This window comes from Mytilus californianus, unplaced genomic scaffold (assembly GCF_021869535.1).
Source record: "Mytilus californianus isolate M0D057914Y unplaced genomic scaffold, xbMytCali1.0.p SCAF_5, whole genome shotgun sequence".
In the NCBI taxonomy this organism is placed as follows: Eukaryota; Metazoa; Mollusca; class Bivalvia; order Mytilida; family Mytilidae; genus Mytilus; species Mytilus californianus.
This window is the reverse complement of record NW_026262701.1, coordinates 2,868,513-3,012,691: the sequence shown is the minus strand read 5'-3', so window position 1 is coordinate 3,012,691 and position 144,179 is coordinate 2,868,513. Positions and strand designations below refer to the sequence as shown.

The 144,179-nt window shown below is 32.0% G+C and overlaps 4 protein-coding genes across 6 annotated transcripts; 2 read left to right on the top strand and 2 right to left on the bottom strand.

Annotated features, from left to right (window-relative positions):
- Nucleotides 1-27,129: 27,129 nt before the first annotated feature.
- Nucleotides 27,130-33,859, bottom strand: LOC127700975 (probable small nuclear ribonucleoprotein Sm D1). Its single transcript, XM_052204729.1, has 4 exons — nt 33,736-33,859; nt 29,398-29,474; nt 28,519-28,719; nt 27,130-27,584 (listed from the first exon to the last, which is right to left on the bottom strand). Exons 1-4 carry the CDS (start codon nt 33,747-33,749, stop codon nt 27,484-27,486), a joined length of 393 nt encoding a protein of 130 aa, XP_052060689.1. The 5' UTR covers nt 33,750-33,859; the 3' UTR covers nt 27,130-27,483.
- A 9,525-nt stretch (nt 33,860-43,384) lies between these two features.
- On the top strand, nt 43,385-68,127 carry LOC127700296 (mRNA (2'-O-methyladenosine-N(6)-)-methyltransferase-like). 2 transcript variants are annotated; one of them, XR_007981532.1, is made up of 15 exons: nt 43,385-43,520; nt 44,954-45,290; nt 46,163-46,344; nt 47,594-47,748; nt 48,389-48,620; nt 52,978-53,077; nt 53,922-54,084; nt 54,867-55,039; nt 57,359-57,445; nt 58,519-58,703; nt 59,311-59,404; nt 59,935-60,035; nt 61,605-61,679; nt 62,276-62,695; nt 62,729-68,127. XR_007981532.1 is itself a non-coding variant. In XM_052203712.1 (14 exons), the coding sequence occupies exons 2-14, from the start codon at nt 44,964-44,966 to the stop codon at nt 62,412-62,414; spliced, it is 2,013 nt and encodes a 670-aa protein (XP_052059672.1). In that variant the 5' UTR covers nt 43,385-43,520; nt 44,954-44,963; the 3' UTR covers nt 62,415-68,127. The 2 variants fall into 2 exon arrangements, 1 of the variants encoding a protein (XP_052059672.1); XM_052203712.1 differs by having other exon boundaries at nt 62,276-68,127.
- A 6,131-nt stretch (nt 68,128-74,258) lies between these two features.
- LOC127700947 (uncharacterized) lies at nt 74,259-85,383 on the bottom strand. The gene is made up of 5 exons (XM_052204683.1): nt 85,013-85,383; nt 80,354-80,554; nt 78,728-78,898; nt 76,859-77,028; nt 74,259-75,776 (listed from the first exon to the last, which is right to left on the bottom strand). Exons 1-5 carry the CDS (start codon nt 85,257-85,259, stop codon nt 75,321-75,323), a joined length of 1,245 nt encoding a protein of 414 aa, XP_052060643.1. The 5' UTR covers nt 85,260-85,383; the 3' UTR covers nt 74,259-75,320.
- A 7,978-nt stretch (nt 85,384-93,361) lies between these two features.
- LOC127702941 (GDP-mannose 4,6 dehydratase-like) lies at nt 93,362-128,237 on the top strand. Of its 2 annotated transcripts, XM_052207261.1 has the most exons (12): nt 93,362-93,497; nt 97,255-97,299; nt 99,158-99,245; nt 102,780-102,889; nt 104,370-104,562; nt 106,255-106,297; nt 110,781-110,842; nt 116,985-117,112; nt 120,013-120,131; nt 120,422-120,518; nt 123,555-123,623; nt 124,685-128,237. In XM_052207261.1, exons 1-12 carry the CDS (start codon nt 93,438-93,440, stop codon nt 124,745-124,747), a joined length of 1,077 nt encoding a protein of 358 aa, XP_052063221.1. In that variant the 5' UTR covers nt 93,362-93,437; the 3' UTR covers nt 124,748-128,237. The 2 variants fall into 2 exon arrangements, with proteins under 2 accessions (XP_052063221.1, XP_052063222.1); XM_052207262.1 differs by lacking the exon at nt 106,255-106,297 and having other exon boundaries at nt 110,738-110,842.
- The last annotated feature ends 15,942 nt before the right edge of the window (nt 128,238-144,179 follow it).

Sequence of the window (144,179 nt, the reverse complement as noted above, 5' to 3'; positions counted from 1 at the left end):
TAAGTTTTGGATTTTGTAAAAAATTCTTTCGATATTGGACCCATTTTTTTTATAAGTTTTGGATTTTTGAATATTTTGGACTTACGCATCACTGAAGAGACATTTATGGTCGAAATTTGCATCTGGCGCAGAAAAATTGGTACCGTTAATGTTATTACATATATTAGTTTACGTATACCCTACATATATCACATCTGCTTATTTCTGATATAGAAAGAAAAGAAATAAAGGCTCTTTTTTATCACACAAAAAAAGAACCGATTATTAAGATTTTCCTCATATGGATATAGGTAAATTTCAATATGTAAAAAAACCTTAACATCAGTGCCCTATATAGAACTTAGTATTTTCAATATATATTTTAAATATTAACCCGAGAATTGTTTATAAATGGTGTCACTTTATACGTTTTTTTAGTGATTATCATCTTTTTAATATCTTGATCAAAGCTATGATTTTTTAAGACGTTATATGTTTATCATAACAAAGTGAGTACTGTTTGACCCATTGGGGTTTTGTTCGTTGAACACTTTATTTATTTCTATGTCAGTTGCATAGGAATTGTGAATTAATTTTTTTATTGTTGAAACTTGGAAGTTGTTTTATCATGTGTGGCAGACAGGATTATTATGTAATTGTTATTTCCCTTGTTTAAACTCCAAATTACATACTTCTTTATTCTTTAATGATTTACATGATGCTTATTCAGAATATATTTGTTAATTTGAATAGATATTGATATTTTGAATGCATTGGTTAAAGATATTTATTTATATTCTAAAGTTTAGTATTTGCATCGTCGCAAATCATTTATAACCTTCTTTGAAAAACTGATACATTTCATATAACTGGTTTGGAAGTATGATGTTGAATAGTCTGAGGACTGATGTTCAGTCCAACCTAGGAAAAATGTGCATTTCCCAATCGCATTTAAGGTTAGTGCATCTGCCTTGTGCCTTCAAAATACGGGTAATTATTGAAGTCACTGAATGCTCCATTTCTTTACTTTTGGATTTCATGATAAGAGTTGTATTTATTGAATAAATTATATTTTGCTTTCACTGTATTTGGTTTCATTAACTTAGATGTTTAGATAGCGCTTTTACATTTGGCATCCATTGTCTCCGTTTAAATCAGTTCACAAACTAGAACAAGCTGTGGTCCGCATCCCCGAATCTCCAGCAGAATTGCTCTTGCTACATTTTGGTCCCGCGAGGCGGATGTGGAATTTTAAAGCAACTTTTCTGGTTTGTAACTGAACTAGATTATTTTTTGTGGAATTTATAAGAAATTTAGCAGACATTTGAGTCGGTGCTTGGTGTAATTGGATATAGCAGTCCTAAGCATACCAGTTTTGTAGAGTTCGGCGGATAGTTGCTCTTGGGGTATTTTATTTTCATCGTTTGGTTCATTTGGTAAATTTATATTCAGCTATGATTAGGCTTGAAGAAAAATCCTTGTTTGTTTGATGGTGTCAGCATTGATGTTACAGATTACTTTGTTCATTTTGAGACAGTTTCTCTTTGGAATCAATGGAATGAATTTGAGATGGCACGTCAGTTAATAATGAATTTGAGGGGTGATACTCAAACTATTTTTACGTTTCTCAAAAAGGCCACAGTTGTATGATTATGACTGCTTGAAAAATTTTCTCATTCAGAGGTTCAATCCTAAGGAGAGGGTGGCATATTTTAAATTTCAACTGCGAGTTTGTAGTTTGAAGGAAAATGAAACAATTTCTGAATTAGGTCAGCGTTTTAAGATACTAGCTCATAAGGCTTATCCTGATAATTTTTCAGATTTAGATGTGTATTTTACTGACTTATTTACATCATATTTGAACATTGATATGGCTTAATTTGTCACGTTCAAGCGCATTCAAAGTTCAGATGAGGAGTTAACAATAGCTATTGAATATGAAGCTTTTCATTTTTCTGGTGATCCAGAGACTATTGATGAGTCAGAAAGTTCAGTTTGTTGTAATACTGTTCATAACAGTTTTGAAATTTTAATTAATATCTTGAGGAGGCGATTGAGATCACGTAGGAAACATCAACCTAAGAAATGTTTCAAATGTCATCAGTTAGGTCATGTCAGGTCTAAGTGTCCAAATATGTCTTTTAGGATTCATGCTAGAGACGAAAGTCAAGTGAAATTCTCAAAAATAGAAGAGATATTAAAGAACGATTTGAATCACAATTTTTGTTGTTCAGATTGTGTTACCTTTGTTTAATGTTTGTTTTTACATTGTGTTGTATATATACAGTTTTACATTAGGTTAATTTCAATGTACTCATGAGATGTCACACTCCTCAGTATTGGCTGTTTATTTTTTCTTTTTCCAATTCAGGGTTTCCGAGCATCTCATCTTGTTATATTTTCATTTTTATTACTTGAATTATGGCTGATCTTCTGTGTAGTTTGAAGTGTAGACTAGTTTTAGTAGGAATTGGTTTGTTTTATGAGTTTGTCTGAATTGTACTCTCTACCTAATATTAAGTATTTAGAGAGTTTATGGAAGTCCGACTTTTTGACTTTTCTTAGTCATGGCAGAAACCAGTAGAGTGAATCAGCTTGAAGTTGGGAACACTTCAAGCTCATACAGATGGACCTGATCCATTATTTAGTACCTTGCGCAAAATTTGGGCATCGTCCAACTTTATTTTGAGAACCTTGCATACAGATGGACCAGATCAATCTCCGGTGGTACACCATTTGAGCTACCTCTATCAACAACGCTGGAATATAGTAATAGGACCCGGTGGTAAACGTCAAATGTGCCACTGTGAGATCAACAGTGGTAGAGATTACCTGGTACAACTTAAACTACAAGACTAGATCTGCTGTGCAGATCAAAAACAGTATATTTTGTTCAGCTGTATGGTGCTTTCTATCGGTGGCACATATTCTGTATTACCGTTATCAACAACGTTGGAGTGCAGTAATATAACCCGGTGGTACACGTCAAATGTGCCACTGTGAGATCAACACTAATGGACATTGCCTGGTTCAACTTGTCATGGATTTCAACATTAGCTGTGCCTTTACTATATATGCCATACCACTGAATGTCAAGACTACTTACCAAGAAGACTTAAAAGTCGCGTCCGTTAACAGATGAACCTGATTCTGATGTGTGTTTGTATATGTGTTGTACAGTGATATTCATTTAAAAGCATCCATCGTCTCCGTTTTAATCAGTTCACAAACTAGAACAAGCTGTGGTCCGCATCCCCGAATCTTCAGCAGAATTGCTCCTGCTACACATGATTAAACGTTTATACTTTTCCCTTTTTCAAAACAAAGTAGAGGTAGTCATTTCATTCGTTTCATGAAAAAAGAAAATCGATGGTAGTGAAAAATTTATTTTTGTTATGCTAGATATTCCATATTTAAGAATTGAAAGCTTCTTTTTATGATTTATTGGATGTAAAAGCGTTGAAAGAGCTTCGTTTTCAAAATGTGCGCACGATCAGCGCTTTTACAACCTTATAAAATTATAAAAAGATGCATTCATTTCTTATAATTACATTTTATGCTCAATCCATATAATTATAAGAGTTATACCAAGCTTCTCGTTTGATTTTCTATGCATTCTTTTAACATTGTCACGGATAACACGTGCAGTCATAGCTGTTGTATTTTATACGAAAATAAAACATGATATTGGAGTGCCTTACAATTGTTGTCAGCAAATCAAAGTTACGGATTCTAATGAAACATACATGAATTGTAATTATATTAAAATTAGAAATATTAAAACAATCATTCTTACAATGTATAATTATGTATTGTATTTTCTTTAAAATGAATTCTGCCCTTTTTCAGACGTTTGGTACTAAGAAGCAGAATTTTAGTCTTACTATTCAACGAGGTAAATATACTGTATATATTGTGTATTTCATTCTTGTTTATCATTGTAATTCCAAGCGATGTCTATTCAAACAATGCAATTTTTATATTATATGCATATGTTTTGTGGGATAATTGACAATGAGACAACTATCCATAAATACCAAAATTAAGATTTGAACATTTATAGGTCATTATATCGCTTTCAACAATAAGCTAAACCCATATCGTATACTAAGGTATACAAGACTCTGTGAATCAAAAAACATAATAGGGGCGTCGGTGGCCGAGTGGTATAAGTAGTTACTACTGTAATCACTAGCCAGTCAACACTGAGGTTGTGAGTTCGAACCCCGCTCGCGCGGGTGCACTCGACTCCAATCTTAATTGACTAGGATTGTCAGTTTTCCTATCGATAGTCGGTGGTTTTCTCCGGGCACTCCGATTTCCTCCACCAATAAAAACTAGACCAAAAGCGGTGCTTAAAAGTGGCGTTAAAACACAAAAATCAAATCAAATCAAAAGACATAACATAAGAGCAAAAGAACAAATCAATTGGAAAGTGTTGGACTCATAAGATCGGTACTAAACAAAACAAAAATAACAAAAAACAAAATATAAAAAATACCAGTCTATGAGTAACGCAATTATTGAAATTTATATCAAAGCCTAACAACTAAAGCCTATATTAACTAACAAATAAACAATGCTATTCCAAACGAAATATCAATTGCTACACCCCAAGGGACTTAGTATAACGACGTATAAGCTGTCTGAGAAAAGCATGACCTTGTGCAATTTTACTAGGGGGTGTTGAATATGTAATTTCCGAAAAATTCTATAGACGATCAGCAATCAAAACCACACAACAAAGGACATAAAAACAATGCCCAAAAGAATATATACAATATATTTGCCTTCGAGTTTATATGATCCGTTCATCCTATTTCTACTCTTCAAAATCTAAGAGTCAATCCTAATTTGAGGTAAATTATATGGCCTTCCAAATACCGTTTTGATTCCTAACATCACTGAAGAGACATTAATTGTCGAAATCCGGATATGGTGTACACATTTTTGCACCTCATGTTTGCGGTATTCCATCTTTTCCGCAGTTTTTTTGGGTTTTTTTCTATTTGGTATGAGATTAAAATTAAGATCCATTTTGTTACATCTGTGATCCGTTTATTTGGCAATCGCCAATGGCAGTCGGCAGGGTTTAAGAACATCCGTTGTTCGACCTGCTAGTCAAATGCGTTTTGTTAAAATATACTTTTTCACTTTTTGGTCTTTTGGAAAATGTTTTTTGTGCTGAATTTAGACCCCTCTACCAAGAAATTTGTTTTGCATGCACACGTATAAAAATTGCGGTTTTTATCCAACGCAATCATAGGTTTGAACGTTGTTTTCAATTTCGACTTGTGTACAATACAACATACACAGCTTAAAAATACATACAGAAAATTTCCGATATACAGAAGAACTGCAAACCCTTCCGCAGCACATGCGTTCACTTTGATTGTATCTTTGATATCTTATGCCTCTATTTTACTCCTGCTTTTAAAAGGTTCCTGTTCCAAAAGTGACTAACGACCTGTTCCCTTGTTTAGTTTTAAGCAGTGTTTTGTAGATCTTCTTCGCTACAGATTAGTCGTAATTACTGTGACTTTTTTGAAGTTTCAGATATTTGTTTTGAATGTCTGGGGTATATATTTGCGATTTATGCATATTACAATTTCATTTATAGGAAAAGAAAGCATATTGGTTAAATTTAATGATTGATAATATATTCATTTATTTGTTTATTTTTTTTCATATGAATAAAATTAGTTTTTATTAATTTTTCATATTGTAGGTACAATAATAATTTCTTTAGCTTGTATCATGATATCAGCATTATTTATCAACATGGAACATATACTTATTTTGATTGGCCAAAGACGTACTGTAGCAAGGTAAATGATTTCATTATCTTTAACTTTTTATTTATTCAAAGGGTCATATATTAGGATTGTTATTAATAAAGATATACCCTTTATTCAAATATAACTGATATTACAATTAAATACTTTCCAGAGTTCTGATAACCTTATAAGATTGAAGTGAAATATCGCGATAGCCATTATTGGGGTAATAAATTAAAGGCAAAAGTAGTTTACAGATGTGAAAACTTCGTAAATTCATTTAAAATATAAAAAGCAAGGTAAAAAGTAAAAACTGAGGAAATAAAAAAAAATCAAAGATACCCGGCTTATGGTTTTCGTCTACATAAGTTTGAAAGGCCAAATCAAATACGAAGTTGAAGAGTATAAAATTCAAAAATTTCAAAAATTCAGTCAAATTCTGAGCAACAGTAGTTTACCTATGTTCAAAACTCATAGATTTATCAAAAAGATACAAATCAAGATAAAACAAAAACTGGGACAATCTCATGAACTACAAAAAGAACGAGACCGGATGCGTCCAAAGGATAAGCGTCTTCTGTGCATGCATCACAAGCAATGCGAATCTACACTCAGTAAAAATGTCACAAAAAGGCACAATCGGACAACTATTTTGAAGTTGAAAATTGGAAAGTTGAAATCATCACGTTTGTTATAGATTCTAGTTTGAAATCATCAATCTGTTTCAATGTCGAGGAAAAGATCCAATTGGGAAGCAGACCTTCTTAGTTTCAGCTGTATCCGTAATCTCAAGTTCACTGGGATATATATATGCACGTACTCATTTAAATGTGGGTTATTGATTGAAATAACATCATCAATATAACTGAAAGTGAAATTAAAGAACCTAGCGATATCTTATTTCTAAAATACAATATATGCAATGGTTAAGAATATCCTTAGTGTTTAGATAATTCAACATTTTATAATAGTAAATTTACAGAAAATAAATATATCAATGATATTTCATGTCAAAACAAACGAGCCAAAAATGCTGACTTCTGGCCTGGTGATACTCTTGGGTACGAAGCGTTCACCAGCAGTGGCATCTAGAACAAACTTGCGTTCAAAAAAATATCACGATCAAAATTACTCCTATGTCTTATTTAACTCAGCGCAAAAATAATATTATTGCAGGGAAATTATTTAATTCTTGTGTTTCAACGCTTTAATATATTATTTCAATGAAACACGTTTATTCTTGTTCTAAACGCTATCGTAATAAAATTTCAGGAAAACGCCTATATTCTTGTGCTCCAACGCTATTTGCAATCACAAGTAAGTAGATTTTAAAGTAAAAGTAACAACATATATTCTTATTTTTTAACGACTCCTGAAATGAATAAAAATTGTTAAGGACAGTGTCTATAACGATTTCTGAGTTTAAGTCAGTATACAAGATAAACACAAAGGATAATAAGTCAATTCGGAACTTTAATTTGGGGAGCGAAAAAAAAAATCTAAATAAACCTTTACAAATCAAATTAAGTTTTATAACAAAGTTTTCTATTGAAATACTGTTGCTTTTGTTCATGCTTTGCTAAAAATGATACGTAAAATTGGAAGCGCTTTAATATAAATGGACTTTGACTTTATAGCAATATTCCATTTCATCTAGCAATACCATTGTTTGCTTTAACTGAATCTTCATAACGCTTGTTTCTATTATTATAATCATAAGTATTATTATTATTATTATTATTATTATTATATTAAGGATGTTTGCTACTCTGTTTCAACATAACAAGCTTTTTAAAAGACTGTTATAAATTGATAGTATATAAATAAAGGAACTAAAAAAGCAGAAAAAAATTAAGGGTCCGTGTGCTTGTTTTCGAGATATAAGCCATTGAAAATTTGGTGGGAAATAATTCTCTCTAGACTTTTCATACATTTAACATTGGCACCCTTTTTCTTTAAAAGAATATGAAAAAATAACAAGGATTTTATAACATTTTCAAATATGGCTATTGAAACTATATGTAATAAAATTATGAAAAGAAAAATAGGGGTTAGCGGGCAAAATTTTTATTGTCACTAACATGGATAAAACTAGAGGATTCCGAATATCTGACAAAAAGTCAAAAACAAGAGTAGCGAACATCCTTAATTGTTTTGAAAGTGCAGCTATTGTTTATGCTATTTTATTGATATTTAATTGAAGCTAGGGTTTTTTCTAAATCTTTTTTGTAGAGCATAGTTCTGCCTGGTGTTATTTTAGAGATAATAGGAAACGTATTGAACATTGGATAGCATTCACTATTTATCATCGGTTTCAACTGGGGTGTGAGGTAAGTAAACGTATTAAACGTTACCTCGTTCAAACAGACCGAGTCGTTCTTTTCCGAAATAACTGTTACAGTCAGACTTTTTTACACGAAAGCAGATCAAATCCTGACTTCGGTCAGCAACAGACTAACTCTTTCATACCAAGGCAGATCAAATTTAAACTTCAATCAATAGCAGGTAAATTTATTTACACATAGCCAGACCAATTTCCACTTTTCGTAAATAACAGACAAAACCTTTCACATTTAAGCAGACTGATCGTTACATTAAGTCAATACCAGACAAAATCTTATATCATCAAATTAACTCCTTCAGGAAAAAAATGATGTATTTAGTTATAATATGTATGTTCCTTTTGGTCATGTAGTTTCCATCATTCATACGCATTTATACATTATTGGCTTTCAAATGTTTAGGCTTTATCGTTTCTGAATATAAATATAGCGATTCGAAAGAATGAAACATATCAAGTGTTGTGTTTATTTACACATTTACACAAACGCAGATTCAATTTAGCCTTCGGTGATTACCAAATTCCTTACAATACAAGAGAATCGAATCAACTTCACTCAATACAGTCAAGCTCTTTCACACTTATAAGGACCAAATTCAAACTTTGGTCATTAACAGAAAAAAACTTACACACGTCAGTCAGTTAGTTTAAACTCCTTCACATATAGAGAGATTAAGTGCCCTACTCTGGTTGTAACAGAAAAAACTCTTCCACACATAGCTAGACCATACTCTGAACAGTTACTGAAAAACTTCATTTAGATCAAGTGACTTCAGTCAGTAATTGAAAAGCTCTTACATATATAGACGTACATGATAACTCCGTTCATGATTAAAATTAACTGAATGAGTATATCATTGGACTGCTTTACGGAATCTCATACTAGTAATTAAGCGTAACACATATGACAGTTGTTTTCCATTCGTTTGATGTGTTTGAGCTTTTGATTTTGCCATTTGATAAAGGACTTTCCGTTTTGAATTTTCCTTGGAGTTCTGTATTTTTGTTATTTTACTTTTTAAATGGGTTTTCCTTTTTCTGTACTAATCATGCTTAATTTCATGGAAAGAATCTATTGTCTATAATTTTTGGTAAGTGATGATTACTGCTTTTATTTCATAAGAATTATATGATTTTATATAAGCAAATAACGTTTCTTATTTGCTTGCTTTTTTGTTCTTGTTCTTGTGACTTGTATGTTATAAGGTAAATCATTTTAACGTTTTGGTACAAATCTTTAATTACATGCAAAGGAGGACTTGGGGATAAAATAGTGTTTATATGGTATCAAGACTCACTGTACGGTGCCTAAAATCTAAAAAAGGCTGACTCCATAAAAATAGTTTCCTTTTTTAATTAGTGAGACATGCGAAACTGTAAACATATTTTTTCAAGAGGAGCTGGTATAGCAGTTAGTGCCACCTACTGGAGCCTTGTTTTATTGTATTTGCTTTTTATCAGATATACTGGACTATATAAAGACACTTGGTCAAGTTGGTTATTTCTATTGTATGTATTACGACGAAATGCTTTTGCACCAAACTCCGAAAAAGCGTTGCTTTGCTAAACTTAAATGATAAGACAGCATAGCATAGCATAAACGACGGTACCACTGTTTCGGAGTTCGTCTTTTTCATGTAGTGAGTTGCTGTTTCATTCACGTATATCCAATGAAATGAAAGTAACAATGTAACCAGTTCGTGCGTCCGTAGCACTTTTCTGGATTGACTACCATAAAGAACGCTCAAACCCAAACATCTGAAAGCCAGGGATGTAAAACCACGTCGACATGTTCGGATCTGATGTAAACACACGTCGACACGTTTGGAGCTGATGTAAAACCACGTCGACATGTTCGGATCTGATGTAAACACACGTCGACACGTTTGGAGCTGATGTAAAACCACGTCGACATGTTCGGATCTGATGTAAACACACGTCGACGCGTTCGGAGCTGATGTAAAACCACGTCGACATGTTCGGATCTGATGTAAAAACACGTCGACACGTTCGGAGCTGATGTAAAAACACGTCGACACGTTCGGAGCTGATGTAAACACACGTCGACACGTTCGGAGCTGATGTAAAAACACGTCGACACGTTCGGAGCTGATTTAAAAATACGTCGACACGTTCGGAGCTGTATGAATAAAAGGGACTTAAACATAGCCAATTCATCTCCGGTCAACGTTCTTTTTTGTTCAAATCATAAGAACATTAAATGCAAAGATCTGCTTTGTGTGCCCTTTCTCCAACTATTAAATAAAATTAATCAATGAATGCATTTTTGTAAAGCTAGCTAGTTTGGTCTAGGACTAACAACATTCAGTTAACACCAACTTGGTATATTTCAATACGACTTATCAGTACGTGATTTCGGCAGAATTGTTAGCTTTTGAACAATGAAAACCTTTCCATATTGTATCACAGTTATTTTTATATAGATTTGATTGAATACTAGTATTCAGGTTTTAGCAAACAATCTCTGACAGAATGGAATTCATTTCTGAAGCTAGCAGTACCGGGGATCTTTATGGTTGCTCTACAGTGGTGTGGAGTTGAGATATCTGTTATAATTTGTGGTAGGTCATTAAAGTTATTTTAAAATTATTTTTTTAAAGGGACAAAGAAAAAGACCTTGCTACCGTGATAGGATACAAGAATTCCAAATTGAAGGTCTTGTAATGATGAAATAAGAAATCAATGTATCGTCGAATAAGATGTGAGTGCTCGACTTATCCGATAATCGCTTACACAGTACAACTCAACATTATGAAGTTCCTGATCAAATATCAAATAATTTCATATAACAGAAGCTGAGTAATATGTAACAAAAAAATATCTGATCAGTGAGAATAATAAAAATTGATAAAGCAATTAAGGAAAATCTCCATATCAAATATGAATTCAATCCTTAGTGCAGAAGCTGGGTAGTATTTAACGACAGCTACGGACGGATGGTGGTTACAGTATACTCCCTCGATTTGTCTCTTCCTAATCGATCTACGAAAATTTAACATCGGTAGACTACAGATGCCTTAATTTAGGAACAATTTAATATAGACTGAGTTTGAACTTCGAACATTTTAGATCTTAAAATGTTTTCCGAATTACGCCCATTCAATTTGATTGTTACAATATATTTTTCATTTTTTAAAGATTTTTTTCTATCATACCATTAGATGTATATTATAAAAACTTTCAAGTTTCGAAATATTAGTATTGTTAAGTGAATTTGACATCTTACATCGTGATAATTTGGCCCTCGTCGAGTATATATTTTCTTGGCATTTTCTCATCCTAGGTTTGTTTTACATGTCTGAAAATAATTGAAGACGGCATACACTATCTTTATTGGGGTAATAATCTGGCGGAGGACACTACAATGCTCTTCTTTTGTTTATGCAAATAATACTTGAAATAATATCAGACCAATTTCAAACTGGATAATTGTATCAAAATATCGATGATAACTTTACAGAAAGGACGAATATTCAAGAAGAGAAGTAGGAGCGACGATAACTTAATTATTGAACGTGTTGTTTTCAATTTTTCACATCACTGGGTCGATACCTCTGCTGGTGGACTATCAGTCCCCGAGGGTATCATCAGCTCAGTAGTCAGTACTTCGGTACTGACATGATTTATAACAAACTTTTCTAAAATTTTCCGTTTATAAATTTTGAAATTATAAAGAAACTAAGGTTTCAACTCCCTCAGGCAAAGTTGACTTTAGATGGATTTGGCTATTTGTTTTAGGTATTTTTGTTATATAGCTCTTCAACTGTTTCGGTACTTATACATTCTTCGGTTTTCAAATGTTTGGCTTTGAGCGTTCCTGATGAAGGTAAATCCAGAAAACTGCTTCGGACGCACAAAATTATTGAACGTGTTGTTTTCAATTTTTTAATTACGATGTTATGTTATAACTAAAATAAACATAAAAATGATTGTACTTTGACATTTGTTAGTGATAACTCCACAAATCTCGGATTTTTTTACAGGTTTTCTTGACGAAGTTCAGTTAGCGGCTCATACTATTGTGTTCCAGATATATTTTGTAATCTTTACAGTAAGTATGTACCAAATATCTGCAACTAAATGTCCATTACAGACTAGTAAATATCATTAACGGGACAAATTTTATTAAACTAGATGCGTAATTTGACAATTGATGTCTCTTCAGGGATGCTCGAAGCCAAAATATTTAAAAATCCGAAACGTTCAACAACACAACTGCTATCGCATTTCAAGATTGGCTTCCTTGTCAGAGTGGTCTATGTAGTTCATCTACAACGATCAGTAGCCTACCAACACTGAGGTTGTGAGTTCGAACCCCGTACGTGTCAGGCGCGTTCGACTCCAATCTTAAATTACTATGATTGCCAGTTTTGCTGCCGAAAGTCGGTGGTTCTTTACGGGCAATGACGAATACCCATATTCCAAGTTATGTATCTTTTGATTATCTACCTTTTCATACTGTTCATTGTGAATTAACGACTTGTCATATTTTGACTAAGAGTGTGGATTTGCATGGCGGGTGTTGCATGCATGGCAGGAGACCTTTACCCATTCAACGCACTCGGTCTCGCTCTTTTCTGAGTTCATGCTATTCCCTCAGTTTGTGTTTATTACCTAGATCTGTCTTTTTAATCGATATTTGACAATCGGTAAAACTACTTTTGCCTTAATTCCTATATTTTAGTGTTGCATTTTTTAGTATTGTAAATTGCTTTCAATTTATCATCTGTCCTAATGAAAGATAAGTAATATGCTAACTGTTAACCTGTAAACACGAAAAACATTGTTCCCGCAGGGATTTCAGGAGATCCTAGTTTTAAATTTATTGTTTTAATTAAAGTTTTCCTTAGAGATCTTGTAGGAGCTTGTGTTATGTTTGGTATTCCCTTGTAATGTTCCTTTATGGGTTGCTGTTCCAGTATGTGTTATGGTTGGGTATTCTTTTTGTATGTTCCTTTAAGGATGCTGTATGAGCTTATGTTAAGATTTGATAATATATGTAAGGTTCATTTAGGAATAGCTGTATGAGCCTATGGTTATGGTTGGTATTCTTTTAGGTTCCGTTAGGGATTGCTGTTGGATCTTGTGTTAAGGTGGGATATTCTTTATCTGTTGGTAATCATAAAAAGGCAATGACCACATCAAGAGTTGCAGCAAGTATTGCAGGTAAGTAAACTATTTAAGGGATATTCTTGCACGAAATCTGTTTCGAAAGCCAAACTTCAGAAAGTGTGAACCGATATGAAATAAAGTATTGATAACTAATTGGCATGATATTATAGAAATGTGTATTTCGACTACAATTTTAAGATAAGTCTGCTTCATCACTATTACCTTCATTCATTACAATACCAATTGTTGATAATAATGTAACGAATAAAACTGCCTTTTGAAGTTTACCTGCATGCAGTATTTCAAAGATTAAGTTATATACTCATGAAAGACTGTAACAATCAAAAATATTTTAACGTTATTTTATTTTTGGTAGTGGTAGTTGTCGCTGTAGCCTTGTAAGCATTAAAATGTGTACTTCCCAAAGCATTTACAGATAATGTGTAAGTGTTTCTATAAACGTAAAGGTTTTTAATAGTCCGTTTTTCAGTGTCCCGTCGTTTGTGATTTTTATAGTTAAATCTACGTTGACATTTCCATTCAAATATGCTTCTGTAAATTGAAGCTATAATCTTGTGGGCTGCTGAACTGTGTAGGTATTTTGTCGTGTGTTTTAATTTTGTTCTCTCCGATATCTTCAGTCTTTCCTCTTATCTTTTTGTGTATTATAATGCAAACATATTTTATGATTACTAAAAACCAAACAAGAGCTCTTATTTACCTACTGTATCTGTTAATTCGCTATTGAAATGAGTTGGATATAAATCTTACTGGAATAACAAAGGTCCATGTGAACTAGTGTAACCACTTGACCCCCATAACTCTGATTTTAATTATTTTCAATAGCATTTGTATGGCAGTCTATGTTTTAGGCTTTTATATGTTTTTGGCTTTTTATTAGCAACACGACGGGTTCTAGTAGCGGAGCTTACACTTCCGGAATTTTGTTTTAAAGGGTTCTTGTTGCTTTTGCTTTCTAAGTTGTTGTTTTCCTATTTATTTTAAAATGTATATGTTGCTTTTCCCGGTATAAGTCTTGTCTAAACATTGTAGTGAAAACCTAATATTCATTTCAAAATCTGACATTCATTCAATCTTAGAGTTTAAGATGTTTCCTGTGTCGATTGTTTATGAATTTGTGATGTCTTATGGTAGAACATTATTGTAACAAGAGCAAAAAGTAAAATAACAAAAATACCGAACTCAAGGAAAATTCAAAACGGAAAGTCCCTTATCAAATGGCAAAATCAAAAGCTCAAACACATCAAATGAATGGAAAACAACTGTCATATTTCTGACAGGGTCGTTTGTGAATGAAGATGTACTCACCCTTTTGGAACACCTTTAACCCCCTCTCCCGGTTTTGGTAGAGTTTTCGATGCTTAGTCTTTAGTTTTCTGTTAAATGTGTTTTCAATTTTGTTTGTCTTTTTTTCGTTTTTTTTTCTTTTAGCCATGCGTGTTTTCTTTTTGTCTTGCGATCTTTGATTGTCTTCTTCTTCCGTGATTACTTTTGAATGTAATCTTGTTGATTCAAATTGAAATCATTGTTCCATTTTGTGGCCTAATCATTAAATAAATATTTTAAATCTAAATAATGGTATGTAAGAAAATGATTAACAGTTACATTTAGTTTACATTCAAACAATGTTGTAATTAGGAGAAAACAAATAACAATTTAATTAACTTACGTTTTTGTCTCGCCTTGACGTAATCAAAAAGCAAGACATAGGTATGCTGTTTCCGGCCTTAATTGGTATGCAGTTGTATAAGCATTAACACATCTTTGACCCCGGCCCCTCAGTCATGGTCGTTTGACTTTGAAACTTTTGCTTAGTTTATATGTATAAGATTGTGATTAGATCAGTTTAAGATGAACCGCTAATGTTAAGTCAATGACATTTGGTATGCAAATTTATTGGCATTTGCAAGTCTTGTTTCCATGGGGATTATAAAGCTATATAATGGTATTTGGTATGCAGTTTTATTAGCATTGGCACATCTCATTTTCATAGAGGTTGTTTAGCCATGTACCTTCAGTCATGGTTCATTGACTTTGAATATTTGCATAACTTACATGTTAAAGTACTGCTATTTTAGTTTCAACATTTGCATTATCAAAATTACAAAAAGGCGAGACATATCTCTGTGTTAACAGTTTATTTTTTAAAATAGGGCTGTAATGAAAGATTTACAATAACAGTGCAATGTTATAACTCTACATTTAAACATTGATGTAATGCAAGAATAACAATGTCATTTATTTTACATTTAAACATTGCTGTAATGCAAAAATAACAACGTCATTTATTTTACATTTTAACATTGCTATAATGTGAGAATAACAATGTTATATTCATTAATTTTAAACAATGTTGTAATGTTATATCAATGTTTTTTTCTATTTTATCAGTGAAATAGAAGAACTGTCATCCAACCTGTTCCCAGTGCTGGCACTGTATAGTTTATTTTATTTTGTAGCGGTAAATATATATATATATATTAGTATTAAAGAGGTAAGCGAGAGATACCAAAGGGACATTCAAACTCATAAGTCGAAAATAAACTGACAACGCCATTGCAAAAACGAAAAAGACCAAAAGACCAACAACCGTATATAAAACACAATATAGAAAATCCACACCAACCCCCACCAAAACCCGAGAGTGATATCAGATGTTCAGGAAGGGTAAGCAGATCCTGCGCCACATGTGGCATCTGTCGTGTTGCTCAAGTAGTACAAACCCGATGATAAGTTTAATTCGGTAGGTCACATTCGACGAAAAGAAGACGGGATCGTGGTTACGATAATTGGAACATATATGTCGTCATCTGTGAAACAGATATTCTATAACGATCATCCATATCGTGATGGAGTCTGTAAATGTTTAAAAGGGATGATATCAGCTATACCACTTGGAACTCTTGGATTAATAGCTTCCTTGTCAGCAGCAACCCTCAATCAAGGAAATTATGATAGGAAATGCAAGCTCCCGAATATCGTATCAACTGGGATATATGTACTCCATATGCAGCTGCTGCTGGAATGTTGCTTCAAAGAAATGAAAAGTTCACAATTGGGAAGCTGAAATCATCTCTTTTGTTGATGTGTTTCCCTCGGTTTTAGTTTGTAACGCGGATTTGTTTTCTCTTAATCGATTTATGACTTTTGAACAGCGGTATACTACTGTTGCCTTTATTTGTCGTAGTCGTAAAGTTTTGTTCTTAATTGCCTCTAATTGTCAATTTGTAGATGTAAGTGTAGATATCAAGCAGACTAGTATAGTTACCTGTTGTTGTTTCAAGTCTAAGAAGTATCGCTATATATGTCGAAAGATTTCTTATTTTGCACTTTAAAGACTCGAAGTTTGATTTCAACAACTGTTAGCACCTTGGTATATTTTATTATTCATTTTGTTTACTGGTTTATTGATTGCTCTTTTCTGTACGTTTTGTTAATCTACTAATTGGGATTAAAAAGGGGGAGAGATCTTGAAAGATAAAAAAAAAGTTTAACCCCCGCCTGTTCACACATCGTTGTTTATATTATGGAATTTTATGTGACTGTCATACAAGTGAGATGTTTAGCTAGCTATAAAACCGGGTTTAATCCACCATATTCTACATCAGAAAATGCCTGTACCAAGTTAGGAATATGACAGTTGTTATTCATTCGTTTGATGTGTTTGAGCTTTTGGTTTTGCCATTTGATTAGGGACTTTCCGTTTTGAATTTTCCTCGGAGTTCGGTATTTTTGTGATTTTACTCTTTCAGATATGCCTGTCAAAAGTGAGGATACTCGTCAGTAGTTATCATAGATGATATCGTAACGGTTTCCGTTATTTAGAAAATATTGGGTGTTAATGACAGATCTTGGTTGTTTCTGTAAATTTTTTCACGTATTGCATACGGCTCGGAACGATTTAGAGCTTGACGTATTGTTTGGACACCTATATTTTGTTGAAGACTATATGCTGTCCTCTATATGTCTATAAGTGGGTTTTTTTTTGTCGTTACATATCCCTTTATTCATTTCAATAGCTTTTTCAGTCATTTTGTTATATACATGTATATCCACAAATCAAAGTAATGTGAAGGCAGTCTTGAAACATTATTTTGATTTTTACAGTTATGTAAACTTTTTTATTCGAACTACATTCGTAACCAAAAGACATTGAATTTGTTACTGAAAGATAATACACTTTGAAAAACAAAACAGCATGACTTAAAAGAGTTCTTCTGTACACGAAACGGGTTAAACTAGTTTTTTATCACTCAACACTTCCTATTGCAATCTCTGAATATGCTTTGCTTTATTTTAATTGTTTAGTTAGCCTGTCAGATTATGAAAAATATCCTTTAATTTATACATCAAAATGATGTTCGGCAATTCCTTTTTACAGATACCGCTTCAGGGAGTTTTAAGATGCGTTGGACAGCAAAGATTCGCCGCTTTTTTCACATTAGTATCATACTACTTAATAGGACCTCTCAGTATTATACATTAACTCTACACAACTCATTAAAAGTTTCGGGTAATGTGTAATGATGTTCGCTTAGGTCTGAGTTATTTCGTCCGTTAGATTTATTTGCCGTTTCTGAACGAAACACTCGAATTGATTTTTATTCTCTAATTCTGTATGCATTTATCCTGTTCTAACAAGTTTTGATATTTTGTCTTTAACCACGCGTTAAAATTTCCGTGTTGTCTCCAATCCTATTCATTCGGCGAATTCTACTCCGTATTTTCATTACATCATTAGAGAAACAGATTATACCACTTTATCCTGTCGACTACATAATAGTGATCCACTCTTGATAGAGGGAAGTTATCGTGGTAGAATGTATACATGTCCGACATAACAAATGGTTGGGGGAACTCTGTCTGGCCATTTACAGTCTCATATTTATCAAGTATCGAACAGCGCTTCGGTGGTCAAGTGTTAGCATGTCATGTGTTCGAACCCAGACTGGGTCACACCAAAGACATTGAAATGTGTACTTATTGTTCCTCCGCCAGTGGCGCCTCAAGTATTTTTTAAAAGAGAGCGTAATTCCCGATAATTGAAGATAATTTTTTGGAAGATTTTATAATTACAATTTATATGTATCGTGAAAAACATATTTTTTTAATTTGTTTGGCGATCAAAGAGGGTATACGCCCTCTACGCACCCCCTCCCTAGATCCGCCACTGTCCGCCGGTAAGCTCTAGACTTTAAAGAGTGAGAACCAAGTTTGATCGGATCGGTCTCAGAATTATGTGTCTGAGTTAGGTTACATGTTTTTATATTGCCTGTCAAATTATTAGCTAGTGTGTCAAGCTCTGCATATTGATATAGAAACATGAGGGTTCGTATAACATGATAAACATAGAATTATTGTATCGTCCTGAATATTTGCCGCTTGGCGCTTAGCAGCCGTAAATTAATCAGTCGACCAAAAATTAAAAAAATCTCTTTAAAAGTTTTATTTGCAAGGGAAAGTATTTAGTTTGCCTCAAATTACAAATTATCAAGTATAACGTATTCAAAGGCATGTGCACCTTTTACTTCCAGGAGCTTGGTGGGTAATGACTATAAGCTCTGTTTTCCAATGTGTAGTATATTTCATAAAGTTAGAACGACTCAGCTGGGAAGAAGAAAGCATAAAGGTCATTTTATAGAGCGTGCCATTCATCAATACTTTTAGATATAGTTTTTCTGTTGATTTAGTGTCGTTTTAAGTCACTGGTTCTCCAAGAGGGAATCCACGGCATGAAACAATGTTGAGGTCAGATCACGACACTAAATCAACAGAAAAACTATAACTAAAAATATTGACTAAAATCGTGTTTCATGCTAAGCATTATTTTAAACATTGAAACTCCCATCTAAAGAATACAAGTTAATACACTTCACAAAACCTTTAATATCAATTCAACATATAAAAGTATTTTACATTTAAAGCTGAAGAGAGGCGAAAGATACCAAAGGGACATTCAAACCCATAAAATATAAAAACGAACAGTGAAGACTTGAGCTGTGAATAATACATACTAAAGCCGTACGGTGACCTAGGGCGTGTTTTTTTGTTCTTCCGTAGTGAGCCAGAAGAGGTCCATTTCTGTTTTTTTGCATAGGAAAGATCTTCTGGCTCTCTTCCACCTCTTCTTTTTTGATAGGTAGTTTAGACGGCAGAGGCACATAACAAATATGGCGTCGTTTAGTCTAAATGACATAATAAATTTATGAATGCAGATATATTAGAATGTGAGCTGTGTTATAAACGTTTTTAATGTATAACAGTCTTAGTAGGACATCCCTGTAGGACAATAAGCTGGATAAATATAAGAACTACACGGACAATAACAGTTAAGGGACGACTATTTGATATTCTAGGGAAGGATTTTGATTGATTGGTGTTTAACGCTACTTTCAACACTAAGTTGGGCTATTCCGTGGTGGTCATTTTAAATTTATAGATGAAGGATGGGGAAGGGAAGAGGGCATTATTAACTTTTTTAATCTGTCGCTAATTATGCCTATTTTTCAGCTCTTACCAGCCAACCATATTCATATATGAAATCCTCCTGCCCCCCCCCCCCCCCCTCCCCGCCCCCCAATAAATGAATGAATATCAAATGGTTTTTCTTCTTATTTAACACAAGTTTAAATTGATTGATTGTTTGTTGCTAATTTTTAACGCCCAGTGACAAATATGTCATGCATGTTCAGGACTCGGTTCAGGAAACACGTGTTTAAAAGTCAAGTAAATAAATAAAAACGTAGAAATGTATGATTGCTAATGAGGCAACTATCCACCGGAGTTCAAATATGAAGTGGATGTAAGCAATTATAGGCAACCGTAATTAAGGCCTTCAACAATGACAAAACCCGATACTGTCAAAAGGCCCGACGTGAAAAGTGTGAGAAACAATTCAAACGAAAAAACTTACGGCCTAATTATACATAACAAAATAATTTACAAAATATCAAATATGAGTCGAGACATGAACCAAAGACAACAACTAAACTACAGGCTCCTGACTTGGGACAGGCACACAAAGAATATGGCAGGGTTGATATAAAAACGAAGATTGCCAATGAGACAACCCTCCACAAGAGACCAAATGACACAGCAATTAACAGCTATAGGTCACCGTACGGCCTTCAACAATAAGCAAAGCTCATACCGTATAGTCAGCTTTAAAAGGCTCCGAAATCACAAATGTAAAACAATTCAAACGAGAAAACTAACGGTCTAATTAATCATGAACAAAAAAATGAACGAAAAACAAATATGTAACACAGCAACAAACGACAACCACTGAATTACAGGCTCTTGACTTGGGACAGACACATACATACAGAATGTGGCGGGGTTAAACATGTTAGCGGGATCCGGCCCAACCAGCCCCTAACCTGGGACAGTGGTGTAACAGTACAATAACATGTTTATGAGCGCTCAACCCTCCCCGAAGCTGGGACAGTGGTGTAACAGTACAATATAAGAACAACCTGCACAAATCAATTGCAATTAGATTAACTCAAAAGATCAGTACGAGACACACAAAAAAAAACTTACATTAAGACAATAGACACAAATCACCGAAATAAGAGTATTTGCAATTACTGGAAGTTTGTTCAAAGCTAATTACCAATATAGTACTGAAATAAATCTTGTTCTCCCAGACTGAAGTATCAATCAATACACAACCAACGGATTTATTAAAAAGAAAGAAGAAAAAACAGTCTGAGAAATGTCTGGTATACATTGTATACTTGCATATAGATCCATATACAATGACAATTTTTCAAAAGTGGTGATCCGAAGGTTTTAACCATCGAAATTATGCAATAGAAATAATAGTTAGGACCAGAAGATTTTCTTCAAGGACCACAAGAGAAAAATGATTTTGAGAACTTTCCGATATCTTTGCTTTATACAAAAATAATCCAGTTTGGTTACTTTAAAAAAATTGGATAGACAAGATGTCCTTTTTGATCATATTCGAGACAAACATTGACGAACTTTTGTGCAGTTTAAGATTATTCTTATAAAAATCAAATAGTGGGGGTTTACGCCTGATTTGTCTAGCAAAATTGAGTTAGAGGAAAAAACAAAGAAAAATGTCACGAACAGAGCACACTTTTACAGTCATGTCTACCGGACGTATCTTAATTTTCTATAAAATCATCGTAAACTTCATTTAATATGTCATCCAACATAACAAAAATCTGCTATATTCGACGGCAAATTGAATTTATGTTTTATTGATCTTCCGTAGAATATCTCCAGAAGAGGTCCAGATTCATTTTTTTGGACTCTTCACCAGAAGACATTCTGGAGATGTGCAGAAGAGACCAATAAAACACGCCCCTATAGTTGTGATTTCTGTGTCAGGTGGTCTCTTGTGGAGAGTTGTCTCATTGGCAATCATACCACATCTTTTTGTTTTTATATATACAAAGAAACGCAAGTTATATCAGGTTCTGTGGTCTGACTAATATATATTGATATTCAGTTTTAATATGAGAGTTGTTCTTTCGGTCTTATAAAATGACAAACACAAAATCGCTATCAAATCATATCTTTTAAATAGCATTTAAAGTTGCCCAAGTATATTGCATTTATATGTGACCTAAGCCTACGTACACTTACACAAAATACGATACTGGGTCTTTGTAGAAAATCTCATCAAGTACAATCAGGTCCAAACAATTATAGGAAACCAATTATACATTAACTTAAAATGGACTCAACCAGGAATATAAGTTTCTGGGAAATTCCTTGTTCCAAATAAGGGTCAAAAGACAATACATGGATGATATACAGATAATAAAAATCATAGGCCAACAACAATTAATTGAAACAAATCCAAAAAATGCAAATTATTCCTTTTATTTTCAGAAATGTCATTGCATGAAATATACTTAAAAAATAGAATGCAAGTAATACGGCATATATTCGACGCTTTCAAATATTTTAACATCCACAATTTCACTTTGAATGGCACAGGCACTTGTCTCAGAAAAAAGTTTCCTATATACCTTAATATATCACGTGCTATATTAAGGTATATAGGAAACTTTTTTCTGAGACAAGTGCCTGTGGGAGGGTGGTACAGTGACATGTAGTTACTTACATCTTTGTCCTTTGGTTTTCATTGGTTAGAATTCTTATCAACAATCATACCACATGATATCTCCTTATTTCTATACTTACTGGCAATAAGTCAAGTTTTCATCTGAAATTTTAGTAGAATTGAATTTGATCTTGGTATTCTAAGAATGTTTACCACAGAACATTTCTTTATTGTCTCCCCTTGGATAAAGGGAGATATTATGCTACTTTTGTATATCTTCTTTGTCTTGTTGTTTCTTGTTCTTGTACATCCTTGTCCAGATTGAAACTTTTTCATGCTTAAGAAGACTCCAGCATGACAAAATGTAAAACAATTCAAATCAGAAAACCAACCGGCGGATTTATGCTAAAAATTAAAACAAGAGTGCACACGCTGAAATGTCTCGTCTGCTTTACTGACCATTGATTTTATGTTGATAGTCCTAAATATAAACTTTTACTTCAAGTATCACATTAACTTAACATGATCCAAGAAAATGAGGTCAAGGTCAGATTAACCAAGCCAGAAATACATGTACACCTTACAATCATTCCATACACTTATTTGACCCATTGCTTATAGTATACAAGAATTTTAATTGAATTTTTGAATTTTCCTTGGAGTTCGGTATTTTTGTTATTTTACTTTATACAAGAAACAGACCAAACCATGAAAACTTTATGACCAGTGAACCATGAAAATAAGGTCAAGGTCATATGAACCCTGCCAGACAGACATGTACACCTTACAATCATTCAAAGGATCAAATATAGTTGACCTATTGCATATGGTATCCAAGAAACGAACTTAAACAGGAAAACTAAACATTGACCAATGAACCATGAAAATGAGGTCGAGGTCATATGATACCTGCCAGATAGATATATACACCTTACATTCATTCCATACACAAAAAATAGTTGACCTATTGCTTACAGTTAAAGAAAAACAGACAAAAACACAAAAACTTAACATTGAGCAATGAACTGTTAAAATAAGGTCAAGGTCAAATAAAACCTGCCAGACTGACATGTTCATCATAAAATATTTCAATACACCAAATATAGTTGACCTATTGCATATAGTATTAGAAAAACACACCAAAACACAATAAATGTGGATAGTGTCCACATGTAGACACAGATGATGCCCCCGCTTGCATATCATATAGTTATAAAGGGACATAACTGAAGAACGGTAAAAGTGACGCTACCCAAATTTGAACTTGATCTGAGTTTTGTGGTAATAAGCATTGTGTGTAAGTCTCATAACATTTGGTTGAGGCTAACTAAAGTAGAGAACAGAAACTAAAAATTCAGCAATTTTTCTATTTGTAAACACGCATAACTCTAGAATGGTTGTGTATAAGTTTTATAACATTTGGTTGAGACAAACTCAAGTTAGAGAATGGAACATAGAATTCAGCAATTTTTATGTTTATAAAGGGACATAACTCAAGAATGGTAAAAGTGTTGCCATCAAATTTCGTACTTAATCTGTATTATGTAGTAATAAGCATTGTGTATAAGTTTCACAACATTTGGTTGAGGCTAACTAAAGTAGAGAACAGAAACTAAAAATTCAGCAATTTTTCTATTTGTAAACACGCATAATTCTAGAACGGTTGTGTATAAGTTTTATAACATTTGGTTGAGACAAACTAAAGTTAGAGAATGGAACATAGAATTCAGCAATTTTTATGTTTATAAAGGGACATAACTCAAGAATGGTAAAAGTGTTGCCATCAAATTTCGTACTTAATCTGTATTATGTAGTAATAAGCATTGTGTATAAGTTTCATAACATTTGGTTGAGGAAAACTAAAGTTAGAAAACGGAAACAAAAAATTTGTACTTGATCTTAGTTTTGTGGCAATGAATATTGTGTATAGGTTTCATAATGTTTGGTTGGGGCAAACTTAAGTTACAGAATGGAAACTAAAAATTTTGCAATCTTTCAATTTATAAAGGGGTATAACTCAATAATGATTAAAGTGACACTACCCAAATTCAACTTGATCTGTGTTTTATCAGTGATGTCAAAATTAAACATTGCATTGTATAAAGCATTGATTGTAGTTGATTCAACTATAATCATGGACAAAGGAAAATAACTCCAATTTCAATAAAATTACTTGATATTTAGAAGAAAATAAAAATTTTGCAATTTTTCCATTTCTAAAGGGGCATAACTCTAGAATGGTTAATGTGACGCCACTAAAATACAAACTTGATCTGTGTTTTGTGGTAATAAGCATTGTGTATAAGTTTCATAGCATTTGGTTGAGGCAAACTAAGTTAGAGATTGAAAACGAAAAAATTCAGCATTTTTTCCATTTGTAAAGGGGCATAACTCTAGAACGGTAAAAGTGACGCCACCAAAATTCAATCTTGATCTGTGTTTTGTGGTAATAAGCATTGTGTATAAGTTTCATAACATTTGGTTGAGGCAAACTAAAGTTAGAGAACGGAAACGATAAATTCAGCAATTTTCCATTTGTAAAGGGGCATAACTCTAGAACAGTAAAAGTGACACCACCAAAATTCAAACTTGATCTGTGTTTTGTGGTAATAAGCATTGTGTATAAGTTTCATAACATTTGGTTGAGGCAAACTAAAGTTAGAGAACGGAAACCAATTTTGGGACATACAAGGGTAAAACTTAATGCCCCCTCCGCTACGGCGGGGGCACAAAAACACTTAACTTTAACCACTGAACCAAGAAAATGATGTCAAGGTCATATGACACCTGACAATCATTCCATATACCTAAAATAGTAGACCTATTGCTTATAGTATCTGAGATATGGACTTGACCACAAAAACTTAACCTTGTTCACTGATCCATGAAATGAGGTCAAGGTCAAGTGAAAACTGTTGGACAGACATGAGGATCTTGCAAGGTATGCACATACCAAATATAGTTATCCTATTACTCATAATAAGAGAGAAACTAGCATTATAAAAAACTTTTTTTTTCAAGTAGTCACTGAACCAAGAAAATGAGGTAAAGAACAATGGACATATGACAGACGGAAACTTCATAACATAAGGTATCTATATACAAAGTATGAAGCATCCAGGTCTTTTACCCTCTGAAATATTAAGCTTTTAGTAGTTAGTTAATGCCGCCGTGGCCGCCACTGCATCACTATCCCTATTTCGAGCTTTCAACGACAAAAGTCATAGGCTTGACAAAAAACCTAACAAGTCCACTGACACTGTTGTCTGAAGTTGTGGAACTATAGCCAAATATGGGTAACTTTTTTTTAACTTTGACCAAGGACGTATAACTAACAATATACGTCCATGCTTTGACCAACGCGAATTTTGAAGAAAAAAAATTTCACTTCCCTATTCATAAAGTTTGAGGTATAACCATTTGTTCTTGGCAGCAGTAGAGTGGATTTCGATCACTTACATTGCCAATTTTTAGATCGCGAAAAAGATATGCAGTTGATATCCGAAATCTGAAATTACAGGGTCAAACACGATCAGAAGAACAGGAAACCCCCCGAAAAAGGATGGAGAGCTATGCTCGATAAGTCACAGTGTTAAATCCAAGGACGTATATTAGAGATATATGTTAGTTATACGTCCTTGGATAAATCAAAGAAATATATGTCTATTGTTAAATTCAATAAAATGTATTTGTCTCATATAATATTGTTTTAATTCTTTGGATAAAGATTATAAACAACCGTCGGTCTGTTTTTATGTGTTGTTTACCAGTGCATGACAAAAGAAATTATATAAATGTTATCGATCTATAAATAAATTTTTCAATGACCCGTATGTAAAATATTTGACCTTTTGTCACGTGATCAAAACCTTGAACTTAAGGCCATTAAATCATTTGTCGTCCAACTATAACAACTTCATTCGACAGGGCCAGTTATGTAATAAAAAGAAATAATATAATGGAAAGGAATGAAAGCATTATTAAAGTGACCAATGCATGACTGCCAAAAGACTGTCGCATGAATGCTACGTTTAAACGACACTGTAACAGGTACGATTCATGTAAACAAAGTATAGTATCACAGCTAACCATTTGTAATAAATCCTTGAAATCTACTTTTCGTCTACTCATTTAAAATTACCGCCAAACAATATTCATGCGCATGTCGTCATTTGGCAATTGTAAACTTGTATATAGAAATTTTTCGGCGATGAAATATTTCATACAATTGTTCTTTAACATTGTTATCAAAAGCGCAAAAGATAAAAATACAATGTAAGGCTTTCCATTGAGCACTATTTCCAATATGCAACATCATTGATTTTGGGTTGTTCAACAATCATTTTTTATTTTAGACATATTTTTTGTATTCCAAAACTAAAAGCATGAAAAAAGTGTCCAATTAGTTATACATGAACTACCAACCTTCTAGATAAGGACAATGGCACCTATTTCAGTATTCCTGGGGGAAAAAGCAAATCTAGAGTGCTAGCATAAGGCAACTTAACTGCCTAAAAGCCCAGCAAAAAGGCATAAATGAAATCATTATATGAGTTTAATTTTGAATGATTACATGTATGCATTTAACAGTGTTTTCTTTTCAAATTTTAATTTTTCTTAACATTTTGTGATCCTGTTGGCTTTTTCCCATGCGATGCATTGATGGTTGCTTGCTCAATGTTATGTCAGTGATACATGTATGCAGAGTGTTTGAAAAATTTGAAAATGTACAATTTACATTTATCTGGACAATTCAAGACAAACATGATCAGTAGAAGCAAGATATATATTAATATTATACACATCTCATTCAAAGGCTTTCAAGAAAAAAACAATTTTGAAATAATTTTTTTTATTTTGTTTTATTTCTGTACAAAAATGACGACTCAGATGAAACATGATGTGACATTAAAATGAGAAGAATGTACATGATTAAAATATGTCCATGTGAAAATGCTTCATTGCTTTTGTACTTATCTTCAACTGTTAACTTCCACCTTGGGAATACTTGAAAGAATTTCACAAAAGAATAGTTTTTTTTCTTCATGTCTATGTTATCAGGAACATTATAACAAAAGAATAAAAGAAAGTTACAACATAATTTCTTGCTGTTGGACACATAACAATATATTTAGATGTAGATTCCCTTTCTACTTTCACTTTGTCTTTGATTTTACACATAAAAAAGTTTATCTTCTTCCTCTTGGTGGCCCTCGTCCACGACCTCTCATTCCACCACCACCACCTCTGCCGCCACGACCACCTCGTCCACCTCTACCTCCTCGGCCACCTGAAATTAAAATATCATTATACAATCCCTGTGACAACATTACAATGTCCAAAAACATATTGTAACAAGGTTCCTGGTTCATAAGAGGTCAGGATTATGCTGTTGTAAATGTGTTTCATGATACAGTTTTGTAAAGTCTGTGTGTATAAAACATCTATTTTCTTTGGTACCTTACTATCAAATGATAATTTTTATTCTCTGAAACGCTTATTTGTCATTTGGTAAATGTAACCGTAGAATTAACTGGATCATAATATTTAATGGATAGCCATAACAAAACACCATGGCAGTTTATTTATTTTAAACCACAAATCTTACATCCACCATAGTATTACTGTTCTATACATTAATGTTTTTGTGATTAAAATTTGATCAATCTTCATTTAACATTCCATTGCCAATGAACAATTTCCTAAACTGACCAATCTGTTAATTTCATAAAAAGAAATTTTCCTAAACGGATCAATTCATGTCTGTCATATTTGTTTTTCGTTAATTGTTTTGTTATAAATTAGGCCGTTAGTTTGCTCAATTGAATTGTTTCATATTTTTCATGTCTGGGCCTTTTATAGCTGACTATACAGTATGGGTTTTTCTCATTGTTGAAGGCCATACGGTTGCCTATAATTGCTTACATCCACTTTATTTGAACTTTGGTGGATAGTTGATACCTCATCTCCTTAATTTTATATAATTATTCATAATTATTCATTTTATATTTCAAAAAAATTCCCAAACCCTATCATTAAATTTATTTCATGAAAAGAAATTATTGCAAGAATTTTCTCTTATGTGTTCTTACAATTATTAACTAATTAATTGTGACTTTTAGAGCTTTTAATTATGTGACTTGCTGTCTATTAACCCTTTAATCTCTAAATTTAAGATAGTGATTGACTAACAAACACCAAATGTAGTTTAGTTGATTACTTACCCCTATCCCTACCACCTCTAAATCCACCACGTCCTTTAGGCGTGTCGTCTATCAGTAACGTATCAAGAGGTAAGCTGTCAGGTAAGATGTAATATCGGATATTGTTACCACGGATACTAAGTGTGTCCAGCTGTACTGGATCTTTGTTTTTCACGGTCATCTTTACAGATTTCAAATGGGTATTCATGCTAACATCAACCCCTACAAATATAATTATCTTTCAATGTTAAATTTAGTTATATAATTGTGCATTGTTTTTTTAAGCCATAAAAGAATGTCTATATATCAATATGCTTCATTAGATGAGACTATTGTTTGTATAATGAACTATGTTTGTTGTTTCATACCCATCAATCATGCCAGCTGAAAAAAAAAAGGTTTATTCTGTACCATTTTTGAGGTTCGATTCAGAAATAAGGGATGGGGTCAAGAGGCTTATTTTATTTAACCCTGTTAAACATAAAATGTTGATTAACTATTTCCTATAATTGTGCATGTATCACCGCAAACATATTTTAAAAGAGGTGTGTTCCAACAAGTTGGTGATAACAAAGTTCTTCAAAATTCTAAATGCCTGACTTCTCAATATTTACTTCCTTCATTTACAAATGCCTCTACAAATCTGTCAGGACTGGTGAAATGCTGTTGTATTGTGATACATTTTGTTGTGGTGATCAGTAAGTTTTCACTTTCCAGTTAACTATACAGCACCTATACTTTGTGACATTGTCATGACAGGATATATCTAAAACAATTCACCAAAATAAAATAAGGTACAGTGGCCCCATGGCAGTTGCAAAGTATCCAAGACAGAGACCTTTTTTAAAAAGTTTTGTAATTAGACAATTTGAGCCACAGGATGACGTAATAACAAAATACCTGTTACTGTTCCATGCACCTGTGTTCCATTCTTCAATTCAATAGTGACTGTCTCGTGGGACAATTTCATCAAAAATCTGAAACAAAATCAAAATTGTCAAGGCTCTTCAATCTCACAAATTCAAGCTCTACTTTATTTCGCAAATTGTAATTAAATGTTTTGCATATTTAGCTTTTCAAATTGTTGGTCTTAACAGTATGTTAACAAGAGACTGTCGAGTGACAGCAACCCGGATTTTCCTGCAGAGGTTGAACCCTGAACTGTTGAGCAAGTATGGACACAAACATTTAAGCTTTAAAGAGCTCTGAATTTGGATTGTGATTGAATATTTAAAAGATTATTAACAGAATCCATATACTTATGTTATCCTTACTGGTTCACAGATGATGCCCCCGCTTGCATAGCATATAGTTATAAAGGGACATAACTGAAGAATGGTAAAAGTGACGCTATCCAAATTTGAACTTGATCTGAGTTTTGTGGTAATAAGCATTGTGTGTATGTCTCATAACATTTGGTTGAGGCTAACTTAAGAATCGAAGAGAACAGAAACTAAAAATTCAGCAATTTTTCTATTTGTAAACACGCATAACTCTAGAACAGTTGTGTATAAGTTTTATAACATTTGGTTGAGACAAACTAAAGTTAGAGAACGGAAACGAAAAATTCAGCAATTTTTATGTTTATAAAGGGACATAACTCAAGAATGGCAAAAGTGTTCTCACCAAATTTCGTACTTAATCTGTATTATGTAGTAATAAGCATTGTGTATAAGTTTCATAACATTTGGTTGAGGCAACCTAAGTTATAAAACTGAAACAAAAAATTTGTACTTGATCTTATTTTTGTGGTAATGAATATGTGTATAGGTTTCATAATGTTTGGTTGGGGCAAACTTAAGCTACAGAATGGAAACTAAAAATTTTGCAATCTTTCAATTTATAAAGGGGCATAACTCAATAATGGTTAAAGTGACACTACCCAAATTCAACTTGATCTGTGTTTTATCAGTGGAAGTCAAAATTAAACATTGCATTGTATAAACATTGATTGATTCAACTATAATCATGGACAAAGGAAGATAACTCCAATTTTAAAAATTACTTGATATTTAGAAGGAAATAAAAATTTTGCAATTTTTCCATTTATAAAGGGGCTTAACTCTAGAACGGTTTAAAGTGACGCCACCAAAATTCTAACTTGATCTGTGTTTTGTGGTAATAAGCATTGTGTATAAGTTTCATAACATTTGGTTGAGGCAAACTTAAGTTAAAGAACGGAAACTAAACATTTTGCAATTTTTCCATTTATAAAGGGGCATAACTCTAGAACAGTTAAAGTGACACCACCAAAATTCAAACTTGATCTGTGTTTTGTGGTAATAAGCATTGTGTATAAGTTTCATAACATTTGGTTGAGGCAAACTGAAGTTAGAGAACGGAAACCAATTTTTGGACGTACGTACATACAGACGGACAAGGGTAAAACTTAATGCCCCCACCGCTACGGCCGGGCATAATTAGTTTATACAGAATAACAAACAAACCTACCAAAAAATTCTTCAAACAATTTACCAAAGAAAAGAAAAAAATCCATAATGTCATTTATCATTAATACAATGTTTTTAAAAATCTTTTAAAAAATGAGTTATTTCCCTTTGAACAGAAATGGAGTAATTAATAAGTATTTCATTCTTATGGAAGGGCCCGATGTACATCCCCAAATCAATAACCGATTTTTCCTTCGAAAATCCGGTTAAAAATGTACCTGATGTCAGCTAATTTTATTCCAGAAGCATGTATACTGCAAACAGAAATCAGTATCAGGTCAAAATATGTAGGTTTCGTGCAGACCCAAAAAAAATTTCATTGCCTAAGCTTGCTAAAAATAACAAAGAAATAGTTCTGTGCCATTTGAGTAGACTATAAATCCTATTTCACTGGCTGATTGTCAAGTTTGTTTTTAAAAGTTAAATTTATCAAAATCTATTGAGAGTTGTAATAACATTGGAAATTGTAAAGTCACTCATGTGAGAATATGTTAATCTAGATCAGGCTTCAGGAAAACATGCTTTTTCTGCACTGGATCAACAACAACAAAAAATAAAAGGAACAACTTAACACTCTTTTTTTACAGAGGGGGGGGGGGGGGTACCTACTATGTAATGAGTGGTAGGGATGAGCCGCTGGAATAGGTCACTATTTCATGCTCCATGATATATGAAAAGGGTGAGAAATTCAGATTAAATATATCAATAGGTTGATATTATCACTTGCTTGATTATATCATAAGTTTCTGAAACTAATCAGATGTCAGTATTTATTTTTGATGCGGTTGAACCACAGTCTTAAATGCATCAGCTATTTGTCAAACCAATTAATCTCTATTTATTCTAATGTGGTATTTCCACTGATGCTAGTTATAGATGCTGTATATATCATTTTGACATTTGCACCTATAATTAACATTCAAAGGTTTGTATAGAATATATATATATAATATATTTTTATTTCCCAAATTACAGGGCCCATAAAGGGCATAAAATCAGATACAATTGATTTACATAATTGGTAACAACAACAATAATAGTCACTTGTAAATATATATTTAGTACATTAGCATTAGTCAGAATCAGAGCCAAAAACCACATGTATACATGAAACATGATAACAATTATTAAAAGAAATTCCATAGTGTCAGTGTCCTTTAAGAGGGAAAGGCAATGTAACTTTTTATCAGTTTTTCGTTTATATAAAACTCAGTGAAAGTGTTACTCTCTGGGGTGTTACTACATTTATCTGACCAAACATATTTTATTGTCTATTGAAATTGAAATTTCTTCATAATGAAAGATATAAAAGGGGCAAATAGAGGAGAGTGTTTAAGATTTGACGAATTTATTGGAAAAGCAAGGTGTGATTATTGCGACTGCGTTTCTTCTAATAAGTTGGGCTCGTCAGGAAAAGTGGGGTATTCCCTGTTTTCAGAGACCACCCCAGTTTTCTGGTGTTAAAAAACCCCAGTTTACAGGGACTTCCTTTTTCTATTTCAATTTATGGCATGAAATCTACAAAAGTGCATGTTTTAACTGTATCAGTAGTATTTGTAAATACTTAAAGTATTTCAGGAACAACAAAACATGAATAAGTGAAGCCTTGTTTTTTCTAGAACTATAACACATACAAATCTTTTGTTTAGGAATCAGTTGATCAAGCTGCATGCTCCAGGTGTAACTGATCATAACTGAATTATGTTCACTTCTATTGAAAATTTCTATTCATTGAATTTAAATGCCTAAGTGATTAACTTATCTTTTTGTCTTCTCTGAATTGATGATCAAGGTATGAATTGGTGAACAAAGGAATTGTTTTGTTGCGAGTTGAGCATCAAATAAGACTTGAAATTAGCTTGATTTTTTAACTTGCAAAAAGACTTGCTATCATATAACATTGTTATAACATGTAGAAGGTGCGCTTTTGTAGATTTCATACCATAAATTGACAAGGAAAAAAGAAGTCCCTGTTTACTGGGTTTTTTTAACACCAGAAAACTGGGGTGTTCCCTGAAAACAGGGAATACCCCCCTTTTCCTGACTTGAGCCCAACCTGTCTAAACATGAACGTGATGATGAGCAGGACCAAAAAAAATCTCTATACTAATGTACCAGAAGATGAAAAATATCCAAATATATCTATAGGTCTGTTTTTTGTCAATTGATATATGACAAGGTATATATTTTTGATAAACAGAATATATGAAAAGGGTGGGGTACTTGATGCCTCAGCTGCTCATCCCTACCAAATTTATAAATTTATTTTTAAAGATGTAATGAATGATAAAATCCAACCCCCAAAATAATTATAAATAGAAAGATGATTTATACATTTTTAGAATTATTTATATATATATATATATTATATCAAATATTATTGGATGCCGAATTGACTTAAAATATGTGCCGAACTGACTAGATGTCGATTTCACCAGGTGCCGATTTGACTTGTATCCCAGATAGGATGTAAAAATTATTCACATCTTAAGACAGGTTAGAAAATGTACAAATACTATGAACTCGAGAGGTTTAAACAGTGCATCTAATGAGAAGGCCTTCAGTCACGAAATTACCGCGTTCCGTTAAACCAGAAACAATCATACAGAGGGGATGAATTCCAAATAAATTGTTTAATACATTTTGTTTTAAGCCTTAGCGTGGGGCACTCGTCCGTTTCATTAAGAGTTTTCTTATAGAATGTTTGCAACAATCAAAAAAATAATGATATCATTGCATCGATCCTTCATTCAACTACATATCTGACAATTATGGGAATTGCTATTACCTCACAAGCTTCATGATTACATGGATTTGTATACCATGTACAGGAAAAAATATTATTAATGGCGGCAACCGGCACGTCTTGTTTACGAATGATCTAGAGGCTTAGCTGCGTTCCTATTTTGGTCGTTACATAAAACATATCAACGACCTGCTGAAAGTTTATAGCGACTGGTACCATATATTTTTATCTTCCTGTTACCCTTCTGTAGGCAAACTATTAGCTTTTAAAAAAAGCCGACATAAGTTGGATTGATTTGAATTCTATTAAAAAAAACCGAGGATTATACCGTTATATAAAAAAGCAAATTGGGAGAATATGAAACTAGATACGAATAATTTACACCATGATATCACCCTAACGAATGAACAAAAGGCAGGAGTAAATACATTATGGACACACTTCCAAACCAAACTTGAAGAGAGCATAGGAAACAATGTACCGAAAAAGACCGCTAGGAAAAAGGATGGTAGTCCCTGGAGTCACATCTGACATCAAGCGTCTCATACGAAAAAGAGACAGATGATTCAAAAGAATGAAAAAATCTGGTAATGGAGGAGATAGAGACAAATTTATAGAACTTAAGCGTCGTACACAGAGAGAAATTAGGAAAGCTTACTGGAATTACATCGACAGTATAGTTTCACCACCAGACCTAATTAAACCTCAAGAAAGACCAAACTGTATGAAAAGGTTCTGGACCTTTATAAAACACAAAAGGTCAGATGGGAGTAAAATACCACCTCTAAAATCAAATGGAACTTTACATTTAGAGCCAACAGAAAAAGCAGACATACTCAATGGCCAATTTCAGAAAGCCTTTTCAGACAAAACTACCACAACAGAGAAAGAATTTCAAGAACAGTGTAACATGTCCGGAAACTTTGAACAAATCTTGGACATCAATATAACAGAAAATGGTGTGTACAAACTACTAAAAAACCTAAATCCAAATAAGGCAGCTGGGCAAGACAATATAACACCAAGAGTCTTAAAGGAACTTGCATTACATATAGCACCAATCCTGACAACAAAATTCCGCTGCTCATATCAGACAAGCGAAGTACCTAGTATTTGGAAATCTGCAAACGTCTGTCCAGTGTATAAGAAAGGGAAGAAATACGATCCGATAAATTATAGGCCGGTCTCTCTCACTTGCATAGCATGTAAACTAATGGAGCACATCATAACTAGCCATATCATGTCTCATGCAGATACTCACAAAATCATGTATCCACTTCAACATGGGTTTCAAAGGGGATTATCATGCGAATCACAACTGATTGAATTTATTGATGATGTAACTAAAAACTTAGATCGGGGAAACAAACTGATTGTCTCATAATGGACTTCTCAAAGGCATTTGATAAGGTTAGTCATAGCCTTCTCATCCATAAACTGAAGCATTATGGGATAACCGGTAAAACAAATGAGTGGATAAACAACTTCCTCAGTGATAGAATAGTCAGTAGTAGTAGAGGGTGAAACATCGACCTCCATACCTGTAGAGTCCGGCGTACCACAAGGGTCCGTCCTGGGACCTAGCCTATTTTTGTTTTATATAAACGATATTCCCCAGGGGATTCAATCAACCATACGACTGTTTGCTGGTGACACTATTGCTTATCTCACAATCTCATCCAATGCAGATGCCGCAAACTTACAAAAAGACCTTGACCAACTGGCTGTATGGGAAACAACATGGCTTATGAAGTTCCATCCAGACAAATGTAATGTACTCACCATCTCCAAGAAGCGAACTCCATCAAAGTACAATTACACACTACATGGCCATAACCTCGAACATGTAACATCAGCTAAATACCTGGGATGCACTATTTCATCAGATCTTAAATGGGGGAAACACATAAGCTCCATCTGCTCCAAAGCCAACAACACCATTAGCTTCTTAAAAAGGAATGTTAACATCTCAAACAAGTCAATTAAAGAAAAAGCATACATGTCCCTCGTCAGGCCTACTTTAGAATATGCTAGTGCAGTATGGGACCCATACCAACAAAACGACATCCACAGATTGGACATGGTGCAAAGACGGGCAGCAAGGTATATGTTACTAACAGATATCACAACACCTCATCTGTTAGTAGCATGCTTGAACATCTTGAATGGTCTACCCTACAAAAACGAAGAAAACATAGCCGCTTAATAATGATGTATAAGCTACAAAACAACTTTGTCAAAATCGATACATCCAGTAAGCTAATACCGAATGAACGCCCTTCCAGAAATAACAATGAAAAGGCACTCAGAATACCATCGTGTAAAACAACTGTACGGTTTCCAAGGAGTCGTTCTATCCTAGAACAATCAGAGAGTGGAACACCTTGCCCAACTCTACTGTCCCCGCCCTGAGTCCTGAATCCTTCAAGGCTCAGCTCCGTCATTAGATTTAAATGCCATGTTTTAATTGCACCTGTATATATATTAAATTGCACCCATTCTCTTTTTGTTTATTAAATTTCAAAAATATTTCATGCGCTCACTCCAAAATGTGGCAGAATAGTCAACCAGTTGACGGTGGCCGCTTACCAGAAGAAGAAGAAGATTTGTTTCAGTGATTTACTCTTACCATTGCAAGATAAGATAGATAAGATAAGATAAGAATTTTTTAGTTTAAAATCCAAACAATAGGAAGTGTTACTAAATAAACAAACCAATACAAAACCAAAACAAAACAAACAAACAGACAGACAGACAGACAGACAGACAGACAGATAGGCAGACAGGCATATTGATGACAAAACGATAGACATTAAACAATTCAAACATGTAGCATTGAAAAAAATAAAGATTATTTTAAAATATTAAGTATAATACTATTTTTGACAGCATGCCTCCTCTATAAAATTATAAATTCAAATATTATGATTATATATAACATTATAAGTTAAGCCACCAATCACACACAGTTCATATATTGACATTATAATTGTTTCTCTCATTATACATTTCACTTATATTGTTAACATGTGCAATGATAAGTAAAATATCACATTCTTCACAAGAAAATATAAAATCAAATTTGTTTTCTTTACTCATTGCAATGATTGATACAAATATCTACCAAAGCAATCCTTACTCACACAGTAAAGGGGTAGAGTGGGGTTTATGATTTATCTGGGACAAAATATATTGACTATATATAATTATATAGTCCCAAGATTTATCTATTGACTATTTTCAGAGACATATATATTTACCCGAGACATATGACATTAATTATAGTCTCAGTTCGTGAAATGTGATTCCTAATTAAGTTATGGAATGAGCTGTCAAACCATTTCAGACTAGTGGAGAAAAAATTGAAACAGTTTACAAAATAAATTTTACGAATGGGAACTGAAAAAAAGAAGAAAGAAAAAAGAATAAAGAAAGAGAAAAAAGAAAACAGAAAAATAGGAAACAAATAGACGGAAAAATAGACAAAAAGAGATAAAATAATGGGGTGCTTCAATATGATGAATAGTATGCCTGAAATAATTCAAGAATTCCCACCCTTGTAGTATTTCGTGTTTAAGTTTATGTGTAGTATTCATGTTTGTATGTGTGTGTATATTGTCCTTGTTTTATGTATATTGTTTTGTCTTAAATGTACTATATTATTTAATGTAGTCGATTTAAAAGCTCACCAGAGCTCGTGTTTTTTTTTTTTAATTCTTCACATCGACCCAGTTTAAATAAATAAAACCTTTGACTTTGACTGACTGCGACATGGATTGTACATGGCTTGATGCTACCAGAGACATACAATACAAGTATTACATGTCTCTGATGCTACATGCTGGTCGGGAACACAAAAAAAGCAAAATATTTTCCAAAAACTTGAGTATCATGTACATTTCAATAAAATTGTCTTTATATTTTGGAGTGATGTTTGGAGGAAGCTCTTGAAGGCAGCCATACATCTCAAAATTCTTCAGCTACTTAATCTTTCCGCAGTCTTGTGTTGAATTTATCAATTAAATGCAATTTGGACGGGTCTTTACTGAGTTTGGTCATAAACTGTGATTCATAACAGTACAAAAACAAGTCTGCTATTAAGGGGTGCAATTGGTGCCCATAGGAATACCTTAAACCTGCCGATAAACTTTATTGCCGAAACAGACATAAATATTATCCAGGAGAAAATTAACAGCTTCAATCATCTCATCACACCTCCAGTAAGTATTTCTAGCATATTTACCGTTCTCTTTAGAGAAGAAGGCTTTAACTGAGTTGCAGCAAATATATTTGCATTCAGATTTACCAAACGACCATTCAATTAGATAGGAAAACTTTGTTTTGGTAAGATTGTGTGAAAGTGTAGTGTAAAGAGTTGAAACGTCAAAACTGTCAACAGAATCAAAAGGCCCATCAAAAGCACGTAATTTATCTAAAAAAACAAAGAATGTTTTACACTCCAAAAATAGTTAATTCCACTATTTTCATATGTTTTATTACAAAAGTTAATGATAAGTTCTTTGAGAGTAGTTAAGGAACTAGTTAAAAGCACTGAACGATTAGTTATAGAACACTTACGTAGAGGCCGAGATGAAACTTTTTTTTACTAGTTTTTTGTGTAGTTTAGGTAACCAATACATAGTAGGGACCTTCACCAGAAATGTTCAGACGAGGCCTTAAGCTGTGATGTGGTTATATATGATATGATTGTTTACTATATAACTCTCTGTGGAGCGCACGGACTTGAATGTATCTAAGAATTTAAAGTTTCATTCTTAAGAACGTACGTGTAGTATTTACGGCATACCACTACCACATTGTTGGCTGCTTTGTCGGCCGGTACAAACACAAACCGCTTTGCGAGTACTTATTCTAGAAATAGGCGTATTATGTACTCTTTTTTTTTATTTCTTAATTATTTCAAAATTTGATATTCGAATATCAACAACATTCATACATTTATTTAAATAAGAATCAAGAGATTTTTTATCAGATTTTTCGAGTTTACACCAATTTTTACAATACGATGAAAGAGCGTCTTTTGTGACCTGACGACACTGTTTCCAATCTATTTTAGATCGATGAAGGACGATATTTCAATTGGTCCTTTTTTCACAAAGAACAGCCTATGGTGGCAAAAAGCTGTAATTATACGCGAATATTCATAAAGAGTGCTCAAGAACGAGATTGTGTCACACTCCTTGAAAATATCATGTAATTTAATAATTGGTATTTGACCCAGTTTACATAATAATTGATGCCTACCATTGTTTTTAAGTATAGATAAGAAATCATCAAGTGTATAATTTATACGATGTTTAGTTCGTTGACTTTTAATTAGTATATCTACTTCTTGTCGGACTATTCAGTAATAACTGTTGCTCTTTTCTCCTCTCCTTAAATGTAGACCATACATGACACTAAATCATGGATGAGACGCAACACGTTGTTCATCCAGGACAATCTATAGCTGCCTTGCACTGTACTCTTTCGGATTTCGTTTATGTTCTTTTCGTTACCTGCAAGGTCTCACGCATCAAATCCTCACTCATGCAGAACAATAAACGAAAAGGTAATACGATAATAGAAGAGAAAGGATATGGGGTATCCATCCATGACACAAAATCAGTATGTGCACAGCAAAAAATCACAAAAAGCAAAGGAACAGCATTTTGATTGCCGTTCTTCATCTCAAAGTCACCGTGAGTGAGGCCTTCAACAGGGAGCAAAAAAAATTCTCACCTTACTGCAAGTTTAAGACGGCCCCTAGCACAAGTTTGAGCGAAATGATACTTAGCAATAGACTCCTAATAATTTGGGATTTTGCCGACTTAACTATTTAAATTTGAATGTTTCTCTATAATAAAGATACGAAGGATATGCATCCATGACACAAAATCAGTACATGCACAGCAAAAAACACTCCGACAAAGGAACTATGTATACTGTATTCCTTTGTGACCTTCAAGACCTCACATTTATCGGGGTTAAACTGCATGAACCATGTTGAATCCAAATGCTACATGGTATATATGGTCATAGGAAAAGCAAAGAACGAGAGGAGCTTAGACCAGTGCTCTAACTTCCATCTCAGAAGTTCACGGTTATTTCACTGTCTAGCTCTTCCTCCTTTGCATAGTAAACAATGAAATTAATGACCATATTTTTAAAATATAAAAAAAAATCGGGAAAGCGGGGGGGGGGGGGAGGGGGAGGGGGGGGGGGGCTTTACCCTAACACTAGCCAAACTTGTAAACCTAACCCTTAAATAAAAATGGATCCCTATACTTGAAACAAATGAATACCCTAGGAGAGATACAAAAAGAAAATAACGTGGTCTATAAATGAAGATGCGATATTGATAAATTGGTGGCCATATGAAACTTGTTTTCATCGTGTCATAACAAGTATTCTAAATAATTGTCACTGGATTTTTAGTTGTTTCATTTCCTCCACTTTTTAAAGGTATATCTCCATGAATTGAGCATGCTTAAAACATTTATCTCTGGACATTACGCAATTAACAGCCCATCTATTCATCGATCATTTTCATAGTGTTGGGAAACGCAGAATACCTTCACAATACGTTTTAAAAAAAACGTTTACTTCTTTTGCCTCTTCTAAAACTTCACGTCCTATTGGTTTTGAAAGCAGGCAGCATGGTTTACATCTAACAAGATTTTGCATCTATCACCTCAAGAATGTTCGCATGTGGGAAGGGGGACCTCAATTACACATAAATCGCTCTCTGGTTTTTAAACCTTGATGAAAGTATCACGACAACAATTCATTTACATGTACATCTATCATTAAATCAAATCCAAATAAAAAATCCGATCCATGAGTTCATTTCCTGAAAATAAGAGACGTTTTGTCATAGAAAGCGCCACTATTTGATTGACATATTTGATTCATGAATGAAAAGTACAGTTAAGTTTAACCTTTGACATGTGTCATCGCCCATTTATGTTACAAATCATATATAGCCACGCCTTACTCATTAACATATTTAATCCACTCAAAGCTACACTTTTCGTGAATTAAACACGTTAATTCGCAAAAGGTGTGCTATATATATAACTTAACCGGAGTTCTGTTTTACATGTTTAGTCAAAATGAGTAGATGTGGTATTCAATGTAATGGGTAGATGTGGTGATTCAATGTAATGGGTATATGTAGTGATTCAATGGGTAGTTGTGGTGATTCAATTGGTAGATGGTGTGATTCAATGGGTAGAAGTGGTGATTCGGTGTATTATTTTTCTTGTTCTAGTTGATATAAAATAAGTTTTTTGTTGTTTTAACTGAAATTCAGAGATTGTATGTGGTGATTCAATGTGTAGTTGTGGTGATTCAATTGGACGATGGTGAGATTCAATGGGTAGAAGTGGTGATTCGGTGTATAATTTTTCTTGTTCTAGTTGATATAAAATAAGTTTTTTGTTGTTTTAACTGAAATTCAGAGATTGTATGTGGTGATTCAATGGGTAGTTGTGGTGATTCAATTGGTAGATGGTGTGATTCAATGGGTAGAAGTGGTGATTCGGTGTATTATTTTTCTTGTTCTAGTTAATATAAAATAAGTTTTTTGTTGTTTTAACTGAAATTCAGAGATTTTATGTTTTTCGTTTTCAATCAATGCAAAGGAATAACCAAACTTCGCCCTTAAATTGTCAACAACCTGTTAAGATATAATCTATTACAACCTGTTAAGATATAATCTATTACAACCTGTTAAGAGGTAATCTATTACAACTGTATGGATATAATCTATTACAACCTGTTAAGATATAATCTATTACAACCTGTTAAGATATAATCTATTACAAAAAACTTGTATATATTAGAGTGTTTTAAGTTAAATGACAAAAAATCATTATACCGGTAATTACCTTTCTGTTTTCGTTTAATCTAAAATACTAACAGAGACAATAATGATACATCATGTGCTGGGCGTCTTTCTCGGACGAACGGTCCATCGTGTACTTCTGTCATCAAGAGATCATGTGCTGGGCGTCTTTCTCGGACGAACGGTCCATCGTGTACTTCTGTCATCAAGAGATCATGTGCTGGGCGTCTTTCTCGGACGAACGGTCCATCGTGTACTTCTGTCATCAAGAGATCATGTGCTGGGCGTCTTTCTCGGACGAACGGTCCATCGTGTACTTCTGTCATCAAGAGATCATGTGCTCGGCGTCTTTCTCGGACGAACGGTCCATCGTGTACTTCTGTCATCAAGAGATCATGTGCTCGGCGTCTTTCTCGGACGAACGGTCCATCGTGTACTTCTGTCATCAAGAGATCATGTGCTGGGCGTCTTTCTCGGACGAACGGTCCATCGTGTACTTTACTATAGTGTCATCAAGAGATCATGTGCTGGGCGTCTTTTTCGGACGAACGGTCCATCGTGTACTTCTGTCATCAAGAGTTACCTCAGTATCTCGTAAAATTCAATTATCCCACTCGTAACCGCTTCAATTTTAGTCCTGAAAATTGCACAAACTATCTATATATGGACTATTTGTTTTAAGTATTGTTAGTTTAAAGTCATCCTAATTAAAACCTTGAAAAGTGAATAAATAGACATTATATGTTCAAAGCCCTAAATAAACGGTTTAAAGATAGTAAAATTTATTTATCATGAGTTATTTCGATAATATTTATTCCACTAGCATATTTCATTCGAGAAATTAAGAAATAAAATACTGAAAAATGCAAAAATTCCATCCTTGTACCGTCTGTAACTGTACGTCGTAGTAACCAATACTACGGGGCTATAATACAACGGGGTGAAGGCACCATCGATTTATTGACAATTTACGAGGGCAGATTTAGAGCTGCTTGTTTGTACTCGTCGGTTCTTAATGGTTTTGTCTGAATAAAATATAATTTATATATTAGAAACAAATATGTCTCTGGTACTACTCAGGAACATATATATTCATATACTGTTCCCAGTACTACTGTAAAGTGTTTTATTATCCCTTGTCGATATTATTCCTCGACCCCGGCTTCAACACAATTTTGTAAAATCATAATTAAGTATCTGTTGTATCAGCGGTGGTGGCGGTACTAACAGGCCTTGCATGGATTATGAAAGAGACATGTAAAATGCCCTTACCCAGTAATACCTGAGACTACTATGTGTTATATAGTAGTCCCAGGTAATACCGATTATTGGAATGTCAGTTAAAGCCCACTAAGTCTTGCTCATGCATTCTGTACTCTTTCCATTCAAGCACCTGTGTTCACAACCTTGTTTCATAAACTTTCCTTTGTTCAGCTTTACATTTTTCTCAAAAATGGTTTGAGGTAAATGTCTTTTTCTTAAGAAACCAATTGTGTAAAAGTTATCCTTTCAGGTCCTCTAGGGCCCAAAGTCACGTGTACAATTTAGCACACGTGGTATTATTTTTGTGTACATATCCGGGAACTTTCTACGCTTTCACATAAATTATGCAAATTAGTAAATATGTGGATCTCTGAATACAAAACGAATAATGCAATATAAATACTTTTAAAAGCTGTGACCACGAAATTGGTGCATTATTTTTCCAGTTAATTTTCACAGAAATATATATGTTGTAATTTTTGTGGCAAAATAATCAAGAAAATATTCAATAAACAATAATTTATATGATTTCGTTTTTTCAAATAATTTTAAATATGCAATAACCTTTGTCAGTTTTCACAAATGGCGATAGCGTCAGGAGCATTGTCAAAATTTTCTGATGCATATTTTGCTTGATTGCGAAAGTTAACTGAAAATGTAGTTTAATTTTTATTGCAAATTAATCTCCATGGTTGAAATACTACTATAGTAGAAGGTACTTTAGTGATGCTTTGCTGAATCGCGTAATTTGCAACTAAACAACTTGTCTGACTGATGCCGACTCTAGCTGAGATAGCAAAATTTGCCAATCTTTTCACTTTTGACTTATTGCCTGCTGGATTAATATTGATTATTAATTTCATGTTATAATTCTTTGAATAAATTAATGCACCAAACAAACTATGATTGTATGACCTTTTTATTAAAATATACTGACTTTATTGGTAATGAAACTAATTATTATTTTGAAATTAACAACTGATCAATTGGTTCAGTTCTGATCTGGTACGATAAGATGATTGCTTGACATCCAATTTCAATCTTTTTTAAAGTTTTGACCCAAAGTTTCAAATTAGAATTCTTTTGATCTCTTCTAAAATAAATGAAATCCCATAAAAACATAATTTCAAATAAGTAATTGTTCCATTAGCCTTATTTCTCATTGTTATCATATACATGATATATATAGCTATTCAAATCAAAGTTTTTCACTATTCAAATGTATGTCATTTGTTATAGACATGATAGAAATTCTTTTACAATACAGAACCTTGATAGAAATCCTCAACCATTAACATGATTACACTATAATAGGTTAAATCAACCTGGTCTCATATTTTTAAGTAATTATTTCCCATTATCAGATTATACTAATATAACATATTTCCAAGTAAATGAAATTTATGACTAAAGGTCTGGATACCCTCTAACATATCAGACATATGGTCTATTGGATGAACATACTATGGAAAAAGTGAACTAGGGGGACCCATCTTCCATAAACCTATCTATTGAAATGATAGTTTTTTGTCTTGCATGTGCATGAAATGTTTGTTTGGATGTTAAGCAAGCAGCAATTAATCATAAAAAAAATGGAAAGATATCCAAAATTCTGTATGAGAAAATAAAAAGATAAGTAGGGTTTGTTTCAATGGTTCTGATATGTTAAAAGTCTTCAGTTTTGGTCTTTAAATTTTTCTAATTATATATTATCCCTGCTAAATTGGGTTCTACATCAAAACACATTATCTTGGGCAATCATCAAATGTGTCGACAAACATCCTATCTTTATTGTTATAGAAAAGTTAATTCTGATATTATTTATTAAAGAAACTAATTAGATTCACACAAAAGCATCCAAAGAATAGAATATTTTTAATTTATAAGTTGTATTTTTTTCTTGGTAGGGCACCATAATTACGTAAGTTAGTTAACATTTTGAATCAACTGTGTTCAATTCATTCAAGGTACAAACAATGTAACAATGCATGGAAGTAATTGATTTTTTGCCAGAATGACACGATAACTTATTTGATTTTTTGTCTCAAGTTTGACACAGCTGTGTTAGAAATGTGTCAATCATGCATTTGCATAATTTAAAAATGTTATGACACTGATGACTTGATTAATCTGTTTTATTTATTAAAGGTGCACACAAATGGATATTCAAGAAAAGCCCATTACTGAAAATGGTGGGAAAGGAGACAATCATGAAACAAAGACTTTAAATAAAGAAGACAATGTAGCTGAACATTTGGAGAAGAATCCTCTGCATATAAATGTAACCAATCATCAACCAGTTGTACGCCAAGATTCACTGCCAATATCTCCTGGACCATTATCACCTGACCCTGTACATGATTTACCTGTAGAATTACTACAAGCTGGATGGAGGAGATTTTGGAGTAAAAGGGAACAGCAACCTTATTTCTTTAATAAATTAACAAATGAATCATTATGGGAAATGCCACAGTTGAAATCTGGAGTAAGTTTCTTGTTTGGAAGTTTTAACTGACCAAAAAAATGATCAGGCCTTTATTTCACTAAAACTTACGACAAAAAAAACATGTGTAAGTCATGAACAATTTAGTATTCTTAAAGATAATTTTAGTTGTCAGATTTTTTTGTGCAACACAGGCCAGCTGTTTGCAAATAGCCATTTTGAATGGCTCTTGTCTTCATCTTAAGCATTAGGTTTAATAACCAGATTGTTTCCTTTAAACATGTAAGACCAAATAAATTTACCCAGTAGCCAAGTAATTTCAACAGAGACATAAAATAAAATAACACTGGTGTATCAGGTTCTTTGTTGTTTAGGCCTCTGAAATTAAAGAAATGAGAACAAAAATATGCTGGGTAAATAAATACATATATCTTTTATTGGCAAAGTAAGAATGGTCTAACAAGAGAGAGTTTAAAGGTGAATAATTACATTAGATGTATGTTTCATTATTATACGTTATTTTGATTGGCTAACAGCAATCTCGCGTCATACTTCATTTCAAAATGAATTGCATGAATTGAAACATACATGATGACACACGTTTCCACAATAAAGTTCACAGGTAAATAAAAGAAAAACTGGATAGTAATCGTGTTTTCATGATCAGAGCGAAAAAATGTAATTATAAGTATTGAATGCTTCTTTTAGTAATTTCATAGTGTTGTAAAAGTGTTGACCGAAGTACATTTTTAGAATGAAGCGCTTCCGCGCTTCATACAAAATGTACTTTGGTCAACGCTTTTACACCCCAATGAATTTACAAAAAGAAGCATTCAATTCTTAATGGCATATTGAAAACGTGTTTTAAAAAATTCGAATTTTGCTCAAATGTAAATTTTAAATTACCTTTTCAGTCACCTAATTTACTGACGGATCCCTTAGGGATTGGAGGAGATCATCCTGCACCTGTCCCCAACAGTTCAGATACACGTTTATGTCGACCCAGCACAGACATTCCTCCTCCACTCATTGGAGAAAAAAGACGGTTAAGTGGGGATGTTGGTGACAGTCCACCAAAAAAACCATTCACCTACAGGTAAAAATTAGAAAAAATGACTTACCTACAGGCAAAAATTAGAAAAACAAATTACCAACAGGTAAAAATTAGAAATTTTTATATTAAGTTTTTATAAATTAGTTGACTATACATTCAGTAGTAGACATTTAAGTATTCCACTGGTTTCTCCCTATAAGTCACAATTTTGAGAATTCTTACTATAGTTTTCTAGATATGATTACTAGACATCCCCCTGTAACATTTTTAAAAAGAAAGAAAGTGTAGGATCATGTATACTATTAAAAAATAAGTTTTGCAAAAAGTGATTTTGAACAGTGTAAAACAAATTCCAAGAATAACACATACATATATATATGAATAGGAGACAAAAAGAAAACTTTTAGCTAATAATTCATGAAAACTATTGTCCCATATTCTATTTAAAATGTTTTAGACCTCAATATTTTGGAAGTGCAGTCGTGAGGCAATATCAACATCAGGTCAAATCCATTAAAGACGGCTAGAAAACGATAGAGAAATAAGCAGATGTGGTATGATTGCCAATGAGACAAATTGCCACAAATTGGGACCAAATGACGTAGAAGTTAACAACTATATTTCACTGTATGGCCTTCAATAATGAGCAAGCTATAAAAGGCCTGTCATGAAATTCTTGATTGATTGGTTGTACATTTTGTCATGTTCAAGCCTTGTATAGCTAACCACATGTACATGAAATATACAATATGGGTTTTGTTCATTGTTAAAGGCAGTATGGTGACCTTCAATGTATATTTGATTACTATCAATTTATCATGTATCTGTAAATAGATATCACAAATTAAAGCAACAGTCCTAAGAAGACAATCACATTTTTATCACCCAGTTTGATTAAACTGTGACAAGACTGTTACTCAGCTTTAAAACAAGGAATAAATATCTTTGTATGACCTAATCAGGTTTCAAAAAACATTTGCTTTACAATAAATTTATAAAAATTAGTGTTAGAAAAATAATAATAATAAAATATAGGAGAAATGCAGAAACTGATTTGTTATTCACAATCAGTACATATTAAAAATTATTAAATGATGCATGTTTAGAGTTTTCTCCTCTTCTTCAAAAGGAGGTCATTCATCACTCTGATTGCTGTTACTTTATTTAGAATGTGACAAACTTTTGAAATAAATTTGGTCTGATTGAAAAAGAGGGATATTTGTTAATATTTTGAAAATAGAATTATCATTATTTTCCTAACTGATTTAAATAAGAAATGTTCCTCTTTCAGTCCATTTTGGAACTTTGAAATTCCTACAAATGCAGTAATATATGAAAGGAGCCCATGCATTCTGCCTCCACCACATCCAGAAATGGAATCTCTACGAGCCCAGTTAACAGCCAAACTGAGGCAACATTACCAAGAATTGTGCCATTCAAGAGAAGGTTTGTCTTTTTGTCATCACTTATACCGGTAATTATATAACAGTTCTTCATGAAAAAGTTGTGTAATCAGTTGTTGATAATTGAAAAAGTATGTCTATGGTTGTCCAAGGAAAACAAATTATTGGTTTTTTGAAGGAGCTTTTATCCAACTTCAGACACCTGCATATTTTTGTACAGTTTATTCTATAAAAATTACGGTAAAAATTACCTCAGCATCAACAGAAATGTTAGTATCAGTTCCTTCAAAGTCTCCCTGTAAAAATAATTTTTTTTTTCTAAAATGTCCAGTAGATATTAATGAATACGAATCTTTAGCCCATCACAGTGTTGATTTTCAAATCATGGCACCAGACAATGAAGGGATATTTTTAAATTGTTACAGCTGTATATTAAGTTTTTTGGATGAACATAGAATACATTGCATCACTATTTCTGTGATTATATTTACAATGTCTCAGAATATAGAAATAGTATAGAACAGTCAATTGGTTTATGTATGGTTGTTTTAATGTTAACATGTAGAAAGATGCAAGATTGCAAGAGAGACATATGTGGTTCTTCTGTTGAAAGTAATACAGTAATATGTGAATTGACCTTATAATGAAAGAATGGAAAACATTTTGGTTTATAATTATTATAGGTATTGATGCACCACATGAGTCGTTCAATAGATGGTTGTTAGAGAGAAAAGTAATAGATAAAGGAACAGATCCCATGCTGCCGTCTAACTGTATGCCTGAGGTGTCACAATCCATGTACAGGGAAATAATGAATGATATTCCAGTCAAACTGGTCAAACCAAAGTTCTCTGGTGATGTTAGAAGACAGTTGTTCAAATATGCTGAAGCTGCTAAGAAAATGATTGAAACTAGGTAAATTGCCATGCAGGCATTATTTAATGATTATTTTTCAGTCCACACCTTTAGTCACTATCCCTATGCCTGACTACTAGTAAAAATTAGTTTGGGATAGGGAAAATAAAGAGTACCATTTGTGGAAGGCAAATAAAAGAAACTCCTCAGTCTAGTTTGAAATGTATTTTTGGTGCAGGCTGGCTTTGCTGTGTTGGAAAGTTTACAATTTATTTATTAGGACTGTTCCATACAAACATACATTGGGCCAAGGGAAGGCATTTCGAAATATCTTCAGTGAGTTAGGGTTTTTGTACAGTGAAAGTGAAAGAGAAACTCTACAGTTGCCTTTATAGATGGTTTCCCATTTTTCAAGTGACTTCCCTTGGTTCCATTTAAATCAGGCAGCACTTATTTTTCCTTCCAATACATATCACTAAAACTATTTTTATACCCCACGCAACGAGTTGCGGAGGGTATAATGTTTTTGGCCCGTCCGTCTGTCTGTCCGTCCGTCAGTCCTGTTTCTTGTCATCGCAACTCCTCTCAAACCACACAACAGAATTTCATGAAACTTTTTTAAATAATAAGGACATACTATGTAGTTGTGCATATCGACAGGAAATTACGTTTCAATTGTTTTTCTAGGAGTTACGCCCCTTTGAACTTATTTACTTTAATGTACTACTGCAACAGTTTGTCATCGCAACTCCTCTCAAACCACACAACAGAATTTCATGAAACCTTTTCAGATAATAAGGACATACTACGTAGATGTGCATATCGACAGGAAATTAGGATTCAATTTTTTTTCCAGGAGTTACGCCCCTTTGAACTTATTTGCCCAATATACTACTGCAACCTTTTGTCATTGCAACTCCTCTCAAACCACACAACAGAATTTCATGAAACCTTTTCAGATAATAAGGACATACTATGTAGATGTGCATATAGACAGGAAATTAAGATTCAAATTTTATGCCCCCGCCGTAGCGGTGGGGGCATTAAGTTTTACCCTTGTCCGTCTGTACGTACGTACGAACGTCCGTCCGTACGTCCCAAAATTGGTTTCCGTTCTCTAACTTGAGTTTGCCTCAACAAAATGTTATGAAACTTATACACAATGCTTGTTACCACAAAACACAGATCAAGTTTGAATTATGGTGGCGTCACTTTAACCGTTCTAGAGTTATGCCCCTTTATAAATGGAAAAATTGCAAAATTTTTAGTTTCCGTTCTCTAACTTAAGTTTGCCTCAACCAAATGTTATGAAACTTATATACAATGCTAATTATCACAAAACACAAATCAAGTTTGAATTTTGGTGGTGTCACTTCAACCGTCCTAGAGTTATGCCCCTTTATAATTGGAAAAATTGCAAAATTTTTAGTTTCTGTTCTCTAACTTAAATTTGCCTCAACCAAATGTTATGAAACCTATACACAATGCTTATTACCACAAAACACAGATCATGTTTGAATTTTGGTGGCGTCACTTTAACCGTTCTAGAGTTATGCCCCTTTATAAATGGAAAAAATTGCAAAATTTTTATTTTCTTCTAAATATCAAGTTATTTTTAAAATTGGAGTTATCGTCCTTTGTCCATGATTATAGTTGAATCAACTACAATCAATGCTTTATACAATGCAATGTTTATTTGACTTTCACTGATAAAACACAGATCAAGTTGAATTTGGGTAGTGTCACTTTAACCATTATTGAGTTATGCCCCTTTATAAATAGAAAAAGTGCTGAATTTTTAGTTTCTGTTCTCTACTTAAGTTAGCCTCAACCAAATGTTATGAGACTTACACACAAAACTCAGATCAAGTTCAAATTTGGGTAGCGTCACTTTTACTGTTCTTCAGTTATGTCCCTTTATAACTATATGATATGCAAGCGGGGGCATCATCTGTGTCCACATGTGGACACTATCCACATTTATTTTCCAGGAGTTACGCCCCTTTGAACTTATTTGCCCAATATACTACTGCAACCTTTTGTCATCGCAACTCCTCTCAAACCACACAACAGAATTTCATGAAACTGTGTAGATAATAAGGACATACTATGTAGATGTGCATATTGACAGGAAATTATGATTCAATTTTTTTTTCTTACACTTATTTTATTTCTCCAATGACAATGTGGGGACGTGGGGTATGTGAGCGCGCTCACTAAGGTTCTTTCATATATACCGTTCCTACTCGCTTATTAGTCGGAAAATTGGGAGTAAAATTCATAATCCAGAGAGGGGGACCGACTAATAGACGAGATCTAGTGACCAGAGGAAAAATCCAAGCTTGAGAAAAGTGGTCAGGAGTGAATTTCCTGGTCAAAACTACGTTTTTGATTGCCAAACCTACATAAATCAATAAATAAAAAGTTTTTGTTGAAAATAAATGACTACAATACTGTCTTTGTGTTTTATTTGTTCTTTGGTAAACATTTTCTGCAAATTCGTGTTGAAATTCTACTGTTTCCGGTTTGTGTATTGACTTTCATGGTCACATGGTTTTCCTATAAACCCAAAAGAAGAGCCAAGAACCAAAAATGAAAAGGAGATAACAATGTACCAAATATGTGAAAGGATGTTTTCAGCGGAGTTATTGTGTCATTATTGTGATATCATGATATCAATTCAATGCTTATAAATCATATAATAATCAAAAAATAATTTTAAGATTCATTCCCAAAATCAAAATATTATTCATTAAAGTGTCTCAGGTAAACAAAAATTACAAAATTGATTGACAAGCCAATATAATCCACTGATAACCCCAATTAAGAGACAAAGAGTTGTATTTACTAAAGGTGTGAAAACTATCAGTGATAGGTAAACAGATGACACTAATGAGTTGGAGTTAGTTATTTTAATATATTGATTAGCTTCACTTAATTTTTTTAATCCTTTAATCATCACAATATAATAAGAATTATGAAGTGTACATGCTCATTTAACACCGAGTTATGTATGCTGTGAAAAATATTTTCATGAAGTGTTGATTGACTTTAAATTTTTCAGGTTCATATTGGTTTATATTGGCTTTTCTCAAACAATAGGTTGTTAGTCATACCCTACAAAATCATTGATGCATTACGTAAACAACACATGGCTAATCAAACATTTGAACAGTGAACAAAACAAGAGAAATGAATACATCTTTATTATGAACAGCAATATAAATTATCATGATGAGCATCAACTAAATTCAAACCAAACAAACATTAATGCAGAAATGAATATTATTCCTGGATTTGCATTGGTTTTACCGGCGTTCAGTTACTGTCAGCTGAAAAAAAAAATGCCCAAATTTTGTCCGACTTATACGAGGGTCAAGACTAAATCCTTAGAATTTGGAGCTGAAAAGGGCACCCGACTTATAGTAGGATCGACTATTAGGCGAGTTTCTACGGTAATGTAACAATGATAATTTTAAAACCACAGTACGTATGTGACAGAAAGTAGGAATGGTTATATGGGTAATTTGTCAAATGTCTATCAAATGATCTTTTATCTGGAAAATCTGTGACATAGAAAATGTCAGTAGATGATCAACAGCTGTATCTGTATAATAAGTTAATTGTTGTAATATGTAACAGATACACATGCAAATATTGATTGTTCATTTTCTGTTTTAAAAAACTTCATCTCAAATATTGTTATCACATGAAATCTTGGAACAGCCAGAAGAACAGAAGTATATTTTCATGAATTACATTGTGAATGTGTGGATTGAATGTGATATGAAAATCTATTTTAAATTCTATTCATATTCTTTATTATGAACCTGATGAATGTAATTTCACCCAATAAGAATTATTTAATAGAGTTTTTTTGCTGATGTTCTATTTCAAAATTTTGAGCATTTGGATTTCAAAAAAAAAAGTGCCACAATTTACTTCTATGGTATATATTGAAAAAAAAATGCCCCTTTAAAACCACTCATGACATTATATATTAATTGTATGTTAATATTAATAAATGAAAAAAAAAACAATATGATTATTTCTATCAGCCGTATTGACATTTATGACCTGAGACAACAGATTGAGAATCATCATGGCTTGTCATTCCGACATGTAGTGGAAATAATTTGATTGCCATGATGCAATAACAGAATTTTTTTTAAATCTTTATTAAATGTGTTCTTCTAAATAAAAAATATGGAGACGTGGTTTGTTTGCCCATGAGACAAAATTTAGTCTCATCATAGAATTTAATTTGAAAGGTGCAAGGGGTACTTTTACATTGCAAATTGTAAACTGATGAATCTTTTCTATAATCTAGTTCTTAAGACTATTGTTTACTGCTTTGTGTTTTATTTGTATGCTGCCTATATTTGACAACAATGTAAAATTATATCGACATTTACAGGAGTGCAACACCAGACAGTAGAAAGATTGTAAAGTGGAATGTGGAAGAAACATTTTCCTGGTTAAGACGACCAGGGGGTGCTGCTTATGATGATTATTTGGTAAGGCTGTTACTTAAATAACTTGGAAAATGTAAAGATTTTAAAATAAAAACTTACAGGGAATTGTCAAAATATAAAATAAAAGCCAGCTAAATCAGGGTTGTAAATTTATTGACATTAACAGCTGATCTAGTGCATGTTGGACAAAAGTAACAGAAATATACTGTTTTGAAGTATTAAGGCCAGCAAATTCAAAATATCTTTCAAAGATTAATTGACCATGTGCTTACTTGTCAAAAAGGTTGTCATTTTGTGTAGATAATGTTATGATTTTTACAAAGAAAAATGATATGGCAAGAAAAGATGCATTTGCGTATATAATTATTTCACAATAGGCCAAAATAAAAGTGATAAGGCAAGATTAAGAAAGCCTGATGATAGTTTAATCATATAAAAAATAGGTGACATTAAAATGAACTAGGAAAAACTATTAGTATTAAGAACGGAATTTGTTTGATAAAATACTTAAAAGTATAAGATTTTACTGCATAATTTATTATAGTGAATTATAACAATGAATTGGTATTGAAAACTCAACATACTTCTCTGTCTCTCTCTCTCTCTCTGGTGTTTTAGACTCTCCTACTCTATTTTATATATGTATATTTAGAAAAAATGCTTCCCAAGAAAGCTTTATTTATTAGATAATATTAGTAGATTTGTATAATATATATATATTGCTGTTATATTTGTGTATATTATGCTGTGAATTGGAAGTTGTAAATAATAAAAAAGAAAAAACTATTATTTATGATGACATGCATGACATTTACATCTATATATATATCTAAAAATTTGTGTTATTTCTTAATTCATTTATACAGAATATGTTTTTATTTTATAGGAAAGATTAGCTCATCTGAAAAGACAATGTCAGCCACATTTAACAGAGACAGCAAAAAGTTCTGTGGAAGGAATCTGTACTAAAGTTTATAATATGTGTTTGGAAACAGTAAAAAAACTTCATGAAAGACATTGGCAAATAATGAATGAAAACCATATCCATGGTGGGTATTTTAAGACATAATTTTGACTGGGTATACTTCTACCGTATACATAGTGAGTTTGTGAGAATAAGAATTTCCTTTCATAAAGATCATTTTGAGGTTGTTAAGAAATCATCATCAGTTTGATGTAAATTGAGTTTGTTCAGAAGTTATCATCGGTTTTGTGTATTTTGAGGTTATTAAGAATAATACATGAAAACGAATAACAGAAATCATAAAAAATACAGCACAGTACAACATACCACACCAACCACCAACAACCAACTCCTCCAAATAAAACAGTTATACAAAAAAGACCTACAACAAGGAACAACACATGATGAAGCTAGCCTGACTTGGTACAGGCACCATACACATCAGTTAAGATTATTTTGGAGTGTCATTGTGCATCAACAAACATCCAATTTGTCCATTGTAATTCTAATAACAGTTCTAATTTTCTTGATATCTGGTACCAGGTTATGCTAATACCTGTATCAAAACAAAATAGAGGCATTTACTCTGAATTTTATACTCACAATCAGGTTGTCAATTGAACCACTACACATACTTTGTCATTATGATTTAGAATTGTTTTGTCAACTTACCTTCATTGTTTGTCATTATTAAATAGAACCAGTAAAAACGTATTTAATTTTATGTACCTGTTTTCCAGTTATTGAAAGAGAATACTAATTTTAACTGCTAGTAATGTTGCTTCGTTCTTGCTCCTTCTAAAAAAATAAATGAAAAAAAACTGGTCTAAAATAGTATGATAAGGTTATCATTTACATATCTTTCAGAAATTCCCAAAGCACCAGTTCCACCAAAAAGAAAAGTATTATGTTATCCTGTTCAGATGATGGTACCTGTGCCCAGATTACCGATTGTTGAAATGACACATGAAAATGAAGTCCATACTTTGAAGTTTAAAGGGGAAAGTCTGCGGATTAACAGTCCACATTTCTTTAAACTTGTTAGTATTTGTTTACTGTTGAATAATTTTTAGGTACCAGACAATGAAATGTAAATCTGTCTTACATTTGTTTACCTGGAATGTATGATGGTCAGTTTGTTACATAATATAATACACTGTCATCAGTGTTCTCAATAAGAGCTAGCAACCGGCAAAATCCGCCGCTGCGGTGTTTTGTGTCGGCTATTAATTCATTGACAAAAATATGACATACGCGAAAATCGCATAGTCGGGATCTGTCGTACATCTTTTTTCTACTAACTGGTTCTGACTCGTCCGTCAGGCGTAAATAACACAATAGTAAACGTAAACCAGTTTTAAATCATTGAGCGTTTGAAACAAAGCGATAAACTCTGTACTAATCAAAATTGATGTTGATGCGGATATTTTAGACAGCTCGTTGCAACCTCAAACATGAAGAGAACGATCAGTGATTAATTTTAGCGTGAGTCGGATTTACAGTAAAGTAAAGATAAGAAAGCTCGCTTAGTGTATCTTACATGGATTTAAACTTGTGGGCATTTATGTATTCTATTGTATAATCGACGGAGTATAAAGTAAAATAAAACATGGTGAAATCAGTCAACATCTGACGAATTCTAGTCACTTAGGAATGTGGTTAAATCGACACCCGGTATACTCAATTCGGTACCTAGTCAAATATACGTTGACTATATATTGGTTTTAGTATTTTAAGCCAAAAAATTTAGATAAAGAAGGGGGATGGCCAGAATTAATTATTGTATATAATCAAGTTCTTTTTGTTTCTTTGTGTATTTTTCTTCGGTCAACTATATGTGTATTCAAGGTATTGGATATTTATTATGCATGTTTTAACCAGTTGATATTGATGACCGGGACTAATAGTTTGCCCTTTTATTGCTTCTTATTTATTCATGATTAAACAACAGCTTGGGTAATGGCTTCATTGGTTTTAATTTAAGTTTTTGAAGAAAAAAAGGTAAGAGTTCCATATGGCACCCCCACCATACAAAAAGAACACAATAATGTATTACAGTTTATTCCGTGGGGGTGCCATATGGAACTCTTTCCCATTTTACTTCTTAATAACAAGATTATTTTTAACAATGTACTGAACAAAATAAAATCCAACCCCAATTTTTTTCTAAATAATTAAAAAGCAGAAAACAGATGAACATTATTATTTGGTGCCGAACTGACCAACTAAATGCCGAAATGACTTTAAAATAGGTGCCTATTTGATCAGATGCCGATTTGACTTTTTCGATAAGTGCCAATTTAACTTTTACCCTCTGACCAACAAAGAGGATTGAGTGTTACCTGATAAACTGTTGACACGACAGAGTTCCTATTTCCTGGATTTAAAATTTATTATTTTTCTAACCATATTTTGTCAGGTGTTACTGCAGGTTGACAGTTTCCAAAGGCAACTCTGGTTTCCTCTAAATATAAATCTTAGCAGTTTTTGAATAACTGAATAAAGCATAAATTAATGTTCTCAATGAATTCTATTTGAAATTATGACACAAGACACTAAGAAATAATATGAAGTGAAGACACAATTATAAGGGCTATTCCAGAAATGTCTGTATGGTGATGGGGAAGGCACATTAATAATAAAAAAAAATGCATGGGCTACTTTACATATTTTCCCAATCAAAATTTAAAATTTAGGAAATATGAATTAAAATTTTATTCAAATAAAAAGTGCTTTTCCCTCCCCAAACAATCAATTCTGGAACAGCCCTTAGTGATAAAGACTAAGAAGAACATTGAGCATGGAAAGGGATAAAGCAAGCCATGTCATATAAAATCTGCAAAAAAAATCACATTAATTTTCAATTTTTGAGGAAAAATTTAAATAAGCTACTAAAAATGGACAAATTAACATGAAGAATAAGAGGTCAAAATCTACTCAGAACAGCCCAGATGCCACCTCCTGCAATCTAGATTTTCAAAATTTTCTCGAAAACCCTGTATTAACGAGAAAGGGGGATACCCCCCTCTCGGGCCTGCGACGCTCGCTTCGGGCCTTGCGGCCCTCATGATTGCCTGCTACTTTTATTTTTCTTCCTCTTATTCAAAATCTTATTGAGAACACTGGTCATAGTTTATAAAATATCACTATAATATGTTGCAATCAATTAGGACTAGCACTAGTACTGGCATTGCATAAAAAGATTAAATTTTGCATATTGACATCATTAACACAATAAAATGAATTCAGAAATAAGCAACTTTGTGCTTGTATTAATTTGGGAGATATTTTAAATATTGTTTTCATGTCTAGTACTGTGTCATTTGAACATTTGTTTTATTGATAAAATATATTTTTAGGAGCAGTTGTATAAAATACATGCCCGAGATGACCCACGATTTGACCATTACTTAGCAAGAGTATGGTGTTTACTGAGGAGATATCATGTAAGTTGTCATACTGACTGATTATATGCAATTTCATTCTTGGTGGTGTTATAGATTTTATCTGTGAAGAACTGTTCTTATGTGTATGGTGCTTTATACATTTTGAAAGTATATGATCCTTGAAGTTAACTTTATCCCCTGCTTATATAAAAATAAGGAGATGTGGTATGATTGCCAATGAGATAACTATCCACCAGAGTTCAAATGACCTGGAACAGACACATAAAGAATGTATGTGAGCACTCAACCCTCCACCTAACCTGGGACAGTGATGTAACAACACAATAAAAAGAAAAACTCAGCTGCGCCTCAGTGTATACTAGATACTTCAGGGTGTTAAAATACCAATATCTATGGATATGAATGTAGATAACTTGTACATTTACTGTAGAAGAGTTTATTTAAGGAATGACTGTAATATTTTTTCTGTCTATGAAGAAATAACATCAAAAATGTGGTGTACACTGAATAACCCGCGTAGCTTGTTATTTTAAAGTGTGCACCACATTTTTTATGTTATTTCGAATAGACAGAAAAAATATTACAGTCATTTCTTATAATTTAATTCTAAATTCCATTTTCAACTGGAGTAAACCATGAAAAAACGTTGATGATGTCACGGTCACATGACAAAATTATGTCTATGAGCTAATAAACAAAACAACGTTAGCCAATCAGAAGACGCGTTACATCCAAAATTGAATTATTTGGAAATAACACTATAGATAACACAATAATACATCGAACAATTTCATGAACAAAAATATTATTTTAAAGATACACAAACACAAAACTTACCACTAATGATACGAGTTATTCCATTGAAATGGATGTGGTAGAAGAGAAGTTATTTTGAGATGGTGGTTGTTTGACATTTATGGTTTATGTCCATTTGATGTGTGCTAAAACACAGAAAGAAAGTATGTAACTGACTTTGTATTGGGGGGTTAGGGTAAATTTTGAAATCCCTTCCTATTCGAAGATCCTTTTCACTTTAAAGACCTACCTTACCAATGAAAATGTAAATAAAATCTTTTCATTTTCAATTAATCATTAAAATCTTGTTTTTTCAGACATTATTTGGTATCCAAGCTTCAGAAGGTTTTGGATTACAGGGAGCTTTGTCTATACAGATATTAGAATGTTTACATCGCATCTTTGGAGTGACTTTTGAATGTTTTGCTTCACCTTTGAACTGTTTTTTTAAACAATATTGTTCTGCATTCACAGACACTGATGGTTATTTTGGATCTAGAGGGTAATATTTATATGTGTGTATGTGTCTGAACTTAAAATTTGTACTGAGGCAGAAAATGATCAAGTTACACATGGTAGTATATCAAGATGATGTAACACACCACCATGACTAGTGCAGTACTTAACAGTCTGCAATAAACACTAGTTAAAGAACAATATTCTGATATTTTTCTAATTAGTAAATTAATTTGTCTCAGTCACACTTGTTAGGGAAAAAGTAATGCAAAAATATCGAACTCCAAGGAAATTCAAAAAGGGGAAGTCCATAAAAGCTGACAAAATCAAATGTTATCAATCAATGGAACAAGTGAAAAAACAACTGTCAAATTAGGCACTTCAGAAGAAAATGGTAGGTTAAACTTTGTTTTCAAGCTAGCTGCACCTCCCACATGTATGACAGTTGTTGAAGTATACTTACAATATTTAGCATATGGATGTGTCACCATAAGATGAGATTAATTTTTTTTGAAAAGTAGCTTGGTCATCGATTACCTAAAAATCTTCAACAATTAAAACAACCACAGCAATGTTCTAACACTTACAAAAGATTATGTTCTAATTCAAAAATTATCTGCTATTTATGTATGTATTTATTTTGTACATTTCAGACCAGTATTAGATTTTCATCCTTTGAGTGGATCGTTTGAAGCCAATCCTCCATTCTGTGAAGAATTAATGGAGTCAATGGTTGACCACTTTGAGGTATGTACTGACCATTAGCTTAAATGGTTGACCACTTTGAGGTGTGTACTGACCATTAGCTAAAATGGTTGACCACTTTGAGGTGTGTATTGAGTATTTGATCACTTCGGGGTTTGTACTGACCATTAGATTGAATGGTTGACCACTTTGAGGTTTGTACTGACCATTAGATTAAATGGTTGACCATTTTGAGGAGTGTTTTGAGTATTTGATCACTTCGGGGTTTGTACTGACCATTAGAAGTATGAAAATCTGTTGGAAAAAAACATGCACTTAGTTTTTCTGTAACAACTGGTCATCAAATATTATTGTTACCTACTGCAAAGATATATCCCTTTAATGCTGTTAGTATCTCTTAAACTTACAATGTTGGGAGTTTTTTTTTCAAACACAGGCTACAGGAACATTTGGATAGAACAATTGTGGTATCTTGGATAATATTACTGTTGTTATAGATCAAAATTGAATAGTTTCATACCTTAAGTGTTATATGTGATGAAATATTATAGAAAACAAATTGTTTGTTTCAGAACTTATTATCAGAATCAAATGAGCCATTATCATTCATTGTATTTATACCAGAATGGAGAGATCCTCCTATAGAAGCTCTGATGAGACTGGAATCTAGCAGGTATTTATTATATTATTTATGGATATAAAGGAGATGTGGGTCAGTTGTAATTGAAACAGCAATCCAACAAAATGATAACACAAAAAAAGCACATTTTCACCAGATATTTTCATGCCCCACATACTATAGTAGAGAGGCATTATGTTGTCTGGTCTGTGGGTCCCTCTATCTGTTTATTCATTCTTTATCAGGTTTAAGTTTTTATACGACCGCAAAAAAAATTTTGGGATCGTATAATGGTATGATGTCGTCTGCGTCGTCGTCCATAGACACATTGGTTTCCGGACAATAACTTTAGTTTAAGTGAATGGATCTCTATGAAGTTTTTTAAGAAGGTTCAATACCACAAAAGGAAAGTTGGGGATGATGGTCCCAACCGGGAATTAGGGGACCAAAAAGGGGCCCAAAAGGGACCCAAAACAAGCATTTTTCTAGTTTCAGGATAATAACTTGTGTATAAGTATTTCAATTGCTCTGAAATTGTACAACAATGTTTAATACCACAAGTAGAAGGTTGGGATTTAGTTTAGGGGTTATGGGGCCAACAGTTTAGGAATTAAGGGCCAAAAAGGGGCCAAAAACAAGCATTTTTCTAGTTTCCAGACAATAACTTGTGTGTAAGTGTATGGATCTCTCTGACATTGTACCACAAGGTTCCATATCCTAAAGGGAAGGCTAGGATTGAGTTTTGGGTTAATTGCTCAAATATGTAGGAATTAGGGGCCAAAAATAAGCATTTTTCTAGTTTCCAGACAATAACTTGTGTTTAAGTGTATGGATCTCTCTGAAATTGTACTACGAGGTTCCATACTACAAAGGAAAGGCTGGGATCGAGTTTTGGGGTTATTGCTCCAAGGGGGGTTTCAAAAAGTTGGGGGGGGGGGATTTTTTTTTTTCCAATCTTTTTTGAGGATTCATATTTTTTTTTTCAAAATTTTTCAAATTTTGAATTTTTGAAAAGTTTCAAGAAGAAATCTTCAATTGCACAGTATGTATAGAGTAATAAGGCATTTGAAATTTTAAAGGATTGGGGCTTAAATTTAATGCATAGGAGCACCACTGTTCATAAAACTTTGATGTGACCTATTTTAATTAAATGCCAAATTACAGTTTAGACTTTGATTTTTTAGTTCACTGAATAATGAAATGTTATATTGTTAAGTCAGTACATTTTCTGGTTAAAGTTGTGATAGTTAACCATGAGGTTGTGGTCACATCAACTTGAAACTTGTACACATGTGCACAATGATGTGAATTATTCAAATAAAATAAAATGCCAAATTAGTGTTTTTTCACCATTTTCAAAATTCACTGAACATAGAAATATAATGTGAACAGGGCATGGTTTCCTATGGATACAGATTAACAAAAAACCCATATATCATTTTAAGGTAATATTATACAAAACCTTGGTTATATAATGGTTTCTGTTTGTATTGTTCCTGATTATTTGAAATAGGTTGAAATGTCTATAAAACATGTAACTACTGTAAAAAACATACATGTAGACACATTTTGCCTCTGTTACATGATGTATTGGAATATATTGAAACTTTTGTTAATTTGTAGGTTTAAAAGAAAACAGGTCACATTACCTGCATATGACCATGAATACAGACAAGGATTTCAACATTTCTGTCCCAAGTAAGTATATGATGGTGGTCAAAATATAGAAATAAAAGTGAAACATTTATGATAAAGAAACACAACTTCTGTACAGAAAATTTCATATTTCCAGTTTATCCTTAGGTGGTAAGGAAAAAACATTTAACCCCCAGGCAAACTGTCACTAACCTGCTTCTAAATGTATAATGTGACTTGCCACATTTGTATCAGATGCTTGCTCTAAAAATATTGATTCCTAATTTAGAACATGATTATATTATCTCAATGGCTGTTGAAACTGAACATGATTTACCAAAAAAATGTATGCTGTGTTCTAGCAAAAACTTACTGGATTTCTTACAGGAAAATGTTGATGTCTTAATTATATGTTGAAAATAAAAACCTTAACATATGATATGTGAAGAATCATTGATACCATATATATATGATATAAAAGTATGTCATGTTCTTATGTCTCATGTGTGCATCCACAAGTGTGGTACAGTGATTTCTCTAAAAACTAATGTACAAAAAATGTGGTTAATATTCTTTGATACTCATTGAAATAGATAACTATGCTTATTGAATTTATTAAAAATTAACTCACTACCAAGTTTTTTTTTTTTTTAATTTAGAGAGGAAGTGAATATGAAATCAGCTCATGGAACATTAGTTATATTTTTACAAAATTCTGCTGGTTTTGCACGATGGGGGCCAACGCCAGAGAGATTGAAAGAACTGTTATTAGCATCAAAACCTAAAGACACAGTATGACAAATGGTGGCGTACTATTATAAATGGCAGCTAAATGTGGAGATGTATATTTATTTATTGAGTCGGTGCTTGTTATGGAGAACAAATACTTAATGGAATGACTTATTTGTTGTGTTAAAATGTTTACTTGTTGTTAAAGTACTAATGTACAGCAATTATTTTGACTTCATTTCAAATATGAAGATATAACAAAACCATATTCAGATTTTGTGTAATAGTTTATATAGGAAGGATATTCATTGTCTTGTATGCTGACTTTAGAACAGATGGACTCGTCCGAGGTGCAGACTTAATAACAGATGGACTCGTCTGAGGTGTAGACTTAATATTTACTGACAATTCCTTTTGTTCTGTATTATTATATCACACTCGAGGAAATCGGTCTAGACTATTTTTTCATTTATAGTATAAAAAAAATCCATTCATTTAATCAGATGAATTCCTACAAACGAATGTTATAAGTTTTAAAACCGCATCTTGTATTTTTGCCAATATGAAATTATAAATGTTGTTATAATCAGATTTGTTTTTTTCCGTATTCAGTCTTCATGAAGTGTCCAATGTAATATAGAAATTTTTCAGTTTTGTTACGTTTCAAAATAGCACTTTCAAATGTACTTTCCCAATATAGAAATAAAGACTTTAAAAAACTTTCAAAAGCAAAAAATGCAAGGTTTAATCATTCGTAAAACTTCTTGAGCACTTATTTGAAAATTTTCACATCATACATTTGCATAGCTACCATAATATCCAATTAAAGGGAAATTGTACTTTATGAATTATCAATGCTAATTCTCTTGAAAACGATTTCCTTATTATGTTTTGATTACCCTCAAAGATTTTTTTTTGTTTACTCAACTTATGTTTGACTTTACCAAATTAATAAAATGCAACAGTATGAAACAAAGTAAAATAATACTAGGTTATTTTTGTTGCCGAAAAATGATAACACGAGATGAGGTTAAAATGATGCCATTTTGTTGTTTTTGTGTACTTAATAAACATGGTCCTAGAATTTCAGTTGTAAAAAATAATATTTCACATTAGATTTTGAAGGTGGATGTGAAATCAGGAATATATATTTAATGTATTATCAACATTAAACACTCAAATGATGTATAAATCTTTGACCTTTTTAGTCAAGAAAATGAGGTTACATTGAAATCAGAGTTATTGATTGTTTTGAGATATGTTTTGATGTTATGGTTGTGTTTGTTTATTAGATATATAATATGTCAAGTAAGAAGATTTTTAATTTGATCTGATGTTAAATACACTGCTGGTTGAATGCCTTAGGTTATTTCAAAGAAGCAAACATGAAATCTAAATTAGGTTTTTTAAAACAATTTAAGTGACTCTTAATATTCAGCTGATTATTAATTTCTTTTTGTCTTTTATGGTAGTAAGAGTTACTCCACTTTTCGTGAGATGTTATACATAGTTTTTTGGTTCCTTAATCCCTTGTTAATGTTCACTTGGACTTATGATTTATTATAGGTTTACACTATTATATTTAATAAGTTTTCTCAGAAATTATTCTATATCCTGAAAATAACAATTGTACAAAATTGTAATACATGGGAATATGTTTAAAAGGAACACATTGAGGACTGATAATTTTGTTCAAATAAGACAGGTGTTTGGTATACATAGGTTATCTTACTAAAGAATATTACTTTCTTACCAAGAGTGCATTCTACTTAGAATTATGATTTAGACAGGTTTCATCAACATCTTCCTTGCACTAAATTTTAAATTCAATTTATGGGAGAGAACTTTTGAAATAACAAAAATTCAGAATACCTCATTGTTTCTTGATGTATTTACACTTAGTGTTTTAGTAATTACTTCATGCTTTAATGTAATTACTTTATTACATCATGTTAATTGTTATTAATTTCATGTAGGAACATTTCATGATGTCAAAATTTGTCAGGAAAGGGGAAGTTGATGATATAAAAGATTACTACTAGAATGGTTAATGGTAAAAACTACTTAATTAAAACATCATATAATTATAGGAAAAGGGTCATAAAGAACCTATTGTGTCAAGAGTTTGAAGATTTTATGAATATCTTAAAAAGTAAATAGAACAAAAGGATATAGGAAAGGATTGATAGAGTAAACCAAAAATACTTTTTTTTTATGATATTCCATCATTTCATGAGCAAAGAAAAATATATGATGGTTTTTCATACTGTAATATCTAGAATGAATACATGAAACATTTGGATACAAATAAGACCTATCATTCTGTTGTTTTCAACAAATATGAAATTTTACTTTGTTGTGTGAACATGAACTATTCACTTCAACATCTACTTATCATTTGACAGAAAACCAGAAATATCAGGGAGATTTATCAATAAAACATTATTTTATCTAGCTGAACACTTTAATAAAACCATGACATGTAAATATTCAGTGTACTGCTTAATTAACTGTTGTAATGTTTTTCTAGATTGGGCATTTTGTTTCCTGACTTTAGATCTGCATCATTGGTTAGGTCAAATAAAGCCCATTGTTAGGAGAAATCTCTTAAAACTTGAAAGCTGTTAGTTTCATTCGCTGAAGATTAAAATGTCTTTTTGGGAAATGTTGTTGCTTACGTTTAAATTCCTTAAAAGAGTTGCATTTTTTTTGTTGAAATATATTACATTATTTGTGAGCCCTTATAAGGTGTAATGCTATTGATAATACAATTGAATTTCATTATGGGAGATTTTTGGGTATACCTCAATGAAACAACCCAACAACCTGAGATAGGCATGTTTACTGACCAACCTGAAAAAGGCATGTTTACTGACCAATGTAATGGATTTATAATGCATTACTTGAAGGATTTTCATGGTAACTCAATGACGTTTGAAATTTAATGAAAACTTAGAATGGGCAATGTACAGTCTTCAACAGCAGATCGTTTGAAATATTTAGTTCTTGTTCCATTATTCTTTCAGTATATCCTGATTCAATATATTTGTACTATAAATAGCATTGGAGAAGTTGTTAGGAACAAACAGTGATCATGATCTCTGATTTGTTTTTATTTGACCTCAGATTTTAGAGTATTAATCTCACTGTTTCTTGATCTCAGTTTGTTGATTTTAAGTGAAATAGTATATGATATGTTAAGAATTTTATAGAGGGATTTTTTTATGAATGTAGATTTGATTATTTTAGATTTTTTAATCCATTGTAAATATTGTCCATACACATAGGAATGATAATGTTGAATATTTAAATTGTACATAGATAATATATGATATGTAAATGAAATTTTAATTGTATATAGATCAAAAAAGATACATGTTTTAAATAGTGCAATTGTGTTTTAACAATCATTGAAATGTTACAAAAATCCATAATTATAATCGTCTGTTCATATTATTAGTTTCTTCCAAATATTTTAATTATTTTGGATTGATTATCATAAATAATAATTCTAAAATGGCAATTTTACCATATTTTACTCATATGAAATTATCATGATGCTGAATAAATGGAGAATAGATTTTTTCTGTCCATTGAAAAAACTTCTTTTAAATATTATACTTTTGTGTTGATTTTCAACTTTGATATTTCATCAATATCAATTCTGCCTATGATCTGGCACCAATATTGTTCTGGAGTTATTTCCCTTGAAAATGAAAAATTATTTAATGGTTTATGAATTATATGCTTCTTTGGATTTATTTATTCTCTTGGATACATATTTCATGGATTTGTGAAAAATTGTATTTTCGTGGATATTTGATTTCATTGTTATGTCAATATTCAGACCAGCCTATAGAAAATCTGTACTTCATTGAACATTTAAATTTGTGGTTGAAATATACCCATGTTATCCATGAAAGTTAATGTATACTATGAATAATTTGATCACCAATTGTATTTTATTTTAGTGAATTGCTTGATATAGTAATTTACAAATTTTATCAAAACAAGATGTTAGAAAAACTGAAAGGACCTAAGTATGAACTATAAATTGCAATGGCTTTTCTATGTTAACAAAACACATGCTCATGTAGGATAACCAACATTTTATCAATCCCTGATTGTATGCAAGATATCAACTTTATTAAAGAAATGTTTATAAAAGGGAATAGTTTTTGATTTTTGGAAATTGTCTCCCTTTGTTGGTAATATTAAAGGAAATTGTCTCCCTTTGTTGGTATATTAAAGGAAATTACCCACTATTTTTCAAGGAATTCAACTCAATTTCTTGTAGCAAGATCTGCATTTAATATTAAAGTAAATTATTGTCAGGGATATAATTTTCTTCATTTGACCAAGGTGAAAGAGAATTATTGCAATATAATGGTGACAAATTCATGAAACAAACATTCTCATTTCAAGTCATGTATTAACTACTATGTTATTTTTCTCTGTTACACTCTGATTTTAATATTTCATTTGAAGGTTTGTGTAAGAGGACTACAAATGAAAGTTCTGTTTATTAGTAACAATATATGGTTTATCTTGATTAATTTAAAATATGCAAATTTTGCAGGAAAAGTACCACCTTCTTAAATGCTGTAACTTTGGTAAAAATTTAAATGGAATAAATCTGTAGTTTTCCATTTGGAATATTGATGGGAAACTTAAACAGCAAACAATGGTGTCTGATCAGCTTGCATTCAATCCACATCTTTTGAATATCTATTCACATTTGTAAATCATCATTTTTAGTTGACTTTAAGAACATAGTGCTGATATTTTGTTTTTACTTGTGTAATGAGTAATTACAGATATTATTTTAGTTTTGTTCTTGTTGACCTTCTTTTATTTTTAAGTTCATAAGACCCTTGAACTTGTACCAGTTCATGGAGATGACTGGTTACTGCCACTTTTTTTTTATCCTAGATAAAATCAACAGATGTTTTGGGAAGCAATCTGGAAGTTTTAGATCATAAGGTTCTAAAATGTGACTGTGAAAGAGGGTTAAGTGCATGTTTGGTTTAACACCAATTTATAATCATCGTCATCATTATCAAAATGGATTATGTAAAATTACTCAAAGAAAGAATGTTGGTTGTAGGAAGATTCATTTTAATGTAATAGCCTGTACACATTGATGTAATAGCCTGTTCACATTGATGTAATAGCCTGTACACATTGATGTAATAGCCTGTACACATTGATGTAATAGCCTGTACACATTGATGTAATAGCCTGTACACATTGATGTAATAGCCTATACACATTGATGTAATAGCCTGTACACATTGATGCTCATTACCATTTTAAGCCTAATAGTATAGATTTAATGAGAAAACCAAACTGACCAGAATAATGAAAAGGTCATTGCACTTGCTGGTTGCCATGCAACTGGCTCAAGTGAGATACTAGTTAACATGAATGCAACTTTTTAAATCTTATCTCAGAAAGGATTTGAAGGAATTGGTATAACTTAAAACCATTCAAAAAGGAAGAACCAAAACCAGGAAAAATCAATTTTATATCATTTTGGCAGCTAATTAAATGAAGAAATCAATTAATTTGTAGATTTTTATACAGGCTTAATTATGTAGTCCCATTCATACTTAATTTTTATATTTGATTTTTTTACCATTGCTTTGTTTGTTAAAGGGAGATATTTGTTAGTCAAGAAACATGCATTTTTATTACAGGAAACTGTATACTGTTATTGTAAATTGTTTTATGTCACATCAACAAATTAACTGATTAACATCAATAAATATATGCTTATGTTTTTTGGCTTTATTTAATACAAGGATTGGAAACCAACTTATATTTGCAATTGATTTGTTGTGTTACCCTCAGGATAAGTAATAAAGCAGAATTCACATTGTCAAATTGAGGGCAGGCAAAGACAAATTACATCTGAATTTAACATTTTTAAAGGAATACAAGTAAAAGGATGTTTTTATGCCCCCGCCGTAGCGTCCCAAAATTGGTTTCCGTTCTCTAACTGAGTTTGCCTCAACCAAATTTTATGAAACTTATACACCATGCTTATTACCACAAAACACAGATCAAGTATGAATTTTGGTGGCGTCACTTTAACCGTTCTAGAGTTATGCCCCTTTATAAATGGAAAAATTGCAAAATTTTTAGTTTCCGTTCTCTATCTTAAGTTTGCCTCAAACAAATGTTATGAAACTTATACACAATGCTTATTACCACAAAACACAGATCAAGTTTGAATTTTGGTGGCATCACTTTAACTGTTCTAGAGTTATGCCCCTTTATAAATGGAAAAATTGCAAAATTTTTATTTTCTTCTAAATATCAAGTAATTTTTATACGACCGCAAAAAAATTTTGAGGTCGTATATTGGTATGACGTTGGCGTCGTCGTCAACCGGCATCGTCGTCCGAATACACAATGGTTTTCGCACTCTAACTTTAGTTTAAGTGAATGGATCTCTATGAAATTTTACCATAAGGTTCAATACCACAATAGGAAGGTGGGGATTGATTTTAGGGGTTATGGTACCAACAGTTAAGGAATTAGGGGCCAAAAAGGGGCCGAAAATAAGCATTTTTGTAACTTCCAGACATAACTTGTGTGTTAGCATATGGATCTCTTTGACATTGTACCACAAGATTCCATATCACAAAGGGTCAATGCTGGGATTGATTTTGGGGTTAATTGCCTCAAAATTTTAGGAATAAGGGGCCAAAAGGGGGCAAAAAACAAGCATTTTTCTAGTTTCATGACAATAACTTGTGTGTAAGTGTATGGATCTTTCTGAAATTTTACTACAAGGTTCCATTTCACAAAGGGAAAGCTGGAATTGAGTGTTGTGGTAATTGCCCAAAACGTTTAGTAATAAGGGGCCTAAAAAGGGGTTTAAAATAAGCATTTTTTAGTTTCTAGACAATAACTTGTGTTCAAGTGTATGGATCTCTCTAAAATTGTATTACAAGGTACCATACCACAAAGGCAAGGCTGTTATTGAGCTTGGTTTGGGGGGAAAGGGGGGTGGGGGTGATGAATCATAAGGGGGGCGGGGGTCAAAAAAGGGGTAATTTTTTTTTTTCCTTTTTTTTTTTGTTTAAAATTTACATTTTAAGTTAGTTATTTTTTATCACGAAGAGAAAGTAGGAATTGAGTTTTGGGGTTAATTGCTCAAACATTTATGAATAAGGGGCCAAATATTGGTCGAAAATAAGGATTTTTTTAGTTTGCAACAAAAACTTGTGTTCAAGTGTATGGATCTCTGTGAAATTGTATTGCAATGTACCATACCACAAATTGAAGGTTGTGATTGAGGTGGGGGATGATGAATCAAAAAGGGGTTGAAAAATGTGTGGGGGGTAGGATTTTTTTTTTTCCTTTTTTTTTCTTTAAAATTTTCCATTTAAAGATGGTTGTTTCAGATTTATATATGAAAGAAAATAATAATGATACGGTTATATATCATGAGGAACTGAAATTTAAAATTATGTATATTGGAAATTTAGGTTACATTGGAAAGTAATAATTGGGTTTGGTGGGGGGGGGGGGGGGGGTGGTTATGGCTCTAATATTTAAGGAATAAGGGAAAAAAAGGTTAAAAAACAAGGGTTTCCATTTTAATAGACAAATAATTGAGTAAAGAACATTATTTAAAAGCAGTGTAAGGTTGGTAATTAAAACTCATTTAAATATCTCATCTACACTGCTTTTAAATTATGTAAATTGGAAATTTGCCAATAACTTTATTGTTAATAAATGCATTGGAAATTTGCCAATATAAAATTTTGCTGATGAAGGTTTTTTGTTTACCTTTAGCCTTGACTATGAAGTCATTTTCTATTGTTATAGCCTTATGATGTAGTTGAATTATTTAATACTTTTATGATGTGTTTAAATGGGGTTTTATCATTTTTATGGTTGCAAATTTATTGTTTTAGTATAATAAACTCCATTTAAAATTTGCCAATAAAAAAAATTTTTGTTTATTTTTAGCTATGATTATGATGTCATTTTCTATTTTACTTTTATGGTTGCAAAGAAATTTTTATTTTTAGATATTACTGTTAAATGATGCTTATTAAGGTTTTTGCTATGTTTAGCCATGACTATGATATCATTTTCTATTTTAATATCTGTTATGATGTATTTAAATGGGCTTTTATGGTTACAAAGGAATTTTATTTTTAGATATTACTATAAAATGTTGCTGATGCTGATTAAGGATTTTGTTTATTTTTAGCCATGACTATGATGTCATTTTCTATTTTAATACCTTTATGATGTAATTTCCATTTTTAGATATTACTGTTAAATGATGCTGATTAAGGGTTTTTTGCTATGTTTAGCCATGACTATGATGTCATTTTCTATTTTAATATCTTTATGATGTATTTAAATGGGCTTTTATGGTTACAAAGGAATTTTATTTTTAGATATTACTTTAAATGTTGCTGATTAAGGATTTTTGTTTATTTTTAGCCATGACTATGATGTCACTTTCTATTTTAATACCTTTATGATGTATTTAAATGGGCTCCCATGTATTTAGATTTTTGATTATTTATACATGTTACCAAATTGGTCCACATTGAACAAAAACGGTCCAAATTTCAACTTTATTACATTACATCAAACATTGAATTCTACATATTCTTTGATATATTGAAATTAACAAACAATTTAGTTTATGGATATTCCACCATAATAGGTAAATTAAATTTTTTCCAGTTCTTACACCACATTCATCCTGTGTCAGAAATCTATGCTGTGTCAAATATTTAATGACAATCCAAAGTCATAGCTGTATCAAGCTTGAATTTTGTGTCCATACTTGCCCCAACTGTTCAGGGTTCGACCTCTGCGGTCGTATCAAGCTGCGCCCCAGCGAAGCATTTTATTAAAATTGGAGTTATCTTCCTTTGTCCATGATTATAGTTGAATCAACTACAATTAATGCTTTATACAATGCAATGTTTAATTTTGACTTCCACTGATAAAACACAGATCAAGTTGAATTTGGGTATTGTCACTTTCGAAAGATTGCAAAATTTTTTAGGTTCCATTCTGTATCTTAATTTTGCCCCAACCAAACATTATGAAACCTATACACAATATTCATTTCCACAAAACTAAGACCAAGTACAAATTTTTTGTTTCCGGTTTCTAACTTTAGTTTGCCTCAACCAAATGTTATGAAACTTATACACAATGCTTATTACTACATAATACAGATTAAGTACGAAATTTGGTGAGAACACTTTTACCATTCTTGAGTTATGTCCCTTTATAAACATAAAAATTGCTGAATTTTTGGTTTCCGTTCTCTATCTTTAGTACGTCTCAACAATATGTTATAAAACTTATACACAATCGTTCTAGAGTTATGCGTGTTTACAAATAGAGAAATTGCTGAATTTGTAGTGTCTGTTCTCTACTTAAGTTAGCCTCAACCAAATGTTATGAGACTTACACACAATGCTTGTTACCATAAAACTCAGATCAAGTTCGAATTTGGGTAGCGTCACTTTTACTGTTCTTCAGTTATGTCCCTTTATAACTATATGCTATGCAAGCGGGGGCATCATCTGTGTCCACATGTGGACACTATCCACATTTATTTAATAAGTTTATTATGCTTTCTGTCAATTTCATTTTCATCATGAAACTACAGTTGGTTGCAAATTGTGTTGCTGTATGAAAATTTCTTCAATACGAAATGACAAATGCCAACTAACCGATTCTATTTGAATGAATGACTCATCAAATAAGGGGATAACCTGTAACAACAGATAATGACACCTGTTGTGAACATTGATTAGCTTGTGGTCGTAAACAAAGTCATAAACTTGTTGCCAAGTAAAATTTCGTACTATTTGATTTTTTATTCTTACTTATTTAAAGACAATTGTTATTTTTAGCTTTACAGTCAAGAAATGGAAACAAATGTTGGCGGCAGAAATATCACCAGCAGCCATATTTTGTTGCCAGATGTAATAAAAAATAGCAATTTGCGACATTGGCAAAGCCCAGCACGGCGGTCCCTGGTCAATGATATGTCATATTTGGAAATTCCCTTATAAGATTTTCATCAACAAAATTAGATATTTATGAAAAAAAAATCACCAGGAAGATGGTTAGCTATATATGTATATATAGAAAGGGTTAAAAGCAAAAATAAGTTGGTTGACATATGTGCATTCCATGAATTTGTTGCCCTTAGATATTGATCCAGATGATAACAGATAATGAAGGGAATGATCAGTTATGCTCCAGTAAACATATTACCTCAATCAATATTACCTGCAGCGACGCATTATCAAGACTTGGTATTGGTTTTGTTTTAAATTGAACATATAATATATCAAAGTGAAACATACAGAGTTTGCATAGGCTAATTGTTTTTTTTTATGCCCCTGCCACTAGGTGTTACCCTTGACTGTCAGTCTGATGTCCTTCAGTTTTGCCCATTTTATAACTTGGAAAATTGTAATTTTTTTCTTACCGTGCTCTAACTTAAGTTTGCCTTATGCAAATTTTATGAAACTTGTACACAATGTTAAGAACCAAAACTCACAGACAGAGTTGTATTTGGGCAGTCAGTCACTTATTGTTCTAGAGTTATGCCCTTTATACAACTTGATAAATTGCAAATTTTTTCGTTTCCACTCTTAACTTAAATTTGCCTCATGCAAATTTTATGAAACTCATATACAATGCTAAGAACCAAAACTCTCAGACAGAGTTTGAATTTGGGCAACCATGGTCTACTCCTTGTGGTTAACATGTTATACAGAAGTACTAACCAATTATATTCTTTTATATAGAGCAGAAACGAATCTTTTTAAACTATTTATTGTATCACATAGACTCTAATAATTAGACAACAATGTTATATAAATATCTAATACACGTTTCACAATAAACAAACATCTTCATACTTCATATAAATATCTAATACATGTATCACAATAAACAAACATATACATTGATTTAAAACATAAATTAACAAATAAATGTAGGTCAAAAATAAATAATTATTTTTGTAATATTTCATTCACACTAACATACATCACCTTTTATTATATACTTAGTAGTAAATACAGATAAATTGTATGTTTAATACAATCATTGGCAAGCGTGCTGTATCAGCCACCCGTGATGATAATGATATCAGCACGGTTTCAAAGGCTTTATCACACCTTTAATCTGTATGACGTCACGTCATCGATTGCAGTTACTGTTGCAAAGGCTTTATCAAACCCCCTAATTTGTACGACGTCATATCAAACCTATAATCTGCATGACGTCATTTCAAACCTCCTTATCTGTATTACGTCATGTCACATAAAAAACATCTACGTGAGGTATATGTATATAATAAAGTGTATATGATATGGCTTTTTCAATATCACACACTGTATCAACCCTCAACCAATATAATCCCTCGAGCAGAGCTCTTGGGATTATATTGGTGTCTCAGGTTGATACGGATGTGATATTGAAAAAAGCCATATGATATTCTCTATTTATCATACACAATATCAATAATAAAACTACATATACAAAACTTATATACTACACTGGGATGGAATATGATTTATAATAACAACAAATCAGTTTAACTGTCTTCAGAAAATAGGTCTTATTCATATTTTGCTAAGAATAAAACTGAAATTTCACTTATTCATTTTGTAAGCCTTGGTTCATACTTGATTTAAATACTAACTTAACTATGTTAAAGTAAATAGCTGACTCTATCCATGTTATGTTTGAGCTGGGACTGTTATACTAACATAATTATTAGATAGTATAAAAGTCCCAGGTCTGAGAGTGCACATTTTGGAACAATATTTGAGGTGGAAACCATTTACTGTTACAGTATTATAAATCTTCTATTTTATATATATATATATGTTTAGATTTTTCTTTTCTAATGCTAAGAATTGTATCTCTTCCCTCCCACTACATCAAGTGTGATATAATACATCTCCTCTCAAGACAGTTAAATTATTTATTAGCATTACTTTTATAATAAGAACAATAATGTTCCAGTAAATCACCTTTAGGACGACTGCTAAGTTAGATTGATTGATTGTTGGTGTTTTAACGCCACTTTTAAGCGCCATATTTGGGCTATTTCGTGGCGGTCAGTTTTTATAGGTGGAGGAAGCCGGAGTGCCCGGAGAAAACCACTGACCTTCGATAGGAATACTGACAATCCTAGTCAATTAAGATTGGAGTCGAGTGCACCTGCACGAGCGGGGTTCGAACTCACAACCTCAGTGTTGACTGGCTAGTGATTACAGTAGTAGAACTACTTATACCACTTGGCCAACGAGGCCCCGCTAAGTTAGAGAATCATAAAAATATTTATTGCTGCAAAATTGGCAAGATACAACAAAACGCGTATACTATAAATTCAGAAATTATTGCGAATAATGCGACAGGGTGAGGATCGCAATAATTAGAACTCGCATTCTGATATCTGGTACATATGTCTTTAAGCAGCTTTTCTTAAAATCGCAATAATTAATCTCGCATTTTTGTCCATTTCTCAAAAATCGCAATAATAAATGCAGGCAATAATTTCTGAATTTACAGTATACAAAAAATAAGTTGGTTTACAGTATTGAGTTAAATGGACTGACCTCCAAAACATGTTTGGTCAGAAATATCACCAATCAGCCTTGACCTCAAAATATTAATGTAGCAGACCCCATAATCTGTTTATTTCTGGTAAAGTGTTTAAATAATATCAACTAATTTGACTTTTAAATAGTGAATTAAATCTAAAAGAAAGAACAACCCAAAATTGATGTGGACGGATGGCATCACAAATGTAGCAAAGTTTACTCTACTTCAAAAAATAATTTTGTCTTAGATTAAAAGTTATTCTGTAAATGTATCAAAATTTCATAAAAATGTATTTGAAGAGTTTCTATATGTATCACAGATAGTTTGTAGCACTAGTAATTCCATTCATCAAGATGGATTATCTTCCCCTGTTATTTCTATAGTATCTTGCTTTGATAATAAAGTCACATCACTATTACAGATTTCTAGCTTGCTATGATCACTGTCTATAGAAACTGTCTTTGCAGGCAAAGGAGTAGGTTTCCTTAAACACTCTGATGATGTGACAGTGACTGGCGCACGTGATATTGGTAAGAATGATATGTTTGATGATGTATCAGGGGGAGATAATGTCTTCTGGTCTGATGAAGTGTCTGTAATGCCTGCCAATGATATTGGTGAAAATGAATTATTGGATGATGTTTCAGGGGGGAGTAATGCCTTTAGGTCGGACGAGGCCTCTCGTATATTTGTTCCTGGATCCCTGTAATTTCCTTTCAACCAAACGTGTCGACTACCATCCAAGTAATGGCGAAAATGTCTAACAACACGACTCCCTAAAGAATCATAGGTCTCACCCATTACCTGCAATAGAAAAGATAATCTGGTTATATGGTTTAATGAATACAAAAATAAAGATATAATCATGAGGATTGTCAAGTAACAATTTGGGACCAAAATGGCATTAAAAATCAAATGTATATCAACATTTCACCAATTTTTAGAATTAAACGTTGAATCTCAGCCATAAATAAAAGTATATCTTTTCATGCCATGTGTCATGTATTTACAAGATCTATAAAGTAAAAGAATGAAATTACACAAGATCTTTGACTTTACATTTTAGAACATTCATGTTCATGATGTTAACAACAGTATCCAACCAACCACTAGCTTCCTGAAGATCCCAGTACATTTCGAACAGGCTTTCCAATTTATAAGCTGTCTTTTGTTTCCTTGTTCAAGTTGGTAAAAGATTTTTAATTAGGAAGGGCTTGTGCTCTGCTAATTTAGCAAAAAGGGTCCTAACAATAACCAATTGTTATTTCAGTCTTAGATACATGATGTTTTTATTTGCTGTTATTGGCTTTGTTGAACTAGCTGTCAGTAACTGTGAGTATTCTTAGAACAACGTTTTTTTTGTTGTTGTGGGGATGATAAATACCATGCCACATCCAGTCTGCATTAGTGTTACTTGTTTTTCTGCTTTGTATCGATCTGATGAGTTAAGCCCTTTTCAACAGATTTTTCAAGTTTGTTCATATGTTGTGCTGTTACACCCCTGTCCCAGTTTAGGGGAGGGTTGGGCGCCTGCAAACATGTTCAACCTCGCAACATTCTGTATGTGTCTGTCCCAAGTCAGGTGCCAGTAATTTAGTGGTTGTTGTTTGTTGCTGTATATTATATTTGTTTTTCGTTCATTGTTTTGTACATAAATCAGGCTGGTTTCCTGTTTGAATTGTTTTACATGTGTCATTTTGGGGACTTTTATAGCTGACTATGCAGTATGGATTGATAGGTATGTCAGTATTCCTTTGATAAAAATAAATAAATGCATAGAAGGAACATCAACAAAAGAGGGTTAGAGACTGATTACAATGAATGGACCAAAATGATCTTGCAGAGGAGGGGGAAATCCCCTTTGACTGGTGCCCTGTTATTCCTACCTCTATCTCCATTTCCTGTGTACCAATCCTGAGTGTAGCTTTGTACAGATTAGTTTTCTTAGATCCATGTACTCCTTTACTGTGTATTTGTCCTAAAAGTTCTAAATCAAGGGTCTTCAGTACTTCCTCTCTTACTGTCACTACATCACTGCCTGAATCTATCATAAATTCTGGAGAGAGAATATAGTAAACTGTCTAAACTGCCATGTTGCATTTACATTTGTATCCTCTCTCGTTTTTAATATTTTTTTACATACTGATAACACATACTAATAATGGCTTAATCTTCAGTCAATGTAAGAAATGATAAGAAATGCATTATGTTGTAAAATATTACTCTGTAAGATAGTTTCTTTCTTACTTCATGTGACAAATTTTTTTGTCATAACTTGGATTCTAAAAAACATTATCCCAAAAGTGGCCAAGATATTGACCATATAAACCAATTTCTGATACCAAAAGTTACTGCTACTTTCAACTAACAATTTTTTTCAATTGAGTTTCAATTCAACAGATTGAGCTCCATATTTATATATATATTATTTATACACTTGCATTTATAATGAATGCTTCAGAAATTATTTCATTTGGTATGTATGACAGTGTATTAATGCTATAGTACTACTTTCAGAATATGAATTTATGAACATAACTTATAACAAGCATTCTGAGAGTATTGCATGGCAATACATAGTCCCCTACCAGTTAAAAATTCATTGTACTGGAACAATATTGATCTTTAACTTTTCATGGTGTAAACTATATAACAAATATCAAGTCAATATCTTCGAACATGATGCAAAAAAAGTGTGGAAAACTGATTATTTAAGTGAATTTTCAGAGTCCAAGGACCATAACTCTGCACAAAACCATCAGACGGTAACAAAATTAGAATTTGATCTGTAACTTGTCACCATTAAACAATATACCAATTATCAAATCAATATCTTCAAGCATGACGAAAAAAGTGAGGAAAACTTATTATTTGAGGGAATTTTCTAAGTCCAAGGACCATAACTCTGCACAAAATCATCAGACCGGAACAAAATTCGAAATTGATCCGTAACTTGTCATGAGAAAACTATATACCAATCATCAAATCAATATCTTCAAGCATGACAAAAAACAGTGTGGAAAATTGATTATTTGAGTGAATTTTCTAAGTTCAAGGACCATAACTCTGCACAAAATCATCAGACCAAAACAAAATTCGAACTTGATCTGTAACTTGTCATGATAAAACCATATACCAAATATCAAATCAATATCTTCAAGCACGAAGAAAAAAGTGTGGAAAACTGATTTGCCAGACTGACGGATGGACAGACAGACGTACGGAGTGCAAACCTAAAGTCTCCCTCAACTTCATCGGTAGGGGACTAATAATCAAAGTGCTTGTAATCACTGAAGGGTAAAGATTGCTTTAATTTATCAATGGGAAGAAAAATTAAACATTGCATTGTAAAAATATTGGTTGTAGTTGATTCAATTACAGTTATGGACAAAGGAAGATAACTCCATTTTTAAAGATTACTTTAACAATGACATCATATATATTTTTAGAACAGATATTAGATTCCTGCACCTTGCACAAGTTATGTAATTTTCTTGACAAGTATAGCATCATTTTGTAACTATATCTAAGCATATATTTCATTGATAAATTTCTGGAAATGTTCATGGATAGGATGTTTAGAATGTTATGATCAATGCACTATATTGTGTGTATCTCAAAAGTAGTGCTTAACCTTGGAAGATTTAGATATCAAGTCAGAACCATACGGTTTTGATTGCATTTCATGCAATCTTTACCCAATAAAAAACAAATCCAAGGTGCTTCAATCAAACATGTTTTATTACAATACTTACCAAAAGTATGAAATTTTGCAGGATTATTTGTTGATATAACAGTAGCATCTAAGATTAGGAAATCAAATTTGGCATCTTCTAAACATGCTGGCTTTCCCCATCGTCCAAATGCAACAGGCACTTCAGTTTTGGCTGGCAAGAGTGGTCGGTGTCTCTTCCGTAATCTATTCACTGCAAATAAGAATTTTATATTTCACTTAACCTTTTGAGAATGATGGTTATTTAGCATTACTGTAAAAAAAAAATATGAAACGGTATTTGTGGGAAGGAGGGAACTAATAATGTTGACCTATAGATGTGTATTTGGTTATTTCCGTCGATGGGTTGCTGTCTCATTGACATACACACCATTTCTCCAGACTCCTTCTCTTTATAATCCTGATTTCATCTTAACAGACAAGCAGTCGTCTAAAACTTAAGACTCAGAATCCATTTTCGTTATTCTGATGGCAACAGTATAACTTTCTACTGTACGAACTTAAAATAAGAATATTTATCCTTGTTTTCCAGTTGTCATTGACAATGCATAAAAACATCCTAATTTTTTAAAGAGCAATCAATTAAATTGATGTAAACTGACAAGAATCATAAGTAATCAATGAAATTTGATGTTGACAATATTGATTAATATCAAATTATGATAAACATTAAAGATATTAATGATCATGTTTTATTTTATCACACAATGTCAATGAAAATGATCACATGTTGATTATAGTTATGTGTGTATTGATCCTGTCTTTGAGTGATATTAATTCCTATTTACTTGTCCATATTGATAAAGGAATTGCCCATCAGTGAATTAAATTAATTGTGCATGCTAATACATGTAAATCAAGAATAATATTTGATGCGATTGGAGAAAAATGTGCTGACAAAATCCAAACACCATTGGAAAATTACATAAAAGTCTATATCTTAAATAATGCAGGTCTTTTTATTTGCTTATTTATGTCAAGTGTATTAATAACTTTTTACTTTGCATTAAAAATGGGTTATTATTTATTTTATAGAAATGGGTCTCATATTAAACAAATTTCTAAGTAAGACATTTTTTTCTAAAGATGAAAATTAAATAATAGTATTCAACTATCAAAATTCTCTGATATGGAAAAGGGTTGTTTAATTATTTCATGGAAGTGGGTTTCATATTAAACAAATTTTTAAGTAACAATTTTTTTTCTAAAGATAAAAATAAAATAAAAGTATTCAACAATAAAAATTCTCTGATATGGAGAGGAGTGCCACACTTTGCTTAGTTGTGAAATCTGTGCCATTATTTAAGACCATTATATTAAGTTATGTCTTTAACATTGGTCCCATTCAGAAAACTTTGGAAAGAACATACATTTTATACATTTTAATAATTTCTAGTGTTATGTTATAGCTTAAATTATGCCATTGTTTTTCTGTTTCAAATTTTCTTATTTTAGGAGTGGTTTATAGCTTGCGACGTGGTACTGTTATTCTGAGAATAACCTACACCAATCACCATCAGCAAAATTGATTGAATATCTTAAACAGAGGACACCATAAAGAATGGATAAATAAATAGGCTTAGCTTTCTGGATTCACACTTGTTTAGCGGAAGTTACATTTATATAGCTTAACAAATTGGAAAGGTACCTGCACGCTCTAGTCGTCGTTTATGACCTGGTAATGTTATTTCTAACTCATCGTAAACTTCTTCATCTGGTAAATTAAGTGTCTCAATTTCATCCAAACTGGCGTAATCGCCTTCTACAAAACTTTGGAAATAATGCTCCAGACCATTTTGTTTCAGCCAATCTAAAACCTTGTATTGTTCACTTGGTCGGAAATCAGAAGCTGAAAAACAATGAAATTTGCATAGATAAGTGGTCATATATAATTCTTTTTCCTGCCTCTTTTACTACCCTTGACTTTCATGGACATCTAGGGTTAAGCACTGTATATGTCCAAACATATTTGGTTAAGGAAACTCCAGAACATATCCCTATATATTCTATTTTGATGACTAGATCATTATTTTGCCAGTGAGCTTACACAATTGTAAATGATAATCTCAAGGTGCTCAGATACATATAGGTAAAAAACAAAATCTCTATATGTGTGATATTGTCATTCATATTAGGGAGCTACCATTTGATTTTCAGGGGGGGGGGGGCTAGGATGAAATTTGAAAAAAAGGCAGGACAGGAGTTTTGAGTAAAAAAAAAAGGCAGGATGGCAATTTATGTATAAAAAGTCAGGATAAACTAATAAAAAAAAGGCAGGACTGAATAGAGTGAAAAATAAAAAGGCAGGACAGAGATTACAACTAAAAAAAAAATGCAGGACAAAATTTTTCATCCAAGCCCCCCCCCCCCCCCCCCCCCCCCCCCCCCCCACCCCCCTAAAAATCAAATTGTAGCTCCCTTATACAAACCTGTTCTATGTTTTATGTTTGGTTGACAGATTGCCAGTTGTATATATCTAAAACCCCCATGCAACATATATCTACATTTTTGTAAACTCTTATTTTTGTTAAAAGTCACCAATGTGTAATGGACGCTTCTTCTTGTAACAATTTGGGACCCCTCAAACAAATGGGTTATAATTTCCTGGTTCTACTATAATAACCTAAATTAACTAAATGGGACATAAATTTACAGCACAAAGAATTATGATTTTGAATTTCAGCCAAAAATTCCAAAGTACATATGTTAATTACTAGCACATTTAATTTGGTATCAATTTCATTTTCCAGAAAGTTGCTAGTTTGATCCTTCTAAAAACCACGCTAGATTGATCCCTCTGTAAACTTTGCTAGATTGGTCCCTCTGAAAACCTTGAGTAATTGAGCCCTCTGAAAACCATGCTTGATTGATCCCTCGGAAAACTTTGCTAGGTCGACCATTTGTAGGTTGATCACTCTCAAAAATATGCTAGATTGATCCATCTGAAAACCATGCTAGATCATGCTGATTAATCCATCTGAAAACATTGCTAGATTGATCCCTCTTGAAAACATTGCTATATTGAGCCCTCTAAAAACCTTGCTTGAATGAGCCCTCTGAAACCCTTACTAGATTGGTCCTTCTGAAAACCTTGCTAGATTGATCACTCTGAAAACATTGCTAATTTGATCCCTCTGAAAACATTGCTAGATTGGTCCCTCTAAAAATATTGCTAGATTGAGCATTCTGAAAACCTTGCTTGATTGAGTCCTATGAATACCTTGCTAGATTGTTCCCTCTGACAACTTTGCAAGATTGATCCCTGAGGCCTCTGAAAACCTAGATTTCTTTAGCCCTCTGAAAAGATTGCTTCATTCAGCCCTCTAAATACCATGCTAGATTGGCCCCTCTGAAAACCTTGCTAGGTTGATCCCTCTGAAAACATTTGCAATTGGTCCATCTGAAAACCTTGCTAGATTGATCCTCTCAAAAGATTGCTAGATTCATCCCTCTGAAAACCTTGCTAAATTGAGCCCTCAAAAAACCATGCTACATCCACTTCATTTGAGCTTTGGTGGATAGTTGTCCCATTTGCAATCATACAACATCTCCTTATTTTCATATACATGGTCCCTCTATAAACCTTGCTTGATTGGGCCAGCTGAAAACTTTGTTAGATTGATGCCTCTGAAAACTTTGCTAAATCAAGACATCTTAAATCCATGCTAGATTGATCATGTTGATCCCTCTGTAAACTTTGCTAGATTGAGCCCTCTGAAAAAATGCTTGATTGGTCCCTCTGAAAACCATGCTACATGTACATGTAGATTGATCCTCTGAAAAGATTGCAAGGTTGATCCCTCTGTAAAATTTGCTAGATTGATCCCTCTGAAAACCTTGCCAGATTGATCCTTCTGAAAACATTGCTAAATTGATCCCTCTGAAAAGATTGCTAGATTGATCCCTCTGTAAACTTTGCTAGATTGATCCCACTGAAAACCTTGCCATATTGATCCATCTGAAAACATTGCTAAATTGATCCCTCTGAAAAGGTTGCTAGATTGGTCCCTCTGTAAACATTGCTAGATTGATCACTCTAAAAACCTCACCGATTGAGCCCTCTGAAAACATTGCTAGATTGACATGAATCACATGATTGATCCCTCTGAAAATCTCCATTCTTCAAAAGATCAATCATACAGAATTAGGTATCAGGGAAATAAAATACCTCAAAGTTGTTTACTCTTAATTAATTGCATTTTGTATAGTATATCCCCTAAAACCAAAATTATTTTTTTGCTATGTAGATTTATATCTGAATTATTCCTGAATGAATTGGGATATTTATTGTATCCTGTTTTTTGTAGGACAAGTGGTCCCCAACCTGTTAACTTCTCATGGTTTGAATGTTAATATAATATATATATTAACATATATATATATATATATATATGAATTGTATGTTTTTTTTTCATCAGCAGTGCACTATCATTGTATAATAAAGTTACCCCTCAGTGAAAATTACACCATTTTTGTATTTTAATGTTATATTATATTTATTCTTATGTAAACTTGGTAAATAGTTGATATATATTATCTTATTTTAATATCATAAATTCATTCATTTTCAAATTTCTTTATCATAATATCAAGATAACATATCCTTTAATATATATATATTTGAAATGAGATTTTGTTTACATGCATAATGCATGTATATATATGTCTGAGCATGATACAACAAAGACTTTGAAAACATTTAATCAGGCTTAATCAGGAATGATTTCACAGGGTTTATCAATTTCTTTAAAATATAAACTTACCTGAACATTTGTTGCTGATTTTACATTTTAATGATTAGACTTACACATTTTTTTAAAGTTTCTATAATAATAATAATAATATCCATGATTTGAAGAGGATGGTAATTAATAGAGAATATCATATGGCTTTTTCAATATCACATCCGTATCAACCCGAGACACCAATATATTCCCAAGAGCTCTGCTCGAGGGATTATATTGGTTGAGAGTTGATACGGTGTGTGATATTGAAAAAGCCATATCATATACACTTTATTATATACATATACCTCACGTAGATGTTTTTTATGTGACATGACGTCATACAGATAAGAAGGTTTGAAATGACGTCATACAGATTATAGGTTTGACATGACGTCATACAGGTAAGGGGTTTGATAAAGCCTTTGCCATCGATGACGTGACGTCATACAGATCAAAGGTGTGATAAAGCCTTTGCAACCGTGCTGATATCGATATCATCACGGGTGGCTGATACAGCATGCTTGCCAATGATTGTATTACACATACAGTTTATCTGTATTTACTAATAAGTATATAATAAACCCAATTACTTTACACTAATATTACTTAAGGCCCTCATAAAGTAATTACAAATATGATTATAGTACACAAATAAAAAATAAAACAAACAAGGAGTTTATATACACCATGTACATAAGATTAATATCATGCATAGTGTTCATGTTCAACATGTTCAATAGCAATCTATATCTGCTTGGCTTGAAGATATTTGAAACATTTAGATATAAAAAAAACATAAATATGAAGATCATTTTTATGTTAGTTGGTAAGCTATTCCATAGAACTGAAAAGATTTTTTTTATTATATTCGTGTTTGGTCGAATAACTACCAAATTGTTTTCTGGGACAGATCTTAATTTTTTTTCATAAATTTCAGAGCTCTGAACAGTCAACTTTATCCGATTTTTTAGCCAATGATATGACATTCTGTTCTGAAAACTTAATTAACCTATTTAATCAGTTAAAAAGTTCTGTTGATGGTGCAAGGCAATGGGGCATATCAAATTATTCTTGCTGCTCTTTTTTTTTTAGTTTTATCTGGGACAAATGTTAGTACATGTATAATGGTCCCAGTTTTTATCAATCTCTGGAGGTATCCTTCATTACAATTACCCTATACTGTGCAACAGTAGTCAAATATTAAAATTATAAAATAAATTTTACTTTCGTGGTCTAAGTTTTTCTTGATTTTTGTAAAAATAAATATCCTTGTATATTATAATTATTCTTCTGTTGCTTGTCAGTATTTGATATATAGGGCCTATATATAGTTAAATTATAAAATTATAAATCCATTTGCAAATAAACATAAATTATATTTATCATGTAATAATTGTTAACATGACTGTTATAACCGTCAAGTCAAGACCTTTATATTGCCAATGAAACTAATTATCTACATCCAAATGCAGGTAAATAAGTCGGAGCATGATACAACGAAGGAGGTTTAAAACATTTGACAGGTTTAATCAGGAATGATTGCCCAGGTATGATCAATTTCATGAAATTGTAAAACCTACCTGAACATAAAATTTGTTTTCGATGATCTGGATCTGTTATGTACATAGCATCTAAATCTTTGCCGTCAAGGTAACACAAATCATCCTCCGAGTCAAAGCCTTTAATCACAAACATGTCATAGTACTGCAATAGTCCCAATTCTCCAAGAAATCCTTGTACACCGTCAGTCATTTCTAAGGTATTTTTATTTTGAATCGGTGATTTCGCTTGAAAATTGAATACATGTGTATATGATGAAGTAAGCATTTGATCTTTGGTAATTTGTCGTTTAAAATACCTGAATATTAAATAACGATCGATGCTAAATTATCAGGAATCATCGATTTTGGAATCATAGCGTGTGTCACATTACCTGGCCATGATGACAACAAATTGCAAACTCCCTTATGTTAATTTTGATTGGATAGACACAAACCGGACGCGGTGAATCAACCAATCAAACAAAGTAACAGGTGCTCGTTTTAGCTTGTCAGGTAATCCCCTTATGTTATTTTTAGAATTTTAGATGGGTAGTTTGTTAGTACAAAATACCATGCTTAATATACCCATCAAGAGAGCGGTCCATTGAGGTTGTGTTACCAGTGACTACATGGAAAGGTGGTCTTTTGATACAACGATAAAAAAAAGTTTTAACCCTAACCCTAACAGATCAGTCGACAGTCTGGAAGGGGGGAGGTGTCCTTTATTTCTGTAATTTTTTGGTAATTTTTCTCAATTATAAATAATTTTTTTACCATTATTCTCTATTCTTATAGTTTAGAACCTCATTCGGTCCTCTATTTTCTTTCATTTTTTTACCCATTTTTCAATTCTTTATAATGTATATTATTTGTACATCATTGTGTATACTTTTTTTTATACCCGTCAAGTTTTCTCTATTCTGTAAACCCCATCCAAACCCTCTTATATGACAAGCAAAATCATACTTAGCAGTAGGTTTATTCTGTGTTTCGTATAATCTTATAGAGATCCATGAATAATACATGTTTATCCATTCAGTGCCGAGGTCCAAGTTTACATTGACCTGGGACATACTATATTGAATTAGTATAATAGTCCCAGGGTGTGGGGTGATTGATTAATTGATTGATTGATTTGCGTTTAACGCCAGTCTCAGCACCATGTGCTATTACGTGGCGGGCAGTTTTTATTGGTGGAAGAAACCGGAGTGCTCGGAGCTAGAGAACCACCTATACCTTCGGTAGGAAAACTGACAATCCTAGTCAATTAAGATCGGAGTTGATCGCACCTGCCACGTGCGGGATTCGAACTCACAACCTCAGTGTTGACAGACTAGTGATACAATATTTCGACTACCTTTTCCTCTTGCATAGGGGGATCCAGGGAGGGGGGCCCTGAGGGGCCCGGCCCCCCCCCCTTTTCGTGGGAAAAATTTGGTTGATTATATAAGGAATCACTGAAGCATGACCGGAGCGCCCCCCCCCCCCCCCCTTTATGAAAAGTTCTGGATCCGCCACTGTCTTGGTAAACTTTTATTCAAGTATGTACAATAAAAAATCACTAGGCAGAATCTGGTGTTACAAACAAATAATTACATGTAGTCAATTAAAACAATGTCAAAAGCAATAAAAGTTTTAATATGATAATTCTATTACATATCAACTAGTAAAGTTTAGAATTAATACAATATTTCTGCATGGTTATCTGTTACTTTACTATAACAAGATTGTCTGATATAAAATATTTTTCTGATAATAAATGTTCTTTTCTTAGATTTAAAAGATAAAAAAGTGAGAGATGTATTTTTCTAACAATATTTTAAAATAGTCTTCTAAAATGAGTTTAGCTTGAGGATCGAACAATACGAATATCTGCTTTTATAAATACTAAATCTTGTTGTACTCATAATAGAATTTGCGAAAATAAAAATTAAAACCCCTTCTTTTCTTCAAAAAAGCAATCAGCATCGTTTGGTCAAAATCAAGCGTTCGACTGCTTAAACCAATCGATCACCGAGGCATCTCCAAGTTAATGTATATAGGTTCGAGTAAATAACGAAAATGAGTAAAAGCAAAACAAAAACAAACAAAAAGAAAGTTTGGATGTATATATTACAAACCAATGCATCTTATTTTTAGAAATACCCTTCTAGTACTCAATCCACAAGCCGACAGTAATTAGAACATTAACTGTGATTATATTAGACATTCGTCAAGGGTTCACTGGAACACTATCTCTCGTCTGCGATTGCTGCTGTCACTGTTAACCGCCAAAAACTAATTCCATATAGTAGTTAAATATAGGAAAATAAAAAAAAAATTAAACTTTTTTCTTCAGATGCTATTTCTTGATCACGAAGAACCTTTTGCCCAAGTTTTGTAACAAAACCGTGAATGTTCAATTTCTTTTTCTTTTCCAATCGGTGTGTAAACATAAGCTACAAAAAAAGGTCCGAGTTGTCCTGATTCCCTCTCAAATCGGTACTATACATATGTTTCTTTTTGTTTGTTATATTTTGTGCTTCGTGTCGATCTATTGGTCTGAAACAGCAAACCAGCCTTTTGTTTAGATGTTTACAGTATTTTATGTTTAATGCTGTTACACCACTGTGTTCAAGGTTATTGGGCACCCTCAACATGTTTAACCCCGCCACATTCTGTATATCCCAAATCAAGAGCATGTAATTTAGTGGTCGTCGTTTGTTGATGTTTATAAAAATTGTTTTTGGTTTTATTATCTACATAAATCAGGTCGTTGTTTTTTTCGTTTGAATTGTTATAAATTTTCGGGGCTTTTTATAGCTTGCTATGCGGTATGGGTTTTGTCATAATTGAAGGCGACCTATAGTTGCTTACATCTATACGTCATTTGGTCTCTGGTGGATAGTTCATATACCACATTTTAAAGTGGTTTATTTGAAATAACTGACAATATTTTTTTTAATATAAAATATCAACTACTATTGTATTATTAGCTTTAAATATATTATAGAATTAACTAACTATAAAAGTGTTATTTACATTGAGTATATAGTGGGGTGAAATTATAAACCTGATGGGATTTACGCGGACGCAGTGTTGCATAATTTTATCTTGAAATCATTCACATTTTATCATATGCTGTAATTGTACTATTGTACTTATATGTATTTGTTGTATATATACAGGTTACACTATAATAAATCATTCATTCATTTTCATTCATTTTCATTCATTCATTCATTCATTCATTCATTCAACAATCCATCCATCCGTCCGTCCGTCCGTCCGTCCGTCCGTCCGTCCGTCCGTCCGTCCAGTTCGTTCGTTCGTTCTTTCGTTCGTTCGTTCGTTCGCTCGTTCGTTCGTTTTTTCGTTCGTTCGTTCGTTCATTCCAATCTGATTAAAATTCTAATCCATATTAACTCGCGTGCTCATATGAGTATAACGAAATCAGAGAACTATATTTTAATCAGATTGTCATTCATACATACCCTGAACATAGTTATACATTTATTGGCCCCCGCGCAACGCCTTGCGGGGGACACCGATCTTGACAAAACACACAGAAAGTTCATTTCAGATATGTAAGAAGTAAGCAGAAAAGGCTACAAGAACACTGAAAATGAAGAAGAACAGACCCGTTTAAATTTGGAAAGACGTACTCGAAATATGTAAAAATCAAGAAAACAGTTGGAGTAAAAATAATTGAAGACAGTAAAGGAAAAAAAAAAGATTTACATTATCAATTCAAATCAGTATTCACGAAGGAAGGTCTTGAAAACTTTCCTGATATAGAAGACATAGGAATACCGAATATCGAAGAAATATTAATATCAACCTCAGGAAACCTAGACCAGAACCAACAAGTGCATATGTTGATTTTAAATTTCAGTAAAGGTTTTGATACTGTGCCTCACCAATGCCTACTAGAAAAACTACGATCATACGGAATCGGTGGTCATATAGTCCTATGGATAGAAGAATAGCTTACCAACCGAGAGCAACAGGTAACACTGGAAAGAGAATAAGTAGGATATATGATAGAATAATAGGTTTTATTGCTAATTACAGCACCCAAAGCTCAGCTGAATAATTACATTAAATGTATATACAATGATTACAATGTTTTAATGAACAATTGGGGGAAAACAACAAAACAAAGTCAGAACCTTCAATCAAATATAAAAAAAGAAGATGTGGTATGATTGCCAATGAGACAACTCTCCACAAGAGACCAAATGACACAGAAATTAACAACTATAGGTCACCGTAAAGCCTGCAATAAAAAGCTGAATTGAATATAACAAGTACAGTAACCCAGTTTCATAATACCGACCAACTGGAATAAACCCACCTGCCACTTCTAACATAATTGTAATACAGGATCTATAACAATAACAATAACAATTTAGGAATTCCTGTCTTTTTTTAAATAGTATAACAAGATATTCACTTAAAAGTTTAATAATCATGGGATCCTCAGACCCCATAAGCCAGACAAACTTAGACTCATCAGCTAATGCTATTTGACACTCTTTCTTCTATATATGTTAAAAATTGCTTGCGCTCTTCTTCATATTTTGGACATTTAAGTAAAAAGGGTATTTCATCTTCGATGTTATTTTTACAAAGTGGACATTTTCTATCATTCACGTCTAAATTTTTGTATCTTCCAACATCTCTTTCTTATTTATGTGAAATAAGTCGAAATTTAGAGATTATATGTCTTTGTTCATTGTTTAAATTTAAAAATGGCTCGAATTTGATTTGAAATTTAAACAATCTATATGTACGCAATTTATTTTTCTTATTACCATCTCTCAAATCAGAAAATGTTTCATTTTGCAAAATATGGTTATATTGTAGTCTCAGCTGTGAAACAATATTTGTTTAAATTTATATTTTGATAATTTGTAAGTATCTTTATCAAGATGTAAACAAATTTAAATTGAGTTGATGTTTCCTAGCCATGATAATTTGCCCAGCTCATGTAACTCTCAGGATTCCTGCATTGATGCAGATAATAATCTATCACTGTTTTTTTCTAAATGTTTCTATTGTTTTAACATATTACATATTGTTTCTAGAAAAGGTGGATAACGACCAACCTCTCCCATAACATTTGTGTTTTTTTTTGTTTACACATAATAAATATTTACACATTTTAATGTCAAGTAAATGGGCAATGGGCTATGTAACAGATTTTCTTAAAATTATGCATACAACTTTGGCTCGTTGAACTTTAACTAAAAATCGAAAAAAATAATGCATCTCTTTTATTTTCTGAAGTATTACTGATTGAATTCCTTCAAAATAGATGAACATTTGAATAGAAAGCACATTAAATCGGCGAAAAAACGTCGTTGAATTTGTTTTAAAATCATCGTTTTTAATTTTTAATGCATAGATTTTTCTTGAAAAAAAAATATATATATATATATTGTTGGTTCAAACATTTCCTTTTAAATAATGTAAAATAATAATTTAAATAATTTTACCAAAATCTGTAACATAGCCCATTTACTGTTCTTTGACCTTAAATGCAACTTTTCTTGTTCAAAGCTTTTCGATGTGTGTGTGTGTGTGTGTGTCTATAAAAAAAATTATGCATAATTTTCCCCATCACATATTTTTTACATTTGTCATTTCGGGGCCTTTTAAAGCCTAATATGGGTTTCGCTCATTATTGAAGGCTATACGATAACATATAGCTGTTAACCTCTATGTCATTTGGTTTCTGGTGGAGAGTTGTCTCATTAGTAATCATACCACATCTTCTTATTTTTTATACTTATAGATTTATCTCGAATATAATAAATATATTTCATGATAAGCCATATGTCATATTAGTTATGTTTTAGATATTATTTTATACCTTCAAACCTTATAATATCAGTGGAACATGTCAAATTGAAACACTAAATTAAAGCGATCTTAAAAGGGTTTTTCTCATTGTTGAAGGCCGTACGGTTGCCTATAATTGCTTACACTCACTTCATTTGAATTTGATGGATAGTTGTCTCATTATAATCATACCACATCTACTTATTTTTATATCAAAACATTTGTTTTAGCTTTCGACTGAATTAAAAGCGAATGTGGTCGGAGATTGCAAACTCATTGCATTTTTGCTATTTTTTAGCGTGTGTAGATCAGAATGTATGTTGACATTTGATATTTTCTTAAAAAGGCATATGTAACTTGGATGGAGAGTTGTCTCATTGGCACTCATACCACATCTTCCTATATCTATATAGCCGACTATACGGTATGGGTTTTCCCACTGTTGAAGGCCGTACTGTTGACTATAATTGCTTACATCCACTTCATTTGAACTTGGGTGGATAGTTGGCTCATTGGCAATCATACCACATCTCCTTATTTTTATAGTTAGGATAATTCAACAAAAAAAAAACCAAACAAATATGACAGACAGCAACCAACGACAACCACTGAATTAGAGACGTCTGCCTTGGGAAGGGTACATATAGAACTTTGAGTAGTATGTCCGACCCCAATTATAATAATAGGATATTTTCAGTATGAAAAAGCATTTTATTCTCGAGGGGGCCCATAATATGTAATGAGTAGTGGGAATGAGGCGCTGGAATAGGTAACTTTTTCAATCTTGATAAAATATGATAAGGTTTGAAAATTAAGATGAAATATATGATAAGATTGCTGATTAAATTATCAGTGTCTGCGGAACTTGAACTAGTCAAATTTCGAGATGTTTTACAGAAGGGATTAAATGGGTCAGCTATACTTGTTAAATCTGTTAATCTCACAATGGTATAGCGTAATGATGATACTGACCTATTGGTGTTACGATATAATAAATCTATTGTGTTACACAGTATAAGTTTTTTTTTGTCAAAAATCATGTCAAATGGTAGCTGCCTATCTATTTTTTTTTAATTCAAAATATATGTAGAGGATAGTTTCAGCAGCACTTCCCTACCACAAACGGATTGACCGTTTAGTGCCGATTTACTTTATCCTTTATAAGGGACTGATCATTTTCTTTCATTGGGGATGGAAGGAAACAGTGGGATTTATCTGATTTTTTTCGTGTCCCCACATTCAGGAAGGAAAATAAATTCAAGACCCCTCCTTCCAAAGACATTAAAAGTTGTTTATGACTTCAGGGAACTTTATTTGGATATATATAAAATGAGAATTGCCAATGAGACAGCTATCTAACAGAGTTGAAATAAAGTGGTAGTAAGAAAGTATAGGCCACCGTACAGCCTTCAACAGAGTTAAAATGAATGGGTAATAAGCAATTATAGGCCACCGTACGGCCTTCAACAACGAGAAAAACTCATACTGTATTGTCAGCTATAAAAGGGCCGACATGAAAAATGTTAATTAAACAATTCAAACCAGAAAACTAACGGGTCAATTTCTAACAAAACAATTTACGAAAAACAAATACATTTTTTGTACATGTATGACAGACATGAACCAAATTTTTCAAAGTAAAAGATTTAAATACTGTGTTATAAATTGATAACCTGGCTTTAAGAATAAAGTTTATTAAAAGGGATCAAAATGTTTACAAGGAATGTGTCTAAATTAACGGGCTTTATACAAACAGCATCACCGTAAAATTAGGATGGGATATCCCATTTGTAATAGGAATTCTACAGGTGCAACCAAACTTTCGGACCAAATCTTTATATATATATATGAAAGAAATTGGTAAAGGGTTTAATTAATTTGTGGTGCCTTTTGATTACCAGTTATACATGATTATGTTCATTGAAATCTAAAACCAACTACAGACACGGGCAAGGCGAGCAAGATGAAATGTATTATCACACCGTCAGAAGGGGCTAAAGGAACATGCTTGCTATGGTCTCATGGACATTTACCACACATTCATCAAATTTCAAAACATTGTTCATACTATATCCTTTACTAAAGAAGTTGGTAAATTAACTTTAGATAAAAATACATTTTTGGAAGAAGTTGTTGAAACTTAGGAATTGAATCTTAAAAATTGAGGCGAAAAAAAAATTGATGTCGGCCGTGGGTGTGGGTCACCAAAAAATGTTCAATGCCAATCCCCCCTCACCCCATCTGAAGTATTGAAAAATTGGACACCCCCCTTTCCATGCCCATAAATTTTCAAGGCCCCCATATTTTCCTTCCACCCCCTTCGGGTTACAAATGACCATTTCCTAAAGTCAGTGGTTATTTGTTTTGTTGTCTTTAACACTGAAAGGATGCTGTAATCAGATTAATCCTCTAATTAGGAAAAATACATCTTCTTATTTTGATAAGTAGGATAACTCCTAGGATGTCCGGAATTAAATAAAATCTTATATATCGAGACTATCACTAGTGAAATACATATATTCAGCACTAGGTACAGTTCTCCAGACAGTGGAGGAAGCTTACATAACTACAACAACTACAACAACAATACCGTCACGTGACTATAGGCAAATTTCTCTTGAACACGTTACACGTCAAAATGGCCACGAATGGAACTACCCGAAGGAAAATTGCTTTGATTACTGGTATAACAGGACAGGTAATGTGTTAATTTAAACATTATAATGAAACATTTCGACAGATTTACGAAAAAGTACATCTCTGTTAAAATCCACACTGTAAACTGCGGCTTTAGGTTTATTTAGAATCTTGTACAGGTGTAGCCAAAAGTGTCGTGAGTCTTAAGAACCCGCACTCGGACTGCAATGATGAATATTATAAACTCTTTAGGGCGTAAGCTTGTTTATACCATAATGATAATGAGGGATGACATTTTTCAATAACTTTATAGGGGGTTTTCAGGAATTTGACCTTTATTCACATATTCATTAAATCAAGGATTTGTATTGTCTTTAGTTTTGAGTAAATAGGGGTCAGACCAATAATCAGACAGTCCCATAATCCGACAGTCCTGTAGTCTGACAGTCTTATAATCCGACAATCGCTAGGACATCGGGAAGTCTGTTATTATGGTGGAAGAAGCCTCTGCTCGCGTTTCGACAGTATACTAATAAGCTTATATGAAGACGAGATCCTTATCCTTTGCAGCAACACGGCTTCGTGTCGAACCATCAGACTGTCGGATTAACGGACTGTCGAATTGTCTGACTATCGAACTGTCGGACTACTGGACTGTCAGAATTTTGGGGTGTTGGATAATAGCTACGCTCGTGAGTAAATCTACAATTTTTTTGGAGCTTATAAGGTGAGGGTACCCAAATTGCTAAATGGGTGCAATTAGGGTACTGTGACATTATACGGGTTACACTAAGACCTGAACGTGGACCTGAATAGACCTGAAAATATAAGATTCGATTTGTTCATATTTCTATAACTTTTTTCACTATCCAATAGATTCCTTTTCAAATATGAATTTTATTAAAGGTTAAGCTAAATATTTAAGTAAAAGGAATAAAAATATGATAAATAAACAAATTTTTGATGCCAAATTTGGACCTGAAGGGGGAAATGAAAAGCCCTCAAATTCTAGGGTCAGACTTATTCAAACTTCAGTAACTTTTTGTCGAGCCTTCGACTTTAGTCAAAAAAGCGAGACATAGCGATCCTACATTCCGTCGGCGGCATCCACAAATATTCACTCTGTGGTTAAAGTTTATGAAATTTTAATAACTTTCTTAAACTATCCTGGATTTCTACAAAACTTTGACAGAAGCTTGTTTATGATCATAAGATAGTATCTAGAAGTAAATATTGTAAAAATAAAATTCCATTTTTCCCGTATTTTACTTATAAATGGACTTAGACTTTCTGCCGGGAAATATTACATTCACTCTGTGGTTAAAGTTTTTAAAATTTTAATAACTTTCTTAAACTATCCTGGGTTTGTACCAAACTTGGACAGAAGCTTGTTTATGATCATAAGATATTATTCAGAAGTAAATTTTGTAAAAAAATAAATCCATTTTTTCCTTATTTTACTTTTAAATGGACTTAGATTTTCTGCCAGGAAACAACACATTCACTCTGTGGTTAAAGTTTTTAAAATTTTAATAACTTTCTTATACTATTTTGGATTTGTACCAAACTTGGACAGAAGATTGTTTATGATCAAAAGCTAGTATCTAGAAGGAAATTTTGTAAAAAAATAAATCTATTTTTTCCGTATTTTACTTTTAAATGGACTTAGATTTTCTGCCAGGAAACAACACATTCACTCTGTGGTTAAAGTTTTTAAAATTTTAATAACTTTCTTATACTATTTTGGATTTGTACCAAACTTGGACAGAAGCTTGTTTATGATCAAAAGCTAGTATCTAGAAGGAAATTTTGTAAAAAAATACATCTATTTTTCCTTATTTTACTTTTAAATGGACTTAGATTTTCTGCCAGGAAACAACACATTCACTCTGTGGTTAAAGTTTTTAAAATTTTAATAACTTTCTTATACTATTTTGGATTTGTACCAAACTTGGACAGAAGATTGTTTATGATCAAAAGCTAGTATCTAGAAGGAAATTTTGTAAAAAAATAAATCTATTTTTTCCGTATTTTACTTTTAAATGGACTTAGATTTTCTGCCAGGAAACAACACATTCACTCTGTGGTTAAAGTTTTTAAAATTTTAATAACTTTCTTATACTATTTTGGATTTGTACCAAACTTGGACAGAAGCTTGTTTATGATCATAAGATAGTATCTAGAAGTAAATATTGTAAAAAAATAAATCTATTTTTCCTTATTTTACTTTTAAATGGACTTAGATTTTCTGCCAGGAAACAACACATTCACTCTGTGGTTAAAGTTTTTAAAATTTTAATAACTTTCTTATACTATTTTGGATTTGTACCAAACTTGGACAGAAGCTTGTTTATGATCAAAAGCTAGTATCTAGAAGGAAATTTTGTAAAAAAATAAATCTATTTTTCCTTATTTTACTTTTAAATGGACTTAGATTTTCTGCCAGGAAACAACACATTCACTCTGTGGTTAAAGTTTTTAAAATTTTAATAACTTTCTTATACTATTTTGGATTTGTACCAAACTTGGACAGAAGCTTGTTTATGATCAAAAGCTAGTATCTAGAAGGAAATTTTGTAAAAAAATAAATCTATTTTTCCTTATTTTACTTTTAAATGGACTTAGATTTTCTGCCAGGAAACAACACATTCACTCTGTGGTTAAAGTTTTTAAAATTTTAATAACTTTCTTATACTATTTTGGATTTGTATCAAACTTGGACAGAAGCTTGTTTATGATCAAATGCTAGTATCTAGAAGGAAATTTTGTTTTCTTCCAGATAAAATTACATTCAGTCTGCAGTTAAAGTTTTTAAACATTTATTAGATTCATAAACTATCCTGGATTTTTACCAAACTTGGACTGAAGCTTCTTACAACCAAAAGATAGTGAATATTTTTATTGATTTACTTCCTCATTTTTGTAGAGCCTGCGATTAACAGAAAAAGTAGGCGAGACACTGGGTACGGCGGAACCCTTACGAATTTTTTAATTTTTCAATGGATTTCCTTTGCATTTAGCTTTTGTTACATAAAAAGTTCAATTATTCAGAGGTCCAGATAAGAATTCACAAATTGAGGTTTTTACCCACCAATTTTGATGTAATTTTTTGAGTGAAATAGTTTTTTCAATTGCATTATCAATTCCAATCAGGAACATATATATTGATGGGACTTGACACTACCTAATTGTAGCCGATTTTATCGTCGGGTCATAGTTAATAAAGATACGATACGGAAACGGACGAAGCAGTTTATTTTTTGATGAAGTGAACTCCTTTAAAAACTAAGCTTATATTGTCTATTAATAAACATATATTTAGAAAACTGATTTTGGGCCCAGCTTTCAAGTTTGTCCAAATCGGGGTCCAAAATTAAACTGTGTTTGATTTCAACATAAATTGAATATATATAGGGTTCTTTGAAATGCTGAATCTAAACCTGTATTTATTTTCATTATTAATTAGATAATTCCACATTGAGGTCCAAAGGGTACTAAATTAAACTTTTTGTTTAATTTCATCAAAATTGAATTCTTGGGGTTCTTTGATATGCTGATTCTAACAATGTTTTAGTGGTTAAATCATATCTAGTTTTAGAGAACTATTTTATATACATGTACAATGCAGCTCAATATTAATTTGGTGATGATTCTAGACATTGTGTACTGTTTTCTAGGCAATTTTTTTTTTTCAGTTCTGAATTATGTTTTGGTAAATATTAAATCAAATGTGTACAAATTTGGTGGGCATAAATTTTGCAGCAAATATCCCTTTTAGAATTTATTTATACTAAAATATATACATTTCATATTTACAGGATGGTTCTTACTTAGCAGAATTTTTGATAGATAAAGGGTATGAGGTATGTAATAAACAATTATATCTTTATTGTTATATTAAAGGTGGAAGAATATCTCCATCCATATAAAAATAAGATGCCAATGAGACATGTGTCCACCAGAGTTCAAATGACATGGATATTATAGGTCACCGTTGAGAAGAACCCATGTATACTGCGTGGTCAGCTATAAAAGGCCCTGAAAAATATTAAACAAGAAAAACAACAGCCTCATTTATAACAAAACAAACATGATGAACATAGACCAACGACAATCACTGAATAACAGGCTCCTAACTTGGGACAGGCACTTAAGGAAAGATATAACAATATGTTCAACAAGTCTAAATTGAAAACAACGTTCAAACCTATGATTGCGTTGGATAAAAATCGCAATTTTTAAAAGTGTGCATGCAAAGCAAATTTATTGTTTTCTGTTTGGTATTAAATTAATTATAAAGATCCATTTTGCTACATCTGGTGATCCGTTAATTTGGCAATCGCCAATGGCAGTCAACAGGGCTTAAGAACATCCGTTGTTCGACCTGTTAGTCAAATGCGTTTTATTAAAATATACTTTTTCACTTTTTTGGTCTTTTGGAAAATATAAGAATATGTTTATATAAGACAATAACAGGCCTGGGGTAATGGTAATTTGTAATTGTAATGCATTGTAATATTACATTCATTTGATGTAATGCAAAGTAATTTGTAATGCACATTTTCTGCATTACAATTACATGTAATGTAATGATTACTTTAGTTAAAAATCAATGTAATGCCTCCATTACTGTACATTACTTTTCATTACAAATTGGTAAAATACATAAAATTGAAGAATATAGTAAAATAAAAATAAAATATTAACAAAAACAAAAGAAAGTATTGAATAAAATTATTGTGACAGTTAATTACTGTATTAAATCATTAAAAATATTTTGCCCTTAAAAAATCTTCTAAAAAATAATTATTAAACATAATTCTATACACACCTTACATGTATTTCAATGAAAGATTGAATATGTCAATCAACATTTTTACACCAAACTGTGGTTGTTATTTCACCTAATTAATATCAAAATGTTTTTATTGCAATCAAATCTTCTCAACTTATGTTTGTCCTCACAGAGCCCTCAGGCATTTAACAAGATAATCCTTTAATGGCACATTTATTATATCCCTTTGAAATCCCTTTATGATGTCTTAATGATTAAGTGATCAATGTTAGAAACAAAATTATATGATAATTTATTTATTTTTCAAGTATTTGAAGTCTATGTCACTAACACTGTATATATATGTACATATACCCCGGTAATATTTATTAATTTCTTATAAAAATCTGTTTTTTAAATGTTTTTAGTTTTTATATTGAAAAAGTAATGTGTAATGTAATGCATTACACAGGCAAAGTAATTGTAATATAATGCATTACATGTTAGAAAAAATGTAATTGTAACTGTAATTGTAATGGAAGAATCACAAAGTAATTGTAATGTAATGCATTACATTGCAATGTAATGGCCCCAGGCCTGGACAATAACAAATATTTCATATATGTATCTCGTTATGTCAAAGGGAGATAATGAGTATGTACAAATGTACTTTCTGCTTTGCTAGTTGTACCTGTCTTTTTGCTTGGGGCAAATAAAAATTCAGGTGAATATAAGTCACATTTGGTGATGATGATAAGTAAGGAAAATTAGTATAGGATTGTGTCTACGGCAAATGGAACTGTGGTTGTCATAGAGATACATGTATGTGACACACTTTCCATCCAATCTTCAACCAAGTCATAAACATGTCCATTACACTTTTGAACAGACAAAATTCGTTTCCTGTTAAGAAGCCTGCAGACTGACAGACTTTATTATAATTTTAGGTACATGGTATAATAAGAAGATCAAGTACCTTCAATACAAGCAGGATAGAACATTTATATGACGATCCTAAATCTCACAAAGAAGGATGTAAGTACGAACCCAATTCCTGAGGTAAACTCAGTCTGCCAAAAACTTTTCCAACTACTAGTTCCAAGACCAATATTTCCACACTTTATTGCATGTCTAAACAAAGTTTTAAATACTACTAAGTCTGAATAAATTATACTAGCCTTGAGCATTGGCCTAGTGGGTTAGGGTGCAGTATCATTCCTTCTAATGCTAGATATTAACGACAGTCAGGGCAAACGGTTTTCAATCTGAAGACAAGTATAAAGCTAAACAACACTGAGAAATGCTAACTTGATAAAATTGCTATGTAAAAATGACAGATCTATCATTTTGGCATAGAAAAGGGGAAGTAATCCATCAAACTTAATAAATAGAATTATAGTAATTGTATTCTTCTTAAATTGCATTTAAAGACATTAGTCTTTCATTAGAACATATACACATTGTAATGTCATGATTGTAGAAAATCTTATGATGAGAAGTTAGATACTAGTATATATGAATGATGGTGTCTCAGGAATATTTTTTAAATAACTGTTTTGTTAAATAATTGAAAGTTGCATTCTATGTAAAGTATATACTAACCATGTTACTTATACACCAAATTATTAGATTTAGTTGTCTGCACATATCATATGTATAGCTAATATTTTCCAAAAACTTAATAAATTATTGATGGATATGAATCAGAATAACAATTACTTTCTAGAAGTTCGTATTAAAGAGAAATTATTACCAAGTTTTTTCAGTGAATGTTGACAGCTTTTACTGCTGTTTTCATGCTATAGCAAGGACTAAAACAACAACAAAAACATTTACGCGTATTGTGTCATGTTAAAAAACAAGTTAGATTTTCTATATTTAGATGGCGGTGGATGTAAGTAATACAGAGGGTTTTATTATTGAGTTGCATTTTTCATATTTATTTTCATGTATGACCATGTAATATTAGTTTTTAGATTCTCATTCACAACAGAACCCCTTGACTTGTAAAATTTGCATTGCCAAAGTTACATACATTTTGTATTTTCTGAAATCATAGTTTAAGATTTTCATCATGCACATTAGATAGACAAATTAGGAAATAAAGTTAATTCTATTGTGGTCATGTTTCATTTAAGTACTGTTCTTTAAAAAAAAACATACATGTACATGGGACCCAGTGAAGGTACTTTGAAATCTCAACTAGGGATGGGTGTCAAATACTTTTTTGTAAAAGAAAAGTGAAAATAAAAGTTAATTTCAAAATATGCCTCTATAGGTGGTTACCCAATTTTGAAGTGCCTTCTCTGGGTACAATGTGTGTTTGAATGGAACATTCCTAAGTTGGTAGAATCTAAAAATTAATTTGCTATGGCCTAAGGCATCAAATAATGCTATAATCATGGATAATTTTCACAATTTGCATGTAAAACTATTACACTCAATAACATTGTGTATCTGTTAATAAGATATTGTTGTTAACTGATACCCAGTGGTTTTTTTTTCATGCAACATTAAAATTATGTAGCAGTTTTCAGTAGAAGTTTTTTAATTTTTATTATTTATAACTTCCAACGTTTTTTCGTGATTTACTCCTTAAAAATGGAATTTAGAATTAAATTATAAAGAATGAATGTAATATTTTTTTGTGTCTATGAAGAAATGACATATAAAATGTGGTGCACACTGAAATTACAGTATACAACTTTTATAGTGTACTGGATCCCTGTTAATATGTAGTTCTACTCTAGCTGTTAGATATTCGTTGGTTGTCTGTTTTAAACAGCAATATCAGGTTTGGCTCCAACATGGTCTAAGTAGACCTGCACCAACCTTGCGACCTGACAAATCATTTGAAAGGACCTATGACCTTTTAAAATCTTCAAATCAGACTCTTAAATTTTCTTAATAGTGACCTGGTGACCTGACACAATTTTTAAACATAAACAAGGCAAGTATCCTACTGGAGCCCCATAAGGTGTACACAGTGTTATAATATTTGATCAAAGTCATTGACAAAAAAACTATCATAATATTACCATTTGTTTGTAGTGTATTTGTAGCTGGGAAAATAAACAATAATTATCATGATTACAATGCATGTGTGAATGTGGGATTATTTAATATACATGTACTTTTTGTCGAGCCTGCGACTTTTGTCGCAGAAAGCTCGACATAGGGATAGTGATCCGGCGGCGGCGGCGGCGGCGGCGGCGTTAGCTAACTTCTTAAAAGCTTTATATTTTAGAAGGTGGAAGGTCTGGATGCTTCATACTTTGTATATGGATGCCTCATGTTACGAAGTTTCCGTCAGTCACATGTCCAATGTCCTTGACCTCATTTTCATGGTTCAGTGACTACTTGAAAAAAAAGTTAAGATTTTTTGTAATGTTAGATTCTCTCTTATTATAAGTAATAGGATAACTATATTTGGTATGTGCGTACCTTGCAAGGTCCTCATGCCCGTCAGACAGTTTTCACTTGACCTCGACCTCATTTCATGGATCAGTGAACAAGGTTAAGTTTTGGTGGTCAAGTCCATATCTCAGATACTATAAGCAATAGGTCTAGTATATTCGGTGTATGGAAGGACTGTAAGGTGTACATGTCCAACTGGCAGGTGTCATCTGACCTTGACCTCATTTTCATGGTTCAGTGGTTATAGTTAAGTTTTTGTGTTTTGGTCTGTTTTTCTTATACTGTATGCCATAGGTCTACTATATTTGGTGTATGGAATGATTGTAAGGTGTACATGTCTAGCAGGCAGGTGTCATCTGACCTTGACCTCATTTTCATGGTTCAGTGGTCAAAGTTAATTTTTTTGAGTTTTGGTCTTTTTTTCTAATACTATATGCAATAGTTCAACTATATTTGGTGTATGGAAATATTTTATGATCTATTTGGCAGTCACACAGGTTTTATTTGACCTTGACCTCATTTTCAAGGTTCATTGCTCAGTGTTAAGTTTTTGTGTTTTGGTGTGTTTTTCTTAAACTATAAGCAATAGGTCAACTATATTTGTTGTATGGAAGAATTGTTAGCTGTACATGCCTGCCTAGCATGGTTCATCTGACCTTGACCTCATTTTCATGGTTCATTGGTCAATGTTTAGTTTACTTGGTTAATGTTAAGTTTATGTGACAGTTGTAATAAAGCTTTATATTTAGGACTATCAACATAATATCAATGATTAGTAAAGAAGGCGAGACATTTCAGCGTGTGCACTCTTGTTTTATTAAGTTACAGATTACAATCGTTGTTATATTAGTATCATAAACAGGTTGAAATAGACGGAGCACTCGATGACAAAAATAAATAATTTGATCAATGATGTCATTTCAACAAATCATTTATTTGTTCTTGTCTGAAATATTCATAAGTCAATTATTAGTGGACTTCTACTACAGGCTAAAGCTGAATAACTGGGGCATATTTCATAGAAAGTGATATTCAACTTTTGATGAGTGATATTATAAATCAGTGCTTTGTCTTTGTTTCTAAAGAAAAAATGGTCTCTGTATATAAATTTCTTTACATTTTAATGACAATCTATGTTATTTATTGTTTCAGCAATGCATTTACATTATGGTGACTTAACAGACAGTACATGTTTAGTGAAAATAATAAGTCAAATTAAACCTGATGAGATTTATAACCTTGGAGCTCAGAGCCATGTAAAGGTAGGATATTTATCTGTAAGAGGAACCCAATCAGCTTCGAAAGAAGCTCATTCTAAAATAAAAAATATTTCAGTGATATTCATGTTGTAAAAAACCTAAAATGAATTGCACAATAATGACTAGGAGATAATAAAAAGGTATTTGAACTTTTATGCCCCCGCCATGTTGGTAGGGGCATTAAGTTTTACCCTTGTCCGTCTGTATGTCCGTAAGTCCCGAAATTGGTTTCCATTCTCTAACTTTAGTTTGTCTCAACCAAATGTTATGAAACTTATACACAATGCTAATTACAACAAAACACAGATCAAGTTTGAATTAAGGTGGCGTCACTTTTACCTTTCTAGAGTTATGTCCCTTTACAAATAGAAAAAATTGCTGAATTTTTCATTTCCGTTCTCTAACTTAAGTTATCTTCAACAAAATGTTATGGAACTTATACACAATGCTAATTACCACAAAACACAGATCAAGTTTGAATTAAGGTAGAAACACTTTTACCATTCTAGAGTTGTGCCCCTTTACAAAAGGAAATATTGCTGAATTTTTCATTTCCGTTCTCTAACTTAAGTTTGCCTCAACCAAATGTTATGAAACTTATACACAATGCTTATTACCATAAAACTCAGATCAAGTATGAATTTGGGTAGCGTCACTTTTACCGTTCTTGAGTTATGTCCCTTCATAACGTTATATGCAAGCAGGGGCATCATCTGTGTCCCATGAACACACTCCCCATTTTTTATTAACTGGATTTTTGAAGGAAAAACCGGTTATTGATTTGGGGATGTACGGTGGACGGGCGGGCAGCTGCCAAACAGTGTTCGTTTATTAACATAAAAACGCTTTTACGAAATCTTTTCAAATTTAGATATGTTGTTTCCTGTGACTAAATGAAGGTCAGGTTCAATTTTCACGATTTTAACTTTTCTCGTTATTGAGTTGTAGACCTTTCAGTAGCAAAAGTGATACTATTTATGATTTATTTATTTTGAGTAATTTCCCTTTGAACAGAAATGGTGTAATTAATAAGTATATGGATAGATAGTCTATCAATAATTGTATCTGTTTTATTCATGCAATAATTTCCACCTTTTATCAAGATAACAAGCATGTGGTAATTATCAACTAACAAAATTATAATTAGAGTAACAGATTTATTTGAAAATTTTGTGTTTCCTAAGTGTTCTTGATGATAAGCTCTATAGGACAGTATATATATAGTTTGAAATTTACTGCTCATTATTTTATATTTTAAAATTAATTACAGATAAGTTTTACAGAATAATATTAATTATTATTATAGTATCAATGATAAATGATATATTCTGAAGTTCAAATGAAGCTGATAAAAGGTAAAGCAACAACAGTTGATATCTTCTTGACCAAGTAGAAGAAAAGTTGTACTTCAGTCTGGCTTTTAACATACATGAACAGTGACTCTGACCTTTATAACAGTATGCCTTTTTTGCCATTTTTTTAGGTATCCTTTGAGTTAGCTGAATACACAGCCAATGTAGATGCCGTAGGAACATTACGATTATTAGATGCCATTAGAACCTGTGACCTCTCAAGTAAAGTCAAATTTTACCAGGCATCTACCAGTGAAATGTTTGGGAAAGTACAGGAAATACCACAAAAGGAAACAACACCTTTCTATCCTAGATCTCCTTATGGTAAGATTTTATCCTTTACCTCTTTAATAGTAAAAATCTATTCTAGATCTCCTTATTGGAAAAATCTATTCTACAATGTAGATCTCCTTATAGGAAAAATCTATTCTAGATTTCTTTATGGTAAGATTCTATCCTAGATCTATGGTAAGATCATATTCTAGATCTCCTATGGCCAGATTCATCTTGATCTCCTTATGATTAGATTCTATCCTACATCTATGGTCAGATTCTAATCTAGATCTCCTATGGTCAGATTATACCCTAGATCTCCTATGGTCAGATTCTATCCTAGATCTATGGTCAGATTCTATCCTAGATCTCCTTATAATAAGATTCTTTTGTAGATCTCATTACGGTAAGTTTCTATCCTACATCTCCTATGGTCAGATTCTATCCTAGATCTCCTATGGTCAGATTATATCCTAGATCTCCCTTTGATCAGATTCTATCCTAGATCTTTCTTTGATCAGATTCTATCCTAGATCTCCTTATGGTCAGATTCTATCCTACATCCCCTATGGTCAGAATATAACTTAGATCTCCTTATGGTTAGATTCTATCCTACATCTCCTATGGTCAGATTATATCCTAGATCTCCTATGGTCAGATTCTATCCTACATCCCCTATGGTCAGAATATAACTTAGATCTCCTTATGGTTAGATTCTATCCTAGATTCTATCCTACATCTCATATGGCAAGATTATATCTTAGATCTCCTATGGTAAGATTCTATCCTAGATCTCCTATGGTAAGATTCTATCCTAGATCTCTGTTGGTCAGATTCTATCCTGGATCTCCCTATGGTCAGATTATATCCTAGGTCTCCTTATGGTTAGGTTCTATCCTAGATCTCCTATGGTAAGATTCTATCCTAGATCTCCTATGGTAAGATTCTATCCTAGATCTCATATGGTAAGATTCTATCTTAGATCTCCTATGGTAAGATTCTATCCTAGATCTATGGTAAGATTCTATCCTAGATCTCCTATGGTAAGATTCTATCCTAGATCTCATATGGTAAGATTCTATCTTAGATCTCCTATGGTAAGATTCTATCCTAGATCTATGGTAAGATTCTATCCTAGATCTCCTATGGTAAGATTCTATCCTAGATCTATGGTAAGATTCTATCCTAGATCTCCTATGGTTAGATCCCATCCTAGATCTACTATGGTCAGATTCTATCCCGGATCTCTCTATGGTCAGATTCTACCCTGGATCTCCCTTTGGTCAGATTCTATCCTAGATCTCCTTATGGTCAGATTCTATCCTAGATCTCCTTATGGTTAGATTCTACCCTGGATCTCCCTTTGGTCAGATTCTATCCTAGATCTCCTTATGGTCAGATTCTACCCTGGATCTCCCTTTGGTCAGATTCTATCCTAGATCTCCTTATGGTCAGATTCTATCCTATATCTCTTTTGGTCAGATTCTTCATCCCAAAGTTATGATACTTTGTCCAAAATCTGACTGAGGTATCTGATGATAATTCAATTTTGCTTCTTTTCATAAAACCAGTAATATGTTTAGAAAAAAGAAGTTGTAAATAACAGAATTTCAATGTTTCCAATAGAGACTTGAAATAGATAATGAGTAAATCTATTCCAATTACAGGTGTAGCTAAGTTATATGTCTACTGGATAGTTATAAACTATAGAGAAGCTTATGATATGTTCTATTCCAATTACAGGTGTAGCTAAGTTATATGCTTACTGGATAGTTATAAACTATAGGTTTAATACCACCAAATCATAGTACGTCACATCCGGTTGCATACGAAAATAGGTCTAAAAAAAATATTCCCTTGAATTTGACAGTTGTAGGTAATTGATCTTACATTTCATTGCAGTAAAACATTTCTGAGTCATAAACATATATCTTGGGTATTTCAAAGCACCATTATTTCTTTATTTGGGGTTTCTATAGAATATTTTGGAAACTTGAGGTTACATGGTTACTAAAGCTTGTACACAGGTTAAAAAAGGGGGGAAATTTGATTGGTTAACTTCCAGTGATGGTTATTTTCTTATATGCAATGAAATGTTATGTGAATTTTTTTCTATAGTACTGGACAGGATAAAACTTTACTCATGCCAAGTATTTCTTTATTTGAAACAAAGATAAATTCTGCACAATTTTTTGAAAAGTGCAAATTTAACAAAGACTAATAGGGGAAAATCAATGGTGGTATTACACCTATAGAGAAGCTTATGATATGTTCTATTCCAATTACAGGTGTAGCTAAGTTACAGTTATAAACTATAGAGAAGCTTATGATATGTTCTATTCCAATTACAGGTGTAGCTAAGTTATATGTCTACTGGATAGTTATAAACTATAGAGAAGCTTATGATATGTTCTATTCCAATTACAGGTGTAGCTAAGTTATATGTCTACTGGATAGTTATAAACTATAGAGAAGCTTATGATGTGTTCTCTTCCAATTACAGGTGTTGCTAAGTTATATGTTTACTGGATAGTTATAAACTATAGAGAAACTTATGATGTGTTCTATTCCAATTACAGGTGTAGCTAAGTTATATGTCTACTGGATAGTTATAAACTATAGAGAAACTTATGATGTGTTCTATTCCAATTACAGGTGTAGCCAAGTTACATGCCTACTGGATAGTTATAAACTATAGAGAAGCTTATGATATGTTCTATTCCAATTACAGGTGTAGCTAAGTTATATGCCACTGGATAGTTATAAACTATAGAGAAGCTTATGATATGTTCTATTCCAATTACAGGTGTAGCTAAGTTATATGTGTTCTGGATAGTTATAAACTATAGAGAAGCTTATGATATGTTCTATTCCAATTACAGGTGTAGCTAAGTTATATGTCTACAGGATAGTTATAAACTATAGAGAAGCTTATGATATGTTCTATTCCAATTACAGGTGTAGCTAAGTTATATGTCTACTGGATAGTTATAAAATATAGAGAAGCTTATGATATGTTCTATTCCAATTACAGGTGTAGCTAAGTTATATGTGTTCTGGATAGTTATAAACTATAGAGAAGCTTATGATATGTTCAATTCCAATTACAGGTGTAGCTAAGTTATATGTCTACAGGATAGTTATAAACTATAGAGAAGCTTATGATATGTTCTATTCCAATTACAGGTGTAGCTAAGTTATATGTCTACTGGATAGTTGTAAACTATAGAGAAGCTTATGATATGTTCTATTCCAATTACAGGTGTAGCTAAGTTATATGTCTACTGGATAGTTATAAACTATAGAGAAGCTTATGATATGTTCTATTCCAATTACAGGTGTAGCTAAGTTATATGTCTACTGGATAGTTATAAACTATAGAGAATCTTATGATATGTTCTATTCCAATTACAGGTGTAGCTAAGTTATATGTCTACTGGACAGTTATAAACTATAGAGAAGCTTATGATATGTTCTATTCCAATTACAGGTGTAGCTAAGTTATATGTCTACTGGATAGTTGTAAAATATAGAGAAGCTTATGATATGTTCTATTCCAATTACAGGTGTAGCTAAGTTATATGTCTACTCGATAGTTATAAAACTATAGAGAAGCTTATGATATGTTCTATTCCAATTACAGGTGTAGCCAAGTTACATGCCTACTGGATAGTTATAAACTATAGAGAAGCTTATGATATGTTCTATTCCAATTACAGGTGTAGCTAAGTTATATGCCACTGGATAGTTATAAACTATAGAGAAGCTTATGATATGTTCTATTCCAATTACAGGTGTAGCTAAGTTATATGTGTTCTGGATAGTTATAAACTATAGAGAAGCTTATGATATGTTCAATTCCAATTACAGATGTAGCTAAGTTATATGTCTACAGGATAGTTATAAACTATAGAGAAGCTTATGATATGTTCTATTCCAATTACAGGTGTAGCTAAGTTATATGTCTACTGGATAGTTGTAAACTATAGAGAAGCTTATGATATGTTCTATTCCAATTACAGGTGTAGCTAAGTTATATGTCTACTGGATAGTTATAAACTATAGAGAAGCTTATGATATGTTCTATTCCAATTACAGGTGTAGCTAAGTTATATGTCTACTGGATAGTTATAAACTATAGAGAATCTTATGATATGTTCTATTCCAATTACAGGTGTAGCTAAGTTATATGTCTACTGGATAGTTATAAACTATAGAGAAGCTTATGATATGTTCTATTCCAATTACAGGTGTAGCTAAGTTATATGTCTACTCGATAGTTATAAAACTATAGAGAAGCTTATGATATGTTCTATTCCAATTACAGGTGTAGCTAAGTTACATGCCTACTGGATAGTTATAAACTATAGAGAAGCTTATGATATGTTCTATTCCAATTACAGGTGTAGCTAAGTTATATGCCACTGGATAGTTATAAACTATAGAGAAGCTTATGATATGTTCTATTCCAATTACAGGTGTAGCTAAGTTATATGTGTTCTGGATAGTTATAAACTATAGAGAAGCTTATGATATGTTCTATTCCAATTACAGGTGTAGCTAAGTTATATGTCTACTGGATAGTTATAAACTATAGAGAAGCTTATGATATGTTCTATTCCAATTACAGGTGTAGCTAAGTTATATGTCTACTGGATAGTTATAAACTATAGAGAAGCTTATGATATGTTCTATTCCAATTACAGGTGTAGCTAAGTTATATGTCTACTGGATAGTTATAAACTATAGAGAAGCTTATGATATGTTCTATTCCAATTACAGGTGTAGCTAAGTTATATGTCTACTGGATAGTTATAAACTATAGAGAAGCTTATGATATGTTCTATTCCAATTACAGGTGTAGCTAAGTTATATGCCTATTGGATAGTTATAAACTATAGAGAAGCTTATGATATGTTCTATTCCAATTACAGGTGTAGCTAAGTTATATGTCTACTGGATAGTTATAAACTATAGAGAAGCTTATGATATGTTCTATTCCAATTACAGGTGTAGCTAAGTTATATGTCTACTGGATAGTTATAAACTATAGAGAAGCTTATGATATGTTCTATTCCAATTACAGGTGTAGCTAAGTTATATGCCTATTGGATAGTTATAAACTATAGAGAAGCTTATGATATGTTCTATTCCAATTACAGGTGTAGCTAAGTTATATGTCTACTGGATAGTTATAAACTATAGAGAAGCTTATGATATGTTCTATTCCAATTACAGGTGTAGCTAAGTTATATGTCTACTGGATAGTTATAAACTATAGAGAAGCTTATGATATGTTCTATTCCAATTACAGGTGTAGCTAAGTTATATGTCTACTGGATAGTTATAAACTATAGAGAAGCTTATGATATGTTCTATTCCAATTACAGGTGTAGCTAAGTTATATGTCTACTGGATAGTTATAAACTATAGAGAAGCTTATGATATGTTCTATTCCAATTACAGGTGTAGCTAAGTTATATGCCTATTGGATAGTTATAAACTATAGAGAAGCTTATGATATGTTCTATTCCAATTACAGGTGTAGCTAAGTTATATGTCTACTGGATAGTTATAAACTATAGAGAAGCTTATGATATGTTCTATTCCAATTACAGGTGTAGCTAAGTTATATGTCTACTGGATAGTTATAAACTATAGAGAAGCTTATGATATGTTCTATTCCAATTACAGGTGTAGCTAAGTTATATGCCTATTGGATAGTTATAAACTATAGAGAAGCTTATGATATGTTCTATTCCAATTACAGGTGTAGCTAAGTTATATGTCTACTGGATAGTTATAAACTATAGAGAAGCTTATGATATGTTCTATTCCAATTACAGGTGTAGCTAAGTTATATGTCTACTGGATAGTTATAAACTATAGAGAAGCTTATGATATGTTCTATTCCAATTACAGGTGTAGCTAAGTTATATGCCTATTGGATAGTTATAAACTATAGAGAAGCTTATGATATGTTCTATTCCAATTACAGGTGTAGCTAAGTTATATGTCTACTGGATAGTTATAAACTATAGAGAAGCTTATGATATGTTCTATTCCAATTACAGGTGTAGCTAAGTTATATGTCTACTGGATAGTTATAAACTATAGAGAAGCTTATGATATGTTCTATTCCAATTACAGGTGTAGCTAAGTTATATGTCTACTGGACAGTTATAAACTATAGAGAATCTTATGATATGTTCTATTCCAATTACAGGTGTAGCTAAGTTATATGCCTATTGGATAGTTATAAACTATAGAGAAGCTTATGATATGTTTGCATGTAATGGAATCCTTTTTAATCATGAAAGTCCAAGAAGAGGTGAGTCAAATTATACATATTTATTAGTAAAGACAAATGCCTATTATATATTAAATGGAAACACTTGTTTCTGAAAGGTCTGCTGATGACATATTTGTATACATTTGTGGTAGTCCTTATCATCTGTAGAAAGTTTATGCTCTTTCCCTCTGTGGTTACAGAATTTATATTTGTGTCCTTGCTTGAATCCTATTGGCCAAATTGCACCAAACTTGTTTTTTTTTCTATTTCGTTGTCTTCTTAAAATCAGATGAAAGACCTGGTCATCAGAGGTGGTGTTTTTTGTTTGCCAAATGTAAAAAAAATCTGTCCTGAAACATCAATGCTACATGTTTTAAAGCTGTTATAGGGGTTTGGTGATCTTCTGTAAAAAAAACTTGACCAATTATAACCATTCAGGGATTGAAGTTAAAATTTTGGCATGGTAGCCCACAGCTTAAATTCTGTAGCTAATATATTTAGTTCTATACAAGAAAAGCAGAAATTTTAGTAGCCCACATCAAATTTTAGGGGCCATTGACGAGTGGGACCCTGCCATTTTATAGTACACAGTTAAAAATCTAATTTTGTTTTTGACTCATAGAGGTCTGAATTTGTATGTTTCATGGGTTGTCTCCCTTCATGTTATATCAAATTACAACTTCAACAAGTCAATTAATGTTCGGAAAAAAATATTTGACCTTTATCAAAATATTGCTTATATTGACTTCTTCAAGTCAATAAGTTACCAACATTGGCTAACTCCAAAACACATGCACAAATTAAAAGGTCAAGCATCAAAATGAAATTGTGACAAAAATGATAGGCAATGTATTGTCTTCTGTAGAAAAAGGGGGCCTCGGTGGCCAAGTGGTCTAAGTAGTTCTACTACTGTAATCACTAGCCAGTCAACACTGAGGTTGTGAGTTCGAACCCAGCTCGTGCGGGTTGCACTCGACTAAGCTATCTAAATTGACTAGGATTGTCAGTTTTCCTATCGAAGGTTGGTGGTTTTCTCCAGGCACTCCGGCTTCCTCCACCAATAAAAACTGGCCGCCACGAAATAGCCCAAATGTGGCGCTTAAAAGTGGCGTTAAAACACTAACAATCAACAATCTGTAGAAAAATATGAGATAGAGTCTAAAAAAGAGACAATTTTTATTTACCTTCTAATGCAATCATTTATAACCACTATCTTCTTTTGTTCAGAAAATTTAATAAAAATGAAATTATTTGTAAAAGAATATGCATGAAAAGATAAACAACTTCAAGTCTAAGCAGTTAGCACTAGAATAATTTGGGTGAGGAATTTAGGAATTTAGGAATTTTTATTAACTTACAAAAAAACTACAAACTTTGGAGGAAAATCATTTTGAGTTATTCCCCTTTGAACATATTTTGTTACTTTTTATGTCTGACAATAACCTGAAAAATCTGTAACCCTATAACAATACAAAAATTGATGGAAGTTTGAATGTTATGACATATCCAATCTGAAAATTCTACCCACTTAAATTTATGGGCATTATTGTCTGTTGACCCATCTATCTCGGCAAATATGGTACACATAATATAATTTATCAGGCTTTTTAATCTTATTACACATTGAACCTTTATGATATACACAAAAGCATTTCATACTATAAATGTGTGCATGGTCAATGCTTTAACAACCTTATATAGCTACAGATAAGAAGCGTTTTTCTTCATACTGTGGATTTATTTATTTTCGTTGATATCGATGTGGATTTTAAGAAAATTTTACTTTTTGAAGGGTATCTTATTTCATGATCTCATCATTAACATTTATTAAAGTTACTAAAAACTAGTATCTTGTTGAGTATTTAAGTTGGTTGTCTTCATCTACCCAGGAAATACAAGAAACTAAATATCCTGTGACTGTTACATGTAATGAATCCACAGTTGTAACACTTTAACGCTAAATGTAGGAAATTATGGTTTTTATATCAAGTTTATTGATTTTTTTGTTTTAAAAGATATACCAACACATTTCTTAAATGTAATATATAGATAGTATGCAGTCATAGATATTGTGTTGTATTGAGATATAAAACATCACTGAAAATACCACATGGTTGTTATCAGCCAATCAAAATGATGGAATCCTTATGAAATATCTGTGTATTGTATTGAGTCTTTGCTTCTAAGTTAAAATATAAAACTGCTGATACATGTAATTTACCGACTACACAACCATGCTTTGCATATAGATGGCATATAGTCTGAATTTAATTTAGTATTTTGAAAGGAAAAAAAAACATTTGATCAGTTGTCTCAGTTGCCATAAGAAATAAGTCTTCTATATTTGCTCCATAGTATCATAGTGAATGTGCACATTCTATTGGACAGGAGTCACTTGACCTCTAACTGTTTTCATAGTTCATTGACCAACTTTAAGGTTTTGTGATTAGGTCAGTTTCTCTGTTACCACGAGGAATAGGTCATCTATATATATTTAGGATTAAATTGAGTTATTTTCCTTAAATTGCTTATTGGAAGAACTGAAAGTAAATGAACAAAGATTATTCTGAAATATCATATTCAATCTAAAACATTATACAATAGTTTATATTCAGTCTTAAACATTATACGATAGTTCATATTCAATCTAAAACATTATACAATATACAATTATGGCCCGCTGAGGAGGTAAATATCCAAACTTGTCAATAAAGCCCTCCTGGAATAAGCCTTACCCGGGTTGACAATTTTGGATATTCACCGACTAAATGGGCCATAACTGTTTTATTATACTGAATAAACAATTAAGTGTAAAATATTGCCTTACGGGGAGTAAAAAAGATTGTCAAAACACTTACATTAGAAAATTATTTTGTCTTAGAAGTTTTGGTATGTACAACAAAGGTAGACTCCTTCTGTAAAATGTTGATAGCCCTGAAAAGGACAGTTTACGAGAGATATCCTCGGCACTAGATGATTTTACAAGCCTTGTTGGATCTTGTTTCCTTGTTACTTGATGGGCTTTTTACCTGGCCATTGCCATTTGTTTACAGGCGTTAATTGCATCATTTTATTTGGGAAATAACTCGTGCAAAAACCATGGAGCTAGGTTAGTCACTGGGGAATAATAGGGTTGTTTGATTGATGCTTCAGTTTGTCAGGGTTATTCAACGCTCCTGCCAAGTTTTGGATAAACATCGAAACTAAACTATGACACGTGATTCTATATTAGCCAATCAAATAATTACTATATAATATAAGGTATAATAATAGTTCATATTCAATCTAAAACATTATACAATAGTACATATTTAATCTCAATCATTATATAATAGTTCATATTCAATAAAAATCATAATACAATAGTTCAAATTCCATTTAAATCATTATATGATAGTTCATATTCAATCTAAATCATTATTCAATTGTTCATATTCAATCTAAATTATTATTCAATAGTTCATATTCAATCTTAATCATTATATAATAGTTCATATTCTATCTAAATCATTATATGATAGTTCATATTCAATCTAAATCATTATATGATAGTTCATATTCAATATAAATCGATGATATGATAGTTCAAAACTTCATATTCAATATAAATCATTATATGATAGTTCATATTCAATCTAAATCATTATACAGTAATTCATATTCAATCTAAATCATTATACAGTAATTCATATTCAATTTAAATCATTATACAGTAATTCATATTCAATCTGAATCATTATATAATAGTTCATATTCAATCTAAATCATTATACGGTAATTCATATTCAATCTGAATCATTACATAATAGTTCATATTCAATCTAAATCATTATACAGTAATTCATATTCAATCTAAATCATTATACAGTAGTTCATATTCAATCTGAATCATTATATAATAGTTCATATTCAATCTAAATCATTATACAGTAATTAATATTCAATCTAAATCATTATACAGTAATTCATATTCAATCTGAATCATTATATAATAGTTCATATTCAATCTAAATAATAATAATAAATTCTTTATTTAAAGAGGGTTAACACAGTTAGTTACAATTACTAATCTTCCCTGTGGCCCTCAAAATCATTATACAGTAATTCATATTCAATCTAAATCATTATACAGTAGTTCATATTCAATCTGAATCATTATATAATAGTTCATATTCAATCTTAATCATTATACAGTAATTCATATTCAATCTAAATCATTATACAGTAATTCATATTCAATCTAAATCATTATACAGTAGTTTATATTCAATCTTAATAATTATAGGCATATGTCATTACATGAGATATCAAAGTTTTGCCACGTAAATCCCCATAAAAGTATGAACCCCTCTGCAAATTATTTACTGATTTTCTTGCAAATTATAAAAAAACTATTTTTACTGTTTCAACTCTTAAAATTTAATTACCAACATTTATCTGAAAAAAGCAACTGATGTTGCCCTTGTTACAAAAAAATCTTTAGTAAAAACCTCATCAGAAATTAACAAGTCAGTTTAACAGAAACTTTAATTTTTGTTGTAATAGTTTCATGAAAAGCACTGATAATCTAAAATTAAATGCTGGTCAAAATGTGTGTAAGCAACCCGAGCCCCTGCTATGCTATAAAAATTTGACATGTGCCAGGTTAAATGACATGCTGATAGCCATTTTATTTTCACTAAATTACACTCCAATTTTGATGGGAATCCTCATATATTAAATTATGTTCTTAAATGATATGACCATTTGGTCAACTTCTTTTTGTTGTTTTTTATTAAATGACTGGAGCGAGGACAAAAGGAACAATATCTCTCGTTGAATAGGAACGCTGTATATATTTTCACACCAAATTAAAACGTTGTAAGGACTGGAATGTAACCACCTGGTTTATTTTTACTTTTATTGTACGATTGTTTATCCAGATTTTCTGTCTTGTTTTGATTTTGAAACTTATCCGTTTCTCAATAATAAGGTGATGATTTGACAAGCTATTAATTCAATAAGAGGTCCTCAGAGCCTGGTAGCCAATCAAAATTTCTAAATATATCATGTGACATATAATCGAGGATGAGATACCATTCCTTTTCTTTCATGTTTCTGTGAAATTGACTTTGGTTGCTTGTCAAGTTCTTAATTGATAGAGTGTCTCTTGTTCTATGGTATAAATCCTTCTGATTTGTTTTTGTACAATAGCCAACATGCAAGGGATACAATGAAATAGTCCAGTCACTTCAAGTGTAACCTGTTTTCCTATTAGATTTTCCCTCTAAACAAACATAATCAAATGTATTGTGATACACATTAATGGACTTGTCTGTTCCGACCACTAAACTTGTTAAGAAATTGACGTTATATAAACATAGTAGATTACTGATCAATTTTTCAGACAGGAAAGGAAAGTCCAATATCTGACAGGAAAAAAGTTTCAAAAAAGAAAGATGTAGATTTCTTTGACATTAAAGACTAGAATTTTAATTAAACAAGATGTGACATGTATTTTACACTTTAGTAGGTTTTGTACTGCATGGCTATTTGACAGAGCTAGTTGAATGGATTCTAACTTTGCTATAAATATTCTTTTTCTTTGGTCCTAATATTTCTCTCCATATCTTTTTCTCACAGTTTAGTCTCCTGTCATATCTATTGATCCTAACGTTACTTTACATGTATGGGAAACTTTTCATACAGCTGTAACTTGTCCTCAATACTTTTGTATTTTGACCTAAACTTTTATTAAAGTTCCAGATTTTATAGTTATTTTTTTTTTATATTTTACTATAAAAAGATTTCTATATCATCATGTATTCTTTTGGCTTGCTTTAGTATTTATTGAATGGAAGAGACAGGATCTGGTTTATTAATTCATGACACATAGTACAATTACAAATCAAAGGAACATTCATAAGCTCTCTGTTGTGTTTGAATTAACTACATCTTTAGACTTAACAGGAATCATCTGTTACTTTTGCTATTTGACTGTATATTTAGAAATTTGTCTTATTTTTTTTTTATATTGGTCACGGCACCAAAGTAGTTTGATGGGTAGCTTTGTGTATTGATAGTAATTTCAAGCTTGATTTAGAAGTTACAAATACTAACATAATGCAACATCACATAGATAAAGGCAGCACCTCAAAAGCAAATCTCAACAACAATAACAACATTAACTTCCAATTGACAGGTGAAACATTTGTAACCAGAAAAATTACTAGAGCTGTAGCAAAAATTGTCCTTGGTCAACAAGAAAGAGTAGAACTAGGAAATATAGATGCCAAAAGAGATTGGGGTCATGCTAAAGACTATGTAGAGGTATGTTATTTCTTACTTCAGGTATTTCGTTAACCTTTCATTTAACAGTTTACAAAATTTCAAAAAGGTAAAGGAAAAGATTGTTAAGTCCATGGTTTGGTTACTGTAAGATATCTAAAAGATAAAAAAAATATTTTATTAGTTTAGAAATTGATTTGAACATTAGAAAAAAAATTCAAAATTCTAAACTATAAGTATAGGTAGGCTTATAGTTAATAAAATAATATGAGAGTATATGGGTTTTGTTCATTATTGAAGGCGAATGGTGACTTATAGTTGTTTAAATCAGCTTCATTTGGACTTGGTGGAATAGTTGTCTCATTGGCAATCATACTACATCTTCTTATTGTATATACATAAACTGTCAGCTAAAGATATAATACTAAATGGTGGTTTGTAAATATGTTTTAGATTACTTATCAAAATGAAAACATTGCCGGCAAAATCATTAAACCTTTATAAGCCTTTTTCTTCCTCAAAAGCTAGAAAGGATAAAAAAAGTTCTCTTGCTTCCTATTTTTAATTCAAAACAATTTCATTATTGAATTTGTTTTGTTTAGAATTTTGCAAGTGGTTTAAAACAGATAGGATTGAATTTTTCATTATATTTTGTTCAAAAAAAAGAAAATAGAAATGATAGATCTGACTTTTGAGCTTCGTATACATAAAAGTAATCTTGTATTAATAGTGTTCACATATCAAAATTAGCTTTCACATATCAAAGTGACGATTAATATTTATGAGTTGTGAAAATGATATTAAAGAATCATATTGAAACAAGAGAAGTGCATCTGAAAGCAGTGGATAGAAAAAGTTCAATTGTATTTGATACTGCACTTGAGGTGTTGAATATATTATATTTGATACAGTACTGTGGGTGTTATTAGGTAACAAAGAAGAAACAGTAAACCTCGGTGATGAATTTTAATCTGATTAAATTCTGTCATTCTTCCCTCTTTCATATGTCAGTCTCCAGGCCTTAATTGTAATGCATATCTCCTCTTCTCCTGACAAAATGAAAAATCAACTTGTTATATTATGAGAAAAAACATTGTTTTGTTGGGGATCAGACTTATTTTTCTTCAGCGGAACATTTACTAACTAAACAGTGTTAGTTTCTTGAAATAACATATTGAGAAAGACAAATCTTAACAAAAATATGTAGAGAGACCACGATGGTAAGATTAGTTTTCAAATGTAAACATTTGGGGTTTGTATATAAATATTCTCCCATTCAAGTTCTTCCTCAGAAAAGTTTTGTAAATTATGAGGATAGAAGTGCAATAATTCTAAAATAAAGAATTCTAATGTTGTGTGACTAGTTTTAAAAATTAGAAATTAAAATTGTGAGATCTAGGGACTCTTTACAATATGGGAAATTTTAAAGTTAATGTGAAGTTTTCATTACATTTTTACCCTATTTTTCATGGAGTTTCAAAGAAAGAAATCTATTTAATGGATGTAATTTAATCATGATAATTGGAATATACCTTAAATTGATGTGGTTTTTCTCTCAGTAAGTACCTGTATAAAAGTAAAGACTGAAGTCAAATTATTATACGCCTACCGTGCAAGGGCTGTATAGCCAGTCAAGGTCGTTAAAAACTTCCATATATATAATTATTATGCAGAAATGCGATTGTTATCTTAACAGAATTAAGAGAAAAGGTTATGTACACTTGCAATATTTTTTCTTCAAACGATGAACACTTAAGGAAATTAATTAAGGAAAATTACATGTTTCTAAAAATACCTTTTCAGCTTGAAATGACAAACCTGTAATTTTGATTGTGTTTTTATAATTTTATGATAGATTAGTGGTTGATCATGCTCAGTTGCAAATATTTGATGCATATTCAACACAATACAATAATATCATGAAAATAACTTCTCAAAAAAATATTAGAACAGTACAAAATTAGCAAAAGCAATAATTTTATTATTGCAATTTGATGATTTTTGTGCTATCTAAGCCAAATAAAAAAAAATGCATTTAATTGAACAATTTATATGGTCTGTCCATGAAATCCACAGAAAGAAGTATTCTATAATAATAAACCTCATTGTCATGTAGTAGACATATTAAGAGTATCACTATCTATTCTGTTTTTGACAGCTTTTAAAGTAAACAAGCTACGATTATAATACTAAAATTTATTGAAGTTCATATAGAGTTTATTGTCAAATAAAACGTGTATTGTTGATGCCTTCATCTTAGAAAAACAGAATTTTGAACTTAAATTATTGTCATTTATCATTCAACTTGAGAAAGGTATGTGATAAATTACACTAATTGTATTTTAAACAGTTATAAGCATTTTTAAACATAAATGATAGTATGAATTTCAAAATATTTTGTATGGTTCATTGTTGAGATTAATAACAATTATAAAAATGGTATTTAAAAAAAAAAATAAACAGTTAAAAAAAAAATGACAACTGTTTTTTAAACAAGATGAGATCAAATATTTTTAGAGAGCCATGTGTAAGTATTACACAATCATGTTATAAGGAAATTATCCAAGACACTGCTAATTTAAATCTCTTACTTCCTGCTATATATCTTAAACAACTTAAGCTACTGATTTTACCCATTTGTGACTGAACTTCCTTAGGTAAAAAATTATAATTGGATAGTTGCAAGGAATAGAAATCTAAAATTATTTTTTTTTTTTGCTTTTTGAGTTTCAGGTAAATTTGGAATTTGTGCGATTTTTAGAATTTAATGGATTTTGTATAATTTTGTTAAATATGAAAAAAATGGTCTAGGCTTGTTATTTTTCTTTATCGTATATAAATAAAAATTATAAAAAAGAGATGATACATAAAAGGTCAAATTCTAAGATTGAATTTATTCCTAAAATATGTTATGTTATGCCTCAATAATGTCTATATTGCAGGCAATGTGGTTGATGTTACAACATGATAAACCAGAAGATTTTGTAATATCTATGGGAGAAACACATAGTGTCAGGGAATTCATAGAAAAAGCTTTCAAGGTTGTGGACATCGATATTGTGTAAGTTTATTAAGAGAATATATTTGAATGTATGTATTCCACTTAAACTTTCTCTAGCAAATTATAAAAATATAAATGAAAAAAATATTGATGTATTGCACTTTCAATTTGCAATCTATATGATAATCATCTTGTTTTCACAAAATAATGCTTGTTATTATAAAAATTTATATTTCATTGAAAGTGAACCTTTTTAATTTGACCGTAAAATGTGTATTGATTTGATATTTGCCACTGGACAATAAGCAAGAAACAATCAATCACTCATGAATCTTGTATTTTATTTATAGCTGGGAAGGTGAAGGTGTGAACGAAGTCGGCAAAGACAAAAAGACGGGAGCTGTGCGAGTGGCTGTAAATCCTAAATTTTATAGACCTACAGAAGTTGTAAGTTTCATTGACGATCAGTGTACCGTTAGATTGTGGTTTTATTTGGGTTTAAGTTTTAAATTAATAACATATTCCTTGGTTTTTGTACCAAAAAAAAACTGTTTGGTTAACCCGATGTTAGCCCATCATGTTGGGAACAGTCAGCAGTTAAGTGAAACTGATTACATTAAAAATTTGTCTAAATTTTTAAGGAAAGCAAATAACCAAAAAATATAGAAAAAGAAACATTCAAATTTAAATTTAGGATTTGAATTAATGTGATTAAAAAAAAAGCAATTAGTTTTCATTTCTTTTAAAAACCATCAAAGCCTCCTCAAGATAAATGGCAGTCCCTGTAATGGCATATTTCTAACAGATGAATAGTACTGTCAGCTCTCCAAGTTCAAAACTGTTATAAACAATCCTATTTGTTAGAAATATCAGAAAATAAATTAAGAGAAAATCTTGTGCTTCAATTGATGTTTATTTTTAAGACGAAAATTGTATTTCCAGGCCATTTATAATTTGATGAAATTTAGTCTTCCCCACACACAATGTATGTTTACTCTATAGAGAGAAACATTCATAGCATAGTTAGTGATCACGGCAATTCCTTGTTACATCTCAGTTTCACTATTGTTATTATATTTTCTTAGCTCAAACGACTCATTTGCAACAGTTTTCATTTCTGCAGAATTATCTTTTCCTCTGGCTTTTTGAACATTGTTATAACTCTCGGTGCAGATGACTTTTTCTCCTTCTGATTGGGATAAGAAAAACAGATGGATGTCATCGAGGGTTGTTTTTGATGGATGAGGTTGAGGAATCTAGAGCTCAGGTGTGAAGGAATAAATTAATTTTCTCTACATTAAGTAAACGAATTCTTTGTGTGTTACTGATGGGCTTAATGAATATAACAGGTCTATGATAAATTAAGTTGGAAGAAAACCTGTTGAAAGGTGGAACACAAGATGAATAGTAGAAAAAGTCTTATATATGTTTAAAGGACGTTTTAACATGGGAAAGTTTTCATTTGTGTCTGAAATTCATAATGACTTGATATCAAATTAAATAAATAAACATGGTTTTATTAGTTGTATATTTTAGAAAAGAAAATTATTTAATAATTTTAAGGCTAAAAATATCTTAACAAAAATAGATAACTAGAAATATCATCGCTGTCTGTGGTGAAATTTTTTATGTTAGTTAAAAGTTATAACTTAAATTTAATAAAATTTAATAAAAAAAAATAAAATTATATATAGAAAAACATATATAGTATAACAGAGTGGACTTATTTTGGTCATCTTGACCAGATTCTCAAAGATACTTTATTCTTCTACCATGAAAATTTTTATTTTCATTGTAAAAGATAAGTCAAAAATTTAATTTAAAAAAAAGAAAGACTATAAGATAAAACAATCCAGTTAATTATTTAGGTCAGCTTCAGAGATTTAAAAAAATAATTGATTCTTTTTTCACGATTCATTTATTTTTGTGCTTAATTTTGAGCTATATTTAATATCCCATTAACAATACTAATATTCATGTTTAAAAAAGTGTTTGCTTAGGGATTTTGATAGTTACCTTAATTATAAATGACTAATAGAAGTAATAAGGCCATGAGATAATGTTGGCCATTTGTTTTATGTGTGTTACATGATAATTCTTGTCACTTTTTATCATCCTGAACTTCATCATCTTGATCTTAATCATTTATCTTGTCCTTAAAAGGTTTTTGACAGTTTGGTGTTATTTATATAAGCTTGATGTTTATTTTTGTTGTTTATTTTATTGTTAATGTGGTTTGAGGTTGAAAATGTGTTTTTATAACATTATAAACATCTTTATTTTTGGAGGGAAAATCAGTCAATAATTTTCAAGAATAAAATATTTATAAAAAAATGTTTTTTTTATTTGGGTTCTCAGAAAATTTTTATTTGGACTTTGAAAAAAAATGCTGTTGCATTTAGAATGAGCCATGAATAAAATGCATGGTATTTTGTATAAAGATCAAGGTGGCTTTATATGAGAAAACCTGTATGCATTTCCTTCTAAAGTTTGTTTTATTTATTTAAATAAATGCTTGAAAGGAAACCATGAACAGAAAACTATGTTCCGTACAAAAACATTAGAAATGAGTGTGTTATAATGGCAAATTATGTTGTCATTAATTTTACACTATTGGAATGTCCATCATCAAGACTTAATTACTGACTAATTATCCTTGTAATTAATACTACTAATTACCTTAGTAGAATGCCTGAGAAGTTAGTGGAATTTTTCATGGGAAGTTGTAGAGAATTTGTACAATATATGTTAATACAATACACAGCTATATACAAACATCTAGGTAACAAAGACATTTGAAGTTTTTTTTACAAAAACAGTGAATTGAAAAGAAATATTTAATGACATGTATGAATGAATAAAAACTTTATAAATTATTGATGCACCATAGAATTGAATAGTTTTAAAGCATGTTCTTTGTTGATGATATAAATATTCACAAAAACATAAAATTGGAAAATCTAGTGACATGTATAAATGGATGAAGACTTTATAAATAATTGAGACCCTGTAGACTTGATTATTTTTAAAAGCATGACATTAATTATTAAAAAAGCGAGATCTAAATTGTTATGAACTGATTTCGGTCTTCTTTTTTTTAAACTTTGGATGACAATTCAGAGATTTAATATATTTATGTGAGTGAAAAATTTAGATCAAGTAACAGATCCCATTATTTAAAATATTTTCATTCTAGCCATGCTAATTTCAATAAAAGATTTGTCTAAATAGTATTACTGTGGATCTGTCAGAGTTTCCATACTAACCTATAGGGAATTCATACTTCGTTGAATATTTAAACTCGTAGGTTGCCTCTACCAACGAAATCCACAAAATAATTAAATACAACAAATAAAATGAATCCACAGTAATATATGTAGCATTTCAGTCAACATTTGAAGAGGCATATATTAATAACTGATTTTACAGTATTTGTTTCATCAGTGGAAGACATTTTTAACTTTTAGTATTTTATCATTTCAGGAATTCCTTTTAGGAGATTGTACTAAAGCTAAGACTGTGTTGAAATGGGAACATAAATATTCATTTGATGTGAGTACATGTATCAATAAAGTGATGGTCTTAATTTGGGGAGAGGTCTTCATTTCTATATTCTTTGATTTTTTAAAGCCATTTTTCTCTATTTATTTTATGGCAAATTATTCTCTATTCTGTATATTTTATTACCCCCACTATTTTTTGCCCTTTTTTACTACCTTTTATTTTTGGCTTATTATTCTGTAAACCCCTATCTACACCCTCTTAGATTAAGCAATTTAAATTTGTATCTTCTTACGCCACATTTAGTATAAATAACAGATTATGTCACATAAAAGGTCATCAAGAAAGTAACCCAACAACATACATTCTCTAAAAATAGCCATCTAGATGTCAGTTCCTGTAACCAATGCATTTTGTCATCTTACTATTAGTAAATGACCAAATTCTGTTGGTTTTCCCAGGGGTATCATGGGTATATTCGGTAAGAAGATTTCATTTATGCATGTAGGCTGAAACCATTATGGAGGGGATAATCTCATTGCAAGGGGCAGAAATATATGCAAATTACTCAAGTCAAATGCATACCTTGCCTACCTGCTATAATATGATATATAAGGACTTACTGGATGAGTGAAATAACTTGATAGGCTGGAATTTAAATATTGCAATGATTCTATAAATATGCTAATGTGGTATGATCCCAAATGAGGCAATTACCCATTGAACAAAGATCTGAACAATTACAGGTCACAGTATGGCTGTCAACAATGAGCAAACCCATTACATATAGTAAGCTATAAATGGCCCAGTGATTACAAAATATGTACCATTCAAAAGATAAAAGCAATGGTCTGATTTATACAACAACATTTATCTTAAACTATGGCAGACTACTCCTTTTCATTAAGAAGTTAATTGTTGACCATTCTTCTTTGTGTGTCCTTTCATCACTGTTATATATTTGATACAAGTATTACTGAAGGGTTATTCATATATCAAAATAAAATATCTGTATAGTCTTAAATTAAATAAAAAACATGACTTGTTAACATTTCAAACAAGAGTTATTCCTCTTTATTTAGGTGATTAATGGTTTTATTTGTATTTTTCAGACTCTTGTGACAGAAATGGTGAATTCCGATCTAAAACTGATGAAATCCAATCCTATTGCATAACATGACTTTTACATAGTTTTATTGGGATCGTATGAAATCTAGGAGTTTCTGTCCATTACAAATTTTCTCATGTTATCTTAGTATGTACTCAGATAGATAAGTTAGTGAAAATTATGAAGATCTGAAATAGAATTAAATGTGCAGGGCATCTGACTTTAAATTGAGTGTGATTTTGAAGGGTTGTTTACAGAAAAGATTATTTTCAAAGCTTTACTTCATTTTTATGTAATATGAACAATCCGTTTTTGTTGTATTGTACTTGTGACATTGCTTCAATCAAAATATATCTGACGACTACAGCATTAAAGTTGTAGAGATGCCTCACTTACTTTCATATAACTGTCCCATTTTCTCACTGCTCAAACAATTTTATGTTGAAATTGTAAATGAGGCTACAGTTATTTCGGTTGTTTTTTTATTATCATGATTAATGTGAAGAAACAGATCTAGTATCATTGCTCTATTATAATATCACTATTTTCACAAGATATATAAAAAAAAATCCTTTAAGACCAATCATAAGCAATAATATATCATATCATGCTGAAAATATGCAATGGCTAAGTAGGTTGTTTTCTTACATATACATATATATCAGAATACCTACATGGATATAAATACGAATATTTGTAATGGTCAGTTACCTCCTATTATAAGGTGTATCGTCCATTGTATGATCAAAAATAAATAGAACATTATTTTTATGTACCTTGTAAAAGTGTAAAAACATTTTATTACATGGAAACAAATGTTCTAATTGACTTTGTAGAAACTCATCTGTGTCTCAATGCAGTGGAAACCTTATTCATTCCCCTGTCTGAACCACACCCCTTCCTTTGTCTGAATCACAACTCTCTCCCTGTCTGAATCCTTACAAGCGTTTAAAGCATACTCATTAAACATGCTGATGATGTCCAGAAAATTTGTCTAGAACTATTTTCAGGATAATATTAAAGAAAGTATACGGAGACTTTCAAGATAATTGAGTATTGAATCAATAAGGAAAATTTACAGGAAGCCATTATATTTGACTGATGTTAAACAATCATCAATCAATCAGTGTTTTAAGGAAATTCAAAGTTATGAAAAGGGAACATTCTTAATTGATCTTGCTTGTTCAGAGTATTATAATTCAGAGTAGATGAGTTTCTACAAAGATATTTTATTCATGGGTTTTATGAATATTGACTTATTATGTGATATTGTTTTTTTAAACCTTATACAACATTTTTCACTTTTTTATTATTTTGCAGTTAAGATTTGTTATGAACGTGCTATAATATTAATTCCTAGTGATTTAGTTACAATTGAAAATCTCCATTGGACAATTTGATAAAAATTAATTACTTGCATATTGCCTTAATTACCTATTTATAAAATAAATGACATTTTTCTGTTTCTTTTTTGTTGTTGTGAAACAAACTTTACCTTATGTTCCAAGGTTAAAAGAAATTATTTTTTAATGCTGTTCTTTCAAAAGATAAGGAAAGTACAGATAGTTTAGAGTTATCTTCCTTTGTACATTTAATTCTTTGTGGGACCAATCAATTTGTAGTTTGTTTGTCACTGAGGGATGTGTATGTTAGTATAATAATATGTGTTTATTTGGTTAAGACTGTTCCAAAATTTATCAGATGGGTGATGAGAGGCACTCAAATTCATTAAATATGGGTGGTTGCATTTTCCCTTAGAATTTTGTAAGAATTATAAGTAAAATGAAAATCTTTATTTTATGGGTGGTCAGGTTCTTACAAAAGTGCCTCCCATACCCCCAATGTGTTGAGTTCTGGAACAGCCCAAAGTACTATGTTGTGCATTTAAAAAGTTGTTTATTTATTTATTAAGAATCTCACATATCTATAATTGTTAACAAGAAGTTAAGATTTATCATATATATCCATACAGTAGTTAATCTTCCAAGGAAGTGAGAACAAAATTAGCAAATATTAAAAGTAAATGGGTCTTTCAAAGGCCGTACTTTGACCTATAATGGTTTACTTTTACAAATTGTGACTTGGATGGAGAGTTGTCTCATTGGCACTCATACCACATCTTCTTATCTCTTTACAATATAAATGTATATTTGGCTTTAAAGATTAAATCAATTTAAGAAATGTGTGATTTTGTTCAGAATGAAAAATGTATTATGAAATTGATACTTGTACAGTCAATCTCAGAGTTGATAGAACTAGAATAATATGATGCTAGTATTTAAACGTGGACAGACATTTTACTGTGAGAGTCAACTGTAAGTGAATGACAGTGAGCACCTCAATATTTTGCAGTCCATATTTTTTCTTTTATCTAAAAGGTTACTAAATTCATTCAAATCTGATCAAATATTTTATTATCTCTCCTGTGAAAAACTCAATAAACTACCATTGAGGAGGGAAGATTAAATTAAAAGAAAAATATTTTATTCACAATGAAATACCGGTAATAAAGTTTTAATCCGCTATGTAAAATTCTTTATTGGATAGGTATGATAAATTTAAACTACTTGTATGCAATTAGGCATAATACTTGGTTTTTACCCATCTTTGCTAGACAAAGGTTACAATCCAACCCATTCCTCCTAAAGATTGTAACCCTTTGCTAGTGAAGATGGGTTTTACCATAATATTAGGTATCATTGATACTTGTGACTTCATAATGGTGAGCATTTATATATTGGAAGACATTTCTATGTAGTGTTCTTCTAGAAGTGATTTAGAATGTGTAGAAATATGATTATTTAGTTCAGAAACTCTAGCAAAATGTTGTGGGTTAATATTGTTTACATTCTTGTCTCTGAATGCATTACCATGAAGGGGTTTTGTTCATTGATTCATTACATTAAAATGGTATTATGTGCACAGTAACAAATGATGCAATCCATAATTTAACTGCAAATTTGAACAGAAATTACAATGTTCACCTCCTTTCAATTGTCCTAGCCTCTTAATACTAGTAATCAATTGTTTATCCTACTGGTATTGGGCTCTTGTTGGAGTTCTCAATATTTCAAGGATTAGAGGGTGTAAATTAAATTCTGAAAAATTTAATTTTACTTGTTCTAAAGTAAATCGAGTTTTGTATAATGATAATCATTGACCACCATTTTCTACCACATATAATGTCCAAAATGTATAAGCTACAGTTAAGATGTAATTGAGAATTTTTTTTTAACTACACGGTACAAATCGTCTTTTTACTTACAATGCTTACAGAAACTGTGATTATCTGTTAGGCAATCAGAAATCTGTATTTATTTCCATTATAGACCATGGAGATTATAGGCGCTCCAGGATCAACCCTGAGTCAATTGTCAGTCGTTGCAATTTATTTTGCTAATTCTGTACTATTTGTTGTGAAAATATTTATCAAATTAAATTCTTTTTAAATTACAGAAAAAATGTATTTATAGAACAGATGAATTAGGTGACTTATTCAATTGGTGATATCAACTATTTATGGGAGCTTTTCAACAATAAAAATATGAATTTTGTAATATCTTTCTTTTTTCTACATACATGACCAACCTTTTTATGTTGTCAGGTGCAGATCAAGCCATTCTTAAAAGGGGGATTCCCAACCCAGGATAAAGAGGGAGTTCCAATCATATGTCCCAATTCAAATGCATTGATTGTCAAAAAAAAGGGGGGGTTCCAACCCCTGGAATCCCCCCTCCTGGATCCACCACTGGTTGTTTCTTAATGTTGTCATCTACTCTCTGTGAAAAAGTGTGGATGGTTGTGATTACCAGTGATCAGTTTTCTCTCGATTACCCTACACATTATATAATACAGATTACAGGAACTTCCAAAAAATACTGAACAGTACATTAAACCACACAAACCACAAACGCCTCTGAAGAAAATAGGTATACAAGAACAACTCATGGTCTAAATAGTCTGACTTCTTACAGGTACACAATGATGTGGGGTTAAAGCAGTATTATGTACACAAAAGTCCCCCCCCCCCCTTTTTGCCTATCAAGACCATGTGTTGTAAAAGAACATACAATACAGTATAGTACAGTCACAAACAGTATGACTACAAAAGGAGTTTAATGATCCCACATAATGTGAAAAGCAGGGTCAAAATGTGTTGGCTACTACAGGAAGTTAGCTAGGGTACACAGGGAAATTTAACTCCATGAATTTAAATTCATGTGAATCACGTGAAATTCATGTAAATTTCACCTCAAATGAGCTTATACGTGAAACTCACATGAAATCAGTTCATATAAGTTTCACGTGAAACTGATGTAAATTTAATATACTGTCCAAGATACCACCAGGAAAGAGAAAACATGATAAGACAACTGGAAATACTGAACATTCCAACAGACATACGAACATTATTGTCACCACCACCCAAGAGAGAAACCTACGAAAAAACAGCTCAAATTGTAGGGGAATATATAACTAGATCAGGGCGTTACAGAACTGGCAAGCCCTGAATCCCGATCCTGTTCCTAAATAAATACTAAGTACCGTGAGAAATTACCAGGAGCATGAGGAAATGATTAGTACAGAGAGAGACAAGTTGTGTCAATTTTTACCTTGGGATCGGGAATTTCACGTGAATTTTAAAATAAAGTTATTCAAATAACATCTAATTTTCAATAAGCTCGTTTAAGGTGAATCTCACGTTAATTTTTATAATGTGAATTTCACATGAGATTTATGTGAAATTCACGTCAGCAAAATTTGCCTGTGTAGCTGCAGATGTTGGTTAAATACTGCCTCTCAAGAAAACAAAATGACCAAAAACAACACTCAGAACAGTTAGCATTAGTTAATATTGCAATCTAAAACTATGAAAAATCAGCAGATCTCGCAACCTTATACTCTCCTCTACTCCATGTGTCAAAATAAGATGACAAAAGTCCATCTATTGCCAAGTAAAAACCGAAGAATTATTTCAGATCAAAAATGAAATAAGTGCACAAACCTTTTTGAAAGGTAGGTCGCTTGAAAATATTAAAATCCAGACTGCATGGTTTATATCGAGTCACAGATGCAAGATTTTAAACGAATTTTGAACATATTTTGTGTTATAGACGTTTTTGGATAGTATGGATAGAAGCTTGAATCGGCGGCTTTTCTTCTGGTAAGATTTTACGCCACGGACATGCAAAAAGACATTAAAGTTGTACAATATAAAGTTAAGGAAATGAGGTATGATTGCCAATGAGACAACTATCCACAAAAGTTCAAATGAAGTGGATGTTAGCAATTATATATAGGCAATTGTACGGCCTTCAACAATGAGAAAAACCTATACCATAAAGTCGGCTATAAAAGGCCCCGACATGAAAGATGTGAAATAATTCAAACGAAAAAACCAACTGCCTAATTCAGAACAAAACAGTTTACGCAAAACAAATTTGATTGGCATGAACTAACGACAACCACTGAACTACAGTGACTTGGGACATATACACTAAAACGTGGTGGGGTTAAACATGTTTGCGAGCGCTCAACCCTCCCCTTTACCTGGGACAGTGGTGTAACCGCACAACATAAGAACACACCAGGAACAATTGGCTTAACTCAAAAGATCGGTAAGAGGCATAAATACAACTAACATAGAAACAAAGCACCGAAATAAGAGTTTTCGCATTTTGAATCTGCAGAATTACAGTTCTTAACAAAATGATGGTACATTTTAGTCCTATTTCAAACTGTAATTATGGCCAATCCACGTATAAAGGTAAATTTGTCTTATTGAGTTGGAACCAATTTCTTTTGAACAGGATCATGTTTAAGGAAAAAAGATAGTTTTAAAATAGTTAACAATATTCTGCAATCTCAAATGATCTGAAGGACTAAAATGTCAATTCATAGAAATGGCCAGTTTGATTGGATTATAACAAAAAATCATTAAAGGAGATAGTCTCATTGAATACGATTTTGATAATTTACAGTACATACGACAGCCGCGTGAAAACTTACATTTATAGAATAGTCCTAGTTTTGAATATATTTGAGGCGATTGATGACGTATAGTAGAAAAGATCCTACTACTAGATGTCCCTTTTGTTGTTTGTTGTCTCGTTTACAACTCTAATCTTAAAATAGGTTCAAGTTGCTCGTATAATTTTTATTATGCATTTATATTTTTTATACATTGAAATAATGAAAATATATCTGTTTAACCAAAAAATGTAAATAAAAAAAAATGAAAAATGAAAAAGATAAGATAAGATAAGATAAATAAACACATGTCAGTGGTATGACCTTTAACCCCGATGATCTGATAATAATAACTCGTCGTCCACAAAATTCAGAAGCTGTTTTTCCATTCCTTTGAAAGAACTGACATAATAGCAATCGCCTATAATTGTCATTGTTAGTAAGATCACCGGCTTGGAGGAAAAAAAACTTCTATAAAAAAATCATTAGATTCTATAAAGTTTTGACAGATTTGATACCACAGTAAAAAATCAGACTGTATATGTGTATATCAAATTATTGATTTAAAAAAAAAACAATAAGTTCATTTATCAGTACATACAAAATTGTTACAAAAGTGTAATGAACTTTGAAAATTGTTTTAAATTAAGGAATATATCTCCCTCATGCAAAGCTCTGATTCTTTGCACAAAATACAAAACAAAAGCGCAAATGTCCTAAAAATTAAAGCGCAACTATCCATTAAGAAAGTGAAAATGGCCTATCAAAAAGCCTAAATGGTCCCGCGCCGTCAACAAAAGCCTCTCAATAAAAGACTCTTGACTTGTTGTAGGGTTAAACTTTATTGTGAGCGCTTAACTCTCCCTAAACCTGGGAACTTGGTACAGCAGCACAACATACGAACACACTGTACAGTACTGTACTAAGAGTACTCAAATGCCAATGTCAACTAATAAATGAATCATATTCACCAAGAATCAATCAATGCACATCCAACGGATTTAGTGTAAATAAATAGCATGTAGGACCATAAGTTTTCATAACTGTATAGCAATACATATTCATTTTTGTTTTAATTTATCAACAACATAATCAATGTAAGTACCGATAAAAAACAAAATGTAAAGATCTTAATACGATGTGAACCTATAATATATTTATTAGTTCATTCAAAAGTGCAATGAGTTAACATAGATCGTATCTAAGTTAACGTGCTCTATAGACAACAAATAACAACTAGGACGTGATATCCAGTTTTCAATAAGAATTTAAGAGCAGCAACATTTCTAACCAAATCTGCATATGTGGTCGAATTTGGTACACGTTTTAAGTAATTTATGGTAACGAAATACCTGACTGAATAATGTACCAGGTACACATAGATTATGTTCTAAAAAGGAAAATTAAACATTGTAAAATATAGAAACAAATTGCCAACGAGGATAACTCTCCACCAGAGACCAAATGACGTATAAGTTAACAACAATAGGTCACTGTACGGCCTTCAACAATGAGAAAAAGCCATACCGCATAGTAAGCTATAAAAGGCCCCGAAATGAAAAATGGAAAACGATTTAAACGAACCTGATTTGTGTACAAAACAATAAACGAAAAATAAATATGATATACAGCAACAAACGACAACCACTGATTACAGGCTCCTGACATGGGATGGTACATACATATTGCGGTGAGGTTTAACATGTTTGCTGGCGCCGAACCCTACCCCTAACCTGGAACAGTGATTCGACTATACAACATAAGAGAATACTATAAAATCAGTTAAAAACTCATCAGATTGATACATAGCTAAAAAAAAACACATAAAGGCACAAAATATCGGGTTCAGAAAACAACATCACCGTAAAAATTAGGACGTGCTATCCCGTTTATAAAAAAAATCAACAGATACAGCCAAACTTAAGTATATATAATTGTAAAATTTTGGAACACAAAAAGAAGAGATACAAAGAGTAGTAAATTAGATACTTATTTCAAACTTAAAACTTGTTTTTTCGAAAGAAATGTATCTATCTTTAAACAATTTTCAATTGAGAAGTGCCATATGTAAAATCAGAATCAGTGCACGTGATCTCAAAATAGAAAGAGACAGGTATAAAACTTTATATATAGAAAGAGACCAAAGGCTTTGTAAGAAATGTACTCTAAATCTGGTTGAAGATGAACAACATTTTATTACTAGTTGTCCAGCATACAGTAATGATAGGGAGATATTTTTCAAGGAGATAAACTGTATCTGTCCCAATTTTATCTATCTTTCAAATGAGGCAAAATTTGTTTGGTTATTTACTAATGAAAATTTTTCTATACTTAAATATTTAGGGAGCTATATTATTACATGTCTAGATGTTAGACGAAATGTTAATTAATGTATGTAATAACAATGATAATTGTAATGATTTTATAGTTCTGATCCTGCCTGGAATTAAATGTATGTGATTTTTTTATAGAATGAAGATAATAACATCCGTCTGAACTTTTTAATGTTTCATTTTAATATATAAAAATTTTTTTTCTGTTACAAATCATGATGTATTGTTTTATGTGTACATGTTATGCTGCCAATCAAGGGCCCTTGATTGGAATAATAAATATTCTAATTCTAATTTTAATTCTAATATAATGTGTGGAAACGAAATCCTTGACTTAATAATTTACTAGTAATACAGATTTTGGTGGGGTTCCTGGTGCTCAGTCTTAATTAGTTTTCTATGTTGTGTTTAGTGTACTGTTGTTTGTCTGTTGGTCTTTTTCTTTTTTTAGCTATGGCGTTGTCAATATAAAAAAGAAGATGTGGTATGATTGCCAATGAGACAACTCTCCTCAGTTTGTTTTCGACTTATGAGTTTGAATGTCCCTTTGGTATCTTTTGCCTCTCTTTTTTAACGTTCATTCAAATCCAAAACGTCGCTACAGACACCGGCATAGCGAACGAGTTGTGAAATACAAACAGTGTAAGATGGTGCCAAAGGAAAATCACCGTCCAAAAAAAGGAAAAATAAAAATATATGGAACGAGAAATCGTCCATTTTGTCGGAAGTTTTTGTGTGGAGTTTCCTGTGTAAAAAGGAAATGTCTAAATCAAGGAAAGGACAGTTATTGCTGTTTATACTTACCTTATTTAAACAAGTTCCTTTAAGTAAATAACGGGACTATATTTAGAGAATTTTTTATTATTTAACGAAAAATTATCATCAAGATAACGGTTGGTGTTGTTGGATTTATCAAATAGATTGAATTTAGAAGGGTCTTTACTGAGCTTGGTCATAAAATGTGATTCTTAACAGTACAGGAATATGTCTGCTATCAAAGGGGCGCAGTTGGTGCCCATAGGAATATCTACAACCTGTCGATAAACCTTATTGCCGAATCGCATACAAAAATGTCAAGGAGAAATTTTGCAGCTTTAATCATCTCATCACATATCCAATAAGTAAAATTGAGAATGGAAATGGGGAATGTGTCAAAGAGACAACAACCCGACCATAGAGCAGACAACAGCCATATTTAGCATATTTACCTTTCTCATAAGAGAAGAAAGTATACGTTCCATTATAGTTGTGGACTTAGTTGTGACCCTCGGACTTTGACTTAGTTGTGACGCCCGGACTTTGACTTAGTTGGGACCCTCGGATTTTGACTAAGTTATGACTCTTGAACATTGACATTATGTATTTTCTGTTTTATAGCATTGTGTCATATTTTTCTTTAGGTCACAGTGGCTTCCAAATGACTTAATGTTTTGTGAATGACATTGATTATATCTTACTTTGATTAAATGTGTATGCATGTGTTTTTGTACTTTAATCACTATAATCATTCTAATCATTTACTGTGCTTTATTTTGGAATTCATTTGATTATATAGCTCAAACTTTGGGCACCATGATTGGTTAATAAAATATCTTATCTTTAATATCTTACAATTTTTGTGTTTAAGTAGTTTAAATGAGTGCAATACCAGCAAGGTTTCAGTCATAGCATCATGCTTTTTTCTGGGACCAGAGAGAAATATGAATCCATAGCACGGCTCTTCAGGCATACAGGTTCTTGGAGCTTCTATAGTTCGGACTATCTCCGTTTTAACTGTCTCAGACCTCCTTCTTACACACAGTTAGAGCTAATCATGACTATACATGAAAAAAAAATAAGCACACGTGTCGCTTCAAATAAAAAACAAATCACTTACTGCGGTTTTAAAATGACTAATATAAAACCTTAGGCTCTTTTCTATACGCCGACCCAGCTGCATTAATTGTTACTTCGAATTAATTTATTAAATGCTTGACAATTAAAATACAGAGTTCAAATTCACATTTATTTGATTATCTTCTTTAATTCAGGAACGATCCGCACCAATATTTTGTTTATTTAATAAAATATTTCCGCAAGATTCAATAAATATAACAATTTTAAATTCGTGCTTGTATCTGTAATTGACCATTAGCAATTAAATCTTTATTAGGATTTATAGAAGTGATATTGACTGTTTTTAATCTTATTACTGGTGAGATATTTGGCGGGTGTTTACATTAAATAATCCATCTCTTGAGTATTTATATTTGGTATTTAAGATTCAAATCGGAACTTTTGAAGTTTGAAGAACATCAAACAGAGACAAATTTTAAAGTTAATCTTTAATGTTTCTTTTTTAAGATGTAACATTTTATTTTCATTTGAATCATACTTAATAAGTTAGAAACAAATGTTGACTTTTTGCATTATAAAAGTGAAAAGGTAACTGCTGACAATAGAGAGGGGAGTTTAATTTATTGTTTCACATTTGGTTCCGGTGAATAGAATCGTACTTGTTTCCAGTCTTGACCACAAGGTACATAAAGTAGGGGCTCACTGGTGTCTTCATTAATGGTGTTCTAGATAAGGATGTCGATTTCTTAAAGGCAGAAACAATGCCTGCACGAAATCGTCAATACTAGTAACAAAAAGATCATGAATGGTCCAAATGTTGGGTGTTAGTTATTTGTCGTCCGGCTTTTTTTGTGTTCTTATGTGTGTGTTTTTTTTATGTTTTTGTTGTTCTCTTAAACCACTCAGCCAATAGAAATTAACTTGTATAAAGATCATTCTTAGAATTTCTAGCATAGGTTTTATATCTGACATTGCTTACGACAGCTAACATTGCCGCCATCAAATACTGTGAATTTTAGTAACAAGCGTGTAAAAAAGGCATCACTGATAGTTCTATGAACTTCCTTATACTATATCTAAATGATTGTGTGTGCATAGTTGTTATATGCAGCTATAAATTACCCTTTGGGTTTAGTTTCAGTTGTCAGTTTTGGCTAAGTTATCCCCCTTAGACCGACACTTTATTTAAAAAACCTCAATAACACCTTAAATGGCACATGTTACTCAATATAAATTTTACAGTCATCGGTTACGAATTGGTTGTTCGTAAATGTATTTCTCTTTTCTCGTAAATGAATAGTTTTATATTTGTCATGTCGGGACCCTTTATAGCTTGCTATGCGGTATGGGTTTTGCTCATTGAATTTGTTAAAGGCCGTACACGGTGACATATAGTTGCTTACTTCTACGTCATTTGGTCTCTTATGGAAAGTTGTCTCATTGGCAATTATAAGACATCTTGTTATTTGTATATTGTGCACGTTCAACCCTCCCCCATAACATGTAACAGTAATGTAACAGCAAACATCAAAACTGTAAAAGTCAGTCGGCAGTGGCGGGCTTGACTCATTTGTTGAATTTAATAATATCGAAAAGAAACGGCTTGCTGCAACGAAAATTTGTAATATCCCTCTTTTATCATGACAATTGTCGCAAACTATCATAGATTTTGATAACCATAATTTATTATAAAATATTTATGTCAAATTCACTGGTAGAGAACCAATAATTCCGGCCCGGTCAGAAAGAACAAAAAAAAAAAACCAAAGTAGTACATGTTTTAAACAAAATAGTTCGTACGCATTAGCTGTAACTTTGAAATGAAAGGTTAAGGACGTTGGATCACTGTAGAACTATTATTTAAAATTTCTTTTGAATAATAAAACGAATATGTATATGAAATCAAATTGGAACGCATATTTGCCTAATTGCCACCAAACTTCAAGGACCCAGTGCACTCACTCTAATATGCAATAGACTATTTTCATATTTCCGACTTTTGACTCCGGATTATGTAATTTTTCGAGATCTACTCTATGAGTAGAACATCCTGGACGGTGCTCTGTCAAGTAAGAGTAACCAAAAGAAGTAAAATCAAATATATAATCGGGGAGAGTTAACTGTTTTCTAATGATTTTGTTGTTATTTCCCCATTCCGTGACATTAAGCTGATTTAGAAATGTCTATGCTGCTTTAATACAAGTTGAAAGAAATAACTACTTACGCCAAATGTTGTCATCTAAAAACGCGATAAGTCCGTTGCTGAACCCGATAAGTGCGGAAACGCCGAAAAAAACCCGATAAGTCCGTTACCATTCTTCACCGTGTTGTGTATAGAAAATAAAATTTTCCCTCCAAATTGCACCTATTGTAATCTTGATTTTACTTCTTTAAGTTGCTCTTACTTGACAGAGTACTAGGATGTCCTACTACAGAAAAGGTAACCTGTCGAAAAAAAAATAAACCCCGGAGACCAAAGTCGGTAAAATGAAAATAGTCTATTAAAGGTATGTTGAATTTTTCAGCACAAGTCAGAATAAGGTATAGTTTTGACATGAAATGACTGCTGCTTAATTTGAACGAAATTGATAGGGCTGCCAAGTCTCACGAATGAGACTCACGCATTTTCATGCATATTTGGCGGCATTTTCTTTGATCTATTGTTTTTTCTCTTTGATCTTTACAATTTTGGCCAAATCTCACGCATTTGCTTCATGAAAACTTGGCAGTACTAAGTTTAGACAAAATAGCTACGAATGCTTGAAATAGCAGAGCAATGGGGCCACGTATTAGTGGTTTTATTCCTGAAGGGTTAATGGCTAGCCTGGGATCCTGGCTCACTGCTCAACAGTACGAGATTGGGTCAGGATGCCAGGCTAGGTTAATGGCATACAATAATTTGCAAACACGAATACAATATAAATAGAATGAAATATACACACTTTTAATTACATAGGTGTGGTGTGAACAGTTGTAAAGAGAGAAATTGTCAAATATGAATATAAAAATAAGCAGATGAAGTATGATTGCCACTCTCTACCAAAGACCAAATGCTGTAGAAGTTTACAACTAAAGGTCACCGTTCGACCTTCTTCCAATGAACAAAACCCATACATGAATCTGACAGGGGGTCTCTTACGACTTACTCCTTTAAAATTAAAACAGGAAAATCCACAAAAATATCGAAAGTACAACATACCTCCAGGATTTTTTGGTGATTTATTTTAGCTTAATAATAATGGAGTGGGTCTTTTTTACCATTTTTTTGGGTACATTTCTCCTTTTAAAAAAAGCATTTCCATGCCAACCAATACAGAAACAGTTCTAATATCTTTTTTTATTTTATGTCTGTCATTGATAAAGAACTAGATAGGGTATTTTTCTATTTATTAAAACTCAGTGTTGGAATCCATGTTTCTCTAGGAATGCATGAAGTTCAAACCAGCCATTGTACAACAATGAAGTACTGTTTCATGTACTTAAAAAATTTCAAATGTAGCAAAAATATTACATTAAGGGTTAATTTTGTCTGTTTCACACAATCTGGATCAATACCAGTCACTGAAATGTACAATGATACAACAATACTGGTCAAACACCAACTTGAATTATTCAAACAAAAAAGGAAGAAATATTTGTTTTGTTATCAATTAGTCATATTTTGATATTTACAATACCAGTTTATAATATTAATTTCTTTTCAATTTACCCTTCAATGTGGTACAATGATCAAATAAAAATTTTCCCTTTATTTAGATATAACAATGAGAGTTAAATGGGATACTGTCCGCATACTATTTTATTCAAACTATGAGGTATTGATAATACTTCGTTTTCATTGAAATTGTCTTGAAATCAAAACACGCATAATTTAATTTTTCCGAATATGCAAATAAATGTTTTCAACATGTCAAAATATGTTACTTCAGGATAGACTTATAATTAGGGAAAAATAAATATAACATATGTTCTTCTTCCACAAAGATGTTTATTCTTGTTGTTTATTTTAGTAACTATTTGATAGAATAAAAGATACAACGTTAGCTGCATGACACTGTGCAAACAAGAATGAAATGTATACTTAAGAGGCTTACTTCAGGAGAAGGACATCACATATTCTATAAAATTGGATTAACCACTCAGGATTACGTCTGATCAAAATGACTTTATGCTGTTACAATATGTTTCTAGAATAAAAAAATTTTTTTTTTTTAATATATGTTTTTCCCCATGCATTTCATATATGATATTAGCAATAAAATAAGGTTTAAATTTAGATAATGATCAATTGAAGAATTCATAAATTCATAAATAAAACAGTAAATTAAATAAAATTCATATGAGTGGAGCATGTCTACTCTTTTATTATAAATATTATAGATAACTTATAAAAAATAATTATAAAGTATTATTTAAATTTTAATAAGAACATTTTTTTTTTATAAATAATATATATATTATAATGAATGAATAAAATAAAACTAAACATTTCATCAAATTGAATCTACTTTGATGTTTATGAATAATTTAAAAATAAACGTATACAAATTAATAAATCAAGTGTTATTTACATTGTCGCGATTTTATATTTTGTAGAAAGTTTTATTACTTAAACCTTAGTAATTATTTTTATGGGTCTATAATTTTTCTTTTATTTTGGGAAATATTTATTTTTATCTTTAGTTTAATTTAGTTCAAGGTAAATTATTTTTTACTTTTGTCAGGTTGAAATAATTTGTAAATTTTCACTTGATTTGTGATCTTTGATTTTAAGCCAGTGTGGCATTATTGCCAGGAACTTAACAAAATGATATGTAAAAAAAAAAGAAATTTTTAACTCTCGAAGACGATTATTACTGTACACGCACACGCGGTAAAGCGTCATATTTAATACTACTGTACACGCGGCAAAGCGTCTATATTTCCTATAGACTAGGGATATTTTCTCAAGTATTTACTTCATTGTATAAATGTTATTCTTTAGTGTTTTAGCATTTTCAGCTGATTAAGCGCCACAATACACTTTCGCCACATAAAAGCAAATTTAAAACCAATTTCAATATTTTTAAATTTTCTTAATAATTTTCAAGGGGTCTTCCTAGATGTATTAATAAAATTTTAAAAGCATTTCAAACAAACCATTAGTTTAACAAGGCGTATGAAGTATTCTTTAGAATTCAACAATCTTATATGTGCCGAAAGCGAAATGAAATATAATTACAAGTATTTCATACCCCCTACTACAGTAGTTGGATGCCCTTATTCTGTTTAAATTGTTTTGTTATGATTTTTAATTTTTAATTTTTAATCTTCTGTTAATCCAAGATTCTTTCATAATGACAACATAGAGCTGTAATGAAATGGTTATACGAATAGTCAAACTTTCTAGTTCAATACAAATAAGGAGATACGGTATGATTGCCAATGAGACAACTATCCACCAAAGTTCAAATGAAGTGGATGTAAGTAGTTATAATTAGGCAGCCGCACGGCCTTCAGCAATGAGAAAACCCATTATAGTTGGCCATAAAAGGCCCCGTCATGAAAAATATGAACAATTCAATTGATAAAACTAAAGGTTTAATTTATAACGAAAACAAATATGACAGACATAAACCAACGACATGCAGCCACTGAACTACATGCAGGCTCCTGACTAGGGACAGGCATATATACAGAATGAAGCGGGGTTAATCATGTTTGAATGCGCCAATCCTCCCCTAACGTCCTATGAAAGTGGTGTAACGGCACATGTGGTGTAAGTCGCCATTTCATGTTTGAATGACGAAATATGGACTTTTTAGAAAAGTTCAATGCTGTTTATATCTCGATGGACCATGACAATCTTTTCAGAATCTAGAACGATTTCACGTGCATCACTGAAAATTTAGACGACACCTAATCTTTGAGATAACATCCACAAAGTTAGAAATTTGTTACAGTGTTCAAGACATGTTGGTGATTCTTCTTTGAACGAACGTGACCTTGAAAAGCTTAAACATGACCTCTTAATTGGAACAAAGAACTAACTATCGTTTTGGCACACCAAGACCTCGCGGTATATGAATATATAAAAAGTAAATTAATTAATGTTTCCAACGAGGAAGATTGGGCCATATATAGAAGAAGAAGATGTTTTATTTCCCTTAAATGGGCTCACAAGGCGCATAATACAATATAAGACATTAATGAGACAATAACAAAAAAAAACCAACAATAGTCTAGTAAATGAAGATTTTAACCATTTTTTTGCTTTATTGCCTTATATCTTAAAAACTATAATAGATATACCGAATTTTCAAAAAGCAAAAATGAAAAGCACGACAGGATCTACAAAGACAATTTTTCACAATCTGTTCATCTTATCTAGTTTGCTTACTTTAAAAAAATCTTCTCTTTTGAAACTGCTGAATCAATTTCAGCCAAACTTGGGCTGAATGAGTTTCAGAGTATCTTGTGTAAATTTTATATTTTATTTCCTTGTACGTCAAGAAACATAGCCACTATGGCTAAAATGGAACATAGGGGTAAAATGCATTTTTTTGCTTTTGAAGAAAATATGACAGACACAAAGAACATTTAAATGGCATTTTAAGCCACTCATTAATATATATTGAAAAGCAAAAATAACCATTGATGAAAGATTTAAGCAAACAATTACAGGTGAGCGATTCAGGCTCTTGAGAGCCTCTTGTTATATGTAAGACACATTTAGTCACCTTTCATTGTGTGCACATTTATATAGGAAAGACACTTTGAGTAAGCTTTCAATGTATGAACATTTTTTTATGAAAGAAATTTTGATTTACCTTCAATATTTGACGATTAATATAAGAAAGACTTTGAGTAAGCTTTCAATGTATGAACATTTGTATAAGAAAGACACATCGAGTTAGCTTTCAATGTATTAACATTTGTATAAGAACGACACTTTATGAGTTAGCTTTCAATTTATAGACATTTATTTAAGAATGACACTTTAAGAGTTAGCTTTCAATTTATGAAATTTATATAAGAAAGACACTTTATGAGTTAGCTTTCAATTTATGGACATTTATATAAGATAGACACTTTATGAGTTAGCTTTCAATTTATCTAATTTATATAAGAAAGACACTTTATGAGTTAGCTTTCAATTTATGGACATTTATATAAGAAAGACACTTTATGAGTTAGCTTTCAATTTATGAATATTTACATTAGAAAGACACTTTGAGTTAGCTTTCAATGTATGAACATTAACTAGTATGTATACGAAAGCCACTTTGAGTTAACTTTCAATGTATGAACATGTATATAAGAAAGACACTTTGAGCTTGCTTTCAGTGTGTGAACATTTATAAGAACGATATTTCTAGAGCTTGCTTTGCACGAACATTCATTGAAGGGTATTTGACGTGCCTGTCAATATAATACATTGGACAATTTTGATGATTTCAAATTTCATATTTCCACCTTCTTTGCGATACGCAAAAGCTAAAAAGTCATCTTGGATACATGGGTTTTGATTCAAGCAATTTATAAACATTTATGAAATATAATTTGAATTTTCTATGTACGACACGAACATTCATTGAAAGTTCATTGAACTGGATTACAGTATACGAATATTGCTTCTATATGATCTTTCATGGAAGATGCTTCAGGCTTTATTTCAGTATAACTATACACGAGAATTGATGGAATGTATTTTGAGTAAGATTTCGCTAACTTTACGATGGATCAATTGAATATGATTTGCTAAATTCCGATGCTTCTTAAACAAAATGACATAAATATTAAACAACACAGAAATGAAAACTTCATTCAGACATGACAGAAAACATGCAATCGGAATGGCAGTAGCGGATCCAGGAAGGAGGGGTGTTCCTGGGTTTGGAACTAATGCTTTTGTATGGGGACATGTGATTGGACCCCCCTTTTAAAAATGGCTGGATCCGCGCCTAAATGGCATGAGCAAAACAGTTGATGTATGGGCGTCGACAGGACAAGCATTTGCTGCTGTAAATGTATAGGTATGGGCATAGACAGGACAAGCATTTGCTGCTGTATATGTATGGGCGTCGACAGGACAATCATTTGCTGTTGTATATGTATATGTATGGGCGTCGACAGGACAAGCATTTGCTGTTGTATATGTATATGTATGGGCGTCGACAGGACAAGCATTTGCTGTTGTATATGTATATGTATGGGCGTCGACAGGACAAGCATTTGTTGCTGTATATGTATATGTAGGGGCGTCGACAGGACACGCATTTGCTGCTGTATATGTATATGTATGGGCGTCGACAGGACAAGCATTTGCTGCTGTATATGTATATGTATGGGCGTCGACAGGACAAGCATTTGCTGCTGTATATGTATGGGCGTCGACAGGACAAGGATTTGCTGCTGTATATGTATATGTATGGGCGTCGACGGGACAAGCATTTGCTGCTGTATATGTATATGTATGGGCGTTGACAGGACAAGCATTTGCTGCTGTATATGTATGGGCGTCGACAGGACAATCATTTGCTGTTGTATATGTATATTTATGGGCGTCGACAGGACAAGCATTTGCTGCTGCATATGTGTGTGTATGGGCGTCGACAGGACAATCATTTGCTGCTGTATATGTATGGGCGTAGACATGACAATCATTTGCTGTTGTATATGTATATGTATGGGCGTCGCCAGGACAAGCATTTGCTGCTGCATATATTTTGGCGTCGACAGGACGAGCATTTGCTGTTGTATATGTATATGTATGGGCGTCGACAGGACAAGCATTTGCTGTTGTATATGTATGGGCGTCGACAGGACAAGCATTTGCTGTTGTATATGTATGGGCGTCGACAGGACAAGCATTTGTTGCTGTATATGTATATGTATAGGCGTCGACAGGACAAGCATTTGTTGCTGTATATGTATATGTAGGGACGTCGACAGGACAAGCTTTAGCTGAAGAATATGTATATGTATGAGCGTCATCAGGACAAGCATTTGCTGCTGTATATGTATGGGCGTAGACAGGACAAGCAGTTGCTGCTGTATATGTATGGGCGTCGACAGGAAAATTCCTGGGTTTGGAACTAATGCTTTTGTATGGGGACATGTGATTGGACCCCCCTTTTAAAAATGGCTGGATCCGCGCCTAAATGGCATGAGCAAAACAGTTGATGTATGGGCGTCGACAGGACAATCATTTGCTGCTGTAAATGTATATGTATGGGCATAGACAGGACAAGCATTTGCTGCTGTATATGTATGGGCGTCGACAGGACAATCATTTGCTGTTGTATATGTATATGTATGGGCGTCGACAGGACAAGCATTTGCTGTTGTATATGTATATGTATGGGCGTCGACAGGACA

Coding starts and splice junctions, on each gene's coding strand:
- LOC127700296 (XM_052203712.1), top strand. CDS start 44,964: ATGGATATTCAAGAAAAGCCCATTACTGAAAATGGTGGGAAAGGAGAC. Junction 46,345..47,593: donor AAAAAACCATTCACCTACAG/GTAAAAATTAGA, acceptor TTCCTCTTTCAG/TCCATTTTGGAACTTTGAAA. Junction 47,749..48,388: donor ATTGTGCCATTCAAGAGAAG/GTTTGTCTTTTT, acceptor TAATTATTATAG/GTATTGATGCACCACATGAG.
- LOC127700975 (XM_052204729.1), bottom strand. Junction 28,720..29,397: donor GGTGCATGGAACAGTAACAG/GTATTTTGTTAT, acceptor TTATATTTGTAG/GGGTTGATGTTAGCATGAAT. Junction 27,585..28,518: donor TAGAGGTGGTAGGGATAGGG/GTAAGTAATCAA, acceptor TTTTAATTTCAG/GTGGCCGAGGAGGTAGAGGT.
- LOC127702941 (XM_052207262.1), top strand. CDS start 93,438: ATGGCCACGAATGGAACTACCCGAAGGAAAATTGCTTTGATTACTGGT. Junction 102,890..104,369: donor GAGCTCAGAGCCATGTAAAG/GTAGGATATTTA, acceptor CCATTTTTTTAG/GTATCCTTTGAGTTAGCTGA. Junction 110,843..116,984: donor TCATGAAAGTCCAAGAAGAG/GTGAGTCAAATT, acceptor TCCAATTGACAG/GTGAAACATTTGTAACCAGA.
- LOC127700947 (XM_052204683.1), bottom strand. CDS start 85,259: ATGCTTACTTCATCATATACACATGTATTCAATTTTCAAGCGAAATCA. Junction 78,899..80,353: donor ACGACGACTAGAGCGTGCAG/GTACCTTTCCAA, acceptor TCTTATTTGCAG/TGAATAGATTACGGAAGAGA. Junction 77,029..78,727: donor TGCAAAATTTCATACTTTTG/GTAAGTATTGTA, acceptor TTCTCTCTCCAG/AATTTATGATAGATTCAGGC.